The sequence below is a fragment of the Ixodes scapularis genome, unplaced genomic scaffold (assembly GCF_016920785.2).
Source record: "Ixodes scapularis isolate PalLabHiFi unplaced genomic scaffold, ASM1692078v2 PGA_scaffold5__190_contigs__length_132052651, whole genome shotgun sequence".
Lineage (NCBI taxonomy): Eukaryota > Metazoa > Arthropoda > Arachnida > Ixodida > Ixodidae > Ixodes > Ixodes scapularis.
The window spans coordinates 58,209,139-58,353,317 of record NW_024609880.1 but is presented as its reverse complement, the minus strand read 5'-3'; positions in this window follow the sequence as shown (position 1 = coordinate 58,353,317).

The following is a 144,179-nucleotide window of genomic DNA, read 5'->3' as shown; positions in this document are numbered from 1 at the left end:
TCAGATATCAGAAGTAAACGGTTGGATGATGCAGAAGTCGCTACGCTTGCAATTCTTTTCAGCCTGCGCTTTGCTTGATCGTGTCTCTGGAAGTGCGCCGTCCGGTGTAATTGTCTTGATAGTCCACGTCTTGCAAAGCCCCGCATTTAAAATGCGTTTTTTCTTTTTTTTTTTTTTTTTGGGGGGGGGGGGGGGCTGACTGTTTCTGTTTTGGGTTTTAACATTTGAGCGCCCCTAAACGTATTATGGCTTTCCTCTGCGAGAAACGCAAGCAAAGAAGAGGTTATGCTAGCGTGATTTATCGTACATCTGCGCTTCAGCTTTGGGCTGCTGCATTGTTCTAGATGCACCTATTTGTGCGCATGTAATGTTAGGCTTAATGCTCTACTTCATGCGCTTTGAGTTTTGTTATTCTGTCGTTCAAATAGATTTGTGGTTGGTAGTAAAATGTGATGATGATTGCCGTATCCTTATATTCGGCACAATATAAGTTCCGAAAATTTCGCATACCGACCACACGTTAGGGAAGTTTTATACTAAAGATCGAAACAATAATCATTCATTTGTGACCTTGATTGATAAATTATACGATATACGTGGGGGAAAACTATACACAGTATGATATTATATGGCGCTCTTCCCACTAAATAAAAAGCGTTTTTTTTTTTGTTTTGTTTTGTTTAGAGATATACTTGTTTGAGAAATTTAAGCACACTAGAATTGTTGCAGACATTTTTCGAAACGTAGCGAAAGCATTTTCTGATGAAGCGCTGTTGCCTCTTTAAAATTATATATTATCTAAATAAGGAACTGGATATCTGTAACAAGATATCAAACGTCTAGCGGTTTACATTTTATTACTCAAAACTCTTAAAGTTTAAAATGTTACAATGGTGTATTTCTCATTCAAAAACTAGCTTTGGATGTCAAAAACTTCAGGATGCACTTTCTCAACTGCTAACACGACTCTACTTATAGGGAATTGACGTGATTTCATTGAACAAGAATATACCATAAATTTATAAATTCGTCTTTCTTTTATTTCTGCAATAATTTCCCCCTCCTTTGCAGTTATTGCTGCTGCGTTCTCAGCGTTTCGAAGGGTGAACAAGCTGTATCTTGTTGAAGCAGAAAAAAAATCCAGTCTTGATATCCGTATAAGGATAATTTTTAGAGAACTAAAACAAAACCATACAAACCTCGGATCCCTGAAGGTTGTTCCGGGACACTGCACGCGCACATTTCTACAAAAAAAAAAAAAAAAAAAACACAAGAAAAACAGTTCAAGAATTGATCTTCAGTTATCAAAAAAAAAAAAAAGCTACATTCTCTCTTCATCCGCACCGAGTTAAATAATGTATCCAATCATACCATATTGGACCTTCATGGTGTTATTTGTGAGCATTTTGTTATTCATTTAGGCCTACATTGACTTCACGAAAGGAGCCATGTCTGCTTCTAAGTCCATGACATTATGACTGTCAAGCTATAAAACTTTATAGCACGACAGTGTTTGCAACTGTGCCGCTGCAAGTTAAGTATTTGTTTTATTGAATTACACTAGTCATGAAAACACAGTAGGGAGTCTCAGTTAGAGGCACCCCTGCTCTGTTCCTGTTCAAGCATCGGTGCAAATAAATAAAGGAAGTGATTTCGGAAGCATATGGCTGTTAAATAACGAATCTTCAGACGACGTAAGAATACCATAAATCAGTGCTCCGTACATGAAGGAAGCATTCCTCCGCATGAGCGACAGTAGGACTAAGCCCACTAGGGTCAGCGTACTCTTTGCAGGGGTGACGAACGGACGGTCGACTGGACGCCTTTACGACGTGACATGGGTCAGAGCTTGACGAGGAACGTCAGGCGCGCTTCTCCATCGACATCAAAGTTTTGGTTCTGTTTTTCTTTCTTTTAATATGATTTTCTCTCAGGTTACTTCTTTTATCGTTCGAATCAGAACGACACTCATACCTGCCCCCCCCCCCCCCCACACACACACACACACCTCAAGAAACAGAAAATAGGAGGAGATATTACTTCTGGCACATCGGAATGGCCAGTGATCGAGAAACGGCAATTTAAGCCTGTCCCTATCGGACGAGACCAGACTGCAAACTCTGTAGTTTTCCTCTTGGGTATACCGCCTTAGAAAATAATGCTATAAGTAGAGTTACTACTTCTGAGAGGGGAATACAAAGCGGATGGCTTATGGGGTGTCATAAGGCCTGACGGGTAGAAATTTTCTTACGTGAAAAAACATACTCCCTTTATGTTGGTTAAATAGCACTCTGACAGCACCGCTGCTAGATTGCACTTCTGAAGCCGGACTCATGATTCATTACAATTTACTGCACGGGCCCAAAGCTTTCGGAGGACAAATAGAAGATCGAGACAGTAGAAGGGCAAAACGTTTTGAAGTCATAGCCGTAAGCACTTTGTGAATATTAAAGTACTCAGAGTTCCTCTAGGACAGACATGCTAAACGCACATTCCCAACCCCGGAATGTTTATTTTTTTGGATAATCACGATTCCGATCAGCAATATGACACTGGACAGCAAACTCTTAGAAAATATTCTAAAGTAAACTATGATCAACGACCTTTTAAAGTATAGGTAAATATCGCTAAAGAGTGTACAAAAAAATATATGAATAGCATAGCAAGTTCTTCGAAAACTGATAAAACTATAAATAAAAATAAAAATCTATATTAGAGTGTCTTTGTGGAATCGATAAAAGATATGAAACAATTTAAGGTAAGAAATAAAAGGTCCTTTAAACGATGTATGATAAATAAAAAAAATGAAAAAAAAAACTATCATAATATAAACTGCGCCACTATCCAGAACCAAATAGATGTATAGACGACTGTTTGTTGTTTCTCAGTACTTATGTAGAACGTTCAGGCTTTTTTCGTGTAATTTTATTTATTTTCCTTCCCTTATTGTCCATTTCACAAGAATATCCATAGGTTCGTGTCGTTTGCAACCTATGAATGGTTTGATCTAGCACTCACACTTGACAGTATTACTAGAGTGGACTCTATACTATTATCAAAAAAGCACCGTATTTACTGGGAAACTCTTCAAGAATATTAAAACGCCACTTGTCAGAGATCAATTCAAGTCTAGACAGTGCCAGCATGAAGTTTATCAGCGTTTTGTTTTTTAAGGAGTGATTTTTTTTCTTCTAGAATTTCTTGCTTACATTGGGATGGTCGCAATATCGCATTGTCTTCATGCTGTGCAATCTCGAAATAGGAATTTTAAAATTACAGTATTCAACAATTGTTTCAATATATTGAATCACACTCCCAGTACACTAGACGAGCGGTGGGTTTGAATTTAAACTCGAATTACTTGTGTTCATTTTAGAATACACATCAGAAAGCGAAGCAAAGCACTACATGGCAATTAATCCTCATAAAGCCTCTGTTTGCATTCAATAATAAAAGTGTCAGTTATACAGCAATAAAACGCACAACTCCCAAAGGTCTAAATTGTGCGTTAAGTGAAAGGGCGTTTTACCCAACCCTTTGAAGGAGAGCGCACGGGCACGTTCGAGAAATCGCCACTGTGAAAACGTGTTTGACCATCATCAGGCAGATTGCAGCACGTTTTTTTTTTATATATATATAACTTTTTCAAGCATATGATTGATTATGTCCGTCCAGAAAATTCTAGAATTACCAGCAATTACAAGAGAAAAAAACAATTTCCCCTACTAAAATCAACATATAGGGTCACCACCCCTCCTCCTCTGCTACATTTCAGACAGTCATGAATGCCACACTCTAAAAAAAAAAGGGTATCACCCTACACCCTTTTGTCCCATATAATACACCCCAAAACTTCATCTCGACGTACAGCGCCCTATAGTCGAACAGACGGCACAAAATTTTATCAGTGGCTTGATAACGGTACGATATAACTCATTAAATTGTTAAAGTACGTATCAAAGACCAAAGAAAGAAAACACGGAGCTTTTGCAGTACGGCCAAGAAAACTCCGATAATTTTTTTTGTAGTCAATTATACGTACATCAGCTATCTTAATAAGTTGCACCACACGGCTATCAAGCCCCTCGTAAAGTTTGGGGCCGCCTGTTCGACTCTAGGGCGCTGTACGTCGAATTGAAGTTTTGGGGTGTATTATATGGGACAGGGGGTGTAATAATGCACTTTTTTTTCTGAGAGTGCACCGTACCTTTATTTTGCATATGGCGACACGTTTTATATTTCATTTCTTGCTTTTATAAAATTATTCCCCGCCGGGTTTTGTTTCTTTGTGACGCGAGCATCTCTAAGACTCGTTGAGGTATTCTTCGCGCTTACGAGCTGCTGTCGGCATACAATGGTCTAACTGCATCGCTAGCTCGATTCCTTCAACCGCAAACCGTGCTTTTTTACAACGCGGTAACTATAGCATACAAACAAGCGACTGTATTACAATGTATACAATTAATTCATATGCAATAAAAATAAAACACAAGAAGTCAGTGAGGATGCGAAGAAAGATAGTTGTTACTAGCAAATGGGATTACTTACGATAAACTTTTGCAATCAAATTAATAACTCTAAAGCATAATTCTATCTCTTGAGCATTATTGAAATCTTCATGTGTGGAGCCCTCATTTTCGACCAATTTGGAGGTAACCACTGAATGATGAGTAAGTGCAGATTCTAATCTATATTTTGTTTGTTCCGTACATTTAAGCAAACGACCTTGTCAGGTTATTCTTACCTTTCCAAAGCTGGTTTACTTTCCAAAGCTGGTTTACCACATTCCTAACGCACTTTATCTGGATAACTGACCGTTGCTAAGTGCCACTAAATGTTGAGGCGCAGGAAAGACAATATCCTTCTACCGCGTGGGCTCAATTATTTCACCTCTGATAATAATAATAAAACACATAACGGCACGGTATTTTCCACTGGCTCCCGTGGACCTACGTTTCCACTGTTGGTGGTTACCGACAATGTGGCTTCACCTTAAGTTATTCAGAACTCATCGGTAGCGGTCTCGTGTTGGTGAGTGCAATTTCGCTGGACTTGCGAACATTTTTCGCGGCAGCCGCGTTAAGCCTAGCAGAATCCCGACTCCCCGCAAGCCTGCTCCATCCCGGCGCCGGCCGCCCTGCTGGGCCTGACAATGATGAGGCCACCCGCCGTACCAGTGGCTTTGCAAGACTAATTTTTGTCGAGGCAGGAGGACCATGAGCCGCAGAAGTTCGATACGAGGGAACGATCCGGCGGCGAGGAAGTATAGCCTTATAGATTCTGCTCAAAAGCTGAGCCGCCCCGGGGAGGGAAAAAGGCTACGCGCTGACAGAGCCGACCCGGGTGACCCAAGTTGGGTAACGAAACTCCAGTTCCGAGATCGGGAGCCCAAACAGCAGGGCCGGACGCCCCCAACACTACCCGTACAATTAAGGGTGGCCAAGGCCGACATTCTAAACTCTCCTAAGCTTCCGAGCTTCCGCCATTATCGCTTGAAGGTGGGAGTCAAGCCCAGACGGACATTTCAGCTCCGTAGCATCGAAAGCCAGATTTGCGTGGCGATGTTAAGGCCGGTAGGGACGAGGCTACAGCAGGATTACAAGATTCGACTACTTGCCGCACAGAATATTATTATTATCTGCACTAATGACGACGAGGACTGGACGCGACCTGAGAGGATCAGGACGCTACGCGCACCCGGTTTGGAGATGGAGGTCGAGGCATATCTCGCCCGACCGGCAGAAATGTGTAGAGGAATAATCCATGGGGTCCAACAAGGGATGGATAAGGCGACGATATAGGGCCTTATACGTGCAGCCGCCACCGTGGTCTTGGAGTCCCGAAGACTCCGAAAATCGCAGTCGGCGCAAGTCATGTTTATTGGGAAACCGTCTACCATACACGATCACGTTCGATAGGGCAGAACAACGGTGCTACATCTACAGAAAGACGAGGGTAGCCAGCCTTAACTGCGGGGAAACCGGATACTAAGAAGATGTCTGTCCCAAGCCTCGGGATTATGTATGCGAGATTTACGGGAGGGCAGGAACACGAGAAGGACATGAATGTCTACCATTCTGCGCACTATGTGAGGGCCCAAATCGTACGCACGCCAAAGAATGCAAGCAGAAGTTCCTCCGACCCGATTTGCCCGAGATGGTGGCAAAAAGGCGGGAAAGTAGGAGCTGGAGCCTGAGAAGACGAAAACGACAGGTGGCGTGGAGCTCTACGTTATCGGCTGTGTCGCTGGGGAGCAGATCAAAGTAACGGAGTCAGACGCGTAAACAAGTGACGTCAAACAGAAAAAAGATGAAAATCGCGAAACTACCGCCAAGAGAGAGACGCGGTAAATTTGAAGAACGGAAGGACGCAAGCGTCAACAAGGGCACGGGACTTCGCCAACGCAATCAAATGGCCTCCCCTACCGATGTTGCAAGTGGAGCTGAAGCTAGAAAAGAAGATTCAAGCGCTCAAGGAGGAGAACACTCGACTTCGCAATGAAGTAGGAAAGGTGGATACTCCCAAACAGCTTTGATCCCACCGCCGCAAACCCCAGCGGGACACGTATACTTCAAGCTAATCCAGGAAGCGTGTACGGAAGTCGCGCAGCTGAAGAAGCAAATGTAGCAGATGCAAAAGCAGATCCAGGTGTTCCTGGCGGGAATGCAGACCCTGGAAAGCAAGTCTAACAAGAGGCTCGAGAGACTGGAATTGCGAAACAGCCAGGAACGTAAGCGAAGACGGCCAAGAGGCAGTACACGGACCCCACCTGAAATGGGCTTCTCGGACGCGGACTCAACATGCGGATCAACCCGAAACTGAGAGTGTGGCAGTGGAACTGCAGGGGGATCGGGCGGAAAAGGGCTGGTCTCAGCCTTTGGCGGCGCAAGCGGCTGACCCCCCTGCGGTTATCACGCTCCAAGAGCTTGGAAAGTGTGCGAACTCCAGAATTAAGGGCTACGAGACTCACTACGGGGACCAGTATGTGGCACTGTTAGTTCTTAAACAATATTCGGTGGAGGTACAAGAACCGTTGATGGCGGGCATTCTGCATGTGTATGTGACCTTAATCGTTTCGGGACGCCCGAAAAACATAATCCATGCGCTGTGGTTGTATAGTTACCCTAGAGACACTCTATCGGAGCTCAAGCAACTGCTCACGAGTTGCACTCGGAAAGCAGAGAGGCAGTCGCTCGTCATAGCAACTGACTTCAACTCAGGGAATCCGGCGTGGGGTGCCGCCACCTTGCCGCCAAAGGCAGAAGAAAAGCGGAGGGGCTTGACCAGGACTGACTGTCCCTGCTTACGGACCCTGAGGCGCCAACACGGATCGGGACGAGCACGTGCCGGGACAGATTTCCTGTCCTGACGATGGTGAGAGGCATTCAAAATCCAAGATGGGTGAACGTTGGTGAAAACCTCGGAAGTGGCCATTACATTCTCTGTACGAGATAACTGGCGCAAGCAACGAGGGCGAAGTGTTGCGACCATTGGCAATATGTAGGAACGGACAGGGGAGTTAGTCCGAAGCCTCCAGTCGTGTGCACCACAGTCGTGGTGCACACGACTGAGAAAAACCCGGAAGTGGACTCACATCTGCTGCACCTGTGGGAGTCGCGAAGATCTATAACTAAGAGATGGGACCACAAAAAGGCAACAGAAGGCTGCGAAGGAAGATTATGGAACTGAATAAGAAGGCGGAAGAGTATGCATTGAGACTTTCAAGGCATAACTTGTACTTTCTGTGTGACGGGTGTCAAGGCAGCCTGGGTGACGCACGAACCTCTAAACTTCTTCGGGCCCTGGGGGATCCGGAGGGGACACGAACTGTGGCACAAAACTTCCCTCATACATATGGAAAGGGTTGAAGACGGCGGAATTAAGAAGCGCCTGGCCAGGAAATGGCTGTGCCGGGAGCCCCACGGAACTCGAGGCGGAACTGGTGGCGGTGAAAAGAAATTTGGCTCCGGGGACGGACAAGATCACAGCGAGGCAGTTATACAATCTGAATGAAAGATTGCTGCGGGAGCTGGTGCTTGACTTCAATGAGGGATATTAAAGGACGTGTAAGGGTATCACCCGGAGAGCTATAAGAAAACTGAGATACGATTTATTTATAAACCCCAAAAAGACTTAAGTCTGGCGCACCTCAGACCGAGTTCTCTGACATCCTGACTGGGTAATACGTTTGAACGGATAATCAGTGCGAGACTAACCAAGCATATTGAGGACAATTTGTTCCTGGCTCATACGCAGTGTGGATTCCGTCCGCAACTGTCGACGCAAGATAGGTTGTTGTGGCTCTATAAGGACTTACTCGAGTGCTCGGCGTGAGCGAAAACAAGGTGCATTTTACCTATTGATCCCAAAGGGGCGTTCGATAATGTAACGCAGGGAAGTATAAAAAAGTACACAGTCAAATTAAGTGCGGCGAAAGAACGTATCGCTCCATAAAACGTTTTCTTTCTAAACATCAAGTGTTTCTCTCACTGGGGGACTATAAATCTGGTCCCCTAACACTGGGGCCACGAGGCACGCGGCAAGGGGCGACGCTCTCGCCCCTACTTTTTAACTTTGCAATCAGAAGTCTGTCACAGAAGCTGAAGAGGATCCCAAAGGTGGAGCACGCGATATATGACGATGATATTACGATTTGGTGCAAGTCCGGGAGCGACAGTAGAGTGTAGGAGAAGCTGCAAGCAACGGCCGATATTACGGCAGAGTACTCATGGAGCCGAGGGCTTCATGGCTCGCTGGAAAAGTGGGAGTTGCTGGTAATGCTAAATCCACGGGAAGGACTCGTAACTCATATCGGTGTCAAAATGGACGGACAAGAGGTGTCCAAGCCGCAGGATGTGCGAATCCTGGGGCAGCTTACCCCACAGGGAAGGAGCAACAAGGGCGCACTTGAAAAGCTTCCAAAGTCGACGGTACAGATCAACAACATGTCGCGGAGAATTCGCAACTGGCAACACAGACTTAAAAACACGGAGGCCATGCATCTTGTGCACTCGTTTGTGGTGTCGAGGGTGATGTATGGGCTCCACACTTAAACCTCGACAAGAAGGAGATAGGGACGTTCGACATTCTGCTTCGGAAGGCAAACGACAATTTCCTGGAACTGCCCGAATATGCATCCACTGGAAGGCTACTTGAGCTGAGGGTACACAACACCTTTGAGGAGCTGGCCAGCGCCCAGATTGGAGCGCAAGTTAGAAGACTCGGAGGAACGGACAGAGGGAGCTGGCTGCTTGACAAGCTGGGTTTGACTAACCTGAACGCCGCGTCCTTACGAAAACAGATCGAGCCGGGAGACCATATTCGAGCCAGTTCGAACAAGTAGTATTCCGAGGAATATGAACCCGTCACGGGACACGGAAAGGCGTATGGTAAGGTGCGAGGTCCTCGCTCGGATCTGCGATAGCCGACCAGGCACCCTCTAAGTAGCTGCCGCGGGACCGGTTGCTGGCGTGGCCACGGCAGCCGTGGCTCACTCCGACGGGAGCAAGAGTGTGACGGAAGAGAACTTCAGAGTGTCTTTTGCTACAGAATACGACGAGATGGATATCGCACTGGCTGTCACTTGCAATCCAAAGCAACAATAATATCGAACTCTCAGGGTGCCGTCCACAACTTCGCCGCGGGTTCCGTGAGAGAGGTGGCGACCGGTAAACTGAGAAGGCACTGCCCGCAGGCGGTTCACATCGTTTGGTCTCCAGGTTATACGGTTAAACCGTTGAGCCTCTTTGGCTGCGGCGTGAGCCGCAGCCCAAGATTCTGTTTCGAGCCGAGTCTTTCTTCCTGCCTCAGGTCTGGAAGACGGGTGGTCTACTTCAAATGTCTACTGGACATCCGACTTGCACGTACGAGATTTCAAGCACCGCACATGTCCCTCAACAAGGAAAAGGAACACACGCTTCGATGGCTGCAGACGTATACCGTTACCACTCCAGACAAGCTACACACCTGATAGCCGGTCAGATACGCGTCAGCAGCTTGCGCGTGGTGCGGCTGGCAAAAGGCAGACACATACCACATGGTGTGCACCTGCGAGAAGAATATAGAAACTTCACAAGGTGAAGCAAGGTAAGAGGAGTTGTATGCGGCGCTCGCAAGCAAGCACTCGGTCAAGCAACAGCTGCTCATCCGGCGGGACAAGGCGGCGCAAGCAAGTGGAGTCCTGGAATAGGGTCATACAGCAAACTCCTCTTCTCCTTTTTTTAACTCCTTCCCCTCTCTCCTTCCTTTGTACGATAAAGATGTTTTCAACAACAACATGAAGATACATGAGATTCGCACAAAAAGATCCAGTCGAAAGCGATTGGAATGCGGCACTTCCAACTGATATCCTCAGCACGCATACGTGAAAGAATGGGCCGGCCTCAAAAGAACTCCTGTGGTGAGAATGACCCTAATAAAACTGAACTAGAGGGATAGTGCGAACGAGCCTGGGTTTATATTTTAAAAGAGTCGGCACTTTTTGTTCTTTTTACGTTCAGTGTAGTAGTTGTTTGCTTTTGGGGGCATTTGTTCGTATCTACATTCAACACGCCAGGGTTGGCATATCATTACATGAATTAAAAATATGCAGCAAAAATAAAATTTTCAGGACAAAAATTGGGAATGGGACTGGGCGTGGAATTGCGCTTCCGAAAGAAACAATAATTTCGACACATGGCTCTGAAACGGAATTCAATCGGTCATAGAACACGAGAGGAAGCTAGTTTATTGCCTTTGTTTCCTTCAGTGTGTTTATATGTGGTGTTTGTTTGTTAGTCTCTAGGCAGTGCGGTCAGATTAGCCCAGGTTTAGTGGAAGCAGCAATTCAAAAATTATAATTATTGTATTGACTACCACCTGAAGCTACACATGGAAACGGAATACGCATAGAAAATATTTTCGTGTAGATAACCGTGAAAGAGGGCTCGAAATCATTTAAGAACAATGTTAACAATTATAGCATGACAAGAACAAATAAAAGGAAAGGTATTTTCTTCATTGGAGATTATAGTCTTGTGGAGAATAAACTTCGCCAATCCAAACAAAACAAAAAGCGAAATGGCATGTTTTGAAGTTATAAATGCAAGTTGTAATCTCACAGCCCGACCCACTTTGGTACACCGAAGTTTTTCTTTTTATACTGCTAGAAAGATTTAATTTTAAAGAGCATAGTCAGAATCCTACCTACAGATAGGCGCACCTGATGTTAAACCGACAGGACGATTGTCTTTAAGCTCTTCTGTCGGTCTTCCAATTCACTTGGCGCATATGAACTATAAATAAGGAAACAGCACAAGAAAGCAGTGTGATCCTGTTTTTTTTTCGTTTTGTTTTCTAGAAACGCAATAAAAAATGCGGAAACGAGGAACTACAAACTCCAGTGGTTAGACCTAGATAATATTATTAGAAAAAAAAAAGAATAATAATTGTTTTATGTGCCCAAAAACCATCGATCTTAAATTTCTCGCCAATCAGTGTACCCAAAAAAAAAACAATATTTGGGATTTTTTCTAATGTATAATAAATCTTCTAATGTGAATAATAAATGTTCCATTATAAGGACAGATCAAACATTGTAATCCTCTCGTATGCCTCCAAATAACCTCCACTAGCTTATTCCACTAAGTTTGGGCGTGCTCAACCTTTCTTGAAGGCACTTTTATTTTATCGTATTGTCATACAAGGTGAAAAGGGCAAATGTTTAATTTAAATTTGTTTGGTGTCGAGCGAATAGTGTTAGCTATCAAAATAACATAGCGTTTGTTTCTAGCCATGTGATTTGTAAGCATTTATGTGTGGATTGCGAACTGGACACTGTATAAAACTCAGGGTACATCAATGATTGTCTCTACACGAGGTATTAGGCGTATTAATTGCGGTCGACGACTCCATCTCTAACTGTAGGAGACACGATTTACAAACGTACGCGGAATGTGTTTGGATTGAGCTTATAACAGGTGACAGTTTAAACTGTTTAATAGGAAATTAATATTTCTCGATTCTTGCGGATTAAATTCAGTTTAATGGTCGTTTTAAACACCTGAAAGAGCAAATCGATTTCTCAGAGTTTCGTGCCCTTCTTTACGGAGATTTTAACCTGCCAGGCGGTCAATTGGCCAACTTTCCTGCGAAGATTCGGAAACAATTTAAAATAATCTTCGTTATTTAGTTTCGCTAATTTTAATGGTCTCGCTCAAGTCAATACGTTACAAAACACAGCCGAGAAGGTACCTGATCTTTTTTTTACAAACTATGGTATTAATTATCTTATTGCAGAAAGCAATGCGCTTGTTCGTGCTGATGCGTTTCACCCGTCCTACGGCGTGCCTTTTTCTTTTTCTAAAAATGTGCGCGCTCGGGAGAGTTATTCCCGGTATTCCTATATTACTGGTGACTACCTAGGCTTGTATTCATATTTTCAAGCCTGCGTTTGATCGATGGTTCTAAATTACACCTGTGTTGATACCCCCACTGAAAACTTTACTTGGCAGTCCGAAACGTTATTGATATTTTTATACTTCAGCGTATTATTAGGTCCTCGAAATAGTCGACGTGGTTTTCCGAGGAATTACGCTATTATATGCAAAAAAAAACGCAGTTTCAGAATTTTTTTTTTAACCAACGTTTGCGATTTTATGGTACACAAAGTTTAAAATATATAGAACGCCCGTGAAAAAATTGTATGCGCATGACAAACGTGCCCACCAACAACAAATAGAAAAGAGTTTGTTCCGGAAACCAGACCAGTTCTGGCTATTTGTGAAACATCAAACGAAGGACCGAGCGAACGGTATATCGTTGCGGAATGGAAATGGGATATACGTGTCCTCGCCTCAAGGAGTTGCACATTCTTTCGCAAATCACTTTGGTGAATGTTATTTCACATGCGTTTTTCAAGGCACTTCCTCGTCCGATAGTCTTTATGTACAGGACTTCCGGAATATCCCTGGTATAGATACGGTTCAAATCCTGGAGGCGATAAAGAAACTGAAACCAAAATGATCGGCGGGCTTTGACCACATAGCAATTTTTATCGTCAAGGGCTGGTCGAATTATTTGCGCCGGTTCTCGAATGGTTATTTACTCTTTCTCTGTAGCTGGATGCCATACCGTCCTCTTGAAAAACGTTGGTCGTAGTGCCTGGCCACAAAAGCGAGGATGCTTGTGCGGTCAAGAACTACAGACCAGTTTTTATTATATGTTTCTTTTTCTAAGATTTATGAAATACTTATTCATACCCGTCTGTCTCATTACTTCCGACAGAAGATAAGTACTCTCCAGCATGGCTTCCTGAAAGTTCGTTTTGTGGAAACTAACCTTTGTTCTTTTCTCCATTACTCTGTGCCATTCGTTCTCACCAGTGGTCACGTCGACACATTTCGTTTCGACATGTCAACGACTTTCGACAGGGTAAACCATATAGCTGCTTCTACACAAACCTTTTTGTATGGGGTTTCCTTAAGCTTCTTAGATGGTTTCAGTCTTATCTAACAAATTGCAGAAGCAATGTACGAATTTTAAACAGCTCGTCAGTACCCTTTGTTCCCTCGTTGGGTGTCCTCCAGGGATCTGATTTGGGACTATCACTGTTCATTATTTTTTATTATTTATATGGACATGCGCATCAAACATTTTAAGTTGTTGTTATTCGCTGATGATTTGAAGCTGTTTTAGACGTCGGGTCGCTGACTGAGCATACTTACAGGGCGATGTGTCATGTGTGCATGAGTGGTGTTTATACAATCATTTAATGATCAATTTTAATAGAAACAAAATGCTATCAATCTAGAAAACACGGCAACCGATTTCCAACGACTAGGTTCTCGGTACCATTCCTGTTTTAAGCATCACTGCAGTTAGTGATTTGGATGGTCATCCCTTTTTTTTCTTTTCATGTATCCCAGATTGTTAGCTCTGCTTTTAAATTGTTGGGCATGATTTATCGTTTTACGAAGAAGTTTACAAATTCCTTGTGTATTATTTTTTTTTTTGTAGCCTCATTCGATCCAGGATTGAGTTCGCCAGTGTAGTTTGAAACTATTTTCCATAATCCAAATCAGAACAAAGTGGACATCTTCTGAAGAGGCTCATTCGTATGATTTATGATCGTTATTACTATAGAAGGTGTTTTATGGTTATGCTTGCATTCCTAGGAATCGCAGCTTACAAAGTTTATAAGCAGAATAGTTGTGCGAGACGCATTATTTTTAATAGAATGATTCATCATCAACTTGATTGTGCTATGTTATGTTCCGTGATATTCCACGCACCTAGCAGTGTTAGTAGACATGCCTGTCCATTCTATGCATTTCATCAGGAGAAACTATGTCTCATTACCATAATGCAAATTAATTTTAATGACATCTCCACCAACTCTGTGGAGATTTTTGTTAATTACGAACATTTTGAAAGTTAAGTTAAGTAATTTTTGTAAACATAGCTACAATAGCGTTTTTAAACTTTCTCTCTAAGATTTTATGCGTGGATGTATGTATTCACGCTGTTATCAATGCCTAGGTGTTTGTAAGCATGCTGTATTCTGTACTTTAGTGTCTCATACAAACACTTCAGTTGTTATGAGGCCGAAAATCTAAATAAATAAAAAAGCCATCTCTTTCTATAATTATCTTAGCAATAAAGCATATTTGGTTTAATTTGACATCAATTCTTAACAATAAAACAATGTAACCATGTAAATTTCTTTTATCACGAACTTACAGAATTAGAGCCCATTGCAAGTTTATATAAAAAGTGCAGTCCAACCAGACTTGCACCCAGCAATCAAATATCCTAAAACTTACGGAAACTCAGTACGTCCTAGACCAAACTTAATGTTAATTCATCGCATAACATTACCAAACAACATCTGCAGTTCGTATGTTTCAACAAATTTAAAACGCAGGCGGTTGTGCAGGTCGGCCCTATAGCTCTTCGTGCTATCACATATAAATCCTCGCATTAAAAATATACTTTTTTGAATATTATATAAGACAAATTAACATTTTGCGAATAATCTTGTGATCAATTGATCAAAATACATTTAGTTTCAATGCTTTCCCTTATTAAGAGCCGATAATACTTATTCATTTAAGGAAGCTAAATCGGCCATTCGGCAACATATTTTGTTTCCCTGTTCTTGCATGCTAAAAGGAACATTCAATAGCTTTCGTCGCCAATCGCCGATTACATACGCGAGGGGGTTCGTTGTATTGAAATATTGAAACTGTGCATTTTTTCGGGGTTTCTTCTTCTGAGAGCTTTATACGTAAATGTATTCCCATCAAAATAATAAACCAGCAAGAGCGACGTATTTTGATTAGATACACTAAAACCCCAATAGAACAATGCAAAAATCTCCAGAATATTTAGGTTTACGAGCTACGCCTGTGTTAAGGCAAGGACTTTTCGCCAGACTATATAGTAGTTCTGGTGGCAGCCTTTAGGTTTTGGAAAGAAAACAGTAAACAAAGAAAGAAAGAAATTGTTTGGGTTAAGTTTTACGCGCTGTGTAGTGGTTAGTAATGTTATTTTATATTTTTAAGCGACGCATATTTTATTAAGAAATAGGAAGCTTCTAAATAGGATATATCGAGATAACATAAAACTCGATGCAAACTCTTGAAACCAAAAAAAAAAATTACAAAACACTTCAAATTATAGTTTTTAATGGAATAAAGGCTCCAAAGGTTTGAGCTCCTAGAAAAATTAATTTATAAAAACAAGCAGATTTCGACAACGTAAACTGCAAAAAACTTCTCACAATGTTCATCCATAGGTCCTGTTCATACATGCACATGGCTGATTTAAAAAGAAATTTCAGCAGAATAGAGCCATGAGAGCCGTGGCGGTTCCTGTTGTGCTCTGTCATATCACATGCCCGACTTCAAAGAAAGAAAAGAGCACACAAAAATAGCTGCTTTGAAGATTCCTGTCAGAAGTTCCGGAACTCGCCGACCGTCGCACAGTCCGTGGCCGAAAATTGAGTGCCGGGGTTGTCGTACCCTTCAATTAGAGATTGGAGCCTCCAGACACCATCCGACCATAACGTTCCTGGTACTTCAGATAAAACTCTGGAGAGATATTGACCCGAGAATATTTAGCTTCGTTCACTCTTGCACGGACATTCTGTTCGTATAAACATATACGCATCGTACCAGCTGCTTAGATTGCCTCCCTATTTTGTAACGTCTGTTGTTTCCAGCAGTATCTGAACAAACCAAGAGCTGGCGAAAAAAGCTCAGATACTGAGGGATGGACAAAAAAATCGAAATGCTGAGTTAAAATAAGAGTGAATTTGCAAGTGAAGAAGAATTCCGCACTTTGAGGAACGAACTGCATGAGGCTCACAATAGTCTGGCCTTCGTGAACAAAGATATTGAAGAGCTGAAAGCAAAGTGCAATTGTTTGAGTACAGACAGCACAAACCTGAAACAGAACAATCAGCTATTAGAAATGAAAAACACACACCTAACATGGCAGGTCGCTCAACTCGTGCAGTACTCACGTCTAAACAACATTAAGATCCGTGGCGTGCCCAACAATCTAACCGAAGATCTCGGGGAACTTCTAGCACACATTGGTACCCACATCAACTGTCCCATCACTGAAACTGACATCAAAATTGTCCACCGGGTTCCCACCCCAAGTCAACCAAACGCTCACAACATAATCGCGAGATTCATCTCGAGGGATCATAAGGATGATTTTCAAAAGAAGGCACGCCGCGCTCGCATCACAAGCAAAGATTTCAACGTACAATGGGAACTGCGCCAAATCTTTTTCAATGATCACCTTTCTCCTCTAAACAAAAAACTTTTCTGAGGCAATACGCCTGAAGAAAGACGATGTGTGGATGCACCTGTGGACTGACCAATGTGTTATTAAATCCAGAAAAACCAGTTGGAGATCAGTTCACAAGATCGTGCGTCAGGATGATTTGAGCGCCTTTGTCTAGCTTCTAAATCTTACTGTGTCACTCTTCGTTTCTTACTTTTTCTTTTTCTTATCAACGTACCCTTGCTTGAACCAGATCTATTTTCCAGACAGATATCCACTTTATCAGAGTTATCGGTACTTGATCTGAACATCAGAAGCATTATGACGATCTGATTTGCTTATTATCTACCCTAAAACATAATTTTCACTTTATCGCCCTCTCTGAAGCATGGCTCAGCAGTAACACGAATAACAACTTCAATATCCCTGGCTAATAGGTAATATATGGTCATCGCCAACGAGAAGAAATAACGTTTCCGTCTAAATAGCATAGGGGAGTAGCTCTTTACATAAAAAAATACGTTTACTTTCAGACCTCGGGATGACATTCATATATCATCTAATCTTTGTGAATCACTATTTATAGAAATTCCGCCAAATCCCAAATCACCTAGTGTAGTTCCCGATAAAACAAAAATACACTTATTGGAGTCATTCACCGTTCGCCTAATAATGCAGTAGAGCACTTCTTAGGCAGCTTAAATGAAACCCTCAAAAAAATTTCTCAAATTAATTCGAATGTCATCATTATCGGCGCCATAAACATTGACACTTCTGCTGATTCATCTGTCACTTCCAGATACCTAGATACATTAGCCCTCTACGGACTACAACAATGTTTAACGAAAATTACCCGCTTTAGTGACACAAAACACAGCACTTTGGATCACATAATTACGTCTTAGCATTCAACAGACTTCACAATTGGCAGTATTGCAAGCGACATAACCGATCGTACACCCATTTTCGCTGTTTCTAATAGACATAAAGTGTCACAATCGATAACACAAGCTACTCAATTATACGATTACAACGTAATAATAAATACATTAAACGCAAAGTCATGGGAGAACGTTTACCAAGCGCCCACGGCAGACCTAAAACTAGACAACTTTTTAGCAACATTAAAATCTTCCCTTCAAATAGGTACGAAAACCGAAACCCTATCCCGCAGATCAGATAGAAAAAGCCCCTGGTTAACATACGGACTACAGCAATCTAACAATCACAAAATGATATGTATAAAAAACTAAAACGCAATCCATTTAATCTAAGCCTTCAATCTAAATACAAATCGTTTAATGTTTGTTTAGAGAAATTAGTTAACGTAGCTGAACATCAGTTTTTTTGTAAAGTTTCTAGCGCCATTAACAATCCCAAAGAAACCTGGAAAATAATTAACTCTGCACTAATTAAGAGTACTACCGAACAAACTGTGTCAGCCTTAAGCACCGATCAAGGCATAATTACGGACAAACAAGAAATTGCTAACACCCTCAATGACTACTTTTCAACTATCACTACAAACGTAGAGTATGTTTCATGCACAAATGTATCCACTGGCATACCAAATATAGTTCGTTATGACACGACTTTTTATCTTTACCCTGTCGATCGAGAAGTTCATAATACCTTTAACACGCTAAAAATACTTCGTCGTCGGGGGGCGACGGAATACAAACAATAATACTAAAAAAAATGTGGTTCCATCATCGCACAGCCTTTGGTAGATGTTATCAACAAACTTTTCACGACGAGCTCCTACCCTGATTCACTCAAAATAGCAAAAGTGATTCCAATATTTCAAAAATGAGACAAAATAAAACCAGAGAACTATCGAACAATCGCCTCACTTCCTGTTATTACAAATGTGATAGAAAACTACTACTAAAGCCACTGAACCTGTTCTTCTCTAAGAACAATTTGATCACTCCGTCACAATATGGGTTTCTTAAAGGGAAATCAACGGAACTCGCGTTACTAAATATGGTAGAGAAAACAGGGCAAAATATTGAAATTAAGTTATTAACAATGGCAATCTTTGTAGACCTAACAAAAGCGTTTGACCTTTTTAACCGTGAACATTTACTACAGAAATTAAGTGCTTACGGGGTTCGTGGTGTTGCTCTCAATCTAATCGAAAGTTATCTATCAAACCGAAGTCAATTTTTCACTTTAGCTGGCACTACTTCCACAACTAAACCTATTACCATCGGTGTTCCGCAAGTCTCAATGTTAGATCCCTTTCTTTTTTTTTTAATATCTATTAACGACCTGGCAGCCTATGTACAAAAAAGATTGTGCTCTTAATGCCGACGATACAAATATTTTTATATCTAATGCGAGCGTGACAGAACTATATATGGAAGCAAATAATAATAATAATAATAATCTTTATTTTGGGGTGCCCAAAAACAACCACATTGGTCTTCTTATTGGTGCACCAACACAACAAGCAAAATGAGCAAACAAGTACATAGGCTCTAACATTTACTAAAAAAATAAAACATCCAAGACAAACATAACGCTAAGGGGCTAGAATAATATAATTTAAATCGCGACGGTACATAGAAATTGATGCAGGACATAGAAATTGATGAAATAACACTTTAGAAAAGCTAGCTAAATGGCTAAGCTATAACAAATTAGTTCCCGATATAGCGAAAACAAACTACATAATTTTTGTCCCGAAAAAAACAAACTAATTTTAAACACACCTCAGCTTTCTTTTGCAAGTATGAACCTAACTCGAGTGTACCATACTAAATTTTTAGGACTAACACTTGACCATCAGTTAACATGGCATCAACACGTAAAAGACACCACTAACAAGATATATCGAAATATCCCAATTCTACATAAACTGCGGCACATATTTCCCTTACGGACCCTCCAAATGCTGCATCATCGCTTTATTTATGCTCACATTTTGTACGGGCCATTCATTTATAGATTGACTTATAAAACAACACTAAAGCCCATAGACATTGTCCAGAACACAGCACTTCGAGCAATGCTATTTGTTAATTGGCGCGAAAGTGCTCAATATGCCTACCGCTTTCTCAACATTTTAACAGTTCATTTATGCCTCGATTATCGTATGGCAATATTACCACTTAAGTTCATTCCCGTGTAGATAACATGCTCTTCAATTAGTTTTACTCAGAAAGATGTCATGGTATCCTCTGCGTTCACATTCCCAAGCGTCACTGTCGGTACCATACATACGAACTAATTATGGCACGTTCACCTTCATTTGCATTGCTACTAAAACGTGGAACTCCCTACCACACAGCCTAACTGCCATGCCATCATTCTATATCTTTACACAAGCCATACGTGCACACATACTATCTCCATGATTGATCAACAGTTTCTATGCCCCCCCCCCCCCCCCCCCCCCGATTCATTCTTCTCATCTACGCACACTTTCACACAATCCTTCAATCACACATACACACACAAACACACACTGATATTGTCCTTCTTTTTTCCTCGACTTTCTAGCCTTTCTTCTCTCTCTTTTCAGTTGGTATTATATTTTGGTTATGTACATACCGCCATCCTGTTTCGTTTTTTTCTTTTCTCCAATTTGTTTTCTCTTTTATATATAATGGTGCCAACTTGATCGCTGACTAACCATTTATTAGCAAGAGATCCCTTCAACAGTTCTTTTTTTTTTAAACTTTGGGACTTTGGGTCTGACTAAGTGTAATTATCTAACATCTTGGTTACAAATAAAAACACATTTTGACTTGACTTGACTGGACATATTTTGTGTGCGTGCTTTCTTTGGAGAATCAGCTTAAACGTCGTTGCTTCTATTTAAATAACACAGATATCTTCATTTGTGTACCGTGTTTGCCCTCACTTTCTAAGAGGAGTAAATTTCAGTATTGAATTGTTCTATACTCATTGAAATCATAAATATAAACCAAATCTAACTGCAAAAATAAAAACGTTCATTTCATTTTTTTTTTCGTATTCAGGTGTGCGATAGTTGTGTGTGGTAGCTGTGTGTTCAACTTTTCTTGACCTCGAGAACCATACACGTCCATCGTAATGAAAAAAAAAATGTTTGCTTGTTTGCTTTTTAGAGTTACAGATCGTTGAAGAAGCCAAAGGTGTGGCTTATTATACGTACAAATTATTGCTTCGTTCCTCGTTTTTTTTTTTCGCTTTTTAGCAATAGGTGCTTATCGCGCCCTGCAATTCGTAAGTTGTCAATTAGTAACTGCAAAAAAGGAAAGTGTTTTTTTTCTCAACAGCCTCTTTAAGACAAGCATGTCATAAAACAAATCTGGCGCGAAAAAAACAAATTTTTTTCTAGCAATATTTACGCCGCAGGAAGTAATTTAGTCGGAGTCACAACTTTTTCACATTTGAAACTCCCGCTCTTTCGACGCGCGCGGAGTGGCTGCTATATACGTCACTCTGTGACGTATAGCAGCAACTACGTGACGTATAATACTAACTTTGTGGCGCGCGATTTAAAACGGACGAAATAGCCGCAAACTAAAATCAGTCTCGTGCAATAAATATTGCTCTAAAAATTTCGTTTTTGGCAGAAAATTTGTTTTGTGACATGCTTGTCCCAATTAGGCTGTTTAAAATACACTTTTTTTCTTCGCAGTTACCCTTTAAGTCCGACCGCAGCCAACACTATGATCGAATGGCGCCAATCACGGAGCGTCAAAAGTGCATTGCCACGGTCCTAATCAACTTTGTTGCGTTTGCTATCACCGACAAAACCAATCACGCAGAGTGAAAGCCCTCTTTGTACGCGTGATTGGTTGACACGGTGACAGGGAACAACCCCAAAAGGACAACGAGCGTCGTCACGATGGACTCTGTGGAGAACCTTTGACTTTGCCTTCACGTGCCCGGCGTCGATGCCCACAGCCCCCCGCCGGTGTGAACGCTTGTTGACTCCTTTAACGTCTCCAGTTCCAAAGTCTCGTTCCCCGCTGCAGCCTGGGACACTTTAAACCCCGCCACGTAAACGGTGCCAAGGATGGCATGCCCCACTTGCCTGCCGGCGAACATCCGTGTTGAAGTTTGCGTTGCAGTACCCAGCCGAGATATCTCGCCAGACGGGAGCCGTGGAGCTCGACTGTGGCTTTTAATAGGCATGATATTCTCGGTGGGAGTGAGAGGTGGTGGCGGGAGACAAAGGGGTCAGGGTGGTTATATAAGGAGATAGCAGGCTGTGGTCTGAATGGTCTTCGTTTGAGTCTTAATTTGGGAGTCTGGATTTGAGCCTCCTCATTTTAGAGTCTTGACTTGACGGTCTTCAGATAAAGTCTGGACTTAACAGTCTTTGAAGGACAGTCTCCGTGGGGTATTTAGTGGGAGGCTTCATCGGAGGTCTTGAGTAGGGAGAGCGTCGACTCAGAGGTAGTCTTAGTAGATCTTGATTGAAGTACTTATGAAGGACTTCAATAGTTCAGCTGCAGCTGCCACTGGAGGAGAACGGGACTTAGGGCGACGGAATGTGAATTGTGGCGAATTCCACTGGTCGTTCTGCAGCGCGCCGGTATCAGTAGACCAGGTCCGAGATGGAGCGCGCGATCCGCGCTGAGTCGCTCCGCCTCCGAGTCCCACTCCACTCCTCTGGAATCGGCGGATGCCTTCCCCTTATTCACCTTCCCGGGAATTCCCTTCCCGCGGCCGCCGATCTCGAAGCACATGTTTTCACAATCGCGGCGCCAAGAACACATGTTCAACGAACGTGCGAAGTTAATCACGATGTGAAAAGTTCGTGTCGATAAGCGATGTGCATCAACCTGTCCCACTAGCCTCTACATCGGAATACTCGTGAATGGTGTCCAAGTACGTCTCGATTTCCGGCCTCCTCTGCGGAGGTCCGAAAAAGCAGTCGTATTCATGCGGGACATACAAGCAGTCCTAGTCGTCGCTGCTACTCGACCCGCTGCTGCTAGAGGAGCTGCTCGAGCCTATAGGCATTTAACTGTCATCAAGCAGTAGCAGCAGTAAAGCGGGCGGCACTTCGCGAGCGGCCATTACGTATTCTTTCGAGGCGAGACGGGCGAGATCAGTGGGCGAAATGCAGTGCGCCGAGGGCCGGCTAGGTCGGCCTCCGGTCAAATCCGCCGAAATCAGCGTAGCGATTTTTATCGGATCCAGATCCAGATTTCGAGTGGCAGCCAATCCAAAACTACGAGTGGAACACCTCCGTCTCGATCCCCATCTCCCTGTGAAACAGGTACGCTCCAGAAAAGTCGATCCCGGCACGCTCCAAACCACCAGTGGAATTCGCCTCTAGTTAACCGTCTGATTGCACTTGTTGTGTTGTGTGACTTCCTTGGGAACGACTGGAGCGTGGCTCGATCGAATCGGGCGTGGTATAAGATGGGATGATCACACAACGTTTGGCGCTGCTTGATTGGCTACGTCAGATCGTTGTGTCGGCTGTGCTCAGACCTTAAGTAAAACGGAGTATACCTGAACACCCATGCGCACCGCATAGCTACCAAATCTGTTACTACCTTTGCAAAGTCGCACCAAACGCTTACCGCATAGGCGGGTGAGTTGAGCTCTACCGTGAAGAAGCCCAAAGCAAAGATAAAAAAGTAAAAACAATTTAAGCACGAAAAGAAAATGCATCTGCGAAAGGAGGAAGAACCGATATTCTTCGTTGTGCCCGGTGTCGTCTGTCCGTGATCTTCGTGGATCCCGCGACTGAAGCGTGGCTTGTTTCCCGGGGCAGACGACCGTCGTTTCATTTCACGGCTGACTAAGTTTCGGTTCCCGTCACTGCCGTTGGTGTCACTTCCATTTTTCTGTTTCCTTCCTATCTTTTTCCTTTCCTTCACTCCATCTCTTTCTATAAACCGCGCGTTCTTCCTACATTATTCATTCTCTCCACGCTAGAGTTAAGCACCGAGCACAGCACCTTCTCCTTTCTCTTCCAGCACGGCCTCTCTTACACTTTGAAAAAAGATGGGAAACTAACCTCGTTCCCGTTTAGCCGTCTCTCTTCCTTTCTTTCTCGCTCTTCGTTTAGCAAAAGTGGCCCGCAACGTAAAAGAAGCTTGCAAGGGGGGGGGGGGGGGGGGGGGGGCAAAGACTAAATAACTCACTCGAGGCTGAATCTGAACGACAGAAGATGAAGATCGCCGCCGACGGGACGAAAATTGGAAGGGACGTCACTCCGGAAGAACGGGCAGGGAAAGTAAAACAACAACGGAGCATTACCGAAACCAGCCCTACTCAAAAAGTGGTAACGAAGACTGAGAAGGGGGCGCACGATAACGCCAACGATCTGGAGAGAAATGACATCGGGGTAGGCAGGGTAGGTGTCGCTGACGGCACGCAAGCAGGGAGACTTACTTGCGGATGACAAAGCGATTCCACTTGACAGAGCGGATAGCACGATAGATCGCAAGTTCTGGGTCGGGGGACTGGGAAGTTCTTCACGTGAACAGTGTGCTGCTGTTCGTGGGTCTGTATGTTCTACGTGTACTTTTACAGACGGAAAAACAAAAGACTGAAGCTTTGAGCTGGAAAGATGTCGTCCTTTTTTCGTTTCTCGTTTTTTTCTTCATTCCTAGTTATCACTGTCAATCCCCAGTTAGAGATCTTTTGGAAGTTTTAACGGATCTCTCACTGTTCATCGGGAGTGATGGATTTTCAATTTGAACGAGGCTCCGTGTGCTGAGTTTTCATGTGGTCACCAACACCTGAAGAAACGCGGGGTGTGTCCCATTACGATCAAGCTTTTTTTCTACGTAGTTCATTCTTTGGCCTTTATATTGGCTGATGACGCGATCAGATCTGCTTAGTAGCAATATAAAAGTTTCGCTACTCGTCCTGTCTTCCTGCGTTTCCTTATCCGCCAGTCACTATATAAGCGGTCAATAGGAAGCAGAGTGGCGGTTTTTGATATGATAGGTGAGATCTGTCAAATAGTGGATTATATGTTTGGGCGTCCGCTGCAGGCGACACTTTACTCCAACGTGCACAAGTATGCGAAACACAAGTGTACCGCATAGATACATGTTTCTGCGATGATAACGTTATCTGATTTAAATTCCCTATACGCAAATGGGATTTCTTTTTTGCTCTTAATATGTATTACTTTTGAGTGTGAGTTAGTCATTATTCTGCATGTTAGGGGGAAAGGAAAGGGAGATAAATAAGTGTAAACTTAAGGAGCTCAAAAAACAATGTTAAGAAGAGTATTTAATGATTGCTTATAAAACCCCAAAATGTGACTAATTACAAAAAATAACAGTGGGAGGTTATAATGCTCTTTGCTGTATGCTAAGTTAATGATCCGTCTATCCGAAATATTCAACCTGCGGTGTGTTTTGTGGGAAGAAAGTAAACAAGAAATCGAGAGGTGACCCTGCCGCTGTGTAACTGCCAGGCCATTGTGCAAAAGAAAACCCGCGACACCCAGAACCTAGGAAGCCGCTGCACCGTCTGCGAGCTAACGCATGCCTGCTCGACGATGCAAAGGTATGAGATGCAAGCAAGGTTTCCAAAGCTGTATCTGAGGCACCGTCACGGCTCATTTGTGGTGAGGACGGCGGGTTATCCCATGTGAGTCTGTGGAGCCTAGCGGAAAATGCAAAACAGACACACAACGTTTCTTTTTTTTTTTTTTGGCGAAAGGAAAACGGCTATTAGTTCTGCAATCAAGTGCTCCAGATATCGATCGGCGGGAACCGCAACTCCTCGGTTGGAGCTGCAAAGAGCGACGACCTCTTGAAAGATTGGGAAACTATGTGGCATAAACAGTTCCAGTGAGTACGAGATTAACTAATTCATTCAATTTATTACAATACATATTTTTAAATGTGTGTTCTGACAAACATTCTTTTTATAAAAAGGAAAAATGTGTGAGACGGGAATTTAAAACGTAGAGCAAATAAATAAAAGAAAAACTTGCGAAAGTTCTATACTGCTCTCTCGGCGTTCCTCCATTGCCTATACGGCTGTAGTATCCTACACCGCACAGTGTTAATGGCGTCGGACGTAACAGACATGTGGATTCTGTAACCATGCTTTTTACCTCAAAATGTAAACCACTGAAGAAAGGTTCGCTTGCTCAAAATTACATTTTAAAATAACTAAAAAGCAAAGTATAGAAGTGAGACCGTCAAAGGCTGGTTTGCAAGCCGAAGAGCTAGTGGGGATGACAGCTTCCTAACCATCTCGCGCTATTGTCTGACACAATCGAATAGCTACAGGTAAGGCTTTTTTTTACAAGAAATGTAAAAGCTCCACTCAATAAAGAATGCGTCGAAGTGAACTGGGAAATTGCGGAGCTTTGTCTTAATGTAAGTCAAACTTAAAAAAAAAAAGCTGCGGATGCGTTTTATTTTTGGAGACGACAGAAAAAAATGGTGCATTTGCACTGAGCAGCGTCGAGGCGATTTCTCACTGAAAACTTAAGGCGTACACTCAACGCGGAGAGGAACTTAATATAATTTATTCAAGGCAACTAAAAATGCCCATGAGCGATATGTATCGCATCAAAAATTGGCTCCCACTGAAATCGTATCTGTTACAGTTATAATCATATCACCTCAAGACAGAGGGTTAGCTACACAATTTCGACGATGACCAGTCTGTGGTGAACCGCCATTTTGCCGTTTACGAACCGCTTTGTGCACAATAGATGCCAAAATACAGCGTCTCGGCTCCTCCTACACTGAAAAAGAGCCGGGTTCATTAGGTTTACTACAATTGTGATATTAATCATAATAAATTGGCCCTAGAGGCGGGTGTACGACTGTATCTCGAAGGAACGGCGCCAGCCACTTGCGCATGCGCGAAATGTCTTCGTGCAGCTAACGCAAGTGTCATTTGCTTTTTCAGAAGCCACTCATTTTCTCCGAATTGTATACCAGCCTATGCCACCAGGTAGAGTGAAAGCCAGCACCATGCACAGAACTCGTCTGAGAAAAGTATCCACGACTGTGATGTAACGCATTCTCGACAGCTGTTTATATTGTATGATAGAATTCACACAACACGCTGGTGAGTGGTAAAGATAGACCTGTGCGCTAAACGCAATGTTATGCTGTCAAAGTTATGCCTGTGACGTACTTTTGGGAAGGGGATGATACTTTTGCTTAATATTTATCACTATGCGACTTTGCAAGTGGGATCCGGGCTTAACCTCAAAGCGCGTGCCGAGGTGAAGCGGACCTACTCTCCAACCACAACCTTCGCTGCTTGTCGTTCAACGCTGCCAAGCATATCTTGGTGAAGCATACGACACGGAGCGTCCAGAGTTACTCAAAAAATATTTTAAAAACATACAGGTGTTGTCGTCGACCGCGAAAAAGAGCAATTAATTAAATATAATGTCCAAACCAGCAACAACCCGAAGTATTTTGAAACAAATACTGTAAATTACTTAATTTTCGCGAGGACCTCATGTTCGTGAATTTCGCTACACATCTACACTTCTCGACAAAATAAGTCCCGCGAACAATTGCGGTGAAATGTAAACACATTGGAATCTATATTAAGATCCCACCGCGTCGTAAAAATCAGAACCCGCGAATTATTCCAAAACTTTAGCTCTGACCTGAACCGCGAAATATTGAGCCCGCGAAAAAATAAGTCGTTTACAGTATCTAAATTACCAAAGCGCATATCAGAATGCGCCAGAAGCTTCCTCACACCCTCAACGCCGTCAGCCGGTGGCCGAAATGGCAAATAGTCCGCTATCAAGGTGCATCTCGCGCTCACGTTTTTGGGTAACGGTGCATACTGCTTACCCGTTAGAAGTAGAAGACGGGCTGTACACCAAAAACTCACTTTTATCTGCGCAAGCCCAGCAATCCATTGACGGAACCAGCCCTCGTGCGCCTTTGGCCGCGTCACAGACCTTCGTCATGGCTACAACATGCCCACACGTCACAGACCTCGTCATTGCCACTGTATTCCCTGATTGGTTCACATTAGCGCACGCCAATGACGTGGCCCATAGCACACCTCAACATGGCGTAAACGTTCGCGGCGCCAAAATCGTTCAAATTGGCAGTGCACAGGAGCCTTACTTTCAAACTTCTATAAATTTATCAAACGGAGCTTATCTATTACCCTCTGTAATCATGTTGTTGTATTGCTAGATAAGTCTCAATATTTCTATAACTTTTTAAATCAGTTGTGCGGTGGAGCTATAGTAGAGCGTTCTAAGACAAGTAAGCGTTGAAATAAAACCAAGTTTAGTGGCTATGTTTTGTTTTCGACGAGATTCTTTAGGTACTAAAGAATTGAATTGAAAACAACACAAAACAAACACCATACACATCAACGTGAAGTTTTCGTTGGGTTTGTCTGTCTCTAAATTATATAGTTACAAATATATTTTTTCTCCAACACTGGAGCCTCGGCGTTGTTCCCTGTTTGCAGTCCAAACATATCGCTAAGCTGCACATAAGATGGGGAGCACTGCAACGCTTGCTCCTCATAATAAGTTAGCGAACAAAATCATACGCTATATTTATTTCTCAGTTGAATTTAAGCAGTACAAATCTTGTTCCTACCAAGTCAAAATCCGGAGTTTCTAGTATAAGCATAAATGGCATGGTTCCCGCTACCGCTGCTTTCTCCTCCCACTAGCAATTCATCTCACCGAAAATGAATCAGGTTACAATGAAAAAAATGATATTAGAGTGTATCGTATAAAACGTATCGTCAAGAGATGCCTTTCAGCTCGCACAGATACACAACTACCCTCTCTCTTTCCCTATTTTTCGTCTTCTCAGACTCAGTCAGCTGTCCTGAAAATGTTATCAGAACTTTGCATATTTTCTTTGTCCTATTTTATTGCCTAGTTCCACTTTTATGTCTAATCTGCAGTATTTCCTCGAATATAAACTGCTTTGGAGTGTGAATATTAGTCAATCTGTTTTGGCCGTTATGTTTATATGTCACTTACTCCCGACATTTTTATCTTTAAAACGGAATATTTAATCATTACTCGACACGACCCAAATTAGGTGCACACCAAAAACTTAACTAAATCTGCAAAAACGTTCGTTGTTCTGATTTTTTGTTGTAATTTTTTTTTTTTTTCTTTTTTTGCGGGGGGCACTATGCATTTATTGTTGAAACTCCTCTTTATTGTAAGCCAATATAATGCGAAAGGTGCATGTGTAATGAACGTTAGGGTTATTTAAATCAGTGCATTCGGCAACGTATATTTAAGTTAATTGTCACCGGAACTATAAGAATATGTAGAGCTATAAAATAAGATGAAAAATAAACTTAAAAAGTCATTTCCAGACTTGCATTCAGCCATAGGGCATTTGTAAGTCAAAACTTCTTTAGCGAGTCGGCGACTTCATTCGTCAGCTGCTTCCAACTGCCTCGGATGTTTATGCGTCGCGCTTTTCCGCTTGCCAAGATGTTGACAGTCCATAATTCATAAGCATATATGCTCATTTGGCACAAGCATCTGATCGCATAAAAGCAGGCCCTATTGCTTGCATTTTAGTAAGCCACATTTCTGAATGCATTTGGTCACGCGCATTGACGTAAGCAGCTCTGCTTTTAATCCTCCCTATTGTAGTAAAATTCTTTCTTTCAGTTTTTCGCTGTCGACATATCAACTTGGAACACGATCTGAAATACTCTTCTTCAGTATTGCCGTAAACAGAAGAAAATTATAATATTAAGTCTGCCACAACTATATGCGATCAGTGTAGTTTGTCCTCTTGATTCTAGTCTTAATGTTCCCTACGAGTCCACTTTTCTACAGAGCATCCGTAGAGCCAATCATTGCAATCTACGGTGGAAGATTGGTGAATAAAAGGGCCTGAAATGTGTTCAGACCTGAAAAATCAAAACTGAGCAGGTGAAACATCAAACTCAGTGTCACATCGAGGACTTCATTCCTAACTGTAAGCATAACTTTGGACTCGTCATTTACCACGCTTCTTTCCCTGATCACGGTTATTGTCTCCTTGCCTGCTCTCCGGAAATTTAGACTGATATGAATCAGTAAGGGTGTGGATATGATGCATCATAAAAATGTTGCTTTTACCAGAGCTCTTTAAGCCTTCCATGTATATTATTCAAAGGTTCGAACATTATTCACAGGAGAATGATGGACCGTAAAATAAACACACAAATGTTGTTGACCTTTTGAACTTGTTTTACAGTTCTACTTAACACAGTTTGAAGTTTGATACGCGAGCAGTGCTGTTCAAAAGAAGCCTATGTTATGTATCCATACCAAAAGAGTAACGACGGAAAACTGATCCAACGGTAAAAAAAACCTATATCCAAACTAATTTTAAACGGTGGCTTATCGTTTTCAATTATCGATAAAAATGAACACTCACAAACAATGTATCGAGAGGGAAAAACAGGAGCTGATAGAATGGCTCGACGTAATACAAAGATAATCAATAACGGATAATGGGAAAGCAAGATGTGCAGAAAGCAAGCGGATGCGAAGTTCGTTAAGTGCTAGGATTAATCATTTTAATGGTATAATTGTCGCCGGTTCGGTGGGCGTGAAAGCGTATTACCAGAGCGAAGATGCTTTAATACGAACAATCCATTTAATCCTGATTGTTCCACAGGAAGAATCAGTATCGCTGGCTCCTCGCGCCATGTGCGCAGTTCGAGGACACAGAGGTCAAGCATGGCTCACCTGACCTCTTCCATCTATAGTTTCTTGTCATGTGTCTGCAGGAGAAACCAAATTACCCGGCCTAAAGGAAATGAGGCAATGTCTTTCGCACGACCCTCTTGATGAAATTGTTACCATGTGGAACAGACAATAAAAAATAGGGCTTTATTCTCCGCGCTCTAGTGCGCGTATATTGACAAAACGTTTACTGAATTCCTGAATTAAGGTTTGATCAGTAAGCTTCGATAAAGTTGACTAATAAATTTAACCTTGCCTGAAGCAAGTTCTCAACATTCTGAACAAGAAGACTATGCTTTTCATAGCAAACTTAGTACTGTTCTATTCTAAATGGGGGGACGCATTAAATGATTGCACACCGTTGGTCAAGAAATCATCGCAATATCGAAACCGTCACAAATTAGCAAATAAAGCATTCTAATAAAGTATATTTTATTAGATGTCCATAAAAAGCAGCTGTTTTTTCAACTTTCTGGCAAAAGCTAAACTTAGTGATCTTTCGTAATATTCAAAGTATACATGAAGACTCCCTATGCAAAACGTTGAACAAGGTCGGTGTGTTTTCTATTTATTCTGATTGTACATTTAGCCATAAAAGAATCCTGCATTGTAATATTAAATGTTACTCTACACCTTGGTAGTTCATCAATTAGAAATAAATATTGTACAAAAATGCATATTGCTGTAACAAGTTACTTTTGTCGTATATGGAAATAAACCTTCTAAACAAGCTTAAAATAGAAGCAGAGTGGGTCAACAAGAGTCTACGCGAAAGTGCGTCCACTGCTGCGTACTTGAACTGAACTTAAATTTTGGTTCTGTTTTTGATGGCCGAATGCCGAAATAAAAAAAACTGTACACTTCCCCGGCATCAGTGTCCGCCGTTTTTACAATCCGTGGCATTTTTTCGCCTGGTGGTATTCATCCATACCTCCACCTTTCGTGACCGTTAACATATCATTGTGTCCAGAAATTTGTTCTCAGTTGTCAATTTAGATGCATCTTCATATTGTATTTTACTCCTAATAGTTGCTCTGATAGAACCACGTTATCTTCTCTTCTGCTATGGTATTCCGATTTTTTTTGTCGTCATGTTAAGAGCAGATTGTGTTCCCAACTCAAGCCTTTACGAACACTGAAGAACTACACGCTGGAGAATATCGGAAACAGAAACTTGGTTTAGCTGAAGAAGATGTGATTATGCTTTCCCAGACTTTTTTTTAAATCAGACACTTATAACTTTTATAGTTATTCTAATTTTCCTTTTGTTTCTTTGAAACGCGCTCTTGCGTCTGATGTAGGTCCGTGGCTTATACATTTTTTAGCGCTGCTGCTTTTTGAACGAAGAGTATCTTAAAGGAACCAAATCAATACACGAGGGTTATGCTATCGACAAAAAAGGGATATAACAGGCCTCACAAATATTCGAAAGCTTTTACGTAGATTTTCAAAGCCTCGTCTGATCATATTTTTTTCTTTTTTTGCTGGCAGAATTTTGTTGAACCCGTACTAGTGTAATGACCTGTCCGACTCGGTTCTATAAGACCAAATATGAATCGTCAAAGTATGCTTGCGCACGTGTAGAATAAAAAAAAATGGATTCAAGATTTTTTTTAATGGCATCTAGGATCGCGGGTACATTCCAAGTAGGGGAGTAAGACGTAAACCATTTCCCAGCAGCCGTCCAACGAAAGGCGTAGAGTCGAAAACGATGGTGTTGAAACAGTTTAGGTCAAAGAGCACTGTGCCACACGCCGTCCCGTGAATTTGCCGGAGGATTGTGACCGAATGTGTGTCTGTTTTCTTTCCTACACAAGGGCGTTTTGTAACCAAAATGGCTTTCAAGAAAAAACCAGGACTACGGCGCAGTTTCATGTGTTTTTGTTGAACAGGTGCTCTCTGAAAATCCTTTTCCGACATTTTAGGTTTGCAATATATATGTTGTCCGGGCTCAGGGATCATTCGCAATTTTATGGGTCTTGGCAAACGGAGTTCCGAGATGTGGAGATCGGTCTTTAAAAAGGGGATTCAGGAGTATTTTTCTACTTGCAGATTACCTGGAGTTCTCGAAGTAGCCACTCGAGCTTTAACTCTATTTCTCAGCCACCATGCAGAATATACCATTTGTATAAAACCCAAGGTGCTCGAGCGTCCACTCAAGTTTTCTAGTTACCGGTGCCCACCGGATAAAAAGTGGGTTTATTTGGTTGAAGCACTGTCATTCACGTTGCGATTTATGTGGAACCTAAAAATATAAATTTGGTCTGGACGACAGTTTGAGTTTGCCTAGCTAACGAAAACCGAGAGATTATTTAGCGCTAACTTTATTTTTCTAATAAAAAAGTGATGCAGACCACATTAATCTTGGTAAAATGGGTTCAATTCAGAATTGAAATACGTACTCATGTCTCTTTAGTAGTTGAATTATCCTGAAATATAAACTCACGGGAAAATATTACCTTAAATAATTCTTCAGACACTGTTAAATAGCTTATTACACTAGAAAATTAAATAATCTATCCTCTTCAGGTGCATTAATATAAACCATACGCTTTACACTGAGGCACCATCCGATAAGTACATATTGTAGGCATGGTAGAGCTGGGTGTCGCTTAAAATATTTCACACGATTGTTCGCTACCATATAATCCATTAATTAATCGATTAATCGTTTTTGTTCATTCCCACGCATAATAGATATAATATTTCAAATTACACATTGAAGGTGTGATAAACGTCAAAATGTACAATTTCAGTTTTTAAATCAACCTTGATGAGTAGTTGAGAAAAGTCAACAGACACCGACACTCAAAAATAATAACTTAGCCGCAGAGGCAAAGAGGTTCGTTGATATTCGCTGGCAATAGCTAACTGATTTGATCGTTCAAAATAATCTCCGCTGCGTTAAACAGACACTCGAATGACGTTGAAGTGGCTGGGACATGTTTTGGGTTACAGTGTATTTTTGTTCTAAATTTCACATAAAGTTTGCCTTCATGCAAGTGTACTCGTCCAGGGCTGCGTAGCGAAAGCCTTCAATTTTTACAATTTTTGTTTGTAAATTATATCCGATTAATTGGCTCAAAAATTAATCGCGGTTAAAGCATTAATCGATTAATCGCTAGGTTAATGGATCCCGTGCCTGTCCTTGTATATCATGCTAAATGCTTGTCAAAAAACTGATTTGAGTCTCTGCTTGAAAGTAACATAGCTTTTATCTTCACTGAAAACTACAATGTTTATGGGATGTGGTTCGTTTAATCTCGGTTCTGCGGGGAGTGCGTAACATCACAAGAGCGGCGAGAGGACGGTGTCAGCAACGGATAAAAGCTATGCCGGTGAATAGTGATAACTAAAGGGATAACGATTCAGACTTTTTTTTTTTTTTCTAATTTGAGGTTTTTCGCTTGGAGTTCTAAGTAACTTCAAAAGGATAATTTTTTTTTTTTATGTTTATCATATGAGTTCTGTATCGTAGATTTGCTGCTGCTGTTGTTGTCTTCATGACGATAGCTATATATACGCCAAAATCTGGCCCAGCTGGGTTGAGAGAGGATTTTTCGCTAGCCGATCGGATGTCGCTGAAAGTTAAAGGGTCCCTAGAAATTTATAAAGAGTTTTTATTTATAAGCTATTTAAGCTCTTTACTTACGGACAACCAACCCCGAGAATTCAATATGATAACGCGAACGAAAAAACTCTCCATATGTTGTGGACTTCAGATTAGGAGTTTAATACTCCCACGTACCGGGTTTCACGTTAAAATGCAATGAACCCGCGTGCCTTTATTTTGTTTGTGTAATAACTACTTCCCAATGCGTGTTAAATATATATAATAGCGTCTGTAATGGAATGCTGAAATTTTAATCTTCTGTGGATATACGTGACCCGTCTTTTAAGTAAGGTCACCTTCCCGCTCTATAAACATTCCCAGAAAATACTTAATTATTAATATAAATTATGATTTCGATTTGAAGTCATGCTTCAGTAGCAATTCAAGTGCTGCAACTGAACTACGGTAATTTAACATCTCTCTTTTGTGCGCTTTAGTTGTTTTCAGAGCCAGTCAAATTAAAATTGACATTACAATTGGAGTCACCGGAATACTCGAGCTCATATCTACAGAGCGACACCCCAACAATGTGAAGGATTTGCCTTTCCCCCAGCATGCGGGACTTGGCTTTGATAGTGTATAGAGCTACGTTGAGCGTAAATCACGCACGCGTACAGAATAACCACTACCAATGCCAGAGCAGGCGCATAGCCTGACCTTCGCATGAGGGTGATGTCTTTCGACGTCAAAACAGATATTAAACGACAAAATGATTTACGTCATGGTGTATACAGTGAGTATACTATTCAAGTAATGATCTTCCTAGAAGCTGGGCGATCTGTATTTTCTCTATTTTGCTCACTGTCTTGTTATTCTGTTTGTTTTCGTGAAGGTTTATCCCTTTTATAATAATAATTTTGATCTTTTTTTTCTTCTGGGGTGCCATCTTTCATTAAAAAAAATCTTTCAAGATGGTGGCGATCTTAAAGGAAGGGTGCGCCGGATAGATACTCCGCGTTTTTTCATCCTCGAAAGAAAAAAGTAGTTTGTGTATGTTTGATTCGGTTCTACTGGAAGTGCATCAATATTTTTAGCGATGACTACTAACTGCCGATGGAAAATGGCCGTAATTGATACAAGTGCTTGTAATACACCAAGGAAAGAAACCAAGACGGTGCCGAGCTTACACCATAACCGACGGAAGGCGAAGGGCCTAAAGCCACAAAGGATGCAGCATCCGGTATTGACGATAGTGGGAGCGCCACAGCCAAAAGGAAGTCTCAGAAAGACGTTCGAACGGTGCTGGCAAAATTCGTAAACGATTTCGCGCTCCTGGAAACAGAAAACGCCTAGCTTCGTGAAGAAATACACTGACCCAACAATGGAGTTCCCCTGTGCATTAGAAAACACCCGATGAAGCTGGTAGGTGTCTCACTTTTTCATACGTCTCTGCTACAACATATTCGCCTTTGCGAATATGTTGTAGCAGTCAGCATTGACGTTATCTTCTCGGCTACAAAGAAGCTTTCCAGCTTATGCCAGAAAGTGAACTATCATTCACAACGTTCAGCGAGCTGCAGAAAAAAGCACCAGACCAGTTTCTTGCCATGAACAGAAGGCGTAGTATATTTCTTTCCCCTCTCCTGTGGAAACGATATGTCGGCTAGACCGGGAGATGTTTAAACGATCGACTCTGTGAGCACAACAACAACATAACTAGAGCCAACTCAGGACATTTAAGTCTACATTTCTGTGATTGCGGATGTGCGGCGCATCTGGGTACGTTTATAGTGCTGGGCACGAGCTGTAGTCAACTCACTAGAGAGATAGTGGAAGCGGAACATATTGCCAGGTATGACGAAAAGTGTGTTAGCACTCCATCGCTCACTTTCTCAGGAAAACAATTAGCTATTCTTCTACTATAGGATAATCGCACATGATCGGCATTTCCTGGGACGTTGAAGAAATAGAAGCCAATTTTCTCGAATGTATGGAAAAGGAGTAGAAGAAACCAAAGTGCGAATATAGACTGAGTTGTGACTCAGCGCTGTGGGAGTGTTCTTTTTTTTCTGCTGTGATTGTTTCGCTATATGTGACTGTTTCTGTGTCCAGCGGTGACTTGTGTTTGTGTGTAACTCCAGTCTTGCGGTGCTAATTTGAGACATGAATAACCAACTCGTCCAAGCCTCCATTTTGTCCAAACACCCGTATTATGCATTTTTCCACATTCCTGTTGAAAATCAGGCATTTGCGGTGATTTAGAGTGTGTCTGTTTGAATAAAAAGCAGTATCTTCAGACAGTTTTTGTTTACCGCTTCCTGTCGCGCCATTTCGATGGCTCAAATAGCAACTTTGTTACACGCGCTGTTGACATGTGCTACCTGCTGAGTTTTGTTAATACCAGAATGGCATTACCTTACGTTGACTGAAGAAGTCAATCAATACGCAAGATTATAAGAGAATATTGCTATCTTACATCTCCTAATATATTGTGCGAAAATTAGAACAGATAATTTTACTACGCTCTTTGACCAGCTTCGTTTTCCGTTTCAAAGAATGCGTACTGCTTTTTGAAGCATGTTATCAAAGTGAAGGCGATGTTCTTATCTTGTCCGGTTACAATATTGTTTTCTTAAGCGAAGTGCTAAGCGAGGGGAAAGGTTTCGATTAATATATATAAAATAAGGTTGCAAGTAACATGCATTAGACAAACTTAAAGAAACTACAGAGTATTATAAAAGTATTCGTCTAACTTAAACAGGCTGTATATATTTTTTAGATTTACAGGTCTTTTTTTCTAGAAATGTCGCGAAAGCCACACTAATGCCATTCGTGCTGGTAACTTTTACGGGCAGGCGGATATAATATCGGGGGATAATCGTCACAATAAATCTGGTCCTTGACAAAAAAAAATTTAATTAAAGTCGTAATTAGTAAAGATAAACATAAGTTTACAATTATAAGCTTTCTAAGCATCATCAAAAACCACTTCATCAGAAAGAAATATTCGTAGCACGTGGTGAACGCGTTAGTGCGCTAACGTTACCACTCGCGTAACAGGCACAAGACTAGCAGTCCAAAAAGTAGGATAATAAGATTTGAATCCGTATTCTCGCGCCATTAGCAGAGCCCCACGGCCATGTAGACGAAGATCACGGAGAGAGTGCCATGGCTCGCAACCGAAACTTACTGAAAAGAAAAATTAAAAAATAAAAACATGACACAAGTATACGAATCCAATCAGGGCGCGTGTCAGACTTCCCTGGCAATGCTCATTCCCTGCCGTCGCATCTTTCGTTGTTTCTCGTCTAGTGCTTTGGAAGTTCCTCGTCAGGCAGGGCACATAGCTTCTATATTATCGCTCGTTACTACTTTTATTTATAAGTGCACATAGATACACTCCGTAGCAGATCAAAAATTGATCCCATTTGATTTCGTCGTTGCCACAGAAAACTCATAAAACGATGCAGCTTGACTTTTGCTTCTCAATATCATACCCGCCCAACCTATTCTATGAACGTTTCCAGAGAACCGACTCCATATTATTATATAGAACAATATAACGAAAACTTACTCATTTGCTACTCAGAACATCACGCCTCACCATACATTTATTCATGGATTCATCAAACGTATAAAGAATTTGCGAAGTTAGAGTACATATGTGACCATATTCGTCGCTTCCGTACTGCTATATCTATTACTGCCAACTAACACAAATGCTTTTAATGCGAAAGCATTAACTGCGTCATGGAGCGACCTGACGTCATCAGTTTGAAGCGCGAAAACCGGACCTCGTTTCCTTCGGTTCCATTGGCTGGCGCGCGTCGACGGGGCTCCCACAGGCCGCTGCGCTCGTCTATTTCCGCGACCGCTCACCCCATGGCGCTGCGTGTCCATCAGCGCGCCATTAACACGGAGCGTCCAAGGTCACCATGCACGGGGGAGCACACGCGCTGACCAGGGACGAAAACTACGCAGCAGTCAAAAAAGGGAGCGGACGGGCGGCTTGCATGCTTCGAAAAAACAGTGAGTGAGCAGGCGAGCTGGTGGATGTTGATCACGATGTAGAGAACCCGAGACTGTGGTAAAAGCAGGGAAATTTGGTCGAAGAAGTAAGACAGGGGAAAATAACGTCTCAAACTCAGCTACTGCGTTTATTTCCTAAATGTCTTATATATCCACAACCCAACCACCGACCACCGACCTCAGAAGGTCAAACTTTGTTATTTATACAATCCTACCCACACAGGTCTTCACCTGAACCGTAAACGGTGACCTACGCATTCCCTATTATGAGTTGTGCATGCTTTCGCATTCACAACTCATAATAGGCAATGCACCTCGATCTTTTTTTTTTTCACTCTTTAATCCCTCGCACTTGTGTAAAATGGAACTGCCTTCCCAACAAAATAGCAACCATCCATGACCAAGTTACTTTCAAAAATATATTTTCTTACTTTTTTGTTTTGTTTTGAACCGTGATTGCGTTGTTTTTGTCACAATGTTTTCTGCCTTTTTTTTTTTTTTACCACTCTCCTCTGTAATGTCTCATGACTCTGAGGGCAAATAAATAAACAATGCCACCGGAGAACTCTAGCTCTTATAATTAAATAGTACTTACCTAACGTTCTTTATTTATCTGTTTAATTCATACTCTCAGCTATCAGTTTTTGTGCGCAAGTAGTTATAATCAGAACCGATGACAACTAAAGCAAAAGTAAATGCGACCGCAGTAATAGTACATCCAAAGAGCAACTTCCGATATAGTCTAAAAGTTACTATAGGTATAAACAATTGTGTGCCGCAAAAATCATATTAGTCGCCATTCAGATATTTAACTTGTCGCTTCAAATTTTCCTTCTCATTAAGCAGGTTACGGCAATCGTCAACTAACGCAAATTGTCGAGCCGCAGAAAAACATAATTCTGGGGAGGGGTAAAGGGCGTATATACCTTTTTTCTCTGAAAGTTATGTCCGATTCGTGCCTTAGAAAGCGTCTGCTTGCCGCTGTGTTTACACCTCAGTAGCTCAAGTTACAGCTACTGCATATAAAGTACGTTCAAGAAAACGAAGCTGAGTTGATTGACCATCGATACGAGCGGTTTTTAGCTAGTTCCGAGGCGTTTGAATATTCTCTTTTATGGCACAAATGCTTTAGCCGTCAACTTCAGATATCTTTCGCACGTCAGATTCAGACGACAATCCAGAGGTTGGTGTCCCCGGGATACGTGCGTCCTGACGGTGACAGGTTGGAGACGCAACCTTGACAAAGTTTGCAGTCCTTTATTTCGATCTTTTCTTTTCCTTTCGATCTGCCTTCTACTCAGCAATACAAAGTTGCTTAATCCCGTATGTGGGCGTCTAGTCTAAAAAAAAAAAGAAAAGAAACGCGTTCCTCTTGTGATGCGTAATAGACGACCACCGTTCGGTCGTTCCATGAAAAAAACAAAAAATCAAAGCGATACATGCAAGGCATAAGAGGATGTCATTTGCTGTGTAGAAACGTGCTTGAAAGCCTGCATTATAACGTTACCATATTCAAGCCGGTTTAAAAATAGAGTAAAAATAACTGCAGCATGCCTCAATGAAAAAACTACACTTTAAAAATAAAAATGTTAACAAGGGCAACAGCCCATGAGAACCAAAAACGTATTCATGAAATAGCTGCCACTACATGTATCACTAAAGTCTTGGGGTCTTCTTGAAAATCTTGTCGGTACTGTTGTATTGCTATTGTTTCTTTTAAATATAAAAGAGAGCCAGCCCGCTAAATTTGGGGGGAAAATTTTGCAGCCAAATTTAGCGAAAAAATTTTTCCGCTAAAATTAGTGGGGAAATTTTCTCTGTCAATTTAGTCAGAAATTTTTCCGCTAAATTTGGCGGGAACATTTTCCCGCTCAAATTAGCGGGGATTTTTTTCAATAAATTTAGTGGGAAACTATTCCCGCTAAGTTTAGCCGGGAAATTCTTCCGCTAAATTTGGCAGAAAACTTTTCCCGCTATATTTAGCGGACCCTGCTAAATTTAGCGGAAAAAGTTTCCCCCGCTACGTTTAGCGGGAATGATTTTTGTTGAAAGAACATCCCGCTAAATTTACAGGGAAGTTTAGTGAAAATTTCAAGCTAAGTGGGAAAGGAGTAGAAGAGAAGGAGGGGAGGGTGAGGAGGGGCATACCCTCCCCCTGTACCCTCGCCTCCTCCTCCACATCAAGAGCTGCGCTCTAATTCGGTGTTACAGAGAATCGTAAACATCTTTCATTTTGTTATAAAACATTTAATGAAAATATTACCCTTCGCAGTAAACTGAAAAATTGCGGTGGCTTGGCTCGGCTATGCCAGGATATAGGTAGCGTGAGCTTATGCGCACACAATGAGAGGCGCTATCAAGCGGCTCCGGTGCAGCGTCCGACTTGGCTGCTGCTGAACGGAGGCGCACAGCTGGGCACGCGGCGGTGCCAATGTGTCTGCCGCTGCTATGACGTCACTCCTCTCGAATGCGCAGACCGGCGAGGCGCGCGCGGTGGCGACGGAGCGCGCGGCGGTGGCGGCTCCGGCGCGCCAGGTGTGCGCCGTGTGACGTCACTTTTCCTCGCGCTTGCGCAGCACGGCTCTTTGACAGCCACGCGAAACTGCTCAACCTCGGCCAGTTAGCACACGCCACAATATCTTCACCTTTTTTATATATGTATCTTGGCCTCTATTTTAGTTGCAGTGTGAATGAACTCTCCCGTGTCTAAAAACTGAAAAATTACGAATATAAACAAGAAAAACATATTTTTAAACGTACTTAACGTACGTTTAAAAGTACTTAAACGTACTTAACGTTTAAGTGGTCCACTTCAGCGACGCGCCGCACATATCGAAACCATCAGCCATAGAACATGCATGTTTTAAGCCGCTCCAAATATAAGCTATTTTTTTATACTTGAACATGTGTACAAGGAAGGTGGTGTGTTGCTACACTCATCCATTCAATCAAACGCTCGTTCACAGACTGGACTGTAGTGACGTCGATATTGTGCATAATCACTATCTGCTGATTTTAAATGGAAAGGAGAACCGCATTTGTCTTTCTAGTCACATAAGTAAAGTTTGTTTTGAAAATGCCGTCTCGGAGCGGCCTCGAAAGCATAACGTTCAGCACCTAACCTAATATACCAATGCAGATTTAGGGGAACTATATTTAAAATGTTCACCAGAAATGGGATATAACTCTGAGATAAAGACACAGAGCGTCATTTAATCATAATCAGAATGTAAGACACCAGCTTTGTGGGATGCGGCTGAACTTCACTTCAGATTAATTTCAGGTGAAAGCAAGGTGAAAGCCGTACGTTCATAACCCTTTACTTCTTTTTACCTAGAGTCCGGACGCAGACAACGCTGAGAGCTGATGAAGCCAATCAGAGAGCGTAAAAACGGTTCCAATATGACGTTTGTCACGCTTGCGTAGGTGTTCTATCATTGCTGAACCAATGTGCTAAAAAGGCCTAGGGACTTTTGCTTTTGACGCCGTTTGATTGATCCTGTTAGCTCTTGTAGCGTCGGCTGCGTATGGACTACAGCGACTCCCAGACGAGCTACATTCAGAAACCATGGGACCGGCAGTGACGTGGCCTCCCATGATTACTACTTAAAGTAGTAACATGTATCTACATAAATTGCTCAAGCCGCATCAGCGTGAAGTTTTTGCTCGCAGTTCTTTTTGGCTTGTGCTAATGACTTATTAGCAAAACTTTACTTGGAATAAACATACCGCCGGAGAATTCAAAGACGATTGCACGACTTTAGCATTTCTCAAAAAATAGCAAGCTCGGCATTAGTTCGCGATAAATTGTGGCAGGTGCTTCTTCTCCGAAATGCTCGCATGCGCGTCTGTCTTCTAACCATGGAAAGAATAAGAAGAGGACTGCATACCGTAAAAAAAACGTAACTCAGTGCGTCCGCCGACGACAATTAAATGCCGATGATCGAAGAGAGCGGAACTTTAATAAATTACATTTGCATTTAAATTGAACACGCTTCAAGGACATTTATCCAAAGCAGATGTAAAGGCTTTTTCTGGAAGAACAGGCTTTTCATTTCTTTCCGCTTTGATTAGAAATAAGTAAAATACTCGATGCGTAAACGAATATAGAAAATAACTTAGTGTTACCTGTATGTATGTAGTCGGGTTTCCAGGTGGAAATCAGATTGTGGTACTTGTTATTACTTCCAAAGTAAAATAAATTTATCCGTGAAAACTGTTCAAGTTATACTCAGAAAAAAAAAAGAAAGACTTAAACGGGATTAATGTGAATCTGGACATTTTGTTGCAGTGGTAATTGATACGAATGCCCTGGGCGGCTTCCGGCTTGCCTTATATAAATACTCACATTTTGTATTTTTACCCCGCCCCCTCTCTCTTTGTTTTCTACCACAAGTAGTAGTTTTGAATGTTCGAAGTGCTGATTCATTTTATGATTATTTTTTTTTATTTTAATAGAATACGGAAACTTCAGACGCAATGAGCGTTTTATAGCCATCAGGTAAGACATACTGCATCAACGTCACTTGAAACTTTCTACATTATATTTACAACAACTCTCCACTTGAAAAGGCCTTCATTTCAGAAAAAATAAAGATGTCAGGTATTAGATTTGTAGACTTTCCTATTTTCGTCATGCGCAAATCAATTATTCACGATAGCAGCGAGACTTAAAATGTCGAATGTTATAAGTCTCATATGTCTTCATATTTTTACGACTACTTAATATAAGGTGCAGTCTCATACTCTATGTGGTGAGACGCAAAAGGCGTAGAGGTAGGGAGGTCCAGTAAGTTCTTAGAGAAATGATGGTCTTTATCGAGTTCATTGTTCTTCAGAGTCCCCTTCAAACAAGAGAAATCCACAACTATTTACAACAAACGGCGATATTTATATAAACCTATGAATTATGGAATGCAGATAATGTTCTTCGAACAAAAAGTTTACTGATTTTACCTTGTGGACACCAGCCTTGGAAGGTTTTGACACGCATTTTTATATCAGATCAAGCTGTCAATTAAGATTGCGGCGTACCGTTCATAGATTATTGAATACCGATGCTCACACTGTCGCAGTGCCATGGGGGGTATACACTGGTGGCCATAGCTATGTGCGCGACTGCTTAGCGCGTGCAGACGGCGAGCTTCCGCAGTTCTTTTGCGACGTGCCTTCCGCACCATCAGGATTAAAGTTCTTAGCACTCGATTAATGTGAGCTCGTTATGAGCATGCGCTCTTGAAATGGCCCTCCAATATGGCGTCCAGCGAGTACCCCAATAAGGAGTGAGAGTGGTGGAACGTTAAAGGAACACTGAAGTGAAAATTAAAAATTCATTTTAAAGGGCATAACGGGGACACTTTTTTTTGTTTTTTGTTTTATTCCTGGATTCTTGCACGAAAAAACAAAATGTGTGCAATATTTATGCCGTTAGACGCAATTTAGGTGCGGGTGACGGCCAGTTTTAAACCACGCACAAAGATCAGTGACCCCGCCCATTATTACTGGGTTGGCTGCTCGACCGAACATGCTCGGAAGCCTATTGTGTCCATCTTCCCGACATCCGGTGCGCCTAGTATGGGAGTCTGACACCGCTTGCTATAGACCCTTTCTTCAAGGGCGCCGCCATCTTGTATTGTCGTCACTTCCAGTATGGGCGAAAACATTGTTTTGCCGTCGTCACGCCAGTAGAAGACGCTTATAGGATATAAGCGTAACCGTCACATATTATTGTTTTGCCTCCAACTTATTTTTTTTTTACTAGTTACAGGTTGAAACGTTTTAGTATTTTTTCGTCGCCCATACCGGATACGCCTATTAGGTGGCTGGGGTCGAAAGTACACAGAAAAGGTCTATAGTTAGTTTCAGCCTAAGTTCAGACGTAGCCGATGCTACGAGCGCGAGCAAGTGGCCCTGAAAAGTGTTTGCAGGCCACGAGCGCGCATTCCCGGCAGGGACGCTGAAAGCCCGGAACTCGTGCCTGTAGCATCGGCTGCGTCTGGTCTTAAACTGAAACGAAGTATAGTCGTGCAAGCAGATGCGCGACAGCCTCCGGTATCGTCTGCTATTCCACACCGCCGTCTATCGTCGTCTGCCGTGCACAGTCGCGGACACGAAAGCTGCGCGTCAGAGTTCGTTTTCACCTTCGTCTTTCTGCTATTTCGCCCTTCGTCCAAAAAACCTTTGCGACGCTCGCAAGACGCGAGAATCAAATCGGCGTTCTAGCGTTCCATCATGCATGAGCCACGGTTCAATACAAGCGTCTGTCAGCGTCTGTCGAAGTGCGGTAAAAGCGACCGAGAGGACTAAAAAAAATATATATATATGTAGTCCTTCTACATTTTTTGTTCGCGTTATTTTTTCCCTTTGCATCCCCGAGCAAGGAGGTTGTGCGTATGACGCACAGCTAAAACGTGACCTATATATATTCATACTGGCAGGCCAGCTGCACTGCAAAACGCAGAGCTACTTTCCTTTCGAAGTAAAAATGACGGAATTAAAACTCGACAAACTCGATGCGAGCCGAACGCCCAACTGCCTCCAGCCAAATCACTCGAAAATTCTTAACTGTGTCGACATCTCCTCGGTGTTGAAACCATAGTTGCAATTGCTACGGTCGCGCAGTTCAAAGAGCAGAGGGGCCGCTGCTACGGGAACTAATATCCTTATTCAGTATCAACACGTTCACAGGCACAAATCGAGCCAGATCAACCAGCATAGTTAAGGTGGGACGCTATGCTTAGGCCCGTCCCGCTACCGCCCGCTACGAACTCAAGCACCCGCACAGCGCCGACACCGCTTCCGAAGGCGTGTACTTGCGACAGTTGTTTGTTGCAAACTAGATTGGTTCAGCAGGTCTTCGTCTAAGCACCTCGGTGAACGCAGAACGACTCGCACTCATTCAAATAGACGAACTCGACGAGCTGGTCCCGTTGATGACGTTAAAGACGCCGGCAGCCATGCTTGTTAGAGTTTGAAGCCGAAGCAGAAAGGCAATCTCAGTATATTTCTGAACAATATTGACGCTATCTAATTTTTTTCTCTCAAGCATAAAAAAAGATTGTCGATTAAATTACTATTACGGCATGGAGAGACAATTTTAGAGTCAACATTTCACGCGTCAATTATCGCTCCAGCCAACGAGAGCCGAAAAAAGGGTCTTCGTTTTCTAAGCTCCTGGCGGGGCCTAGAGCAGAGCTACACCAACTAAATTGCGTCTCACGGCGTAAATCTTGCTCCAAACAAAAATGTTTAAGGCGAAAGCCTGTCCCACTGTGCGAAAAAGCGGCGCCGTTGTGCCTGAAAGATGGCCATAAAATTACGTGAACAAGCATGCGCCGCTCAATCGTAGGCTCAAGCGCGGCGCCGTCCTTGGCGTCCTCCTTGAGGTCGTCCTAGAGGTCGTCCTAGACGTAATCCTCGAGGTAGTCCTTGACGCCGTACTTGGCGTTGATCTCTAGGACCGTCGTCCTAAATGCGTGTAGGAACATTACTGGAAAACATTTCTCTCGTGGGAGTATAATGCGTTCACCTTCCTACACATAAGCACTGTTTAATTTCCTCGTGTAATATTTTTTTTTGTGTAGAAAATTTAGAAAACAAAGGTATTCATCAGAAGGCCGAGCTCTGATCGGCTCTAATTGAAGAATAGTGGGTAGACGTCAAGGCATGCTTGCTTTGAGGTCTACCCACTATTCTTCCAATCAGAGCCAATCAGAGCTCGGCGTTCTGACGTCACCGCAACCCCTGCAAAAGAAGCAGACGAACTTGCGCTCGGCATGCCGTTGGTTGCGGTCGGATTTGGAGTGAAACGGCCCCAGATATTTCCGGAAAGTCGTGCGAGACGAAGCCGAAGCGCTTTAAAGAAAAACAAATATTTAACGGCGTAATTTGCCTGTTGCAGAGTCACGGAAAATCGCTATTACAATATTCACAGTTTGGAAATTGAGTGTCTGTTATCGTCTAAAATTAGCCGGAGGGCCTATGAGAAGTATATAATCCACGACACTAAACGTGGCAGGAAATATTGGACAGTCTCACACAGTGTCAAAGCGCTGACATTATTTGTTAGATCTGAACAATTTTGCGGCCCTTCTAGACTCCCCCCCCCCCCCCCCCCCCCCTGGGCTTCTGAAAGTTATCGATATTTTGGGTTTCGCAATAAATAGCCCATAAATAAGCACAGACGAAACTTCCATAGTTATTTGCAAAACCCGAATGGTAGAGCAGAGCTGGTCCCGAACAGTTCGTTTTTACTGGACCTCTGTGTGGTTGCGGCAATGAATAACAAAAAAAAAACTGATTATCTTTGAGAGTCATACAACAAAAGAAAAGGATAAACACGCAAAAGAAGAGAAGACACAGGCACGTAGACGACTTGAAAAATCTGCCTTAGCTTTTTCATCTATCATGTGTTTATTCTTTCGTTTTTACTTTCCTGGTCAATATGCGCTAGGCGCCACTAACGTCGAAGCGATAAACACCCTCAAACGTTACCACACTTTGTTGAATAGCTCACGTTCAGTTGGTTTTGAGTCACGGGACCTGGAATGCTTAACATATTAATCAGGAAACTAATTCATATGTTTTCAAGCCAGAAACAAATCAGGAAAAATCCTGGTTTGTTATATATATATATATATATATATATATATATATATATATATATATATATATATATAAATATGAAAGGTTTATTGATGCTACGTGAGCAGGCTATATATATATATATATATATATATATATATATATATATATATATATATATATATATATATATATATATCTTTGAAGAAAGAGTATCTAAACAGGCAGTTGGTTTGTGTTACACATTTCTGAGGAAAAAAAAAAAACGGAGACGACCGATGGAAGCGGGGACAAACACAATACGCATCAGTACGCGCTAGGTGTATATTGAGACACAATACGGTTTAGCGGTAGATGATGAGTTTAGCCAGTTGTACCGCACCGTCTAAATTGCTCCGCTACATCTAAGACACCAGACGTTCCTTGGGGCTGACTAACGTACGACAGTTAAAAAACATACGCACAACACAATTAATAAAAATGTGCCGCAGGAATGAACATTGGTCAATATTACTATGACCTGTTTTGTTTTGATTGCTATGGTCATCACTGAAACGTCCATGGTATTTCAACCTGCGTAAAGCGCAAGGTAGTTTCGCAGTTCTAAACAGTCAAACGAGCACTGAATTAATTACAGGAGTTTTTAGCAGATTTTAGGGAATGCAAAATGAATCCTAAATTCACCCCTTTCAATAGTATGCTAGGCATAGAAAACACGCGTATCATTCTTGACTGTTGAGTTAGGCAGTTTAGGTATGCTGCGTCTACCGGCCTAGCATTGCCCGTTCAACCGATCAGAAACTTTATGCACTATTCTTTTCCTCGAGAGGATAACCTGTTTCTATATTGTACGATACTCCCGAGTCGTACAATGTGCAAACAAGTATACGAGAGAATTCTTCCTCCGCCCCACAATTACAAAGTTAACGAGCTGCTTCGAAACACGACGAAAGGCGAATGTGCCGTGGCGCGCACAAAGCCGAAGAATGTTGTCATCTCTTCTAAAGCTCTCGCCTCGACGAAACTCTCATTAAACACTTGAATTATCCGGGACAGCTCTTTTCATTCATTTCGAATGAAAACACCAAGGACACCGCTGACTTTTTTTGTCTGCTGTTCCTTTCATATATCGCCTAGCGCGCTTCAGTATTAAAGTCTAGCAAGAGCACAGACCGGCTTGCCAAAATTAGTAATCTAGTTCCTCAAGCGATTCCACTAATTTCGAAAAGTATTTTTTTTTTTTCACCGAGCGAAAAGTTTAGAGGACGTCTGTCAGCGACATCTCAGAGTTTTTTCTTCATTCAGAGCGTCTATCTCTCTAAATCAAGCGCAAGTCAAGCTTGGATCTGCCATCCGTTCGTGCACGCGCGCGCGCGCGCGAGCGTATCTGAGGTGGAAAAGATTTAAAGTCCCGGAAGCGGCTTCCGTGGCTGGCAAAATTACGATTTCGAGAACGTCTTGGAGGGAGTCCCCTTCCTCCCATTTACATTTTCGGGGAGCGTGGAATAAACGGTTTGCGTAGGATTTACGTGATTTTTTCATAGGCCCACAATATCGCATGCTGGGAGGAGCTATTTTCGTTGGCTTGTGATTTCCCGCGCGTCTCTGAAAGTATATCACATGTATCTTAATATAAGAAAAAATATTTGAAAAAAAAATTGTAAATGCTTTTCTAACATTCAATGTTTCAAAGGTTATGGAAATAGAACTATATATGTGCGTTTAGGGACGGGCACTGCAATTGTGAAGTGAGGTGGAATACGAGATAGCTCTTAGTTTTTCAGCGAAAGGAAGCCAAAGAAACTACGACTTAAATCATAATATCATGCAGAGAAATAATTTGTCCGCCATCTAAATCTGGAATTTATGATGATCGTTTTTAAAGCATTTGAACCGCCTCAATGGAATGGTAAATGATATAGTATACACAAAAACACAATGTTTACATACTTGCACTTGTAATGTATCTTTTTGGTGGCGCTCTGGCAAAAAAACAAAAACAAAATATATTAAAGGGTGTAACCGTGTTTGTGGTTTTTATATTAGGGGCAAAACATTCACGCCTCGACATTTTCTTCTAGTCTTTTGAAATTCGCTAAAAGGCGTTTTTGGAGGTTCTAAAAAAGATTTTCAAACCCTGAATTCAATATCGGCCATCGGATGTCGCTGAGGTTCCTGCGCGCCACTTACTCATAATTACTGGCCAAGCGCCAATTGGTTGCCAAAAATACCGGAAGAAAAATAAAGAAACAAAACACTAATACAATTGAATAAAGAAACGCATAGTATACCTCTCACAAAAATGACGGCAGAAAAAACGATTTACAATTAACTTTTATTTCTAAGGTTTTATAATGCATAGAAAGCCGTATTGAACGAGTGAAAGTTTATTTTTGATTGGAGCACATTGCATAGTCGTTTTGTGAAGTGATGAACATAATAGTCACTAATGTACCCGCTAGATAAACGAAAAATTTCACGTCACGTAGCCTTTCGTCAATGTACCTAACGTCTTCGGGACGTGCACACGTAACATCACGTCACGATGTTATATCATGACGTCACACGATACCATGATGTCACGTAACTTCATTTTTCTTTGCTAAACTTAGCGGGGAAGTACGCAGGTAGACGGACGTGCACACACATTTCTGGGATGGGCGCTTCTGTTAAAAGCACGATCCCTATGCTTAAAAGAACACAAAAAAGACTTTAGCTTTTTATAGCGTGATCGTTTTTGGTGTACAATCAACTTATCATGCTTCAATCAATTTTGAGGATGGCGTTTGAAGTTGACACTTAATATTATAAAATTATTAATCTCGCTACTTAGGCACTATTCGCACGCCAACCTCACGCATTTATTCTCAGTTCCTCTATTTCACGTATTCGCCACTCAAAAAATAAAGTTTTTTTTTTTTTTTTTTTTTTTTTTCTTACTGCACATTAGAAAAGAAAAAAAGTTAGTCCATTTTTCTGGGGCTCTCGTCTTTTAGTAGCGTCGCTGCCTTGGAGATATAAATAGCAGTAAAGTGTATCCGGGCCTCCCAACCTAGGTTTTTTGTTTCCATTTTCTTTTTTTTTCTTTTTTTCTCAGCTGGGAATTAGGTTGATGGTCTTCAGTAAAACTAATCGTTGATGTTGCCCTATCGTTACGCTACGAAGATTAAGGTACCAAGAAAAATGCACTAGAGCCTCTGAATCCTTCAGAAACGCAGGGCGCGGTGAGCCCAGACCATGTTCTTATCGCTCCATAGTCTATTTAAACTGAAGCATCAGTAAACGGAAATGAACAGCGCGCAAGAAATACACCAGGACGAAAAGGAGGTGCGAACGACACAAGCGCTTGTATCGTTCGCACCTTCCTTTCGTCCTTGTGTATTTTTTGCGCGCTGTTTATTTCCGTTTACCATGAACCAACTCGCCTACATCACGACAATATTCCAGTGTAGCGTCAGTCATTAAGAACGCCGCAAAACGAATCGCTGAGCAAGATACGTAATCAAAATAGGTGAAACCTTGAGTTTCCTAAGCTCTGAGTGAATATAGCCTCCTAAACGCTTGTATCGCATCCGATATGATGCTTGCGGGAGAATAATGATAACATTAATAGGGTGTGAAAGGACTTGGAGGACAAGGCAACCAGGTCTTGTCAGTTCGGACTTTTATTTACGAACTTCTTTCTGATCCCCGCCCCACCTCCTCCGGAGAAGGCGAAGGTACGGGTTGAAGATGGGTGTCGTTGTCGGAACGCATGGTGTATAGTTTCATTCGAGACACACGGACGATCGCTGCGATGGCGTTGTAACCCAGATGCTCGATGTGTTTTCCTCGTGTTCTGGAGGTCTGAGGTTTACGCACGAGAAGCCGGTAGAAGGGACACTGCAGTTCCTTGACTTAAAACTACGCTTTCTGGAGAGTCACATATGTTGGGCGTACGAGCCAAGATCTAAGAAATGCATCCTGCCGTACGAGTCTGCCCATTCAAAATTAGTAAAAAGGGGCATTGCTAGCACGTGTTTGGAGATGGCCCTAAAACGATCTTGTGAACATTCTGTGCGAGACAGCTTTAATCTACAGATTTCACGCCTGCAGAAGGCAGGTTTCCCACAAGGATGCCTGACTGAGGTTGCGGAAGGATTGTTAAAAAAATTCAAAGGGGCAACTAATCGGGCAAGAGAGAAGCCAAAACCGAGACCGGTAATTATTCCGTACTTGCATGCCATGTCCCATAATTTAAAGAAAGTTGCGCAGCGGTTTAGAGTACCCGTAGTATTTTCAGCTCCGGAAAAGATGGCACGCTTGTGCCGTAGAATCAATAATCCCCAGACAGACATGGAGCAGTGTGGCACAAAACACAAAACCAAATATGCTGAGTGTGCCGTCGGAGTGGTTTACGAAATTCCGCTGACTTGCGGCTCCGTGTACATCGGCCAGACTGGCAGATGTGTCAATGATCGTGCACGGGAACATGCGTCAGCTATGAGAGCAAGCCCGTCTGGCAATCTAGCTGTTCATTGTAATCGCTGCCCGTGCTCACCAGTTCTGCATGATGTGAAGGTTCTGGCGAAATACAAAGATAAAATATGCCGAGAAGTGCACGAGGCGTTTGAGATTAGAGCAAAGGGAGATGAATGCGTTAGCGAGCCTTCCCTTGCCCTCTCAGGGAAAGAGTTTGATTTTATCAAGAGGTCTTCTGGATTGATGGGATGAATAGGCGTTTTTAACGGCCTACATATTATGTGTTTTTTCCTAAATAAACTTTAGTTGCGAGTGCGCCTCGTCCTGTTTACTCTCGTCTTTGTCCTGTCATTTTTTGGCGCTGTATATACTGACGATATCCTTGTTCCGTGAACGACCGTGTGGAATAGGCGCCACACGGTCTATTTCGTAGTTGACGTCAGATGTCTGCCGCGTGATCCATTATGGTGAGAAATACCGCGAGAGAAGTTTTTCTGAACGTCCAACAACACGAACGGGTGACCAGACTAAAAAAAAGATCGCCAACACAGTAGTTAACTTTTCTGTGCTTGTCGTTATAACGGATGACCTGTGTCTGCTGAGAAGCAAGTGTGCGGTGTTGAGCGAGTAGGCGGGACTCTTCCACCCGGTGAAGAACGTCTTGTACATAGTCAGAATATGGTTCGGAAATGTTTGGAAGGGTCATGTCTAGAGGCGTCACTACATCCCGATCGTAGACTAAGTAAAATGGGGAATAGTGCGTAGTTGCTTGGATGCCCGTGTTCTAAGCATAAGTAACAAACGGAAAAACCTGATCCCAGTTGTCTTGATTATTGGATATGTACTTTGCTAGCCTTGAGGTGAGACTCGATTAAAGCTTTCAGTCATCCAATTTACTTGAGGGTAACAGGCGGCTAGGATGCGATGGATTTCGCAACAGTACCGAAGGAGGTGCTGAATGACTGTAGATAAAAAAAAAAAAGTGAAAGCCGTTTACAACTTCCTGTAACGCCGAATTGGAGCGCAGCTCTTGAGGAGGAGGAGTGGAGGGTATATTCCTCCTCCTCCCTCGTGATCATGCCTGTTAGTCGTCCTCCCCTCCTGCTCCCCCTCCCTCTTCTTTACCACCTTTACCGGGCGGGGGAGGAGGGGGGAGGAGGAGGAGCGGAGGGGGAGGAGGAGGAGGGGGAGGGGCGACGCCGACGCCGACGCCGCACAGGCTGGAAACGGGTCATGTGACGCCCTCCCCCCGAGGTCACGTGACCCGCCCGGACCATACTACACAATGAGGGGAGGAGGAGGAGAAGGAGGGGGAGAAGGAGGAGGGGGAGGAGGAGGAGGGGAGGAGGAGGGGAAGAGGAGGAGAGGGAGGGGCGCGGTTACGCCGACGCCGACGCCGACGGCGACGCCAACGGCGACGCCGACGCCGCTCAGGCTGGAAACGGGCCCCTAAGAGCTGCGCTCTAAAATGAAAGCCGTTTACAACTCCCTGTAAGACCGAATTAGAGCGCAGCTCTTGAGAAGGAGGAGGGAAGGGTACTGAGGGAAAGGTATACCCCTCCTCCCTCCTCCTCACCTCCTCATCCTGCCTGCTGCTGCTCCCTCCGAGCGGCGTCGGCGTCGCCGTCGATGTAACCTTGAGGTCACGTGACCCTCGTGACCTCAGGGGGGTCCGTGTCGCAGAACAATATTGTGCAGGAAAAACAGGGCCACCTTTTCTGCATTTGGTACCGTGAGAGCTTGGGTTTCTACGTATCGCGACAAATGGTCGACGGCGACGATTATCCACCGTTTATTGTGTGTTGACTCAGGAAAAGGGACAAGGAGGTAGATGTTTTTTGGCGCTAGCAAGCTTCACATGATGTGACGTATCTGTGGACACTCTTGTATAAGCCAAACCAGAAAAGACAAGAGCGGGCGCGGTCGTATGTTCGAAACGCACCAAACTGTCCGGCAATCGGATCATCATGAAGGGAACGAAGTACGTCAGAGCGTAAATGTCGCGGGATCATGAGAAACAGGGGTTGTCCGGTGGGTTTATAATTGCGAAGATATAGAAGTCTCTCGACAATTGCATACATATATGCCATTTTTGTTGCTCTGATCTGTGGCAAAGGAAGCTCTACGAGTAGGATGATACTCCGCAGTTTTGGATCGTTGCATTGTTGCGTGGCGATGTCCATTTGGAGGGATAAAGCTTGAACAGAAGTCTCAGTGGCATCCGTGGCATCGGTGGCGGGGGTTTAGTGGGAGCGGGACAAAGCGTCGGCATCTTGATGAGCGTGGCCTTATAAACTATCTCGACATAATACACCTGTAGATGAAGTAACCATGCATCTAGCAAGGCGTCCTCCTGAGTCTTTTATGTTTGTCAACCAGCGGAGAGCGTGGTGGTTAGTCACAACCTGAAAGCGTCGCCCAAATAGGTACGGTCGAAACTTACATATGGCCCATATCATAGCCAAATGCTCTTTCTCTATTACAGAGTAGTTTACCTCCGCTCTAGTGAACGCGCGGCTAACATATGCGATGACCTGTTCTTCTGGATGAGGACAGCACAAATTCCATATCCGCTTGCGTCTGAATGGCTTTCCGTGGGAGAGCGGGGTCAAAAATGGCATAGTATTGGGTCATTAATCAAGGACAGCTTTAAGCATTTGAAAAACTTCTCTTGGTCTTCCGTCCGTTCGAATGGTGTATCTTTTGAGAGAAAGCGATTTAGAGGCGCTGCATGGTCAGCAAAATCTTGGATGAAGCGACGAAAGTGTGGGCCGAGGCCCAAAAAGCTTTTCAATTGTTTAACGTTGAGTGGCCGGGGAAATTCTGAGACAGCTCTTATCTTGTCAAGGTCAGGGCGAATGTCTTCTACGCTAACGGTGTGACCCAAGATTTGAATTTGGCGGCAAGCAGGATGACATTCCGCAGTATTAAATTGGAGACCCGCTGTCTTAATGCCTTCCAGGGCGGACTCCAATCGTGAGAGGTGCTCTTTAAATGTCGCAGAGAATATGACAAGATGGTCTAAATAGCGCAGGCATGTTTGCCCTTTTAAACACCTTAATAAAACATTCATTATTCTGTCGAACGTCGCCGGAGCGTTGCATAAACCAAAAGGAAGGCCTTTGAATTCATAGAGCCCCTCGGGAGTAATGAACGCTGTTTTCTCTTGATCTTGCTCATGTATTGGTATTTGCCAATATCCGTATCGCAGGTCTAAAGAGGAAAAATTTTCGGGTCCTTTTAAGCTGTCTAAATCGTCATCGATTCGTGATAGAAGATACACGTATTTTTGGTGACATTATTTAGGTGTCTGTAATCCACGAAAAACCTCCACGACCCATCTTTCTTCTTGATCAGAACTACAGGTTAGGACAAGGGGATGATGCTCGCGTGTGCCTCTCGAGTTTTGGTTTGCAAAACTTTTGACAATGAAAAAGAAGAACAAAAAAAAACGCGGCTAATATCTGCCCATACCAAGTGGTTAAGTAATAATGCTACCATGAAGCCGGGGTCGCACTGCTCATACCATCATACAAAAGACAGTCTGCGAACACGAGCCACCGCAATATCCATGTTCCGAAAGCCGCGTGCCGAGTTTTCTTCTTGAACTCGTTGCCATGCGTAATTCGAAGCACGGATCTGGGGGGACTCGCGCTCGCATCTGTATGCATTGCGTATTTTGTATGATGTATAAGCAGTGTGACCCCGGCTTTAGGCCTTGTCAGTCATATTTCCTTGCATAAGAAATAGCCGCTCGCTGTTGCCACGTTTTTCACTCTTTTGATTTTGTAGATTTCCTCGCAGCTCTTGCTTTTATTTCTTCAAATGTTGTTGGAGTTGCTCTTTCAGAGGCCGCTTGTAGCGTCTCGTCTCGGTACAGTGGAATTTCCGCGCATCGAAAAAAGCCGTTCAAACCTGCCGCTCATATATGACCGATATATCAGACTGTATATATGACCGATATAACAATCTGTATAGTAACTGACAGGGAGAAAACGGCAGGGCGTCTCTAACGCCCAGCCTCCAGCACGCGCTGGTAGCCTTACACCGTGGCATAGCCTCCTATGTACCGACAAAGCCTGGCAGATCGCCTCGAGAAGCGGCCGCCGAAATGGAAAAGGTGGAGCGGCAGACAACGGACAACGGATGAGAGGAGAATTATGTGACTGGCGCCCTGCTGCGACGACACGCTGGAGCGAGACGCGAGGACCTGCAAAGTGTGTTTCCGGTCCTCGTCGCTGCAAACGCTGTGCGCTGACGTTCAGGTCCCCCGAGAATCAGCTCTTTGATGCTCTCTGCTACAAGATCCTCGCGCTTCAAATCTGCGACCGGGCACCCTATGGCTCCGTCGTCGAACTGCCAGGCTATGTGAGTATGGAGGATGCTATGACCGTGGTTAGGCTGCGCGTGTGCGCGCTTGAGGCTTACAAGACACCAAGGCGGTATTGAAGGTACTGAGAGCGCGCTGGAGGGTGAGACAGGCGAAACTGCTCCCTGTCGTTCTCTCTCTATCAGTGACCATAGGAGATTACAGCAGCCTCCTGAGCACACCATATGCTTCCGAGTCAGTATTAGTAGTGAGTTTAGGCAACTGCCACCGGTGCAGCGCCCTGTAAATAAAAAAAAAAAAAACAAAAAAAAAAAACGCTCGAATTGGGTGGAGTGTGATTACGACAGAGCTATTACGAACAATATATGTTTTGTCTAAAGTCACATCGCAGAGAATGACTTGACTGAATCACTCCACTGCAAAAGTTACCATTTCTATTGCTGTTTGCCAACCGTAACGCTCGTATTCCTGCAACGTGTCTGTGCGTGGTCAAGTGCACCAGTCCAATGTCAGAAAACGTCTTTCACTCGACTCCCAGCTTTATCGCCAAAAGAACAAATAAGGGGAAACTTGACGGAACCTAGCGCGGGAAGAGAATGAGCGATCGCTTTGAACGGCTGTTGGCGAAGCGCGCAAATTCCTTTACACTGAGACGCCACAAGCGGCCTCCTAAAGAACAGCTCCCACAATAGTTGAAGAAATAAAAGCAAGTGCTGCGAGGAAATATATAAAATTGCGTAGAGCTAGGTCTATGTTGCTTCAACTGTTTTTCGCGTGAGTTCGGACATTTTGACCGATAGACGCAGCTCAATTGAGTCGAGTTATGGTGAGCTCTGTATTTCGCGTGAGCCGAAGACCCCACGAGCCGCAGGGCTGACCGCGCTCCGCATCCGTTGTTGTTTTTTTGTTATTTTTCAGAAAAGTGGTCATGTATTTATTCATATCAGCTCAAGAGGCCGACTTTACAACGAAAAAAGGACGAACAAATTTCCAAGTTTCTTTCGGCTCTTTGAGTCGGTTTCTTCCACGCTCGATTTTTCCGCACTCCCTGACATTGTTGTTTCCGGTCGTTGCTGATGATGATTGTGTTTCGTGGGGTGTTCAGGACTGTTTCGTTCTAAAGTGGTAGCAGATGGGGAAGACATTACGGGAACAAAATGCTTTTATTTTTATTTATTTATTTTTCTAAGCGTCGTGTTTTCTGCTGTCTTTATTTTTTCTCTGCGTTTCATTTTTTTTTTATATTTTGATTTGGTATTACTTTCACCAAATTGTTTCTTCGTTGAGAAAAACAGCTCCCCTCTAAACATCGCGTTGTGCTTCGATCCACTGTGCGCTGAAACGCTGGAACAAGCCCCCTTTTTGCAATCTTAACGGCCCACCGGATTCGTGTTTAGGCTGTTTGTGTACGATGGTGGAAAGCATCGAACGGTTGATGATACTATTACAAAACAGAAACAAAAGATATAAAAAAAATTGCCGAAACATATATCTCGGATAAAAAAAAGGCAAGCAGGAGAAATGGCTAAAACGGGGAGAAGCAATTGATGAACACTCTGTGAAAACAAAAAAAAAACCAACAAAGTTCAAAAAAAAAAAAATACCGCTAGCTTAGATGTTTCCGAAAGAAGAGAAACATACCAAGAAGTTCCTCAATATGTTTTCTATCTCTGCCCAAAATTGTGAGAGAGGGAACAGGTTTACGGCGAGCCGAGGAAGAGAGTGTCTTTCAGGGCAGGTACTGTATTCGGACAGGCCGACTACTGGCAGACAGGGGCGTCCCAAGTGGGATCTGCTTTGTCGATGCTGAAGTTCCTATTATAGCTGTGTTTTCTGAAAGCGCCCCGTTTTCTTGTTGAAGTCGTCCGTGCGTTGCAGGCTGTCGATAAACATGTTGGCCTTATCATGCCTCGTGCCGTATAATTACATGCTTGGATTAAATCCATATTACTTCATGTTGTGATTTTTGAAGTTACGCGCTTAATGGAGAGGTGCAACAATATTCAATTGGAATGTGTTTTTTTCGTCACTTTACTTGGAAGCTGCTGAATCCCTACATAATGGCGGGCTAAAATCTCAACGTCACGGCACATTGCAAAAAAGAAAAAAAAAATACACTTACAGAAAAAGGGGATGAGCGCAGTGACATTGCACTTTGGAGACTGTTTGATTGGCTCGGCGACCCGTAGTATTGGCCGCGATCCGACGTTGCTATATTATGGAATGACTAGCACGTTCCTCGATGCTGTTGTTCCGCCATTGTGTAATGGTTCCGATTTTCTAATGATCGGCACGTGACTTTCGAAAGGGGTCTATTTGATTTTTTTTTTTACTTTACACGACTTAACTGGCACTAGTGGGACCCATTTATACTCGTACGCAACGCCATTGACCAAGAAACCTCTTTGTTGCGACATAATTTTACGGATAAACGCGAGCGTTTTCGTTCAATGTCTCCTTTGTGAAACTTGATAACGTAGCGTGGGGGTGGTAGTATCCCCCAGAGACGGTATTTGAATACGGTTCATAGATTGGACCCGCGCATTGCAAGAGCACCCAATGTGGGCTCGTGATAATCAATAACTCGAAAAGTATTCGGGTAGTTACCCGTGTACAATCGCGGCTATGCTGAAAAATAGCCGCACCCTAACAACGTCGAACTCAGCGTGTGTCCTGTGCTTTGCCATCCACATGATCAACATTGGCGGCATATAATCAGATGCAGATCACGTGGCCGTTTGTTGTGGCTGCGAGTTCAGGGAGCAAACGCTGTTCGCTTTTCTTTAATTTTTTTCTGCGACATATATTGCATGGGAGAAAAGCGAACGCGTGTTTCATTGGTCATAGACGTCAGTGATTCGTTCTAAGCGGTATTCGCGGACAGGACGAGAATTGTCCCGCATTGCCGTTTTTAAAGAGTATAGGAAAGAAAGAATAAAACTTGACACAATTTCGAATGGAGCGCCAATCGGTGGCAAACAAGAATTTAGCGATGTGCTGGCAGCGTTGCTAGGGTGACGAGGTTGGCATGCAGAGGCAGGAAAGGTTTAGAAAAGACGCATGACAGCCTGATGTGCATAGTAGCGGGTTACAATCGCTCACATTCTTGCTTAAAACACCGTTAAATTGGCGGATCGTTCACATATTTTTAACTGGACGCAGACACTAGACTCTTTAAGAATAACAAACAGCGCAGGTCTTGGCAGCATGCTCTTTTATGTTCCGCTCTCAGTCTCTTCTCATAGCCTCACAGCAGAATGAAAGTGGTGACCAAATTGCTGAACGCTACACACGCGTCACTATTTTAATGCCGCGTATTTGATAATATTATTAATGATACATAGTTCTAATAGCTCTGGCATACCAGGTTGCGGGTGGGTCACCCAAATTGAGAAATTGTAAAAAAAAACAATTGCAGGGTTCCTTTGGAGCAAAGCGTTTCACCCGTGAATAGAACAAAACTCGTAATAATTTGTCAAATAATTCTATCATGATATACACTTCAGAGATTAATGAAAATTATTCGCAAACACTTGGCAGTGAAACATACATTTGTCTTACAAAGAAATAGTTTGTGTAGCGCCTATTCGCAGTATTCAAGACTCTCTTTAATCTTACTATAACTGGATTTGTTGATATAGCTCAGCACAAGTGATAATCATTACCAAAAACAAAATTCGTACCCTTAGAACTGGCCATGCAAATGCCGTTTTCAGTGGTCGGGTCCAGGTCGATTAAGAAAGCGTGCAATTGACCAAATCGTTCTTGCTTCACCCAATAACAGTGATCGGCCTCCTGCACACCCGGGCCAGGGAAGGTTTGGCGATAATTTTTATTCTGAATATTCCTTGAGGAAACAACGAAAATTGGGATCGTGGTATTTATAACAAAATGCTTAGAAAACAATTTATATTGACCTCCGATCTCTTCTCTCGAGCTCAATCTATCCTTATTAATGTCTCTTTTTATCCCAAAGCTAACTCATGTACCGCAGGTTTCACTGCGCTTGAGAGACACTTCATTACCATCTTTCGTTTCAGCATAAAATACACGGTAGCTTACGTTTGCGTGAGGTAATGAATAAAAGCCGTAAATATCAAAGAGCACTCTAAAACGAAAACTAAACAAAGCTAAACATAAAACATGTTCTAAATGCTATTTTATATTCAAATGCGTTACATACCTATACCAACTGACCCAATGTGTCACCATGTAATCGAAACCATGCTACCCTTCGTTTCACCTTAAGTCTCAGACGCTGCCAACGCCTCGACCTGATTGGACCAGTCAGACCCCCTCAAAAGCGCGCCATCATGGTGTCCGTCATGTTTCTGTACGTGCTCCATCGACGCTGCATCAATCTTAAACAGAAAAGGCCAAGCGACTTGAGCTTTTGACTCTGCTTGCTGGTCCCATTACCGCGTAGCGTCAGCTGCGTTTGTACCTAAGCTGAAACGAAGTATAGTGCTCTCCGCCCTTGAGATGGGGTGCTACATTGTAAATGGAATGTTGGTGTTGAATGTCATTTACTTCCTGGTTGGCTCAGTAGAACATCTAGGAAGGCAATCCAGCATTCGCGCCCCTTCGGCCAAATGAAGAACTACACCTACGGAAAACACCGCTAATTATCTGTTCGTGTTACAGACGCAGCTCTCGGCTGGCTAAACCGAACACTGCGTCAGTGTTCAGCAGGGTCTCGTGTTCAGTCAGTAAAGAAGAATCAACTGAACGCGAGTCTGGCTCCAACACGTGCGCAGCGCTCGTGTCCAATCTATGTTCCACGCTCCATCGAAGATGGCGGAAATAAACCAGTCCACGGGTCTTGCGGTACGTAATAAAACAAAGCTTTGTAGAAAACAAGCTGAACAATGCGCCCTCTACATAGACCAACGTGCGGTTTACAAACAAGCCCGCGTTTGCCAACACCAGGTGTAAAGGCACTGCGCGCACGCAGAGAGCGGATTCACGCTAGGCGAAGCGTCCGCGCATGCTCGGAGCCGAGAGCAGCGCCACCGCACTGGCGTGACGTCAAAGAGTTAAGTTGGAGTATGCTGAGTGCAACTTCGTCTGCTTCTTTTTGCAGGGGTTGTGGTGATGACAGTAAGATACCGAGCTCTAATTGGCTCTGATTGAAGGATAATGGGCAGACATCAAAGTAGTTTGCGTTGAGGTAAAAGCTGCTTGCGTTAGGGTGCTGTCAATGCCATGCGGCACTGACAGCACGGATCTCGAGGTAAGTCTAATTCGTATGCAGACTGTATTTTGTATGACGTATTGGGGAGGAGATCGAACAGACGCGCCTCTAGCGGGACACTTTAGCTGTGGGGAAAAGAAACCGAATTTTCTTATCTGTTTTTGACAAGAGAAATCGAAAATGATGATTCGAAGGCCGTTCCTCGTGCGACTAAAGCACTGGTCAAAGCGAAACGCTCCTACCCAGACCACGCTAGGCTGGGTTCAATTTCTTTGTTATGCTATGTTAGCAAACACTGGACTGGGGGGACAAAAAACTTGATAAGGTTCCTCCTATAGTTCAATGTCCTGCCCAATAACACGAGGCTGAGAGATCGGCTTCTGATGACTCGCAGCCCTACCGAAAAATCCGGTATAACTTTTCGCTATCCGGATTATGGAACCGGAAATCTATCTGGATTCTATCTAGACTCTATCTGGAATTTAGGTTTTCAGAAATTATTCCTTTGTTCTCAATCTGGATTTCGGGTTTCCAGTAACAAATTTCCGGTTCCATATTCCGGATAGGGAAAGTTATACCGGATTTTTCGGTAGGGAGTCCGCGCCTAATGGGAAACATGACGTTGCTTCCGAATGGGACTTCCGCCAAACTTAAGTATAGTTTCGGTATTTCAATCTCCTGACGACTTGAATTAGCCAGGGAAGAGCGAGGGACAGAATTTAGTAGTTCAAACATTCACTGCTATGGTTTAAAGACGGGCAATGAGGAGAGTAAGTTGTCTCCTTCTAGTGCAAGTGTTACAGAACGACGCCGATTTCTGATCGACGTTGATTGGAAGAATTGCGGGTAGACCTCAATGCTAGATGCCTTGAGGTCTACCCACTATTATTTTTCGATCAGTTAATAAGAGCCAGGCATTTTGACATCATCGCCACACCTGCGCTTGATGCAGACGAACTTGCATTCCACATACATGTCAACAAGGCCTTATGTCAAATTACCCAAGCGTCGAAGAGGAAGCCGGAAATGTAGGTAGACGCGCTGCGCCTGTTGGCGTCTCAAGCTGGAACTGTTCGAGAGGAAACATTTAAAACGAATGGCAGTTCGCACGTGCGTTTCACAAATGCTTTATTTATGGGTAGGGCGCCTTCATGTGCGCTTTTCTTAGGGTGGAGACATCTGGCCATTTTGTCCCACAAGTTTGTTTTTTTTTGTTCAAAAGCGCGTGAAAGAGTGTGTCCCTGCACGCGTTTGTGGCGCTGACTGTGCTATGGCGACATTTTGTTTTCGTAGATTTCTTTGTATTTTCTCCGTGAGCGCGTGCTGTGGGCATCGGGTACTACAAAGGGTGGCATCACCCTAAACAGAAGGACATTGAGGTACCCTATTTATGGGTATTTTCTTAGAATATTCTGTATAAAGATTATTCACTGGACGCCATATTTGTGGGTGCTGTTTAAAGCGAATGCTCAGAACGAAGTCACATTACTAGGTTGCTAAGACCGTCAGTCTTGATGGTGTGGAATGCACGTTGCAAAAGAACTCTGGAAGCTCGCCATGAGCACGCGCTCAACAGTCGCGCACACGGCTATGGCCGCCAGTGAATACTTCCTATAAGGAAGGCGAGCGCGTGCAGCGCATGTACTTGCGCTCCCAGAATTTTCTTTGAAGCTTGGGTAATTTATCGAAAGGTCTATTGGAACGTTCCAGCTAATTCGAACACATTAATTGGTACTTTTAGAGCGCAGCTCTCAGGTGGCCGTTTCCGGCTTGAGCAGCATCGTTGTCGCCGTCGCCGTGGCCGCGCGTTGCATAATGGGACGTGTCCAATAATGCCGTTACACGTGACGGAACGAGGGTCACTCGTGACGTCACCGCGCATTGCATTCAGGATAAATTTCCCTGTTATATTTAGCGGAAAAATTTGCCTGCTAAATTTAGCGCAAAGAACTCCCCGCTAAATTTACCGAAAAAACTTCTCGCTAAATTTAACTGAAAAAATTCCGCGCTCGGAAAAACTTCCGCGTTAAGTTTACCGGAAAGATATCCCCGCTTGGTTCAGCGGAAAAACTTTCCCGCTAAATTTAGTGGGGATTCCGCTAAATGTAGCGGGAAATTTAGCGAAACGTTCCTGCTAAATGGAAGGAAAGCAGGAGAGGAGGAGGAGAGGGTACGGATGAAAAAGAGGGGCATACCCTCCTCTCCGTACCTTGTTATGTCATAAGGGAGTTCTCGTAGATCGTTTCCGCCGTCCCGCAACGGCTCTCCGCAAACCCGCTACGACATCCGGGTTTCTTCCACCAAGGCTAGCGGCGCGCAGCCGCGGTAGCGGCCACTTCGTTGCGGATAGCTTAGCGACTGTGGGAAAACGGTATACGAAAACTTCCTATTATTCACTAATCACCACTTTACACTCCCTACTTGACGACTTCACGGTCGATAACCTCAAACCAAGAATAAATTCTTTTATATAAAGTGCCCATTTTGTTTACAGTGTATTCGCATTAGTTGGTGAAACATCCTATATACAGCGCGTAAGTTCGTCTGCGTTCGTTTACCCGCCAAATTCGCCCAAATGTTTTTGTCCCCCCCCCCCCCCCCCCCCTCTTCCTTGAGCCAATGAAGCTGAGGCACTTGGTTTCCTCGTCATCGCGCATTCCTGAGCGTTCTCTATGCCCCCGCCATTTTTTTTTTTTGTTGACTTCCCAAGTACAAAAAAACGGATTTCGTAACACTTGTCCACTGCACAAACCCTGACAGTACTTGAGGTCTGCAGTACAGAAAACAGAGCATGCATAACTGCTAAACTGGAGGTTTTTTTTTTTTTTTTTTGAGGATTCATTTAATAAGGGCGAGCTTTTGCGAAACTAGTTTCCACTAATCTTCACTCCAACCGCGTTGCAAATGAGTCTATCCAATCAGCCGGATATACGTCCCAAAGGGAAAACCTTCAAGAACGTGGACTTCACCTCTCACAGATGCACACGTAAAACCCCAAACCTTGACGCAAAACAGTATGTAGGATACTTTCGCTGAAAGCCTGAACAATTATATCACACGAAAACCTCGGCGACTCCACGCTAGAACCTAAATTAATTTAACTGCAGTTTGCAAACTTCACTTTAAAGAATTTTTTCTTTTTTCAAAATAACTATTATAAGCCAAAACTGGGTCTTTAAGGAGCAAAGTGAGGGACAAGACTTCATTTAATGGCCGAATCCTCGGGACTTTCGGCTGAAAGTTAAGGCGCCGATTGATTGACTGTAATTATTAGATGCCGGCGTGAAAAGCCTTTCACTTCTGCCTCACCCGCCCCCCCCCCCCCTCCCCCTTTTTTTTTTTTCTTCTATCGTGTTAGAATGCGTAGTAACAAAAAAATCCAAATCGCAGGCAATCAAGAAAATGACGGGGTGTGTTTCTTTCTTTCTTTCTTTTCGCCTTCCTGTTTTCGAGCACGCCGCTGTACACAGACTCCTCTGTGTCTTTCTTTTCGCGCGCGAGCGAGCAGATGGCAGTACGCGGCGTCGGTGGGGACGATGGTGGCACCGAAGGCAATGAGCCTGGGCTTCAAATGTTTGTATTTTGGTTTTCCTTTTAGTTTTCTCTTTCCTTTGCCGTGCAGCTTGCATATTAGCATTCCTTGGAGTAATCAGAGAGGCTGTGAAGGGGCGCAAATTAGATCCAAGAAGACGCCACTGCGGTGGTGGGGAACAACACTCAGCATTTTCTTTGTTTTAATTGATTAGCGCAGTGATTAGAGCTATAATTTGCGAGCGAGGACAGTGACGGCGGTGGAAGCGTAAACGCAAAACTAGAGTAGAAACGCCTGTGAAGCGGAGCAGCAGGGCGAAGTCAGAAACTGTTGAAATCTCTATACCCTAGCGGCGGGCAGACACGGAATTATCGTGTGCCGTACGAGAGTCTTTAATTAATTAAAGGAACCGCATAAGCACTTCTCGCTCGTTTCGGAAACCGCCTTTAAAACCACGAGTTTATAAATAAAGAAGAGTTATGGTTAAGCGCTGCATAACGTGCCCGAGGGAGAGATGGCTTATACGCTTATGCAGCAGCTCGATGCGCGATAATTGCATCCTAACACCGTGACGCTGAAATACCAAGTGCAGCAGGGCTTCGGTACATTTCGCGCCAGCATTTCTATTCTTCACAATATGACGACTCCACTGCGTGTATACGAAGAAACTTCGGGGAATGACGAGACTCAGAAATATGTTTAGTCTAAAAGAAGAGTCCGCGCGCAGTTTCTCTGAGTATGACCTTTTCCACGTACTTACGTCAGGCTCACAGTTCAAGCGCAGACGATTATTACATGACTAAAGATGTTTTCAGCCTCGATAATCACCGAGCTTCGGTCATAGATCGCATCCGATTGACTTTCTTTAGTGTGCTTTCCTGGAAAGTTGATACGGTGAATTTTAGACGTGAAACGTTCTTTTGGCTAGTTGTTCTTCCGGATTTCATAAAGCCGCATATCGTTGAAGCCGCGGCCCCCTGTGACGTACAACATAATGACACGCCCGCAAGCGTGGCTTTAGGGGACGACACAGACACTACGCACCAATTCAGTTTACCCGCTAAATTTGGCGGGGAAAGATGAATCGGCGTATAGGTCACGAGACATCACAGTCACTTTACGTCACTCCCCGCCTAAATTCAGCGGAGAAAGTTAACATCCCCGTGGCCTGCACACCGATTCAGTTCGATTGCAAGATGTAGCGGCGATATTTATATCACGTGACCTCGTGTCATGTGACGATTCCCTAGCAATTTGCAGCACAATTTTTTTACGTTAGTGTTGTTGTAATTACTAGTGTATAGGGTGTTTCAAGTCACCAGGCTTGATCTAAAATGGACCATAAAAATCGACGCCTGCACGTAGCCATCTAAACTTTTCGTCAAAGTGTATTTCACAGGTCTTTTTTTTTTTTTTTTTGCAAAACTACAAAGCGTAGTTCTGTTTCTGTAAAAAATAAGGCCAAGAAACTTGCCAGTGTCTACGACGGGCAGCAACGCAGACGACAGGGGTCCAGCAGCGGGGTGTGTTTCGTGGTCGTATTGATAGATGGCGCTACCTCCTAATCGCGACGGCTCGCGACCACCGTGGTTTATTAAAATGAATGTAATGTTTTTGAAATGTACCTTCGGTTAAAAAATGAATGCGAACAATAAAAGAAAAACTTAAAGTAAAAAAAACGCGGCTGCATAATGGCGGCGATTTTGCTGCCAACAGATTTCTTCTGCGTGTCGTCTGCTATCTTTCGCTGGTCGGCTGCACCTTAGGACGCTACTCCCGACGCCATCAATCAATGCGAACGGCAAACACAGCCCGCTACTGGACTTGGTCGTCTGGGTCACCGCCCGCCGTAGACTTTGGCAAGTTTCTTGGCCCCCATATTTTTTACGAAAAGAGAACCACGCTCTGTAATTTTACAAGAAAAACCGACCTGTGAAATACACCTTTGACGAAAAGTTTAGATGGCTGCGTGCAGGCGTCGATTTTTACGGTCCATTTTAGATCGAGCCTGGTGACTTTACCACCCTATATGTCACTAAAAGCTTGAGGAACGGGAGGGCACGGTGAGTCTCAAGCATTTTATTATCGCAGCGCAGTCAACGAAATTGCGATATTAGCTGATTAGGACGACCAAAGAACAAATCAAGACAAAATAAGCGCGCACATCATGTGCTGCACCCGGCGTTTCTGAAGCTACTACGGTGACTCTACTGGGGTGACTATAGCGGCTGCCGGTATGGAGAACATTTTAGCCGAGTGCCGTGTTCTCAGACTGTACTCGGGATATTTTCCTGAACCCCAGGCACGAGGACTAGCAACCTGATGCGACTGACGGTTTTAAGACACGAGAGCAGCGTGTCCAGCAAGCATTGCATTATCGCTTCTTGGACATTGATACTGCGGCATTAGGAGATAAGAACGCCAACATCAGCGAATTTGCTGAGAACGGAGTGTTATCTCAACTATCAAGCCGTGCAATCCTGAAGTTGTCGGTGACAACTTAAGTTTGTCGTGGGTATACGCACCATTTCTGCTGTTCAAATCTCAAAGCCTATATTGCTTCGGCCGCCGTTGAATTAAAACAAAAAAATGTTGATCCTTAAATCTGGACAGGAATTGTAATTATGAGGATCCTTCTCAAACAAAGATATTGTACCAGGCAAAAATGCATCTTTGAGCTTGCTTCGTCATTCGTGATTTTGCGGTTTGCGAAAAAAGCAGATGGATATCACCACTAAATGCGCTATGCTTGCAAATTAGGTGCGTATCCGATTACTACGTTGTTTGTCTTCACCATTTTTTTTGTATGAATTTATTTTGAGATCTACGAAACATGATGTTCACGTGGCATGTTCATACACACACCACAGCGCTACCCCACTGATATTAGTCAGCGGTAGAAGTAGTGCTAACCTTGCTGATGCAGGCAGCGCTGACATCTGCGCTCTATTAGTGAATCAACACTGATACAGCACTGTGTCCGTACCACGTTCCGTTCAAGGTAACGCTTCATCGGCACTCTTACTATACGCGGAGAGCAAGTCGTCTGCTTCTTGCGCAGAAGTTGTGGTGACGCCAGAAAGACGCCGAGCGCTTATTGGCTGATGGACAAAAATAGTGGGTAGATCTCAATGCTAGGTGCTTCGAGGTCTACCCACAATGTTCTTCAATCAGCCAATAAGAGCTCTGCGTCGTTCTGACGTCGCCGCGACTTCTGAGCAAGAAGCAGACGATTTGCCATACCCACACTCAACGACAGCTTAAGAAACGGAGGGTGTGGCAAGCCCTGTGCATCTCATTAACGCTCCACATCCAATGAGATTGCCACAATAGCCAATTACAACGCCTAAAAATAAAGCACGAAGCAAGAGGCGCAATCACAATGAGCCATAGCATGTTTTTTTTTTGTTTTTTTTTTAAAGGCTGCTGTGGAATAGTTTTCATTTAGCGCTGCGCTGTATATGCGTGAACCGACTTTTGCAATTTTTTTTTCTTAAAAACTAAATTCACCAAGTGTCAGAGGAAAAAAATTAGTTTCTTGTGCATTCGTGCGCTTTTAACTTGCTTGTTAGTGCTTCGACAGAGAGCAGAAGTCATTCTAAAACTCAGAAAAAGGAAATACGCGAGGCCCGCTGTAGACACAAAAGAAGTCAAACTTCCTGGAATCTGCATGCATAATAGTAATCCTTTCTAGTCAGCCAATCGGCGACATAAGAGGAGGATCGTACCGATATGCGATCTTTACTTTATGTCTTTCTTTTTTAATCTTCTCCTCGTGCGTTTGTTTATTGGAACTTCGGGTTTCGGTTTCGAATGCCTCTAAAGCTTAGTTCGCAAACATTCGAACGACTGTGAGATTACTTTCGCGGAGTTCAGGCACCGGAAATCTTTCTGGGTACTCCTTTTAATTCAGTCTGTGACAGGAAAGGGGATTACGAGTATTACTGTAATCCTTACGCGTGTGTTCTCATATGCCGAACACTGCAATCAACTTGCGCAGTCCAGCGACCTTAAAGCTGACTATGTATATAATGTTAATAATGTAATATATTATTATTGTGCTGCTTGTTGTTATCTCTTTATTTGGCCCCCGTGCCGTTATCGGATGGAACGACACGATACCAAAATCAGGAATTCTGAGGAGGCACACACATAAAGGCAAAATCTACGCTTCGCGTTTCTTGCAAGTACCGCCAATCAGAGCCGTGTATACAGAGAGTTTGGTCACTGGGAGGCGCGGGCAGCCAGGGCGTGCGCCAGACGCAGAAAGTGGGCTTGGCATGCTCTGTTGGCCAACTAGGAGCCGAAAAGAATCCCCTAGCTGTAGCGAGAAACAGATTTGGTCGTTTTATTAGGCGCGTAAGAGGTAAATGTAGTAACTCTTTATGGTTGAAAAAAGGGTGCACGTGATATTTCGATCATGATCATGCAGAAAGATATAAGAAACGAATGCGTCGCTCAACTCTGTTTTGTTCGCACAGTGTGTGACCGTTCAGAACGTAGATTCCCGGCCCTCGGCGCTTGGCGCACGGATTATGTCGATCATACCGCTAGTCGCACTCTTCCACCATGATTTTCGATGATCGTGATTGAAACATCCCGTGCACTATATTTTCGAGTGACCAAGAGTTAAACCGATGCACTTATCAGGTCTGTTTCTCGCGACCACCGCCAGGGTATTTTTTCCAGCTTCTGGTTGGCCACATTCGAATTTCTGAAGACGCCCCGGAACACGGCCAGCCCGCTTTCGGCCAATGGCGCCTCCTCATTTGTCTCCTATACTTCCCAAGGAATGGCCAAACTTTCTACATATACGGCTCTGCCGCCAACCATTGCTGTGTGAATGCGCGAAACACGTGCCACGAGCGAGTCCTGTACAGCCCTTTGATTAACAAAATTGGGTTGTGTGTATGTTTATACAGCCTAGAACTTGGTCTGCCTCTACGGGCGACGAGTCTCCCAGCTGTAGATGAGCAATTTAGCCAGTGCAGTACAACCGCTAGCCTGGGGTCTTTAACGTGCATCACGCAGTAGTGATACACGACCGCACGCCGGTACGATGCTCATCCAGATCGAAACGGGCAAGGGTGGGGATTTAACCCAGGATCCCTGGGTTCTACAGCGCGAGCTTCTTTGCTTCCGAGGGCAGCTAATTTCAGCGTAGTGCCGCCATTTTCTTCCAAGGCCCGAACTATACTCACGGCTTCATGCATTGGCGCATTTGACGCTACTTCTAAGGTAATCATGAACAGAATTAAGGGCTCGAAATCATGAAGGTTTATCTTCCTCTCAGCAAGCCATGCATGCCATAAAACGAAGCAAAACACGCCAAATCTACACACGTCACAGAGACCGACTTGCTAAATAGTCATATTCCTTACGCGTAAGCGCCCTTCCTTGTTTTTACAAGGAAGGGGCGCCGACACATCCATCTTCTAGCTGCGAGATTGTTCTCTGCATTGATACTATGTTTTCTTAGCTGGACAACAGTCCTAGCTAATACAATACATTTTCTAAAGTAAGCCTAGCAACCATAGTCGTTTTCTGCGCCGTTGCTGCTTATAATGAATCAGTAATCAGCAACTCTCCCGAGTCTACCTATTAAAAATCTAAGATGCTTTTCAACATAATTCCAAATGCAGGCTGTTCCTTTTTTTTTTGTATCAGAGATTTTATGGATAGATGTTCGCGGTCGTGAAATGCCCGTGTTTTTTTGTTATTATTATTTGGTTAGCAAGTAAACAACCTATTGTGCTGTAGTAATATTTGGAAACGCTGGAGATAGACGCCCTCCGTCAGTATAAGCTTGAAAACACGGTAAGAAAGAGAAAAAATCTATAATAACTTTAACCACATTTAAAGCTGCTATATAAAACACAAAAAATAATATATATATATATGTTTTGCACAATTGATGTTATATTATTCAGCAAATAAATACAGCCAAGGCGACAATTCCCTTTTTATATTTTTGCACTCACTTTAGGCGCCATTCACGAAGGAAGTTCGAGCGTCCATTTCCTCACGAAGCATATGCTTAATGTGAAGCCAATCCTATTGCGGCCCTCGCCGATAACCACGCCGAAGGACGAATCTCAGAGCAAGATGTGTCAAGAAAATAACCTACTCCTGCGTTGCTTAAGCTTTGACTGACTGCAATCAGTATTGCCATTCTACAAGTCTACGAAAAGGCACTGTTGCAGGACATTAAACACCGCCACTCGTTCTTGGTACTCCACAGCATGTAAACTAAAACGCTTCTAAGGCACTTTTGTCGGCCCACAAAAATCGGTTTTCATTTCAGTTATGTTTGTTTATTTCTCTTCAAACAAGGGAAGCTTTCACAACGTATCGCGCTGCAATTTACTCCGGAGGGTCAAGCAGATGGTAAAAGATTACAGTAAAATAAAAATAAAAAAGAAATTAAAAAGTTTATCTCGTTTAAAATTTAAAAAAAGGAGAAATGTCCTGGGCACTTTACGTCACAACTTTGCATACGACGCACGCATAGAGAAAAGTTCTGCCGACATATGGCACACGTCGCGTCGAGGGAGGGCCGGCCAGAGCCGTATATTGGGAGAGTTCAGCCAATTGGGCGGAGTAAAGGCTGCCATCAGCGCCGAATACTGCCCACGCGGTAAGAGTGTAAACTAAAAGGGCTGCACAACGTTGACCAATCAGCACACCGCGACGCCAGAATATCGAAAACGACATTTAAAGCGTGAAATTGAAGCGTTCAGTCTCGGCGTCTCGGTGACACTTTTCTCTGGGCCGGCTTGGTAGAACAGCATCGAGACTGGCTAAAAGAAAACAGTGCAAAGCCTGGAGCGCGCGAGCGTCTCGAGACGTGGATTGAGTCCCACTCAGCTCGTGCGATGACTTTGGCAGTACTTTCTTTCCCCCAGTCATAGCTGAGATTCAGCTTCCGTCCGAGCGCAGCCAAAGCTACGTGTGGCCGGAGCCAATCATACGCCAGCAATAGGTCACGCGGTCGCGCCCGTGCTTCTGTTTCACTCCGCTGCGCCGCTGGTCGTCCGTGCCGCCCGCTCTCGCCGAGTATTTCGTTTGCTACGGGCGTATCAACGATATCGTCTGCTACAGGATTAAAAAGTGCCCTTTCACGTTCTGAATTTTAGTCACAGTGGATGCCAGTACGTAGGCTAGCCGCTGGCATCTGTGTCCGAGCTTTCCACCTGTTCGGCATTTCGGCATAGTTTCGAGATTTCAGTACACATTGCAAGTTGCCCGATGACCAACCATTGATGTTTCCTTGTATTGTCTGGATATACCAAGGCACGAGGCGCAGTCCTCGAGCCTTGTATATATAGGCACCGTTTAGCTATATGTATATAGGTAAACGGTGCCTTGATTTCGCCGCGTATCAGTAAGTTGTAGAGGCCCGGACGCTTTCCTTGTTTACAACGCATTCCCTGTACGGCGCGGCCGGAGTCCCCTGCCAAATTTGAAAGTAGACATTCATCACCACCTCTCGCACCTGACGCCCAAGCGTGCCTTTGCGAAAGGACGTTTTGAAACGACTCGGTGAGGAAAGCAGCAAACGAGATGATTCAGCCATTACGGAAACGAAATCACACCAAAAAAAAAAACCGAGCGCTGCAGCCGTGCTGCGAACGTATGACCGCGTTTTCACCAAACCAGGTGCATTTACATATATTAATAAAAACATACACTTCATATATGTAATTTCTTTACTTGTAAATCGTTCTCAGCAGTACACATCTGGAATATTCTGCAATGTGTACGCACAAAACAGTAATTTAAAAAAAAGAACTTTGCGGACTACTTTGTAGTGCGTAGGAATGCTCTTCTCGATGTTGCGAACCGTCTCTCAGCCTTTGGCTGCGCTCGGACAGCAAGTCGGCCCTGGTTTTGAGCGCACGTTCGTTCATTCTGCCGTTGAACATAGGCGTGACAAAAACCTCACATGCGCCAAGGTTTCAGTCACCGAGTGTTATAACTTTTTCACTCTAGCGACGCTAAAACGGCTTATATTAGTCGTGTCGCCTATTTAGAGCTCACGACCACCGCTAGCGGCTGTTTCGATGACTGTGGTTGGTCCCGAGATGCTCGCCTATTCAAGCAAATGTATGGCCAAACTCTCCCAATAAACGGTTCTGGCGCCGGCCGGAGTCGTACGCCATCTTTTGGTAGCTCCTATCTCTACGGGTCCATCGTCTGCGAAGTGGTGGCTTAGATTGCCCAAACCAGGTTTTAGTTGTTGTTGTTTTTCTTTTACCCAAGGTAAGTGCATTCCTTTTTTTTTTTTTTAATTCGTAAATTTTCCACCTGCTTGCAGTCACTAATAGCCGGAGAAACTCAAGGCATAGCTATAACGTTCACGATTCTTACATTGTGAGTCGTCCTATCGCGTTACCATAAATAAGCTGATGCCAAAATCAGATTGACTGCCGAGCGATAAGATCAGGTGCTTGGGACACACCACCGCCCTGTGTTTCTTTAAGTGGGCAGTGACCATAGAGCCAGCCGTCCATGAAAGAGCGCCCAGCAACCAAGAAGCACGGTACGAATGCAACTACGATCGACGGCTGCAGCCTACGTACGACGATTAAGAAAGAAAGACGGGCCCACAGTGCGCGCGACAAGCCAATAGATGTCACTGAATGTCGCGGCCGTCATGCGGACACCGGACAGTCATGGCGAAGAGGAGAGTGGCATAGAAAACAACTTCTAATCCAAGTTGTCTCCCCCCCCCCCCCCCCAACTTTCCTACCTCCCTCACCCAAACCGACAAAGAAAATAAGAGGAATAAACGAGACCGCGATCTTGATCTCCGAGTGCCTAGAAGTCCTATTAGATTAGCTATCTTCATTAACACATGGATCCCCCTTGAGAAGAATCCATGGAAACAATCAAATATTCTCGTTTATATATATTTTCGGCGTTCTGCCCTACGATATCTGTCTCTCCCTCCCCTCTCTCTTTCACTCTCTTTCTGTATATATGACCTCTACCGCTCTTATTCGCTCATTGACTTTATTTCGGTCTCTGTCCGCCTTTCGCGTAGTTATTCTTTCGTTATTCGCGTGCAGGACGGGGGCTGAGGATTGCACAGCAGGCTATTATTTCTCATCAACAGAAACACGGGAATACGTCGGTCCGGGAGGCGTTTCCTCTGACTCTTTCATGCTTTGTGCAAGTTTGTTTTTTCTTTCATTTTTTGTGAGTGTCTTTTATTGCTGTTTTATATTGCATGGTTTTCTCTGGCATTCGTTCTCCCGGAATGATGAGGTTTCCGACTTGCTGAATGCTCTAGAGATGTAAATACATTGATGACAGAGAACAGGGGGTGAGGCGGACTGGGGACATTCAGGGAGGGTCACTAAGGAAATTGAGTCTTCTTAGGCAGAGTTTGCTTAACAGAATCCAGCTCAAACAAAGGCAGGAAAGTCAGCAGTTGCAAAGCGTTTCCGGCTTGTATGATAGTGTGCATCGGTACCTTAGGTGATTTGCGAGTATCGGAATTGATAAATAATTTCACGGCGCCTTTTAAAAACCGAGAGAATTCTTAATTATCAGACGAGCGTACCTTGGAGCGCTTAGCTAGGTAGATACATTTTAATTCCATCTTCAATTTCGAAGTCAGCGAGGAGAGTGCCAGTTTTATTCCTCAAGGAAAATCATACTCTTATAATCGTAGAGCTTTTGACGAAACTTGATGTACAGTGCACGTATGTAACACAGAACATAATAAAGTTTGTCTAGATAGGGGCAGATCTATGTGCATACATCAAAGAGTCTATCACGTATAGTTAATTTTATACTAAGGCAAAACGGTGTGTAAAATAACTAAATTCATGTTGAGAAAAAGTAAGCTGATTAATAACAAAACTAGATCTAAGTTCAAATTATGATGTAAAGGAATATATCTATCTTGCAATTAAGTCATTCAAATATATTAACTCGATAGGAGCTGGTTCAACTCATTAGGAGGAGTCGCTATACTTTTTACTATTCGGATGCTTCCCCTCATAGTCAGTGAAGCGGATTCCATAAAATATATTCCAATATTTTGAGGAAGAAGAGAGATTTAAGTCTTTGTGTTTTTTTTCCTAAAATTTTAATTACGAGACTGAGTTGGGCCCATAACTACTAAACACTTTTTTATTCTTGTTGAAGGTAGACATTTCTTTGTAACTGCCACTCAAACTGAAGAAGCTGTCGTCCCTTAATCACCGGAGGCGCCCGGCTCCACCGCTTTTGTCTTAGTCCCCGTCCGCTCAGACATATATATATATATATATATATATATATCATCTTTCTGTGCGTCATCATTATTCATTTTTTAGTCCCCTGAAAAGCTTCAGAGTAAGTAAAATATCTGTAAAACCTTTCAGCTCGGAAAAGTGGCGGCCGGAGTTTCTGGGCCTTGTCAGGCTCCCTAACCATTATATATTACTGAATAGCCGCGAAGTATGTAGGCAGCTATGTGTTAAAGTAAAGCACTGAGAATTTTGGTTGCTTGTCTTTTTCTAACGGACATTTATAAAAGCCTTTTTAGGCACTTATGTCCTCTTATACGGACAAAGCTGTATGAATAAGTCAGTAGTAAAATAGAATACTGTGCTTTAGAAAAACGATTGATGGTTTATTTACTGGCGCAAAAGCTATTGATTCCATACATTTCGCCGAAAGAGTGTTGTGAGCTGCTCGGCTATTTGAAAAATATTGGCTCGAGCAAAACCCGACAAAGAAGTGAAGGTGGCGGCGGGTAAAGAGGATAGAGGGGCTTCTGGAAACATGAGTAAATATTTTCCACGCTCAATTGCGGAGTTACACGACTATGCTTTCAAATAAAATTAAAATGTGTATATAAAAGGCGAAGAAAGAATGACAAAGCGAAAATTGTAAACACAATAAGTCCCGCCTGTGTTTTTTTTGTTTTTTTTAAGCCGTCGGTGAGTATGTACAGTCACCGACTGCTTTAAAAAAGAAGTCTCGCGTTCCTATAGGAACCCATGATTATAAACTCTAAAAAAAGCCGTGCGTCTACTTTCCCGCACAACACTCAGAGACCTAATCACCGCAACTTACGGAGGCAGCTCAGCGAATGACGATGCCGAAACATGTTTAGGCCAAAAAACGCAGTCTAGTCTGAGTTGTGACATTAAGCAATGCAAGCGTGACGTTTTGCATTTCTTACTACCACAACTGAGACTGCATTTTTTTGGTCTAAACATATGTTTCGGCATCGTCATTCGCCGAGCTGCCTCCGTAAGTTGCGCTGATTGGCTCTCCGAGTGTAGTGCTGGAAAGTAGACGCCCGGGCTTTTTTTAAAGTGATATAGTTTGTATCACCTTAAACCAGAGCGCAGACGCCGCCGCCGCGGGCCGTCGGGTCAAGTCAAACAGCATCATGAGTCCTATCCATCGTGGATGTGATGGAGAGATACATTTATTATTATTATTATTATTATTATTATTGTCGTCCCTGGTCTCTTACCTTCCCTCAGTTTCTCGGTGCATACATGTTTCTGCGACGATTTCAAGCTGTACCTGAATTGCTCTTTCACTTTTAAATCCATTATAGTATGCTACGTTAGATTAAAGTGACGCATCAAAAACGTATTTGAATGTAGTTAAAAAAAGGATCATAAAAGTACAAAGATCAAAATAAAAACACAATTTTCTCATCTGATTTTGACCTGCATTATATTTGAGTGACAGACAACCACCACCGAAATTTTCCGACCAATTGTTCCAGCTAACCACCTGGACCACCTGGTAGTTATGCAGAACTGCTAACCGAAACGCTTCTTGGCTTTCTTGGGTACGTATTTTGATTGCCCTAGACAAAAGAAGAGCGCGAGTCCTCGTTGTGATGAGTTATCGATGAAGTAAGCTTAAAATCATACTTTACTGAATTAAATAATTGTTCTATACTATTTTCGAAATTTCCGTGCATGTTTTGGGCTAGAGAGCTTTGTCTCTGCTATACCTTATCTGATTGATTGTAGGCGTTCGGTCCGCCTTCATGCACCCAAATGCAATTACACTTTAAGTTTTTTTGCGTTAACCATTAATTGCGTGAATCAGGGCAGTATGGCTGCGACTGTACCTGTCACATATTGCACCTTCCCAGTTCTCCATCTCTGCAGGATAACGCACTATTGAGGTTTCTAGTAACCACTAATAACAATAAACAAATAAACTAAAAGACGCCATTAAGAAACACAAAATATTTCGAAGGTCCAGAAGATTTACACGGCTTGGGAAAGGTGAAAGATTCTTGCCACTGGAACCGGGCATTTGTTGAGTGTTCACGTTTATTTGTAGAAGCGCCACATACGAACGAAATCAAACATATTCGATAAAAAAAATCAGGATATAATAACGTTTTTAATTAGGCAACGTGTAAACGAGACTTGACAATAACAGGGAATTTCGAATAATCACCTCTATAAGCCTATTTGTAATGTGCGTCGCCATGGCTCGCCGTGTTTGATAGTTTTAAAATTGCATTGAAAATTGTAGTTAAAGGGCCTTTGAAAAAAAAATTAAACAGTCTGGTCGGGACACGCGTGTCATAAAACTATTTTTACTCGAAAGAAATTTTTTAGAGTAATATTGACGGCGCGAAAAACGATTTAGGGGGTAGTCACCTCAATTCCTCTTGTTTTCTCTGTTGGCGTGCCGGGCGCGTGGAGGAGAGGTGGATCGGCTTCGCATCCACATTGAGATGGAGAGAGTGAAGTACAATCTCCTTGAGTGAATGGCCATTCCGTGACGTCATGCACTTTGCGCCTAAAATTTCAAATAAATCTCTCGCCGTCAATATTGCACTAAAAAAGTTTTGTTTTAATGGAAAAGTTATTTCTCGATACGCGTCTCCTAACCAGACTGTTTAAAAAATATTTTTTTTTCTTTTCAGGGTTCTTTCAAGGGTTGCGATAGCTTGCGATAAACTAGTACAAGAAATTCAACAGCTTTTTTTTAGTATCTTGATTCCTCCACACTATATTGTCCCCTATAAAACAGCTGTTTCCCTAGCAGCTTCTTTTTTTTTTTCAGAATTCTTGTAATATATAGGATTTACATATAAATTAAAGTTACAACACCGGCACTTCTGAACGAAAATGAAGAACAGATGGATGACCAGGTAGGGTTTTAGCGCACAGCAAAAATGCTCTAATAAGAAACTCGATAGGGCCTTGTTTGCGTCATGTGCTCCCGTGCACAATATAAACTTAGCAGCCGATCCGGTATTTTTTTTTTCTTTCCGGGGTCCCCAGAAGCTCTATTTTCTCCCAATCTTTTTTAATTGTCTAAATTATGGAACCACACCTCATATTCCAATCATAGTCTGGACCACATCTCTCTCAATAGCTGGGGAGTCCACCAAGGAAGCATGGACGACTGTATCAGCTCGTAGTGACTGCGATAGTAATCTGCGACAATACGAAAGTCCATTCACCTGGACTCTAGACTGCATAATGCGGTGGTATTCAGCACACGTTGGCCACATGCACCTTATTTTTAGAACTAGAAGAGAAATAAAGCGGCAATTATTTCCTCACCCCACGCATTCCGGGCCATGGCTAAAGCAAATATGCGCACAGCCTGGAACTGCATCGACAAATGGGTATCTTAAATCTCTGCAGGTACAAACAACTCAAACGTATTCCGTGGAGGATTTTGTCTAACGTGAGACTTCAATCCGAGTCATTCTTACTCAGGCTAGAACAGATCTCAGAGATCTGCTTCATACAGTAGCCAACGTGTAACGCTTGAAAACACAAAGCGTGCTCGTAATCAAGCAGTCAGAGAATCATACCATGCGTTATAAATCACTGACCGGACTCCTAAGTGTCGAGCTCAAAATGGTGCCGGCTGTTTCAGAACCCCGAAATAGCGCTTAAACCGAGGCACTTTGGAACGAAGTTTTCCGGTTTCGAAACGCCGTTCCCGGATTACGTAACAAACCTGATTCTCCTTCTCGTCACGCGCTCTGGGCGATAAACTCCTTACGTTCACCCCGTCGCACTTACTTCCTTCCGTCCCTGACTTCACGCGGGAACTTAGGTTGTCGTTGCTTCTTATTTACGTTGCAGCCGGAGTTCACTATAGAACTCAGAGTAAACGCAATCCTTATGGAACTTTCCATCGACTTAATTTTTGTATTTTTTGCTTTTGTTGGTGGTTGTTAGGACGTTTTAGTTTTCCAATGGTGAGGTAACGTTCAGTCGGCAGATTTTTTTTTTTTTTTTTTTGCAATATTCGAAGTATTGGCGTTATGCAACTTTAATAACAAACTAAAAGCCTTTAAGCTTGCACAAATGTAATGTAGCAATTCTGGCAGATCACATCGTCGGGCAGTGTCTTGGAAATAACATAATTTCATTTCTAATAACTCTACCAGTTTTCGGGTTTGCGTCACTCGTTGAATTGCATTATGATGTGAACGAAAAGCAGCCACAACGCTATACACTGGAGAGATTACAACATATAGTATGAAGATGAATAGTGCTAGAGAAATTGCCTATATAAACGAAACAGATTCCCAAATATTTCAAATTACTGGGGGCGAAATGTTCATTTTATCCCTGCCGCTTCGCATCAGGGTGAACTTTAAAGTTCTGGCCACACCCTCCCACGGCAGCATTTACGTTACATGGTGTAACAAAATATCGTATGAAAAAACAATAAATAATAAAAGGTTTCACATCAATGGGTGGTGTATGCATATATGACCATTTTCCACAAAGACATAGATTGTGCCTATTAATAAGGGATCGGTGACCCGTATGTCGCATTGCGTCTCAAAGGACATGGAACTAAAGCTCGTGCTGCAGGAACCGGGGACCCTAGGTTCAACCCCCACCCTTCCCCTCTTTTGCCCGTTTTAATCTGAATCGTCATCTTACCGGCGCGCGGTCGTGCGGGCCAATGCGCATGGCGGGTAAGAGACCCCAGGCCAGCAGTCATACTGCACTGGCACACGTTCTTATTTACGGCGTAAATTACTCCCAAATCCAGACCGACCTTACGGTGTGGAAACACAAACGCCTACCTTATTGTTCTGCATGTCATGCTAAACTATATCCTTCCTTTACTTTTTTTAATAGATATAATTCGCTGAACTCGCAGGGTGTTTGTGACCTATTGCAATGTTTCAAAACAAAATATCAGTCTATTTTCGTAAGAGTAACCTGCAAATAAGCAGATGTTTCGAATTTTAAACTTCCGCAAATTCCGTATTTAACATATGTTTGATTGTCATGGTACACCATAACATCTATTTATGGCGTCTACTATCAGTCATTTTAGTGCCTTAAATTGACTCCAGAAAAAGCTTGCATTTCGCTTTATATTCATCGACCTTTCTTCTGAAAACACGTCTACAGCACCCCGATCACGATATGACCCTTTAGTGTTGTTTCAAAGTCGGTAGAAAGTTGCTGTTTTTTTACATAAAATACATCTAAGATGTTTCGGAAGCGTTTGGATGAACACGGAACGCTAGGAAGCGCGATCTCGACGCCACGTCCGCGGAATAGCTGGCAACGTGCCTGCGGTCTGGAACTATCGGGAGCTTGCAAGAATGCCCTTGCGTGTTTTATAATTCGCATCAGAAACAAAAAGAAGCCTTCAAGTGATTCCCCTCTTCCTCTAGAATATTCTCCACTACCGCAACTTTTCTTCTTCTTTTTTTTTTTTTTTCACTCGAGACGTACATTGGTGTTGGATATGCTGCGTATGGTCGTTCGTGAATGAAGTTTGTGGCACTTTACATTTCTGTCACGCCTGACTTTTACGGCTGCACGCATTTGCCGAAACGTTTCAATATACGAGTGTTGTCGATTCTTGAATTTGAATGTTTATGGGAAAGGATCACGCTCAGAGCATTTGTCCCGAAGTGTCGGGGTTCCTTTTGACCGAATCAGTGAATACATAGGTATAAGCTATGCGCGAATTTATACTGAAATAAACTGTACTATGTTCTACTGAAGTATTACGGACTCTACTTTTGTTCAAATTTATTAAATCTAAGATATATATATATATATATATATATATATATATATATATATATATATATATATATATATATATATAATATTCTGGGCAAACAAGAGATTTGGAGTTAAAGGTATCTGAGGAGGTTTCTGGGAATGCTGAAATATTACGATAACTCACTCTGCGGTTTCTAAGCATCCTAGAAATACATAAATCATAACGATGCGCCGCCGATTTCTCTATTAAAAAGCAATAAAAAATCGAACACACCGAGATCATCTACGGCAGCCAGGACGACATGTGACCAATGAAAACGCGACATTTAGTCGAGAATCCAAACGCTGGTATTACAAAATGCGTATGCTGCTGGTATTACAAAATGCGTATGCTATAAAAGCAAATAAGAGTAGTCAGAAAATGCAAATTTTTCCCGGAAAGGAAAAGTAATACAGGAATAATCGTTACAAAAACAACGCACTTTTTTTTGCGGGAGTGGTGCTTTTAAGCTTTAGCTATTGAGCGCGCTGTCAATGGGTTGAATCGTTGTCCGGGCTCTATAGGCAACGAGCCCCGCGCATTCGAGACTTCACTCCGTGGTTCCACCGGTCGGAGGTGCGAGAATCCTTCGCGTGCGGGCTGAGAGCTGGTTCTGGTTTCGGAACATGCTCCTCCCATTGCCGGACATAAATTCGGTGTGTTGCGACCTTTGATAGCTTTTTAATCAGAGAAATCGACCGCGTTCCGTCAAGATTTAGGAATTTAAGAGGATGGAGCTAGCAGTGTGAGCTATCGCGATAATTATGTGATCTCAAAAACTTCCTCAGGGCACATTTAACTTCGGCATCGATTAATTGAATTTATAATTAGAACAAAGCTCTCAATGACATGTCTGCAGCACTAAATACTGCATTTTCTGGAATATATATCGAAGAGTATGTCCAATTTATTTGGAACTTCAAATAAACCGATGCTTAATATTTTATTCTTTCTGAACTTTAAAATGATGCGCCTGAGATTTCACCTATATTGACGTTTGTAGCTTCTCGCTCTTGAACACATCACATCCTCACAAAGTAACTAACTTCCGCGGATGCAGTTAAATCAAAGCGTGAAGTGGTCATTTAAAAAGAGCTCATTAATTAATTTGTAACAAGATTCTTCATCATAGCGGCTTAAGCCAAAACGTACGCATCTCGCCGCCAAAAACAGCGCGCGTTAATAAACGAAACAACCTGAACATTTCTAACGCTTGAGTAGATAAGTTCTATATTTTATTTATAAAGGAAAATGCTAACAGGTGTATACGTCCATGTGGAATCTATCGTAAAAGAACACCTGCCGACCTAGGACAAAGATAACCTGATCAAACCACAAACGCTGTTCGGGGGGCCCTTCAATGTTCCTTTCTTTGACAATTATAAAGACGCGACACAACCGGCCGAACTCGGACAAAAAAGCGCCGTTGAACAAAGCGCAACGACTGCGCTTTGATGTCAAATCCAGAATTGTTTCCCCCTCCGTGCCGGAAACAGGGGGCTTTCAGTGAAGTACACGGACGTCTTCACAACGATCCCTTTCGTGATTGGCGCGAAGCGTCGGTGTCTTTTCAAGAGTATGCCATTGTGTCCCGCTTGCAAGACGACCGAACCTGTATGAAGGCCGCCGGCGTCAATCGCAGGCCCTGTGGGACTTCGCTCTTTTATGTCAGGTTTGTTCATGCCACGAAAGTAGGACGCTAGCTATGGTGCGGACCACGAATGCATCCGGTTCTTTTGTCGTCAAGGGCGTTACATAAAATGAAAGGCACGTGTGAACTGATTGTGCCCAATAGGTATAACAAAGGACATAGGCGGAAGTGATTGTTCAGTTCATATAAAGAGTTGCTACGTTTACATGGATGAAGCCCAAGCACATTAAATGGAGAAGGGACCAGTCACGAGCACTCAATTTCTTCTCCCTCCGCTTGCCCTAACCGATCATTTACGTCAAATCTTGATTGGACTTGCTAAAGTCGCACACAAATAAAAGTAGCCAGTGAGACGCTTATACAGGCTTGGCGGTGTTGTATACATTTCGCTGAAGTCAATTACAGCCTAAGAGATAGTTTTTTTTAAGCTTTTAATAACTTTGTTTTAATGTTAATAAAAATTTCTATCAGTTTATGTGTACCGTACGATAACAATAAAGTATAATGCAAACTGACTCGTAAATTTGGAGCTCAAAACTTCCATCCTCATTTTATATTGGCTATTCTTGATTGGCATGTCTACGATGAAGTTTTGGTTAATCCAACAATGCTCGAGTGTCTATTTGTGATCAAGGAATTTTCTTTTGCGATGCTTTATATTAAACCAGCAATGCGCCTAAAATAAAACTCTTATGAAAAAGAAAAATAAACAAAAAACATAAGGAAGTAGACGGGGCAAGCACTGAACAACTAAACATAAAAAAACACCGACGAAGTAAACAGCCATCTCATGACGGGAACAACTCCTGTCTAAAAATGTAACTCTTTTTCTGTTTATAAACTGTTCTTCAATTCAGGTTGTAATCTTCCCAATCTTTTTACTATTTTGACTTACCGAGAATCTCCTGTTTTTTTTTATTTTCTAACCCTTTCAATGATTATTTTGTTCCTAAAGCTTGGATGACACTTGGAAACCTCACAGTGCAGAAACAGATGTGCCCCTAATGCTGATCGGAGCGATGAGCCATATTCGCGCACCCTTTCATGTAGACAACGACAATTTTTGCCCGATGTAAACGTTTTCATAAACCAACTGGTTTTTATGCACCACACACTCTAAAACAAATCCGTTATTGAAAGGCTCTTCGACGCCCTAAAAACTCTTTCAACTTGTAAAGAACGGTTTCCCCTCAAGCGCTACCGTCTGGCGCACAAGAAATGCAACTGGGCGATGAAGAACAATTTCGAATAAGAAAAGGAGCTGAAACGAAACCCTTATAGTTTTTTTCACGAAGAACCCTTTTAGGGGGCGCTTAAAATAACTTCTAGGGAGCAAAGTATGGACAAGCCAAAGAACCCCTAAGAGTTTTTTACGAACACTTCATGTGCTTCACAGAACATTCGGTCATAGCTCAGATATTTTCAACGACTCAAGGGTACAGCTTTTCCAATTCCCGGAGAACCAAAAGCACAATGCACAATGAGAGCGTCAAAGGCCCAGGTACTCTCTTCAGCCTATGGCGTGTCATATGCAAGTATGGAATTCCCTGAGTACTCGTGCTGGGCTTTCATTCATACTTGTTTATTTTGTTAGCGTTTACGCAATTAATGGTTACCAATGAGTTAAGGGCTATTTCCGCTTACACATTTTCGAACAATTGTATGTCTTCCTGCTTGTAGCTTAATTCTACGCTTTATATTTTCGAGCGTATTAACTAAGCCCGAACGCATTAGAAACACGTACTAAATCAGTTACTGACACGGATTTGCGTGACCTTTGGTCATTTTTGTCATATTACAAAGCAACGCGGTTTCCTATTTTCAGATCTGCCGCGGAACAGCCACCGAGAAGAACTGACCGGACTCTTGGCATAAGTGAGTATTGTCTATTTTGATACCTTCCATAGACCGCGCTCTCCATCACAATTCGTCATCGCAGGCTTCAATTAGCTGTGTTATTTTCTAACCAGGAAAGCAGGGAATATTTATCAGAAGTGGATGGCACTAACGGTTTCTCGATCACTTATGAAGAAAAGTGATCGCGAAACTAATTATCGCTTAAATTGAATATGTCTCGAAAACTGTCAGCTGCGGTGAAACTCTATTGACACCTAGAACTAGGTAACAATTCGTATTTCTACTTACAAACGTTCACATACAAATTTCCTTAATCGAGGTATATGGTTCCTCATTTAGTCACAAAGTAATAAATATATGGTGTTAATTCATTCTGGGATTTCTAAGGAATTTTTGTATTGTTCGGTGCGCTGCAAGCAAGTGTACTACCGGGAAAAAAATTAAGTGGCAAAAGGAGCAAATCGTGATGCTTTGCTTGAGTTACATATTTGTTTTTTTTTTCAAAGCCCATCGTACCTCGACTGAAGAACCTACTATATTAATGATGGAAATATCGCAATGGACGACAAAAGATTAAAGACAACAACCGCAGACTTACTGTGCACCATGAGTCCTTGTTACACATGTGCAGACGTTTTGTTAGGTGTCTCCTTGAACGGCGTAACGTGCTAGTTGTTATATTTTATAGTACTAAATGGGCGACATATGGTTCCTTTATTGGTAACAGGTAAGAATAACGTTTTTTTTTTACTTTTGCACTAGTTAGCAGGAACATTTATCTAGTTAATGTTTATAGAGACCAGGTATAACACGAATAGTGTCTCTGCCACAAATTTTGTTACGGTCCATTGCAATTAAGGACCAGATAGCAGATAAACTGCCGAAGTAGAATGACATGCAACGTCTCTTAACCTAATTTGTTTGCCGAATAATACCAACAGTAACATATAAAATGACTTTTTATTATAATTGTTTCTTTTATAATTTCGTTAAAATGTAATTTGTTGTGATATACGTATAGCAATCCGTTTTTCCCGATACTTATTGACGAGTGAATCAGTTGGTTACTATCTGAACAACAGAGGTGCACGAATACGGAGACACATTTTAGTAAGTTGTATATCTCGGCATCAATAATAGCAACAACCTGAATCCGTTTCGTTGAAAGCCTCTTACGAATACACGAAGAGACGACAGTTTTTGAATTTACGTTTTTATAGTTTTAAGGTGCTTCTGAATGTGATTCAATTAGGCTTAAGCACTGCAAATACGATGCTAATCACCTTATAAAAATTTCCAGACATTTGATTCTAATACTGATTCCCTCAACCCTGTTCTCGATGTTGGACTGTATTTTATTGTGTAATCTGTCATTGACAGATAGGTGAGTGAGACATTCAATCTTAGGTAAGGCTTTGAGAAATGATCCATAGAGCTACTAACCGTAGCCATACATGGAGATATACTTATGGTATTGTTTCGTTATCCAGAATGAATCATATCCGTATTGTGCATTTACGCCTCGTTACCGACACGTGTGCTAACGAGAAGTGTCAGAATTATTCGGTAGAGGAGTAGGAGGGGGGAGGGGGTGAGCTCTAGTTTGGTGATGGTGGGTGGCGGTAGAAAATTTTCTACTTCTCCTACGTATCGATTACTCCTAATTTCTAAAGTATCTGAGGAGGGAGACGATTTTTCCCTTTTTTTTTTTTTGTATGACGGCTCCCCAAAATGAGATTTGGGCGTACGATCCGTACTGTATTTTATATGTTTCTTAAACAAAATAACCCCCTCGTTATTCTGATAAACTCGGGACAACCGATGCCACATTCGCAACAAGAGAGTTTCTGTTTGCCGAAGCACACTGACACCAAACCATAACCCTACATTTGCGCACAAGTTAGAAAACATACTATTATGTTAAATGATTTCTTTTGATAATTCAGTTAAAATAAAATGAAACCAAGGCGTTTTTTATTGCTAAGAAACAAAATCACTTTTGTAGCGTGGCTCTGCGATGGAGAGAAACCGTGAACTAAATTACTGAAAATACAGATCGATGAAAGGCACTCCTCGTTGGGAAAACAGCTGTTCTTTTTAACGATCTACTCAGCTGTCGCCACCAAAATCCCGAAGAGGAGCTAAAGATTTTAACATAAATAAAATTGCACACAATGTAATCTTTTCTTAGTTTCTCAACCATGCTCTCACAACTCCGTTGCCCCGAGTACACTGAAAGTTTCAAAAACGTTAACGTATCTCATCTTGGCGGAAACATGAACAATTAGAAACAAGAATACCTGTGGGTTTCCATAAATCACCTTGGAAAGCAGAAACAAATAAACCATTTTTATATCCGGCCTTTTTATTGCAATTCATTGGTATCGAAATCTTATTTTTTTCTTGCCGAAACGAATGAAACTGCCACGTACAGATCTGAATCTTCGGCCATTTTACTGATTAATAGCTTTTGAAGTGATCGTCGACGACTGCGACGCTATCCTTCTATTCTGGTTTGGGCACCAATTCGCCCCATTGAACGTTTACTTCCTTTGAGTCAATCGCCGCCTCATCAATGGTCATTCATGACATATTGGTGAAGGTGCGGGGTACCGCATTCTATGCCAGTGAAACGTTCCCCTCGGAAGATCCGTCGGGCTCGATCTTTTCCGAGTCTCTGAAACCTAATTCCTATTGACGAACCCGGAACCCGAACCAGCCGCCGCACCTAAGGACACCCCGGTGAGTTTCAACCTTTACCCGGGAAGTCCAACACCAAGACGACGACGATGCCCCAGTAGATCCCAGCCTCCCCTTCCATAGTCGACATGTCCGTCGCTCCTCGTACGCCGATTCCCTTCCGCGGCGAAATACACGAGGACGTCGAGGACTAGATCCACACTACGAGCGTGTGGCTCGCCAAAACGGATGAACTGCTGAGCACTACCTGCAAAACCTTTACTTTTCGCTGGATGGTACAGTGAGGCACTCGCCCAAGAACAACAAGGTTTGCTTACTTCATGGCACATCGGTGTGTCCGAGTTGCAGCGGACGTTCGCAACCCAACACTGACGGGAGAGAGCAGAGGATATTCTCTGTATCCGAACCCAAGGCCCCAACGAAAGCGTCACCAGCTTGGTGGAAGATGTCCTGCGCCTGAGCGCTCGTTCGGACCAACAAACCAAAGACGACAAGAAGCTGCAGGTTCTTATGCGCGGGGTGAGAGACATCATTGGAGGCCTGGTTCGAAACCCGCCGGCAACCGTCGAAGCCTTCGTCGCTGAGGCAACAAACATCGAGCGCCCCCTCTTTGCGCGCGCTTCCGACATTCAGGCGTCGCTGCATACACGCTGCCTATTGGCGAAAACTCCCCTAGTACCCCGGACATCCACGAAATTATCCAGAATTCGTCCGGGGAGGAACTCCAAAGATTGCTTCCAGCCGCTAGTCGTCCAGCGACACTCTCCATCGCCGAGGCTTTGCGCGAGGTAGTCCAACGGGCGGTCTAACCTGAAGTTCCCATCAACACGACGACGCCGGAAGCTAACCGCCAAGCCCCGGCGCAAACCCGGCGAGACACCCCAATGCCGCAGTATCCTGGACGCCAGGACGAACCAACCCTGTAACTACGTAAACCCAGAATGACCCTCAACCGAGAAAAACCGACATGCGGCGAACAACCGACCGAAGCCCGCTTTACGTCCACTGCGGGGAGGCCGACGAAATCTATCGTCGGTGCCCCAACCGACAACTGGGGCTGCGCGGGTTCCACCCGAACGACTTGCGCCCAAGGTACGTAACACGACCTCACGACATCGAGGAGTTCCTTTGACGTCCGCCATCACCAGCGCCGTCTCGCCGACGAGAATCCTGCTTACCATCGCCACGACGCCCAGCGTCTCCACAGCGCCGACCCCGCGAGAGAGCCTGTCTCCTCTGCCTTGCCGAGAAAACTAAGTACGGCAAACCGTGGAGGTGGTGCTGCAGTTGACGACCGAGGTAAAGAGCCTCCAAGAACGCCGGAACGCTTTCACTCTCCCAATGCCAAGAATCGCAACGACGTGCTCCCACTTGGGATATGGGAGCGCTCCCACCGAAGCGCTTTCACTCTCCTAACAATATTAACGTCAACATTGACGGACACGACACGTCGGCACTCGTGGACACCGGAGCAGACTACTCTGCTTTGAATGCGATGCTATCTGGCCGCCTTCGAAAAGTTACGTCTGCGTAGGAGGGCCCCGAAATAGGAACCGCCGGAGGGCACGTCACCTTACCAGTATAAATATGTACCGCACGCGTAAAAATCCAAGGCGAGACATGTCCTGTCAACAACGTCGTTTCCAAAGACTGTACAGGGGACGTGAATCTCCCAATGGACTTTCTGTGTAAATACGGCGCCGTCATCGACCTTGGAGAGAACAGCTAGACGCTGCGAACACCTGCGACTTCGGAGGAAACCAAAACGGCATCAATCGCGGTCCGAGTCATCGGTGATCACATGAACCTACCGCCGCTATCAGGCGTTCTTGTGCCCGCCGTGACCGATGCAATTACCTGCGGCAAAGTTGTTCTGGAAAGCAACATTCACTTGCTTCAGGAACGAGGAATAGGCGTCGCAAGGATCGTAATTTAACTTCGGGATGGACGCTAAGCGGTCCTCGTGACGAACTTCCGTCAAGAAACGCAACAGATCGCGAAAGGCGCCGCTTTGGGCCACGTCGAGGAACTCCGAAACTCCGCCAACATCGTCGCAATTGCTGAAGAATTCACGCCACCTGTAGTCTGCAAGTCATCGCCAGCGCAGCTCGACATTTACCCCAACTTCTGGGACCGAAACGACAGCAGCTGATTAACCTGGAATGCATTTTAGCGCTCAAAAAACAGGGACAAAGAGACGAGAAACAGACAGCACAGTGCGCTCTCTGTTTCTCGTCTCTTCGTTCATGTGTTTTGAGCGTTAAAATGTATTCCAAGTTCCAAAACCAACTAGCCCAACAATCTACTCTACTGATTAACCTGCTCGCAAAATACAGCAACTACTTTGTGACGTCGTCCAAGGTGCGCTAAACCGCCGTAGCAATGCACCGTATCGTTACGGAGGACGACGCGCTCCCTGTAAATCAATCGCCTTAGAAAGTATACGTACAGGAAAGGTACGTAGGCCATCTTGGACTAAGTTCAAGGGACGCTGAACGACAACATAATCCATCATTCAAATAGTCTGTGGACCTCTCCAGGCGTACTGGTTAAGAAGAAGGACGAAACCCTTAGGTTCTGCTTGGACTACAGCAGGGTTGTACACGTTCCTAAAAAAGAGGAACGGAAGCTCGTTCCTCGTTCCTTTTGATTTTTGGAACGCGTTCCCGTTACAAATTCTATAGGTGAAAAAGGAACTCGTTCCCGTTACAGTTAAAAAGTGGAACGTATCGTTACATATACGTTACATTTGTATTTAGCTAATTACCATATTTAGTTAGATCAAAGTTTAATTTTTTTTATCGATCTCATAAAATGGCAACATACGAATTTGCATGCCGTGACGGAAGGACATAAAGAGGAAGGACAACAAGCGGAAGTAAGGTTTGATTCGATGTTATATTCACTTTTAAAAATCTCAGCGTTTCGCCTTATTCATGCTTGTGGTGTACTATGCAGACAAGCCAAATGCACTGTTACCCTACATTGCACTAGCGTTTTACAACAGCCTTATACATTTCAATCTAACAAAGTCCTGTGCTCGAACTGACCAACAGTTGATTCTCAATGTTGCTGTCCGTAAGACAAGCCAGTGGAAAAGAATGCAGGGCTTTTGGAAGGTCAGTCTTGAAAACTACCAGTCCTTTTTCGTGAAGGTCGGATGTGTTGTTCAGTTTGAAGGTGGGAGAAGAGGAGAAGGAATGAAGGTTAATTTTTGTGCATCTGGCCAATGTTTGGGATGCAAGGATGCATTTGTTTTCTGGTAATCTGTTCTTTTGGTGTAACTAGGTTCTTTTTTTTTTTTTTTTGGTAGAAGTTCAGTGATGGTTGTAGTCGGCCTTAGATTTCTGGACGTGATGATTCGTGGAAGCAAAGAAAGTAGCTGAGTTTGAGACATCCCTTTTCTGCCTTTTCCTTCCACTAAATGGTCTGATTTCTGTACCGCAGTCTCGGGCACTGAAAAGAGAATCAATGCCCACTAACCCTCCTGCGCCCTTCTGTTACCAAGCGAGGTCCCCTAAGTAACAAAACATTTAACGAAATCCTGCTGTTCGTAAATATATTATTTTTATACCTTTATTTAGAATTGCCCTCTTAGAAGTAAAATAAAAATTACCCCACTGGACAACGCAAAAGGAACGCCTTTCCTTCTTCCGTTCTCGTAAAAATGTAACGAATTCCCGTCCCAGTTCCACCGATGAAAAATGGAACGGCGGCGTTCCTTAGTACCTTAGCGAGGCTTGTCTATCAGACGATTCACACGCCAGCAGCAAGATGGAGACGCCCAGAGCAAGTATTTGCAAACGTCTATGCCTCTCTTCTCCTTCTATACACTTGTCAGCCGAGCGGGGTCCGCTCCAGTGTCCTGAGACACAGAGCTGTTTGTGGATCGATCGAGGAAGCTTGTTGCGCTTCAGGATCGGTCGAAGTGAGCGCCAGTGTTGGCCGCTCGCCCTAATCCAATTTAATACCCGGTCCTTGGACGGCAGCCCCAACTAATCGAGTGAGAGTGAATTCCCGTACCCGCCCGAGCCGGCAAAGAAAGCCACACGGCTCTACTTGGTGGACTGGGAATGAGGAATAAGCGGATAACCGCCGGAAAATTATGAACGCGTGGTCGTGGGTAGATTGGATTACGCATGTTTTTTTACTTCGCACATGAAGTTCTTTAAAGTATCAGTACATCTAAAATGGCTCATGAGTTTTTTTTATTTTTTTTCGCGGTTATTTGAGGACATTCTTGTTAGAAATGAGTAGTGGCACGCAATCGAGCTCTTTTGAAATAGGACTATAATATCAACAGATATGACAAAAACATTGATCAAATCGTTTGCAGAAGTTACATGCTCAATTACGTAGATTTAGATGTTCGTTAGTGCTACAAGGAATTTAAATGCATACCCCGTAGCAAGCCATTATTCTTTTCTTACTTCCAGGCGCTCACAAAACATATCTACGCGTGACATTGGCGGCAGAAACCATTTGGCAGCGCAGAGAAATTTTAACTTAGGCTGAGCCCAAGACGCACTACAGCCAAAGCTTCGGATCGACAGGTTCAATTGCGCGCCATAGTCGGTGACAGGTTCTTCACATCTTTCCACTTTAGGAGAGCGAATGCTTGAGACGGGGTGTCTGCATTTTTTTCTTCTTTTTACTGAATTCGTAAATTTTCCAACACGTTTTTCAAGTCACTCATATCGCTGCAGTTTTCGCGTCATTTAATTGAGTTTTCTACTGGCTCCCCTGCTTGCACTTACTTCTATCTCCAGTACGTCATTATTTTTAATAGGCCTTGCTGGGATCAAAGCCACGAGAAAGAATGATATGACAATAAATATAACGTTTTACATTACTCATATGTCACAAGCGCAAACACGGGGTCATTTTATTAAACGAACTGGCCTATCCGTGTTGTTATTTTCTTTCTTTCAGTTCTTTTTTTTTAATTCAGAAGTTTGTGAAATGCAGAATTTTCTCATCGCGCCCCATAATAACAGCGGCATCGTATTCAAAGGCACCAGCTGGACGTGCAATAAACTTCTCGCAATAGGTAGGTTCATTTCTTCCGCCGTTTAAATTAACAAAACAATACCCTAAAAAACCAAACATATTTCAATATGTTCCGTACGGCATGCGTAAAATGGTCCCGTCAGATTTCATCTTTGCAGTATCCTTTGAATTTCGTGATCGATTTACGCAAAACTTTCCGCGCCGTCGCACCCTTTTCTTTCTTTATATATATATATATATATATATATATATATATATATATATATATATATATATATATATATATATATATAAATGCGCTACACGAGAAACTTTCGGCGTTATTTCGCGGATCATAAATCTTGGGCGCCCTTTTTCTCTTTTTTTTTAGTGAAGATCATTTGTTACGACGGAACAGAGACTACATTGATTGGTTCTTTTGTCGTCTTGTTCCAATCGTTTTCCTTGTCCATTCCTTGATTGAACACCGTGTTTGGGAAAGGGGAAGCAGAGCGTAAAACTATACTGTTTCTTTCTCATTTCCTCCACCGAATACTCTCCACTCGAGGTTTATTTCCACCGAGAACTCCGTCAGTGTCAAAGAGGACTTGGTTCTACGGTGCATTGCAGCTGTTGGGTGTGCTCAGCCATGAAACCGCGAAATACTTTTCAAGAGTTTGTTCTTTATGCATTTCGATAACTATAAAGCGTTCCAGTAAACGTCATCTGCGCGTTGCCATCTTTGTCCAATACGCTGAGGAGCCCATTCTGAACATGAACAGTAGCCCTCTACTGACGAATATCAGACGTCGCGCACGCGTAAGCATCCCTGTTAACTTTTTTTTTTTTTTTCGGGTGATAAGCGATGCAAAAATCTACAAAGGTGTTCCTGAAAAAACGACAACAGTTATTTTTGGCCCGCGTAAATCATCTTTGCAACGCAGAAAGCTCAAACCCCGTGAGAATGCTGCGCTAGCAGTTGGAATAGAAGGCCAAAGTTTGAGCACATTACGTTACCTGGATCGAAGGATAACTGAGAAAGACGAAATTTCTCTGGGCGGCGACGTCCACCTAAGCCTAATATCGTCAAAACAAGAACTAACATTTGTGGGCGCTTGTGGGATATATGTCAATGAAGAGCACTTGCAGGCAAAAAGAGGATATTGTATTCCTTTTGCCACCAAGATTTCTTTTTTTTTTTTTACTGATATAGACGCTACAGCCGCTCACTGTGTAAGTTCTTGTTTTGACAGTATTATACTTAGGTGGACGTCGGCTTATATAAAAAAAATCGTTTCGTAACTTAAGGTTTTAAACTTTCGCGTCCATATTAGAGTTTTTTGTTTTCTTCACGCGGGCTACGGAAATGAGCTTTCTGTTATTATGTGTGCTTACGTAGAAAAATGCTTGTCGAGCGTCATAGGGCAAAGACGCGGCGCGTGTGGTGAGGTCTGAACTTTCAACTCAAAGATAAGTGGAGCAAAACAAAACGCCAGGCTTGGTGGCCCCAGTTGGATTAAATACGATTCTGCTTTTTCAGAGAAAATGAGAAAACAACTTGAACAAAAACACACAAAAATACACAGAGAAATAGAACAGAGACGTAGTTGTGCAGAGTCCGGATGCACAAGGCGAAACCGACACCGAACCTACCCGTTGACAGTATCCTGCTGCCAGGGTGCACCTGAGCCGCTAGGGGTGCTGATACTGTCACGGGTGGTGACCAGAATAACAATAAATAAACAGGAAGAACTAAATGTTTAATGTGGCGAACTTGTGCCAAAACAAAAAGAGAATAGAAAATAATAACAAAGCGTCGCGAGCGTCGAGGTCGGCGAGACAGCAGAGTCGAGCGCTGGGGCGAAACTGGCTCCGGCTTGCCCGCGGAGCCGCTTTTGTACACACGTTGGCTTCTGGAGCATTCGACGTAGAAGGTTCGACGAGTAGAACATTCTGACCTCGAATCAGCTAGACGGTTCTCGATTTCACCAGAACATCACATTACAGTGTTAACAAAAATGCATAGCCGTGGCCAGGAATCGAACCCTGGCCCTTCCCGTGGGAGGCAAGCGCGATAACCATTAGGCTACGGCCGCGCTGCCTACTTGGCGCGCGGCATTACTCCTCCCTTAAAAAGTGCATCGCCTCGATGCATCCCAAAACAAAACAAAGCACATAAAAAGAACGGCAAACTAAAGAGTCACTTGAAACACATAAGATCCACAGTCCCATCGAGCGTAGTACGGCTTCAGGCGCACGACGTGGACGACTTCAGGTCGTGGTGGGCGGCGTGATGATGTTCTTGTTCCGTCGGGCATCACCTCGTAGTTCAGCTCGCCGAGGCGACGAAGTACCTTGTATGGTCCAAAGTACCGTTTCAGGAGTTTTTCGCTGAGACCGCGACGACGAATCGGCGTCCACACCCAAACCCTGTCTCCGGGCTGGAAGTGGACGTCCCGACGACGAAGGTTGTAGCGGCCAGTGTCGATACGTTGTTGGGCTTGAATCCGGAGTCTGGCGAGCTGACGGACTTCTTCTGCCCTTTGGGCAACCACCTGGGCGTCGTCGCTTGCGTCGACAGCCGGTTCGTGGGGTAACATAGCGTCCAGCATTGTCGTTACCTTGCGCCCATGCACCAGTTGAAAGGGTGTCACTCCGGTGGTCTCTTGTACGGCCGTGTTGTAGGCAAAGGTGACATACGGCAACACCTCGTCCCATGTCTTGTGCTCCACGTCGACGTACATGGAAATCATGTCGGCGATGGTCTTGTTGAGTCTTTCCGTCAGCCCGTTGGTCTGAGGGTGGTACGCCGTGGTGCGACGATGGCTGGTGTGGCTGAGACGAAGGACTTCTTGTGTCAGCTGGGCCATGAACGAGGATCCACGGTCTGAGATCAGGACCTCGGGAGCGCCGTGCCGGAGGACAATGGATTGAATGAAAAACTTGGCAACTTCCACAGCAGTTCCGAAAGGAAGGGCTTTCGTTTCGGCGTATCGCGTGAGATAATCTGTGGCGACGATGATCCAGCGATTTCCTGACGTCGACGGCGGAAAAGGGCCAAGTAGATCCATTCCGATCTGCTGGAAGGGTGCCGTTGGCGGAGGAATTGACTGCAAGAGTCCGGCCGGCCTCGTTGGAGGTTTCTTTCGTCGCTGGCATTCATGGCATGATCGTGTGTATAGGTGGACGGTTTTGGGGAGCTTGGGCCAGTAATACTTTTCACGAATACGGGCCAGTGTCCGGCTGTAACCAAGGTGTCCGGACGTCGGGTCGTCGTGGCAGGCTTGGAAGATCTCCTCTCGAAGGTCGGTCGGGATTACCAGCAGCCACGTGGAGTTGTTGTTGCCGAAGTTCTCTTTGTAGAGAACTCCTTGTCTAATGGCGAAGGTCGGCAGGGTTCGTGAAAAAACGCGTGGTATGGCACTCCCACGCCCTTCCAGGTACTCTATTAGTGCGCGCAGCTCAGGATCGTCTCGTTGACGTCGGGCCATGTCGTCGCTGTTCACTGCGCCCAGGAAACACTCGTCGTCATCGTCGCCGTTGCTGTCGGAGGGTGTTTCTACGGGAGCTCTGGACAGGCAGTCGGCGTCGCTGTGCCTGCGGCCTGACTTGTAGACTACTGTCATGTTGAACTCTTGTAGTCGGAGACTCCATCGCGCAAGGCGTCCTGACGGGTCCTTGATGTTCGCAAGCCAGCAGAGCGAATGGTGGTCCGTGACTACGCGGAACGGACTTCCATATAAGTACGGACGAAACTTCGTGATCGCCCAGACGACCGCAAGGCATTCTTTTTCAGTCGTGGAGTAATTTCGCTCCGCCTTGGACAATGTCCGACTTGCGTAGGCGATGACTCGCTCGGTGCCCTCTTGTACTTGAACCAGTACCGCGCCAAGTCCTGCGTTGCTTGCGTCTGTGTGAATCTCGGTTTCCGCATCCTGGTCAAAATGTCCAAGAACAGGAGGCGCCTGCAGTCGTCGCTTCAGCTCGTCAAATGCCTGCTGCTGCTCCTCGGCCCATTCGAACTTCTCGGCGTCCTTCGTGAGGTTTGTAAGCGGTGCGGAAATCCTTGCGAAATCTCGAACGAAGCGCCGATAGTAGGCACATAGCCCAAGGAACCTTCGCACGGCCTTCTTGTCTGTCGGCGCTGGAAATGCTGCGACGGCGCGAGTCTTCTCTGGGTCGGGGCGAACGCCTTCATTACTGACCACGTGACCTAGGAACTTCAGCTCGTCATAGGCGAACCGACACTTTGACGGCTTCAGGGTGAGTCCGGCGGTTCGTATGGCTTGGAGAACAGCTCGTAGTCGTCGCAGGTGCTCGTCGAAGTCGCTGGAAAACACTACGACGTCGTCGAGGTAGACGAGACAGCTCTGCCACTTCAGTCCTGCCAGTGCGGTGTCCATGACACGCTGGAGAGTTGCTGGCGCCGTGCACAGTCCGAAGGGCATCACCTTGAACTCGTACAGCCCATCCGGCGTGACGAAAGCTGTCTTCTCTCGGTCCCGTTCGTCGACTTCGATCTGCCAGTAGCCGCTCTTCAAGTCCATCGATGAAAAGTATCGGGAGTGGCGCAGCCGGTCTAACGTGTCGTCGATGCGGGGGAGTGGATAGACGTCTTTCTTCGTCACCGCGTTCAGCTGCCGGTAGTCCACGCAGAACCTAAGCGTTCCGTCCTTCTTCTTAACCAGTACGACTGGAGAGGCCCAGGGACTGCTTGAAGGTTGAATTATGTCGTCGTTCAGCATCTCTTGAACTTGCTCCTGGATCACTTCCCTTTCTTTAGCGGAGACTCTGTACGGTGACCGATGCACAGGCCGCGCGTCGTCCTCGGTAACGATGCGGTGCTTCGCAACGGTGGTTTGGCGCACCTTTGACGACGTGGCAAAGCAGTCGCGGTATTCGGTGAGGAGGTCACTGAGCTGTCGTCGTTTCAGGCCCAGAAGCTTAGGGTCAATGTCGAGCTGCGCTGGCGACGTACTGTCTTGCTGGGGTGGCGAGGATTCGTGAGTAATGGCGGCGATAGCGGCGGAGTTTCGGAGTTCCTCGACCTGGCCCGCGGCTGCACCTTTTGTGAGGTGTTGCGCTTCATTTCGGAAGTTCGTCACGAGGACCACAGTGCGGCCATCCTGAAGTTCAGCAACTCCTCTTGCGACGCCTATTCCTCTTCCAAGAAGCAACTGGAGGCTTCCTTCGAGCAGAACTTCGCCGCAGAAAGCTTCGGTGATCCCGACGGGTACGAAAACACTCGACCGCGGCGGTAAGTTCACGTGGCTTGCGAGGACTCGGACCGCAGACGACGTCGCTATGGGTTCCTCCGGTGGTGAAACAGGTTTTCGTAGCGTCAACCGGTTTGCTCCGAGGTCGATGACGGCGCCATACTCGCAGAGGAAGTCCATTCCGAGGATAACGTCCCTCGAACAGTCTTGCAGAACGACGAACTTGACAGGGCACGTTTCACCGTGGATCTCGACGCGAGCAGTGCATCTTCCGACTGGTGTGATGAGATGTCCTCCGACGGTTCGTATTTGGGGTCCTTCCCACGGCGTCATGACTTTTCGAAGGCGGCGGGAGAGCCTCCCACTCAAGACTGAGTAGTCTGCTCCGGTGTCCACGAGTGCCGATGCGTCGTGGCCGTCGATGACGACGTTTAGGTTGTTGGACACCGTTGCAGGCGCGTCGTAGCGATACGTGGCGTCGGGAGAGTGGGAGCGCTCCGGCGTTCTTGGAGGCTCTTTACTCGGGTCGTCTTCGGCAACGGCACCTCCAGGCGTTGCCGCACTTAGTTTTCCCGGCGACGCAAGGGCGACAGGCTCTCTCGGCGGGGTCGTGGCGCTGGAGACGCTGAACGTCTGGGCGACGGTGAGCGGGACTCACGGCGGAGCGGCGTTGAAGATGGCGAACGTCGGAGATACTCCTCGATGTCACGAGGACGTTCGTCGTACCTTGGGCGCGGGTCGTTCGGGTGGAACCCGCGCAGCCCCAGTTGTCGGTAGGGGCATCGACGGTAAATGTGGCCGGCTTCACCGCAGTGATAACACAACGGGCGTCGATCGGCCGACCTCCACACGTCGGTCTTTCGTGGCGCAGCTTGTTCTGGGCGAACGTACGGCCGATCTTCGTGGCGTCGGGAATACTGCGGCGCTGGAGGTTCACGTCGAGGTGGTGCCGTATACGGGTGAGCAGAGGGTGGTCGTCGGGTAGCTGCGGCGTAGCTCAGCTTCGGTGGTTCAGGAGCGGCGCTGGCGAGAACTTCTGGCTGTAGCGCCTGCTGCAGTTCTTCGCGGACAATCTCGGCGACTGAGGGCGTAGCCGGGCTTGTGGCAGCTGGTAGTAGCTTCCTGATTTCCTCCCGCACGACATCCCGGATAATCTCGCGGAGGTCCGGGCTGTTGTAGCTGGAAGTCGAGAGGGCAGCGACGCCGGGAAGTCGCTGGTAATGGGAGGCCCGTGCTTGAAGGGCACGTTCAATGTTCGTTGCCTCCGTGATGAATCCTTCGACTGTGATAGGCGGGGCTCGCACAAGGCCGCCGAAGATGTTTTCCTTGACGCCTCGCATCAGGATTCTCAGCTTCTTTGCTTCGGAGGCTTGAGGATCGGCGCGGTTGCTGAGTCGCAGGACATCCTCCACGAAGCTAACGACGCTCTCGTTAGGTCCTTGGATCCTCGTTTGTAGAAGTTCTTCCGCGTGTTCTCTTCGTTGTTGGTTCGAGAATGTTCTTCGCAACTCAGCCTTGAGTTGCTCCCAGGAAGTGATCGATGCTTCGTGGTTCTCGAACCAATTCCGGGCGGTTGCTTCCAAGGCAAAGTAGGCATTTTGAAGACACTGTTCTGGTGTCCACCCGTTATGACGGGCCACTCGGTCGTATTGTTGGACCCAGTCCTCGATGTCCTCGTGTGCGTCTCCGTGGAACGGCGTCGGAGTTTTGGGTGCGACGGGCAGGTATACGACGGCAGGAGCAGCCGGGGCCTGCGCCTGGTCGGCCATCGTCGTCTTCTTCGGCTTGGGCTTGTCCAGTAGCAAACCGTATTCAGGATCCTCTCCCTTGATGCGCCGGCTGGTCCGAGTTTCGGGTTCCGCGGGGAGTGGTCTTCTCACTGGGCTTGGTACCGGACTTGCACTGCGGGATCTTGGAGGGGAACGCTGTACAGGCATGCGGTACCCAGCACCTCCACCAAAATGTCACGGGTGGTAACCAGAATAACAATAAATAAACAGGAAGAACTAAACGTTTAATGTGGCGAACTTGTGCCAAAACAAAAAGAGAATAGAAAATAATAACAAAGCGTCGCGGGCGTCGAGGTCGGCGAGACAGCAGAGTCGAGCGCTGGGGCGAAACTGGCTCCGGCTTGCCCGCGGAGCCGCTTTTGTACACACGTTGGCTTCTGGAGCATTCGACGTAGAAGGTTCGACGAGTAGAACATTCTGACCTCGAATCAGCTAGACGGTTCTCGATTTCACCAGAACATCACATTACAGTGTTAACAAAAATGCATAGCCGTGGCCAGGAATCGAACCCTGGCCCTTCCGCGTGGGAGGCAAGCGCGATAACTATTAGGCTACGGCCGCGCTGCCTACTTGGCGCGCGGCAATACTTCGTATATTGCCCATTCGTGTTCGTAAGGCGAGTGATGTCTTCAGCCAGGAGACGGAGCGACGACTCTTCGTACGAACCGGCTTGGTGGTCGGGTGTGTCGTACAGAATAAATCATAACTGCTTTCATCAGTAAAAGATTTCTTTTTCGAAGCTAGACAAATTCGCCGGTATGCGAACAGTTCTAAAGTAGAGGTCTCACGCCCGTCTTCCGGCGCCATCGCTTAGTCCTCTTCGTTCAGCCGTCCAGCCCGAGAGTCCTGCGATACGACGCCAAGTTGAGAATTACGCAGAGAATGCACGGAGTGCTTCCGGTTCTCTGTGCAACGTTTTTTTTTCTCAATCAATGTATTTTCAGCTTTTTAGAAGCCACAGATATTTGGTATCATAAATACATACAGAATGGTTGGGCTGTGGGGGAAGAGAAGGAAGAAGAGGAGAGCGAAAAAAGGCTCGTCGGGCAGGCGCTGGAAGCCGACCTTCGGAAGTCTGAACTGACGCCGTCATCGACCCTGGGACTTGGCGAAGGGGTTCCGATCGACGTTGATGTCCATTCTTCCTCACAACGAGCAGAAACAGAAGGAAGACGGCTGACTGTGAGTGATGCAGACGAACACTGACTGAGTCACCTACGTTGAACTCTGGATATCTCCGAACTATGACATTTACTCTTGCTTCGTGCAGATAGTTTTTCTTCTTCATTTATTCCAGTTTGCTTTCGTATTTTTCCTACGTTTTCTTCCCGACTTCTTAATTTTATTCTAATTCTCAAAGTAAAACTTGTTCATATTCACAAAGTCGCCTAATTTGAAATGACCCTCTACAACATGTAAACACCCAGGTGCTGTGACGGCTAGAAACGTCACAAATGGTGGCAGCGGTGGAATATTTCAAATAATTTCGACATCCCAAATTAGTGGGAGCAACCTTCCTATTTGCGAGCCTTGTGAAAATAATTCAAGCAACCTCAGGCCCTGGAGAAGGAAATGGACAAGCTATGAGAGGATCCCTGGGGGCAACTGTACTGCAATCGGGAGGAATGGTGCCCATATTTTCCACGGATGGTAACGGAACCTCCGAAAAACAATTTTGTTTTAGTGCTCGAACAGGTCGCACAGATGGGTGGCTGGAACGACACGCAGAAAATAGGAATTGCCAAGTGCAAAATGTGAGGGAGGGCATATGAGTTCGCGTGGCATGAAGAGAGTATGAAATCCGTCGAATCATTTACGGACTTCAAACAGTTGCTCCTTGGATGATTCGATAGCGAATCACAAAGCGCTCGAATCGAGAAGTTTATGGGTGCTCGTCAACAAGCAGATGATAATGTCAGGGCCCTTGCGACCCGTGTACAAAGACTGGGGCAGCGAACTTTGGTTCTTTACGAAGGTGAAGGGGCCAGACAGAAGGAGGACGCTGCTAGAGAATTGTTGGAAGAACAAATGCTCATGCAATATGTGCATGGCCTAAGAGGTCCAGTGAGGCGGTGTGTTCTTTCTAGAGATCCTAAGTCCTTTGAGGAGGCTGTGAGCGTAGCACATAAGGAGGAGAGGAATGACCAACAGGTCACATCAAACCAAGCGGTACGAACAGTAGCTGCAAATGACTCTGAACTTAAAGAAGTGCGAAGCCGTCTTGAACGAATCGAAACAATGCTACAGGAGGGAACGGCAGCTCGGGAGACTAGGGACCAGAGTACTTCGATCTATACACAGAGGAGTTACTCTCCCAGGTGTTTCAACTGTGGACAACTAGGGCACATTGCACAAAAGTGTCAGGCCTCTTTTTGTTTTAAGTGCTGGAAACGCTGAAAAAGGATGGGATCAAAGAAAAGATAGGCAAGTCACAGGGAGACGTCAGGAAAACTAGAACGGCTCCTCTCAAATCAACCCATCGAGAAGGAAGCCGATACGAGTGCGGGGGCAGTTAGATTATGTGGTGAGAGCAGTACAATTGTTCAGTGCCGAGTAGGAACCACAATGGTCGAATTTATTATCGGTACTGGGTCTAAGGTAACGCTCATGAAAAAGTCTGTGTTACAAAATCTTAAGGGAGGTGCTCCTTTCAGCCTTTCAGAAGCGCATGCCCACACCGAACTGAATGGAATTGAAAACGATGGGTTGTTTTGACGTTCCTCTCAATATAGGAACCACTACTTTTCAACATCCCTGTTTTGCATGCGCGGACGATGTTATGCTTCCAGCTGCTGGAACATTTGGCCAAGATGTTGTGCGAAATTATGGCATAGATATTCTGGCATCGGAGGGTATTCTTAGAATAGGAGGGAAAGCGTCCCTATTCTTAAGTGGAAAAAAGAGGACGATCACCACTCACTATCTCATGCACCACCAACCGAAAGTGTACGTTCTCCTGTATTTCTTACAAGAGAATGTGTAAGTAATACCACTGATGTTGGAAACAATGGTACTTGCCAGAGTGAAACATTTGATGCCGATTTCAGAAGATGGTGTCGTAGAGATGCGTGAAATAGGTACACACGGACAAATAGGAGCAGATGTGGCAGTTCAAATATATAGTGATGGCGAGGAACCGGTGGGAATGGCCAACCTGACATTACAGGAACTTTGTGTACCCAAGAATTAGCTAGTTGGAGATTTCATAAGTATTGTGAACGAAGGTTTGACTGGAGAGCTTGTCTTGCAGTGCAGCGCACAGGCAGAGGCAAGAGAAGGGTGGCATCCTTCTGAGCAATTCGATCTTGACCACCTGCAAGAGGAGAAAAAAACGTCGGTCCTATATCTTCTTGGAAAGTACAAGAGCGCATTTTCTCTTCATAAACTAGACCTTGGACGCTGTGACGTGATAAAGCACCGCGTGTCAGCCTTACCGCCGAATTCAGAAGCCTCACTCAAACTACGCTCAAACTGAAGGGCCCCTCCAGTTCCTCGAGAAAGGCGCGAGGGCCGGCGCTGGCCAATCGCGAGGACGGATCCGCCGTCGCGATTGGCCAGCGCCGGCCCTCGCGCCTTCCTCGAGGAAGTGGAGGGGCCCTTCAGTTTGAGTGTGGTTCGAGTGAGGTTTCTGAATTTCGCGGTTAGTATAGACGCACCTGTATACAGAACAGCCTACAGAATCTCTTATGCAAAGCGAGAAGATATAGAACTGCAGGTCAGAGAAATGTGGAGAAGGACATAATTGAACACCCCACATCCCCGTGTAGCGCTCCTGCTTTGTTGGTACAGAAGGCAGATGGGTCATTCAGGTTTGTGATCGACTACAGAGATTTGAACAAAGTGACTCGAGTTGATCCTTACTCATTGCCCAATATTGAGGAAATGCTTTCTCTTTTGGGGTCTGCACACTACTTCTCTGTCGTAGAGATGGCCGCCGGTTACTGGCAAATAGAGATGTAACTGAGCGATAAAGAGAAGACCGCTTTTAACACACCAAGTGGGCACTATCAGTGGAAAAGGATGCCTATGGGATTGGTTAATAGTTCCGCCATTTTTCAGCGTACGGCGGATGCAATCTTGGCCGGCATTTTTTGGAAGACATGTTACATCTATCTAGATGATATCATCATCTTCAGCCAGAGCTTGGACCAACATCTTAAAGATATCGAGACTGTCCTGAGGAGACTACAAACGGCAGGACTGAAACTAAAACCCTCAAAATGTCAATTTCTTAAACAAGAAGGGAAGTACCTCGGACACATTTTGTCAAAGAACGGGGTTCGACCACATCCAGAAAAGATGCGCTGTGTGAATGAATTTCCAAGACCGACAACAGTTAAAGAAGTTCGCCAATTTCTTGGTCTCATTGGATACTACAGGCGTCACATACCAGAGTTTGCCGAAAAAGCCAAACCTTTGACTGCGCTCACGTCAAAGAAGGTCACTTTCAGCTGGAGCACTGAAGGTGAAACGGCTTTTGGTGTTCTGAAGCACGAATTGACGCAGGTTCCTCTGTTGAGGTTCCCGGACTTTTCGAAACCATTTATTCTGATAACGGACGCTTCTCAGAATGCACTGGGAGCCGTGTTGACGCAATAGTTCGGAGGAAACGAGCACCCCATTGCATATGCAAGCAGGAAATTGAATCCGGCCCGAACAAAAATATGCAGCAACGGAACAAGAATGTTTGGCGGTAGTCTGGGCAGTCAAGCAGTTCCGGTGTTACCTGTACGGAAGAAAGTTCAAGGTGTTGACCGACTGCCATGCACTCAAATGGCTGATGAACGCCCGTGACGCCAGTTCTCGTTTATCACACTGGAACTTTCTGCTGCAATAATATAACTTTTGAAGTGGAACATCGGGCGGGAAAAGTTAATCAGAACGCTGACGCATTAAGCAGAGCTGTAGTGAGGGAAGTTATTCAATACGAACCAAATTGTGATATCGATCGTTTTATTTGTGCACAGCGAGGTGATCGAAAGTTAATCACGCTCATCTCCAAGTCCGAAGAGCAACCTGATACGACATGCGGATGCTATGTTATCGACTCTCGAGGCCTTCTTTGTCGGAGAGAGCAGACTACGTTAAAACAAGATCGTCTTGTGAAGAATTGAATTGTTGTCTCCTTTTCACTTGAAAATTACGTGATACAACTATATTATGATACACCTTACCCTGGACACCGAGGGACGGGCAAAACAAGTGAAAGGGTTCGAGAGAACTACTTCTGGCACGAAATGCAAAAGAAGATACAGAACTACTGAGCCGAGTGTGTGTCGTGCATACGTCACAAAGCGTCCCACAACAGAAGGCGAGCACCTCAGCAAATATTCGAAGAGGTTGCACAACCATTTCAAAGGGCAGGAATGGATATTGTAGGGCCATTTCCAACTACGACGGAAGGAAATCGTTATCTTCTGGTGTTTGTAGAACATCTTGCCAAATATGCAGAACTCGTTGCGATGCCAGACCAGAAAGCCGAAACAGTAGCTAAAACGTTTGTGGAACTCGTAATCCTTCGTCATGGGGTGCCTCAGCAAATCTTGACAGATCAAGGCCCTAATTTTACATCAAGATTGTTCCAGGATGAATGCAATTGCTAAGGATGCGGAAGCTGCAAACAACAGCATATCATCCCCAGTGCAACGGGGCAGTAGAGCGACTTAACCAAACCTTGGCCTCAATGCTATCTCATTATATGCGTGCTGATCAGAAAGACTGGGACCAATGGATTCTTATTGTATGTTTGCATACAACACAGCCAAACATGAAAGTACAGATGAGACGCCTCTCTGCTTACTATACGAACGTAACGCTGATTAGCCGGATGCCTTATATGAGCCACCACCTGTCAATTACGATACACCTCAGAATTACTGCCATGACCTACGTCACATACTTACAATGGCTCACAAAACAGCACGAGAGAAACTAGCCAAATCAGCTGAACACAGAAAAGAACTGTACGATCAAAATTCGCAAAGAGCAACTTACAACATAGGCGGTCTTGTGTACATTGAAGTAAAGGCCGTTAAACGAGGAATATTAAAGAAGCTGTTCTTTAAGGGGGAGGGCCCGCACAACGTGATGGAAAAGCTATTTGATGTTACGTATCGTGTCAAGAATGCCCGCACTGGGGAGCGGAAAGTGGTCCACGTGAACAGGATGAGAAAAACGACGGCAGGCGAAACGCGAACCCCGGAGTTAGCAGACAACCACCACAAACGCTCTCAAGACGAGGGATACTTTTTTTCTCACCTTTAACTCACAATTTGGCGCCACGGAGACCTGCCGGAAACGAAGGGACAACAGTTGGGTACCCAGATAGAGAGCTGATCGCACCGGGGATTTTCGAAGAGCTCGAGGTGACCGGGAGAATGGCGAGAAATGTGCAGCAGACAATGCCCACAATGTCTTGGTTTGAACGTATAGAAGAGTTGCCAATGGGGCACCCCCAGAACCTTCTGGAATGTCCCATTCTTATGCCCTCCGCAGTCAGGGGCCAGTATGAGCAGAGTTTTCTTATACTGACAGATCCCGTGGTTGTTTTAGGGCGCAACATAGTGTTGAATTCTTAGTGTGAACGTTGGTTTCCTGCATAACTTAATTGAATATTTAGGCGGTTAGTTGAAAGTACAAAGGGGATTTTTGGTTCTGGAACAGTAAATACAATTTTTAAAACTTTCTAGAAGGATTTTATTTTTAGATTGAGCGTGTGTGGTGCGCGAGAATGGTGCGGCTGTGGGGGAAGAGAAGGAAGAAGAGGAGAGCGAAAAAAGACCGGTTGGGCAGGCGGGAGAAGCCGACCTTCGGAAGTCTGAACAGACGCCGTCATCGACCCTGGGACTTGGCGAAGAGGTCCCGATCGACGTTGATCTTCATTCTTCCCACAACGAGCAGAGACAGAAGGAAGACGTCTGACTGCGAGTGATGCAGACGAACACTGACTGAGTCACCTACGTTGAACTCTGGATATATACGGACTATGACATTTACTCTTGCTTCGTGCAGATGGTTTTTCTTCTTCATTTATTCCAGTTTGCTTTCTTATCTTCCCTACGTTTCCTTCAAGATTTCTTAATTTTATTCTAGTTCTCAAAGTAAAACTTGTTCATATTCACAAGGTCTCCTAATTTGAAACGACCCTCTATAACCTGTACACACTCACGTCTTGTGACGGCTAGCAATTTCACTATATATATACATATATGTTGAGTGTGCGCTTTCGATGATTTAGGACTGATTACGTTTGGTGTGTCTGTCAACCATAGAAAAAGGCGCTTATTCTCTTTTTTGTCCACAAAGAAGAGAATAAGCCCGATTCAAACCGGCCCGTTCTCAATCGGTGGTTTTCGGGTGGAAAGAAAACAAATTTCGAGCCGCAAATATTGTTCCGGGTAGTTGGGCTCTCATATCTGTCATGCACAAATAGAAGCCTTGGCGAGCATAAATACCTTGTCAGTGTCCCCTTCAAGTCTGACAGCATCCGATGCTAAGATCCTATGGAGCCAATAGAGACTTTTAGGAGACCGTTTTTGCACATCCGTTACGGTACGACGGGCCCTCCGATGCCAACCGCGTATGCGCTACCATAGAAGGCTCGCATACACGCAGTTCTTTACCGGAAGGCCCATCGTATCGTATAGGGTGTGCAAAAACGGTTCCCTAAAACTTTCTATTCCGAATCAGATGTGCATAAACAATTCCCTAAAATTCTTTTACGCACCGCCTAAAGTTTATCGTCATGGCGTACATCGTGTTTGGGCGTTCGCTATCCCCGACGATGTCGCAGAATAAATGGGCCGTCATCTTGCTCATTCTTTTCCCTTTCTTTGTGCGTGATCGATATAGCTGGTCATAGCAAACCCACAAAATCAACGAGCGCCGTGACGATGATGCACGCCTGGGTACTGCTTCATTGACTCCACCAGATGGGAGCGTCGATATTCTAAGCTTAAATGATAAAACAAAATGGTTAGGTGGCGTAAGCTACCGCCCGATCCAAAGGGCTCAGCCGGATTCATCCATCCATCAATCCATGGGAACAATGCAATTTGACAAAGGACGACGAACGACAACTGCACCGACAACAGTGCTGTGTCTGTGCGATTCTTGTTTCTTGTCCTTTGTCAAATTGCGCTGTTCCCACCCTGTAAGACGATCAACTAACTCGCCCAACTTTCGTCGACCGCGGTAGGACTTTACGTGAAACGGAGTATGATATAGTCCCGAATGAAGGTGAGGAGACGATGAATGATGAACTGAAATAAAAGGTTTAAAGGGGGGGGGGGGGGGGGGGAGCGAACTTGTGCCTCAAAATAAACGAACAATAAAAAAGGGTTTAATGAAGATAAATACAGAGCGTCGCAGACGTCGGAGCAGGTGGAAACGCAGAGTCGAGCGCTGGCGAAAGGGATGGATGCGTCGTCGTTGGGAGAGACTGAATGAGTCGGCACGGGCGGCCACGTTCAGCGCCTTATCCACAACACTTGTTATCTCGAAGGTTCAACCTAGAATGTTCGGGAGCGAGCTAGGGCGAGACTGACTAGGCAAGGTCATTCGGGCCTCCTTATCTTTTGCAGTGGCGAAGAGTAATCTCGAATCTTCTAGAAGTACGGAGAGGAGAAGCGTTCCTTCTTGATCATGAACGCGGCGGCAATATAGCCAAATTGCCCATAAATGACGGATGCTTGTGTCGCCACGGTTTTAGCCAGACCATAAGTTTCGCTGTACAAACATTCATAAATCTGTGGGCGCTCTGTTAGAGCGTCATATGTGTGGACTCAGTCGACAGTGTTTTACTTTGATAAGTTTACCTTTGACGCCGCATCCTATTTCGTCACTACAGGGTGCAACTCTCAATTTTGAAAAACCGATGCCCGCCATCTACAGACATAAAAAACAAAAGAACTCAAAAACTGAAAGGCGCTCAATTCACCCTCGTTGTGGGAGGAATACCTCTTAGTGAAAATACAGTAAACAGTAACAGAGAGCGAGATGGATCGAAAATTCACATCGTGCGGGCATCGGTATCAGGTTTCGGCAAACTAATCTTAGTAAAGCAAGTTTCGCAAGAGTGCTGGACGCATCAATCTTGAGATCGATGGTCTGAAAGAAAAAAAAAAGTATTTGCCTTTTCCAGGATTTGTGGCTTTGAAATATGCGAAGTGAGGCAGATAAGAAAAAATAATGTGATATATTTCTGTTTAAGTTAAAGTTACACTAGAATCTAGACCTAATTTGACCTTCAGTAGCATTTGGTTTTAAAAAGGAGGAATCAAAATTCACTTAACAACTGGAGCTTTTTGGTTTTCCCGGTTACACAAGTCGGACCATCTGATATACATAATTTGGCCACTTTCTGACTTTGACTTTTGACCACTTAGTGAGATATGTAGGGACCAGAGTCCGTGTCTCTCACAGCCACGAAACAGACAATGTTTTTGTTCAAAATACTTGTCTCCGCCATTTTGTACCGTATACTTTTATGCAAATGATCTAAAAAAAAAAAAAAAAATGTTGCCAGCTATTGTCACAGTTGTGCTGGACACCTTCAACCCAATTTACAGAGGCGTTTTGTTTCAAAACTACAGTTACTTTTCGTGGTTTTTGAACCAATCATCTCATCGAACGCTTCCAGGATGCTATTTGACGTACAGTTCATCATCTCAATAAACTAACTGGGACAGTGCTCTGGACTACGTTGTACTATGTAACATTCGCACCTAGTACTACAATGCATATCATTATGGGCTCATTGCCTTTTATATTTGTAAAGTGTTAAATGCGGTATGTCAGTGGAACCATAAATCATTTGTTTCTAATCTTCATATGAATAAATGTCACTTAAAATTTCTTTCTCTGCTTAAATTTAAAGTTCGAAGCAGCACTAAACTGTGAATACGCAACTCGATTTGTATCATATTAATCGGTGCAACGCCAAAAATTACCATTTCTGTGTTTAGACGGCTGTACCAGTGAAACTGAGCTGATAAATGAACTCTTAAACGTTCTCGTAAAAAAATTATTTCTTTCTGTCATGTCGCCTATTTATTAAAAACGGTAGTAATCAAGTTCGATTATCACATTAGATCACAGTAAGACTAGGTACTCGTGTCTAACCATAATCACGACTTATTGTATTGCCTTAGTTGATACGGTGGCACAAATTGAAGAAGGGGGAAGGGGTGTGGCGGTCAGGGCATTTCGAATTCATGCCGCTGTGATTATTGCAATTGTTAGCCAGGTTGTGGACATAAAAGAGCGTGTGCTAAAATCACGTACTGCTTACTACTTATATTTTAATTTGGCTGAAGCGCCTTGCTGAGGAATGCAGATGATGTATGCAATTTAAGACGAACAAATAATAGAATGACCACCTATGATTCTTACGATAAACCCCGAGATTCTACCTAAGAAGTCGTGGTTGGGATCGTTACTGTATCGTCACATCTTTCAGTTAATGCCGCTAACCTAAGGCACACGCTAATCTTTTTTTTTTTTGTCATCGCGAAAAAAAGGGGTGGTCGGATACTTGGTTGTTGTGTTTCATCAGTCTGTAAATTTCCGTTCCACTAAACAGTGGGTTAGGTACAACAGCTAGAGATGCTAAAGTGGCCCGCATGAGCTCCCTAACGCCACCTATATCGGCTATGACTCCTTAAATTTGTTCCCTGCTTCAACATGTAACGTGGGAGGTAAAACTAGCCTCGTTCCCGTTTTCTCCACATTCCTTTATTCCTACCATCACAGACCTTCTTACACTGAAAGCCTCTTTACGAAATAAAAAAGAAACACGTCAAATGTGTAGGTCGGATGACTGGCTCACACGATTCTTTTTTGTTGACACACCTCTTTCGCTTCCGGCAAGAACTGTCACTCTGCAGCCAGCCCTCGCAACCTGCAAACAACTGCAGCCCAAAACCCGAACGAACGTCAACAAGATACGCGGGAACGGACGACAGCAATACAATGAAACGAATTGAAACCGAAATCACATAAAAGTCTGTCATCTCTTCCGTCTGCCGATAAGAAATCCCCGCGGGAGATTCCCCCGTACCCGTAAAAAAGCCGATCATGAAAACGAAGTGAACAAGACAAAACTGAAACGCCGACTGCAGGAACACGGAGTTGGTGTCGGAGTTGAAAAGGTGCGAGCTGGAACACCTCCGAGTTCTGTATGTTTTTGCTTTGATTGTCGTTCGCCCTTTATGTTCTCCAGGGTGGTTGTAACATTTCTATCCCCATCCTGCTTTGCTTTCACGCTCTGATATGAGAGGAAGGGAGCCACGGGGCCGTCGAGTTTTCACGATGAGTTCCCTTGAGAATCGCGCTGACAGTGTGGGCGGAAGGTGGCGTAAAGAGGGAGGGTCTTTCCCACAGGTGGCAGTCCGACATAAATTAAATTGGGATGGGAAAGAAGAAGGTAGATTACCGATATAGTAAACCGAAAGAACATTTGCACTGTCACTCGAACTGTCCGTACGCTAAAAACGCGCAAGAAAAAGAATAAATTATTATACATAAAAGAAGAACACAGAAGTGCTTTGTGGGGGTGCCTTTGCTGCAGCATACTTTTCTTCACTGCGAAAGTGCTAAAGATCTGTTTTATTTTTTTAATATAATGTAAGTTATTGTGAACATTTAATGGTTTGATCGTTTCTAAAATATTTTTTTTTTGCGCTACCACTATCGATTAGCACACTTTTTACTAACAAGCCCGCGTTTGCCCACATGGGGGTGGGCACTAAGCGTACGCGAAAACCAGATTTGCCCGGGGCTAAACATCTGCGCGTGCGCAATGTCCACAGCAGCGCCACCGTAGTATCATGACGTCACAAAATTCAGGTGGTGTATAATATATAGTACGTTTTGTCTTGGCATTGTGATTATCTCGTACTATAGTGCATTAGTGGAGACCAGTTGATGAATATGCTAACCAGCCAACATTTATGCCATCCCTCATTCTACCTGCTTTGTACAAAGAAAGGAGGCAGCTTCAAACTGAATTCTAACAACTCAGTAAAAAAAACTTTATTTATGGATGTTAGCTTTTCGCTGCGCGACTCAGGACTTGCTGACATACTTAATTAGCCCTGTGCTGCTCACTTTCTCAACAATGCACAAAGAGAGGGAAGTGTTATGAGCGATTGCTTCATGCAACATTTTGGCACTTATGTGGTGATGTCGTCTGTAGGCAATGCGACAGCGTTGATTATTAACGACGAACACTGGCTTACTTTTTTTACATTTTCTTGTGGGAAGTAGTACAGGGAAGGAGAATAGTAAATAGACCTTTAAAATACGTTGTTTGCACCTATCTTTATTTGAACGGGGGGGGGGGGGGGGGGGGGCGGGGGGATACGCAAGTGCTCTTAGTTGCAGGACATGCTGATCTTGTAAATGACTAATATTTTCTTTCTCAGCAAGCTCTAGGAACAAATAAATGGGAGCTTCAAATATAAAGATCACAGAACGCTGCGAAATAACTACAGCATCAATAGTGGCGTTATAAACAGACAGTATCGCGTGAACTGAGAATATATGATGGAATAATCCCGAAAATCGCATTTTTCTAACATCATTGTGTGGATCGTTTATTCCATATCATCTCATGGGTTTACATGGCATTGGATTATATCAAGTTACGTAGCACAATTTATGCCAACAAGACAGTTTCGTGTTCGCGGTTTGTTACAGTCTGCAAGGGCCGCAAAACATCATTGATCTCGATTAGACGACCAGTAAACATTCAAACTTATCAGCACAATGTGAAGCATCCTCTGTTCCAAGATTTGTGGCGAATATTTTATTGAAATTGGGTAAGTCCCTGCAAATGGGTAAAGCGTCAACTATTTGAAAGAAAGATACGTAATGGTGTATCGAGAATGATAAAACAAAAAAAAAATCTCAAATATTTTTAAATCACATATTTGAGTAAAGATTAGTGATAATGTTTTTATTTATTGGAGAGTCAGACCTGCAGACCTTGCTGAAATTGTACGGATAAACGAATAAACCACTGCCACAGAAAAACTTATTCGCTTATCAGAGCAGCTCCACAAGTTTCCTATCTACTAATGAGGCTGGAGGTTGCATCGTTATCGTACTAAAATGACTGTCATAGAAGGATTGCATATTTGGGGGGTTTACGTGCCAAACCAACAAGGGGCATCTGACACATCCCAGCGGTGGACGGGGGATTAATATATAGTACCCGGGGAATTTTTTACGTGCAGCCAAAAGCTCGGTTACACGGCGCCTTTTCCTCATTAAGTCTGCATCATTTTGCGGGCACCTCGCCCGGGATTCGAACCCCCAACTCGGGATCCGTACCGCGGCGCTTTGCCTCGGAGCCACCGAGGCGGCACAGAAGGATCATTATGCCCAGAAAACTAGCGTGAGCTGCATTATCCTCGATTAGACATTAAGGTGTTCCTTTTAAGACAAATGATAATTTACAAAAACTTTAAAAGAAATCCAAGTCACGCAGGAAACGGTTTCACGGGGCCTATCATTTACATATCTAAACCCAAGTTCTTTCCCTCCTTCGCCATCGAGCTTTAGAAATTGTTAAACTCCTCCGCCATCAAATTAGTCCCGAACCTTGGTCCATTCACGGAAGATCTTTTTAGGCCTTTAATGTGGTTCTCCTGACCGCAAAACGTTACACCTGCTAAGCCTAGAGTCATTCGGAGTCTTTCTGTCGCTAGATTCTTGCCACGGGTGGTGCGCGCCAAGTTTGCATTCGAACTTGCTCTATAGCCAAGAAAGGAACAAGAAATTCCCAGTCGGTGCAATGCTTAGAATAGGCGCAACTCAAACACTGGCCTTCAAAACTCACTTCATCTAGAAAGACTAAAGCATTCGTAATGAAAGGCGATCAGGATTGCGAGCTGCCAGTTGAAACAAGACAAAGAACCCTGCTGCGAAACTTCAAATTGGACTTCGGGTAGAAAGAAGAGCTCTCTTGTCCTTGGATTCCAGTGTAGCGCAACGTAGAGATTATTTCACTAATCTGCCTCGACTGAAAGGCCGCTCGAGGAACGAAATCGCACGAAATAATAAATATCCAAACGACGACAGAAGGAACCAAACCGCAATAAAAGCGAATCCGCCTCCGCCACGCGCTCTATGAGCTACGATTAGCGGCGGCTTTGCGAACGACGTTCGAGCATCTAATTTGAATGAAAATGAAGCCGCCACTCCCGGCTCTTCTCGTGCTGAGTCGTTGAAGTTGGTAACTCTGGGTTCGGCCGGTCTTTTATGTCTGGAAGTATCGCAGATACTCGAAGAGAGCGCGTGACACCGTCCTCGAAAGACGGATGGCGTTGGGCGATGGATACATCTAAGTCGAGGGCCCAGAGATGGATTGGCGGCTAGGCGCTTTCGAAGTAAAAAGGAGAAGGCCACAGGGCGAAGATTTATATGGTCAGCCTGGGTAGTGTAAACCTAGAAAAGCAGAAAAGTGGCGGCAAAGTAGAGTTGCGCTGGAATTGACAAGAAGAAGATGGAGGATAAATAATAATGAGTGTGGAGGGATAAAGCCAAGTGGCGCAACCGTGTCGTCTGCTTATGACAACGTGGAGCAGGCATGTATTTTGGTAAGCTTAGAAAGAATCTCGTTGAAACAATTCGAGTCGATGAGGGGGAGAGGGGGGGGGGTGTGATTAGCAGAGAGAATTTCGAAACTCTGGAGATACTCGTTTGCCTAAAGTTAGGGTGGTGCTACATCGGCAAAGCGGATGTCCAGGAAGGTTGTTTACGAAACCGTTTCCAGCAACTACCGCCAGTAATGTTCTTCCTATTTAAGCTTAATGGCGCAATTCTATTTTTTTCTTTCAAGCCTGAAATTTTATTGGAATACCTTGCCTCACGAAACCTAATATTGTTTTAAATTTACGCACTCGATCCCACCGCCATATTTGATTTGCGTTTTATCTTTTTATATTTGGGATACATTAGAGTAATAAATACCACAGGCTTTTCGTTTGAGAACATCTCATTTGATTTTTATGTATTAACTCTTGAGCACTTCTAAATTTCTAGAACAAATAACTTTGTAGAAGTAAAAAGACTACTCAATATCGGAATAAAGGTAATGGCGAAAAAAAATACAATAAGGTGCCTTCCATAGGATGCAAAAGACAGCGTGAAGCCAACCACTTTGTTCATATCAATGGAAAAATTGTTTGTCAGCAAACCACAGCTCCGACCCTCTTCAGCAAGCGTTCATAGAAGAACCAAGTTTATGTGCTTCAATTTACCTGGCGAGGGCACGGACATTCTGCGCGGATAGCAGCAATGGCTTTTTTTTTGTGGCAGGTTAATGCAGCTGCCGGAAGAGTATTCTTTCGGCTGCAGAGGCCGGTTCGTTACGGTGATAGATACCACACTTACGATGAAACTTGCTTATCAGCACTAAATAAAAACGTTGAACATCTGAAATTTTGACTGTAATCGCTGTCAGGGTATCGTGCATGACAGAAGTTTCCCCAGGAATTGAAATTAGGGGGGGGGGGAGGGGTCTAAATGTTTAGGGGGGGGGGGGGGGGGCATTTAGAAGTGAGGGGTCGTTGCGAATTAAAGGGGTACCTTCAGAAAAACAAGGAGGGGGTGTGTAGGGAAATCACTGGTGCATTACAGTGGACATCAAGTATAGTGCAGTCGCAAATTATATGAAAACGCCCAGGCGAGCAAGTGACTACGAAGACATTCAGTGCTTTCTAAGGGCAGAAAGCTGAGTTATCATCGAGGTTATTGTGTGAACGAGCGATTTTTCAGCGTTCTTTGGACTTTTGTGGTTACTCCTACTTGGTTGGCAAATTGCTTAGTCAACACCGATGGTAGTATAGAGCTCGGTGAAAAACAAGAACCGTTTCTTATCGCTCAACCTGCCGACTCGGTGGATTGAGCCACTCTGAAAAAGACTTTTGTTGTGGGACATTTTTTGTATTCTACCAAAATTAGCAATAACTCAGCAACTGCTTGTCAATTGGGGAGTGACAACAAAAAGTGAAAGCCTCTGAAGCTTCGAAAATGTTTAAACTTTTTATGATAGATAGCGCGGCAAACCTTCTAAGTCACGCGCTTGTCTAAGGTTTATTGGCTACCGCGACTGTACATAATGCTGAATCGAAAACAAAGCTTTAATATTAATGTCTCTAGTAGTTGATTTTATTTCCCGAAACTAATATAGGTCCAGAATACAAATAGGTTCATAATTAGATACTGCATTTCTACCTCAGACCAGCACAACAGTGATCCCCCCACCGATTAAATTAATTATACAGTGCTCAAAAGAAACTGAATAGCTGGCAGATGGTATGAGATAAGGCTAGCAGAATATCATATTTCACAAAAGAGGTGGAGGATCGTACTTGTTGGTCAACCAAGAAGAAATTGGGTTTCCCCTACGTTTTGGCACTTACGGAACAAAAAATAGTGTTTTAATGGTTGCAATATACGTATTCCCCCTTTGAGAAGTGGTATCTAAGAAGAACAAATAAATTTTTGTTGGAAGATATAGATAATAGTTAGACAGCGGGCACACAATTCTAGGGTGCACATTAACGGAAAGGCGCGGCACATTCTGACCCCAAGAGCCCTAATTTTGATACAGAACCAATATGTCAGACAACCAAGTTACTTCATCTTTGTGGGAAAATGCGTTACTAAGTGTGTGGTGCAACACAGTCTTGTAGCAACGCCTGCGGTTTGAGCACAACTTTCTAAATAAAGATGGGCGAACTGTACGAGCAGAACCGCTATATTTGCACCTACCTACATTTGGGCCAAACTGCACAGAACACTTTTGAGCAATTGACGAGCGTCGTCATTTGGAGCACCTGCAACACCCAAAGTAAAACTATGAACTCTCCTTCGGAGCGGTTAAACGGGTCCCAGTGTGCATACAAGTATGTAAACCTTACGAAAACATTGAAACCAGAAAATAGCGCCAAGTGACGACGGACAAGAGCAAGAAAAAGACAGACCAGTGCCTGCTCTGCCTTGTCTTCCTCTGCCCCGTCGTAATTTTGTGCTGTCTTTTTGCCTCCAATGCTTCACCAACTCACCCGTTTTATACGCTCATACATAAAGAATTCGATCGCCATATTACAAGCGCACTGCAGAGAATATGCGATAGTACAGGGAGGCAAAAATTGAATAGAATATATAAGCTTATATGGAGCTTTGAATCATATTGAAAATCAATTTCTGCAAGTGAACAAAACAGGGTCCTGGTGTAGCGTTACAGTATGCTAATGCGCTTCAGATTTATTTTAAAGAAGGAGCACGAAACTGCTCGCAAACAATTTATTGGCACGTAATTACATGAACGACGACCCCTCCGCGCATTGCAACAGTGACACGAGGAATCTTGTCTACTGGCTCCCTTTCCTGCGCGCTTACGAAGACCCTTTCGATGTCATCAGAGCGGAGACCCGAGCAGTGTGCCGAAATGCGCGCGTCGAGCGCAGTTCCCATCGCAGGGAAACGCGTGGAATACCAATTGACGTCAGATTTCCTAACATGGCGTCGTTCATTGCGCAAACGTTCCTTGACGTTGACAAGATATGCAGTTTCTCCGATGAACGCATGGCCTATCGGCATACAAGATTTCCAGCTCTGAGGGAGGTTGCGCCACTCAGCGGAAATAACGGCAATGAGTGAAGCAAGGAGCGGGTAGCGAAAACTGGAGGGACCTGGAAAACGTGAAACAGAGGAAATTAGATTATATATACCAGATTAGAGTTGCAAGTTTGCAATGATCTTATTATTTTTTTTTTATATTCATTTGCTTACTTGGTCGTTTGTTTCGCAAAACCTAGCGTAATCTTACCTAATAAATGCAAGGTTAGACGAAAAAAACAAACAACTAGACAGCAAAGATGCAAAATACATGGGATAACTTACTGAGAACATTCTCATTAATCCGTTATTCTTTTTAGGCGACGCAATCGTCGCCCTCGTCTAAGTAATCTTCAACTTTTAAATAACATTTCACGCTGTTTTGTTTTCAGTAGGTGCGGTTGTGAGCCCTTGGGGGTGCTCACGCAAATATTCACAATTTCGCCTCAAACAGTGGTCCAATGTGTTCGCTGAAAAAAAGGAAGGCAAGCTAAAAGTTAAAGCAAATTCTAGCCGTAACGCGGTTCCATCCAACCTGCGTTTCTGATGAAACAGGCGCCATTGCACGTGTTAGCGAACGCAAACATTCAATGCACAATCTGTAGGTACGTATACTAATAACGGGACGTACACTTTTCCTGCGATTGTGAAAATCATTGCGCGCTATTCATTTGGATAGGCATCCCTAGATCAAGAGATGTTAGATGTTGCATAAAAATGGGATGAATATTTGTTTGTAAATGCTATACAGATAATAACGATTAAAAAAAAAATTGCAACGCCTTGCGTGCCAGCGCGTGCGAGTGTTGCTCTCCGAAAACACAATTTACGGGGTGTCTAAGAAAATATTAGATACTTTTCTCACCTCAAAAGTAACCGACGCATTGCCTAAGGCTCATTTTCCGCCAAAATTGAACACTAGCTGTTCGCACCAGCTCCCGTATGTTCAGAAATAACCGTTACCTTATGTGATGTTCTAATATTTTATATGGGAAAATGGAGGCACACGGAGCTCTCGAATAAAATATTATGCTGAATGGCGCCAGTTACCAAAAACAGGCTCCAGATGTTTATTAACATTTTTAAAAAATTACTTATATATTTTGAATGAGATTCTGAAACTTTTTGCATATGTTTTGGAACGTTCGCGGACATTTGAACATAGGCTATATGATCGGCAATGCGTCGTTTTTTTTTTTTTTTTTTTTATTGAAAATTACTTCTGACGTTGTTTTTTTTTAGAAGGACGCGATGTATATCATGTTTTGTAACACCTTCCATTCACTACGTTAATTTTTTACACAAATGTCAACTGGCACAAGACCCAACGGCATTTTGATTCGACTCACACCTGGGTACTGTTCTTATTTCCTTTTTCATATAAAGGCCAATACATTCATTGATGGTTCGGGTCCTGTTTTTGGCATTTAAACAAAAGCTACAATAGGAAGGTATGTTCTTGAGATGAACATGAAGCTACGTGTGGACGGCGTAGCTATTTTTCATTGTGATATAAGAAGATTAGTTTGTGGTCACGTGCGCACGCACCGACCCAGAGGCGAGAACTTTTCTCCGCTCGATCGAGCGGCCCCGGAGAGCGTCAGATTACCTTACCCGGCTCAAGTGCTGCGTCGTCGACGGATGTTGCCGCACGCTTACATAAGTCCGCGCAACATCCATTGCACCACATTAGATATCATCTTGGCAATCACATCATAGCACTGCCAATACCGCTGTCTCATCTGGCTGACGTATTGCCTCGCGATTGCACCAGTTCACGCAATCGCGAGGTAACCATCAGCACGAGGGTTTAAAAAAGGAGTCAGGACAGGCGACTGAACGGAGACGAGACGGACCGAGACGATATTGGGCCATCCACCTGGAGTGACGACGACTTCGATGCTGCATCATTATTCTAAAGTTGGACAAATAATAACCAGTTAATTCGATAAAAAGTTAGCGTTCTCACCAACCGTTTTAGACCATTTTAACTTCCTTGTCTAGTCTAGAACACCTCAGACGCTACAAGTTCGAGACACCGACGTTGCCGAGGTTTCACTGTGGCATTTTGCACAGCCGTCCATTTCACACCAAAGCATGCAGATAGTCATAACTTGTATCATGCATTTTATGCAATATTTACAGAATGTGCACAGAATATTGAAACTTACAGCAAAGAATTTCCATGCAAAAAATAAAGCTACCAAACACGCCAAGTAAACAGATCTTAGGGATACGTAACTGAAGAATTGTTTACAAATAAGCTACTTTAATTCAAACGCCATTAGATATATACATGTGCTTATCTTTAAATGCGATTTACGAATATATGCCAAATATGAGCCTACCCATTCTTGTTGTATAGTTATTAAAAGAAAAAGCACCAAAACTTCATGCACGGTGGGGTGGCACCAGACGCAGCTGATGCCATGGGCTGATCGGACCAAGAAGACAGCGTAACAATCTCACCATCATGGTGTTCGTCATGTTTCTGCAAGTGTTCTGTACGGGGAGGGGGGGGGGGGGGGAGGATAAGAATGGTGGGGGCTTAGAAGGCGTCGGAAGAAAAAAGAAAGGTAACACTAAGCTAGAGGCAGCATTACTTTGTACACCCTATGATGCAGCACCACCGCTGCGCAGCCTTTGTCGGTTCAAAAAAATGACTCCCTGTTGAAGCCAGCGTCGTGAGGCCAATTCCTTATAACGAAGAAAAGCTATATAGGTCAAATTGTTTGAACGTTTGTTGTCACTTTTGGCTGTGGGACGTCATACGCTTGTCTTGTTTTGTTTCATCACAACTTAAAATATTCCAAAGAGTAATATATATATATATATATATATATATATATATATATATATATATATATATATATATATATATATATATATATATATATATATATATATATATATATATATAACGGGCATGGTGGCGGGAGGCCGAAGGCGTGGGTATGAAACTGAGAAGAAAAAAACCCTTAGTGAAAAACAGCAACAACGGACGATTTAATCTTCGACGTTTCGGCCTGAGACAGGCCTTCTTCAAGACTGGTTGCCAGGGTCGGTTACAGGGTTGTTTTCGGTTTCCCCACCCTGCCACGTCACCTGTCAGATCACGTGTAAAAATGCCCAAGTAAAATATATATATATATATATATATATATATATATATATATATATATATATATATATATGTTTTTGCTTTACAGATTGATGTGCATTTTTTAATCAGTTTCGTTTTGTCATTAGTTCCAAAGCTCCACTGACAGCTAAGCATGCTTTCTTTATATATTCGCAAACTGTATTTGAAGGTGCTCATGTTGGTGTTTTTTTAAGTTTTACACGTAGTGGTATCCTGGTAAATAATTTGTTAATGTGTCTTTAAAACCATTTACTTGACGTGTCTCGCCGCTATTTTGCGTAAAGATATTTTACTGTATTTTTTAAATAATTTGTCAACTTACTGTAAACCTTTCATAAAACGAATAGAACGAAATATGACTACGTATGTACATGCTTGGGTGTGAATTTGGCGGCTGTGCAGAGTGCCATACGGTGAAACCTCGCGATGGTCCACGCCTCGGACTTCTGAGTTTTATATATCTAGAAAAAAAATAGCAACGGCGTTCCCATTTATTTGAATGTTCTTTAGAAGAACATGGCTTTTTCGTATATATATTTTTTCTTCATAAATGTAGATAAATGTGTCCCGGTCCACCATTGTATGAAGTGGCGTGGTGACAGACACCCCATGCTTTCTTTTGGAGCATCACAAGTTTTTTTACAGCTTACCGTTTTGTATAAAAACCTCCAACCGACAAAAACTGAAGTAATTGCGTTTAGAATGTTTTACTCTCGCTGAAATACGGTAATTAGCGACGTGTTTCAATTTTTATGTTAACTTACCAGCTGGAAACATTTCTTAATCTGCGATTATTTCAGTAAACCGTCAGGATTGTAGATAAAAACTACAACTAACGTCTTCCTCTAACCCTGACAAGAAGAATGCACCCTGCGTACGGCTACAGCGCTATTGGAAGCACGGGCCTGAAAAGCCTAGGTCATGAAACGTGTTAGGTTTATATGCCTATTTATTCTTCTCTAGATTCACAGACTACTGAGTGGGTGCACTGTTTTCTCCTGTTGTTGTCTGATTATCTATATGGCGGGCAATTTTCCTGAACTCACAAACACGAAGGCTAGTTATCACGACTACCCATAAAGAAACTAAAATGTAAATAAAAAAATTAATATAAAAACTAAGAGCGCGAGCTTAAAGCAATGGAATATGTTTCTATCGTACAAGCCATAGCAGACAAGATTAGAGTGTCGCATAGCGAACCACCTTAGAACTACTCTCCATTCTTGGACAAGACGGTACCCAGTTCCGCATGTCGACTAATCCTGGCGGTTCATGACTTACTAGAATAACCGCTTCTAAACCTTTTTTGTCTACAATGTAAGCAAACACCGCTATAGTTTCTGACAAACTTAAGAATCTTTACGCTTATTTAATTGAATTTATTTTCACCTTACAAGCCCGGTTAGGGCAATAAATTACACACATTACAAAAATTAAATTAAATTTCTTGTTTCGCAATTAAATCTTCAGCGTTCTTATAGGCTAATGAAGCTATCACATCGGGCGTGAAGCGTTAATAAGGTGTTCGGGACTTCGTTTCTTAGGTTGTCAACTACTATTATACTTGAGACAAAGGTATTACCGGATACACAGAGTAGCTATATCAATATTATATTCGATTACTTCCGAAACCCGGCTTCTACCATCTGGTCCCATTGCCTGCCCCAGCGGGACCTTCACAAAGGCGGCACCTCAGAGAACAGCCAGGCTCGCTAGAAAACGCATCCACCCGCAGCCGATTCACCGGGACGAAACAGAACCAAAAGCGTTCAGGAGAAACGACAGCTTCAAAGAAAAAAAAAAAGAAAAAAGAAGCGAGAAATGTTACACCGAAAGTGCGTCCGGCGCGAAGCTCCAAACTGTCCCCGGCGCAAGCAATGGGCTCTGGCAATCGCGATTTAGGAGACTCGAACTTACGGCCTCCCCGATATTGTTGCCCTCGCTATTTTGCCCGAGCCGCGCGATGGGGGCCGAAACACTCTCCAAAACGCCGCACTGGGAAGGCGCCGCCTTTCTTATCTCTCACTGCCACTTTTTCGCTTCCGCCCGAAAAGCTTTTGGTTCTATATGGCGAAGGCGAATACCGCGGTTTATTCTGCCCCCACTGAATTCTCCGGTGCATCTCTGTGCTGCTTAGTCCGCGGTGGCGCCTATTTTGCCGTCGATATAGAGCGTTTTATACTTCGATAAGCCTCCTCAAGGTTAAACGTTTCCCGGAGAAGAACGCAAAGCCAAAAATTTAATCGTTTCGCCGCCGCTCTTCTTTTAATTTTTTTTTAGATGTGTATGGATGCAGCCCCTAGCGGTTGCCAGATATCGTCCCAACTATCTCGCGATCACAGCAGGCATTTTGTGCCTCCAAAACAGACGCGCTTAACTACTATATTGGAGTCTAAAGTACAATTAGCCAACAAAGCTAAAAGTTGTCTTTCTTTGCGCGGAACTTACATATCGGAAGTCTCTTAGTATCTAGAACATCTAAGTCAGGTAGATGTGCCATATTTAAGACGAAACATTTAGTGAGAAAACGTGTTTTTTTTTTAGAGTAGAGTTTATGCATTATGAAAATTTCTTCTGAACTAATATTTAAATACCATTATAACGTATCAAATCTACTTTCAGAAGTGCTTAGCAGATTTAGCATAATTATTGATTCAAAAGTAATTTATTAGGATTATCTAACTCCTTTTTGCACTAATTCAGTTACTTAAAGACTACTCTACTTCAAGGGATATCCGATTAAATGACGTTGATCCGACAATTATTTTTAACAAAACCGTGTTTAGTTATATTTTAAGAGATACAGCGCATTGTGTTTTAAACACTTCATATGTTGGCTTTTAGTTCACCAGCCTTAATAATCCTATGAAATTGCATTCAATTTAATTTATGACGTGATTCATGGAGTTATTTTTATTAATCCCAACTTAAATACTAAGTGCAATTTTTCGTACCTCATTCAAAGTGAATATATTCTAATAGTGCATGAAGACACTAGCAATTAAACGAATAAGTTCAATTTTATATTTTCTTCAAATGGCTCATTTTAATTATGATTGATATTCAACGCACGTGTCCGAATCCAAATGTGTTGGATGTTTTCGTTACATCTTGACAATAAAATACGTTTTGCCTGCGCTTACCTTGAGGCGCAAGCACAGTCGTTGGTTCAGATGGAAGGGCGATAGAAGCTCTTGGGGTCATTGAAGTCGTAAACATAGACACGATGTACGCAAACACCAGGAGTATGACCCCATTACGCAGAACGCCAGATGGATTAAAATAGAAGTGTCTGTGAAGTTTAAGCTGTTAAAAAAGCGGCCGAGGTTTTAACCTTCAGTGGGCGGTCTTCTCAAACCTAATCAGATCTCACGTTTTCTCCCTTGTAGGCCGTTCTTAGTGGAGGTGAAACAGTTCCTCGACATGAAAAAACATCGAACACCGGACGTACATCAATCCACTTTGGCGGCAACTGAGATATTGAGAGTGGCATGCCAAAACTAAACACGATGCTAGATGGAAGAGGCGCTGAAGTATATGCTCGCGTTTAAAAGAACGAGAAAAGACGAGTATCCTACATTCTACATTGATTCCAAGAACACATCGTTTTTGCGTTTTGAGTCTCCCCTTTCTGATATGTTGCTTCTTTTGAACTTCGTCAAGGTCTTGAACATATCTTAAATGCAACTTGTTCAGTCTTTCCTTTTAAACACACACACACACATAAAGATAAATTTCTAACAGTCCTGTGTTTTATTAACTCAAAATGTCAAATTTCCTTTGGAAATTTTCCTTCAACGTCAGGTCAAACTGCTTCGAGATATCGCGCCTCGGCTCATCGATGAAAATACTTGTTGGGAAGGCGTCACCTTTGCTTTCCCTAAAGATTTCAAATGCGGCATCTCTTTTACTTCGGAGTCGGCGAGCAAACTTGCTTAGAATGAGCGAGAAAAGAAAGATGCCAGGGGTGGCTCTTTTTTCTTTCTCGGTTTTCTCAAGCACGCACATGTGCGCACTCACGCACAAACTCGGAGCAACTCGACAACGCAGAAAAATACCACCGGAGTCATTTAATTGAATATCGCACTCTAAGCTTCGTGTCCGTTTTTTTGTGTTTTTTTTTTCTCTCTTAGTTCTGTCAACTTTCGTCTTAGATTGTTTGCCTGCAAAGAAACCCAAAGGTTTGCAATAAGCCTGCTTAGGAGATTCACTACATCGTTGCAATTCTTCCAAACTAAAGTTCCGTTGTTTTTTTGTCTTTTTGCAAGTGCTGTTACTACAAAACGCGCGCGCACACACACAAATACACGTGCACACGTGAGCGGCGTCTTATTTCTTCCAAAGTGTGAGCAAACACACTTTTCAATTTAGACCCAGTGCTTCGAGAAAGCGAGGCGCGGCGATTCCTTTGATCTTCAGTCGCTGCTTGTTGAGAGAAAGGAGGGGGGGGGGAGGAGGGGGGGAGGAGGATGAAAAGCGGAAAAGAAACGAAAGCAGCGGGCCCGCTGAATATAGCGCAAGAAATTGACGAACAAAAGGAAAATTCGCTGCCATTTCGGTTCATGTTTGCAAGAAGGGGACGAAACTCGCAGGAATGCGCTCGGTATGTGTTATATTATCCATGATGTCCTCGCGTTTGTCCCTGTTTGCGCCCGTCTCAACGGCAGAGGATATAAAGTAATGACTTGGAGGCAATGATGCCGACGTTGTTTTGCTTCCGTTCACTGTCGCTGCAAGTCGTGTTGATTTAGCGGTAATAATACATGATCCTGTAGACCGTTCTATATTGGGCCCTCTAGGCGGCGCCATTTTAACGACATGTAGCAGCGCTTACCTTCATCCTTGCATTTCGGAGCTCCGAAGCCGTTCGGCTCACAAGCCGCGTTTTCACGAATGCGACTTCAGCGCATCGTCTCCAAGAGTCCTCCGAATGAAGCCGACGAGGCAGCGTTTACATCAACGCGCACCAACCCCTATGCGAAGGTGGCGCCACGCCGTTCCAGAGCTCGAAAGTTTGACTGCGTTTCCGATACCAGCCATACCACTTGACCACGTTTTCCGGTGCGTCGCAGGTGAAGACATTTCGACGCTTTCGGCGAGCGTAAAGATCGTGCACGCTGTCTTCGATTCTGTGCAAGAGGTTACGAGTCTGAAGAAACTTCAAAACCCAAGCGTTTTGGGCTCTATGCCGGGCCGCGCGGCCACTCTGGACTAGAGGTGACGTGTGTGCGCAGGCCCTGGCAAGCGAAATCGTTTCCATCCGCTCTAAGGACGCCTCCGCGCTTCGCCTCGCCACACCTCGCCGACCGCCACCGGACCGACCGGACCACGAGGCCAAAAGCATAGCCTGGAACGGCGCCGAGCTAGGAGCTGCTCGTTCTGAGCTACTTTGTAGTGCTCGGAGCTCTCGGCGTCGTTCGTGCTTGCACCGAAGCCTTCAGGGACTCCCTCAAACGTGCGAGTCGTACTTCGTAAGGCTTGGACGAGGGCCGCCCTCACCGAGCAGCTCAGCTGTATTCCGCTCACTTATGATGGCAATAAAAGATCGCGTTTCTTTTCGGAAGAAAATTGCGGGCGACCACATGGGACCGCCTTCCGCGCCGCCGACGAGATTGGCCGCCGCCGTGTTCTCAGCTGTTCACTCGCTCCCGCAGCAAGCACCTTTCCAAAATCCTCCCCGTTCCGAAATCCAATGCGACCTCCGTTTACATGGGCTGAATGAATGCGGATTGGCCGTCTCGGTCCACCTCTGTTCAGCAACTCGAATGCGATGCGCTTCCTTCGCTCTTTATGCCGTTTACATGACCTATTGAATTCGACAACTGGACTTGATGCGCATCGCATTCATGTAAACGCGGCTACTGACCGCCATTCTGGGAGTGTTGCACAGACTGGGTGTGCACTGCACCCAGTTCTATTAAAAAACCTCTGAAAAAAGTTTTCTTTTTATCTTCTTGTTTGGGACACGCGTGTCAGTAAATAAATTTTACGCGAAAAAAAAAATTTAGAGCCATATTGACGGCGTGAGATTTATTAGAAATTCTGATCGCAAAGTACGTCACGTTACGGAATGGTCATTCTCTCAACGAAATGCTAACTCGCTCTTTCCCCCTCAACGTGAAGGCGAAGCCGATCCACCTCTCCTCCACGCGACCGTGATGCAGAGAGTGAAAACAAGTGAAAAGGAGCTGACTAACGACTAAATCTCGTCTCGCGCCGTCAATATTGCTCTAAAAATTTGTTCCAATAACATGAACATTTTTGACACTCGTTTCCCAACCAAACTGTTTCTAAAAAAAAAAAAATTATCTTTAAGATGTCTTTTAAGTGCCACTCTGCTCTGGTTCTTTGTTCGCCTTCTAGAGGGTGAGCGGTTTGCTGGAGTTGCAAATAGAGTCAATACCGCCAAGAAAACAAGGCTTGCGCCTTTCCCCCACGTAACATCATCACTGGATGGACGGTTGGATGAGGCTGAGCCCTTTGAATCGGGCGGAAGCTTGCGCCACCTCGCTAGTGCTTTTAGTAGTTTTGTTTTGTATTTTTCTGGTGGATTTACACCGTGTTGCCTACCTGGCTTCAGCGTCACCGCCAACGCGTCTCGCATGCTTCTCATAACGCGTGCGACGCCAGCGCAACGTAGCCAAGACGGACGCGTCTGGCACTTTGCGGCCAATCACATCGAGATTTAGAGTGCTTGCCGCTTGCGAATGGTCGGAGATTCATTAACGATGACGCCATCAGCGGGCCATGTCTTCTAGGTGGTACCGACAAGTCCGTCACATCTAAACCAAGTGAACCAATGGAGACCAAAGCTGGGCGCCCGTATGAACAGCAGAGGGTGATCATTGGATTAAGCGACACTGCCAAATCGGCTCGCTGTGCTCTCTTCCCTCGCCTACAACGGAGGCTGACTGTGCTACCGTGCAGAACTAACGCCGCTTTATTTATTTATTTTTTTAGCTCGTAGTTTTGGTAGGGCAGTCTCCTCGCCACTTTAATTTGACACATAATAACGCGAAGCAGGAAAAAGAAAAACAACAACGGTTTCTGATCAGGGATAATGAAAAAGGGTAAGATTTTATTAAATACGGAGGTGTTTAATCAACATTGCTTAAGCCTCGAAACACTCAAAATAAAATATAAAGAATGAATCACATGATTCGGGTTTTTCTCACCAACCATTTTCTTGTCATCAACGTTTGCGCTTTGCTAATTGTAAGCGCACCAACACAAATAGGATGTAAAGAAAAATAACTCCACGTGAATGGCAAAGCCCTATAATCAGGTACACGGCAGCTGGTGTAGAATAATTTAAACGTTAATAAAAGCGGCTGGGGAGAATTGAATGCGGCTGTGATGCAATAGGTTGTTTTTATTTGAAAAAAAAAAAAACTGATTTCAGACACCTCATGAACTAAGTTTTTTTGTTCTTTTTTTCTCTTAAGTGACGAGTTTAGGCTCTATGACCTTATACATATTGCCGCCCGCAGGGCCGAGAAAGCAACTCTCGGTCACCGACTTCTAGAAGATCCGCGTTCATTCTCGCACCAGGCGTAACTTTCCACCTACCTTCTGGTTCTCGAAAGTGTCAATTCATCCTCGCCCCGAGCGCGCGCTACGCTCGAGCCTTCTTTGCCGAACTTTCGAGATGGTGACGCAACTGAAGATAAGCAGATAAGCAGCACTGAAGATAAGCAGTCAAGTCAGTCTCGCTCTCGCTCTCCGTCACGCCGCCAAATCGCCGCCTGCTTTTCTGCTGCCTCGACGCTCTTTCTTTAATTACTTTGGCACAAGTTAGCCAATTAAACCTTTATTTTCAGTTCACTGTTCGTCTTCTTGTCACCTTCATTCGTGACATTTCTGGTGGAGGTGCGGGGTACCGCAGCCATAAACCGTACCCCTCCGAGGCCCCGCAACACAAACCCAGTCCCCGGCTCAAAAAGACCGTCCGTGGAATCGACCGATACCGGAGGACGCACCCGGGTCTAAAGTTTGGCTTCGCAATTCGGTCCACTGCCGAAGGAGACCCACGGGTCGACACAATGAGCACCCATTCGTTGCAGAACCTTGCCGCCGGTCCCGTTGTCTACCTGCCCGTCGCCCTTCGTACACCGACATCCTTCCACGCCGATATCTAAGAAGACGTCGAAGATTGGTTGCAGCAGTACGAACGGGTGGCGCTGCACAACCAATAGACTCCGGAGCAGCGTCTGCAAAACGCTTCGAGGGCACGGCGCGACACTGGTTCGAGAATCGTGAAACCTCGATTACATCATGGGACCAGCTGAAAGGAGAGCTCCGAGGGACGTTCGCCAGTCAGCACCGAAGGGAGAGAGCCGAAGACTTACTTCGGGCGAGGACGCAAGGCCCCAACGAAAGCGTCACTAGCTTCGTTCAAGACGTCCTGCGACTGAGCGCGCGGTCCGACCCGCATGCCACCGATGACACGAAGCTGCGTGTCCTCATGCGCGGGGTGAGGGACGACATGTTTGGGCGACTCGCCCGCAACCCGCCGACCAACGTCGAGGCGTTTGTCACAGAGGCAACGAATATGGAGCGCACCCTCCAAGCACGCGCCCTCTACTACCAACGCCATCCCGGCGTCGTTGCCTCCACGCTGCTTAACGACGACATCGGCGCCGTACCCGGGACATCCGTGAGGTCATCCGCGACGTCGCCCGGGAGGAGCTCCAGAGGTTGCTACCTGCAGCCAGTCCTCCGGCATCCCTCTCTATCGCTGAGGCTGTCCGTGAAGAAATTCACCGAACACTCCGGCCAGAGGTTCCCGGCACCATGGTGGCGCAAGAGGAACCTACGCTGAGCTACGCCGCTGTAGCCCGCCGACCGCCGCCTGTTGCCCGTCAATATCACTCGTCATCTCGACGGGACAATCCAATGCCGCAAAATCCTCGACGCCAAGAACAAGTCCAGCACGTCCGCCCAGAGAGACCTTCGCCGAGAAAAACCGACGTGTGGTGAACGCCGACCGACGCCCGCTTTGCTTCCATTGCGGGAAAGCCGACCATATCTACCGCCGTTGCCCGTACCGGCAGCTGGGGCTACGGGGCTTCCACCCCGCCGACCCGCGACCACGCTACGGCGAGCGACTTCGGGACATCGACGAATACCTCCGCCGGTCGCCATCCCCAGGACCGTCTCCCCGTCGCGGTTTCCGATCGCCGTCACCCCACCGCCCAGTATCGCCTCTACGCAGGTCCCGCCGTGAAAGCCTGTCGCCCCTCGTCCCTCGTCGGGGAAACTAAGCGCCGCAACCCCTGGAGGTGGAGTTGGCGAAGACGACCGTCGAAAACATCCTCCGTAAGCGTCGGAGGCCTCCCACACTAGCGACGAAACGCATCGGAACGACGCTTCTGCGACGGTGTCAAATAACCTCCACGTTACTATCGACGGCCACGACGCGAAAGCACTCGTCGACACCGGAGCAGACTATTTCGTTTTAAGTGGGTAGCTCTCTCGCCGCCTTCGGAAAGTAATGACGCTTTGAGATGGCCCAAAAAGACGAACCGCCGGCGGACATCTCATCATACTAGGGGGAAGGTGTACTGCGCGCGTGGGTATCCACGGGGAGACCTGTCCCATGAAATTCGTCGCCCTCAAGGATTGCTCGAGAGGCGTCATCCTTGGCCCTCTTTGAGTACGGTGCCGTGATCGATCTTGGAGCAAACAGGCTGACGCTGCGAAAGCCCGTCCTACCTCCGGAGGGATCCAAAACGACGCCAGCCGCCGTCCGAGTCATTGCGGACCACGTGAGCCTGCTACCGCGGTCGAGTGTTCTTGTGCCCGTCGTGACCGATACAGTCGCCCGCAGGAAAGTCCTTCTGGAAGGCAACGTCCAACTGCGTCTCGGAAGAGGAATAGGCGTCGCAAGGGGCCTAACGGAGCTGCAGGATGGACGTACTGCGGTCCTCTAACGAACATTCGACCGGAGGCGCAGCGCTTCACGAAAGCTGCCGCTGTAGGACACGTCAAGGAACTCCTGGCCGACGCCGAAATCGCCGCAATCTCTGACGAGCCCTCGCAATGTCAGCCGTACAGTAGACCGCCGCCGCAGCTCGACGTTAACCCCAAGCTCGGTGCCACCGAACGACGACAACTTGGAGACCTCCTCGCCGAGTTCGGCGACTGCTTTGCGACGACGTCGAGCCTGCGCCAGACAACAGTTGCGAAACACCGCATAGTTAACGAGGATGCGCTCCCTGTACATCGGTCACCGTACCGGCCCTTCCCAAAGGAACGAGAGGCCATTCATGAACAGGTACAAGATATGCTCAATGACGACATCATACAACCTTCGAGCAGCCCGTGGGCCTCTCCAGTCGTACTGGTGAAGAAGAAGGACGGAACGCTTCGATTCTGCGTTGACTACCGGAGGCTCAACGCGGTCACGAAGAAAGACGTGTATCCGCTCCCCCGCATCGACGACATGCTGGACCGGCTGTGCCACTATCGATACTTTTCTTTGATAGACCTTAAGAGTGGCTACTGGGAGATCGAAGTCGACAAACAGGACCGAGAGAAGACTGCCTTCGTCACGCCCGAGGGACTGTATGAGTTCAAGGTGATGCCCTTCGGACTGTGCACGGCGCCGGCAACATTTAAACGTGTCATGGACACTATCCTGGTGGGCATCAAATGGCAAAGTTGTCTCGTCTACCCCTACGACGTCGTGGTATTCTAGGCCAACTTCGACGAGCACTTGCGACGCCTTCGGGCCGTTCTTGAGGCAATCAGGACCGCAGGACTCACCCTCAAGCCGACGAAGTGCCGGTTTGCCTACGGCGAACTGAAGTTCCTGTGCCACGTTGTGAGCAGCGAAGGTGTAAGTCCTGACCCTGAGAAGACTCTTGCCGTAGCGGCCTTTCCACCGCCCACCGAGAAAAAGGCCGTCCGAAGAATCCTTGGACTTTGCGCATACTACAGGCGATTCGTTCAGGATTTCGCCAAGCTTTCTGCGCCGCTCACGCACCTCACGAAAGACGCCGTGAACTTCGAATGGGGTGGAGAACAACAACAGGCATTCGACGCCATGCTGCCCTACGACCCAACGGACGACGGCACCGACAACGCCCAGCTGGTCACCCAACGAGCAGAAAAGGTACGCCAGCTAGCCCGCCTTCGCATAAAGGACCAGCAACGTGTTGACGCTGGCCGCTACAACCTTCGTGGCCGCGACGTGGAGTTCCAGCCCGGAGACAGGGTGTGGGTGTGGACGCCCATTCGCCGTCGCGGCCTCATCGAGAAACTGTTAAAACTCTACTTTGGACCCTACAAGGTCATCCGCCGCCTTGGGGACTTGAACTACGAGGTGCTCCCCGACGGAACCCGACCATCAGGACGCCGCCAGCCACGACCACATGCTTCAAATACTTTTACTATTGATTTTGTGGTTTCCGACGACTCGCAGGGAGTTTCTAATTGAAACCAAATGTCTATTTTAACTAATTAAGAAGTTAACTAACAATGTGCAGATAGATATCAGATTTACCGTGGCAATGACCTGCAGATATTATGTGTCAGTTGCAGTATATTTAAACTCCGCAAACCGTGTTACTGTACGTTTGAATTTTTTTAGTATATAAATTTAAAAATAAAACACCCTGTACTATATATTAAACCGGAACCGAATTGAAAAGAAGGCACACGCCCGATGCCAGTCTATCATTATCCAAATACTGTTCCCCTTATCGTCGGTCCAATAAGTACTTACATAAATCCATAAACAGGACCCAGACCGTCCATGCTCTTCTTTATATGAAGTCCATTTTCAGCTGGTTCGCATGTGTTGGTCTTTGTTCTCGAGCGCGGCGCCGCGCCATTGTGCTTGCCAGCATTGAGCCGAGAATAAAGCGATTTATTCACAAATTATGGAGCTGCGAGCGCATCTCTCCATTTTCCTTCGTGGGAGAAGCACCTGCTTTGCGGAAGATGGAAGATGAGCCGAAAATACGTCCTTGGAGATTTTTTAGTGTGCGTGGTTAGGCAGATGAAAGGCCAGCGCCACAAAGTGAGCTGCGGACGAATTAATGCATCGCCCGCGGTTCCTTCTCTTACCCGACGAACTCGCGGCGCTGGCGTAGGTGGAGGAAATAAAAGAAGTGACTAATATCTGCCTATTTCAATGAGGAGGCATTTTTCAGTCGTTTTACGGAGTTCCCCGTGAAACTTGGTTGTAACTCAGGTACACCACAATTCTGTTTTTTTGTTCTAGTTTTTTTTTCCATTATTTTGTTTTTGTCTTGAATATAGGGCCTTAAAAGTCCCCAAAAAGCCGAGGTAGAGCCAATCCTGAACTTTCTTGCTCAAACCCTGCGCAGTTATCATGGCCTTAATTCGTCAAACATGTACCAAAGTTAGGCTTCCCATTTTATGCTCACTTGCTGGTTATTCGGTTCATATGTGGCATCTGTGGCTCACAACTGTTACTCCAGATATTACGTGAAGTGAAAAACAATATTCACAAACACACACACACACATGCACAAAAGAAAGACACTCTGGCACAACCTAAGCCCCTGGAAAAAAAACCTTTTAGACTAACGTTAGGACCCTAGGATTGCAAAGCTTTGTACCAAGTTAGGCTTCTCTCTGACGTCCTATACCTGGGAATCTGTCTCATTAACCGCTCTATAGAGCTTCGCAAGCATGTTTGGGGTGATTATGATGAAAAAACGAAACGACGGGGAACCATTGCAAAAATTTTCACGCGAACCACTGCTTCAAACATAACTCAATTGTTTCTTAATGGCGACTGTGACTGCTAGTAACCGCTTCGGGTTCATTACGTGAACTTTTTTGAACGAAACGTTCCTCGCAAGCTAAAGCCGGCGGCATATAAACTAGAGTGAGGCGTCAAATAAAATGTTTAACCCAATCAATCGCCACTCATTTGTTGATTAATTAATTGATTCATTGACCTCGTTCATCTCCATGCATATTATGTTTGTTACATGTTATAAAAGGATCAATATAGTGTTTAGCCTATGAAGCAGCCTCGATGTGTATAGTTGAGAACCGTTCAAAGACACTCACACTCACATGTTATTACTTCAGCCGCATCATGCATGCAAAGATGTTCGTTGATATTCTTCGACAAGATCGATCTCCTTGACTGTTAACGATAATTTCCAACTAAACAAAAACTCCCACGGCATTGAAGTTGCCGGGACACATGGAACCTTATACTCTGGAGTTATAAATCTCGCCCCTACAGTTTACTTTATGCTAACATTTTACTTAAAGTTTGCCCTTTATACAGATGTACTCGTCCACATTGGCGTAGTGAAAGTGTTTAGTTTTTACTGTGTTTTGCCTCTACAACATTTTACAGATAAACTTGTTGAAAAAAGTTAAAGCAATTAAAGCATGAATTGATTAATTGGTAGGATAATCGAACAAATGTGCATAGCGCTAATGTTAACTGTCCTATAAATTTCAATATTAACGCTACCGAGACAAATAAAAATCCACGTAACCAAAGCTAAGCACTGATATTGCACAATAATAACTACAGTGAAAAAGTTGCCAGTTGCACATCGCCCATGTCCCTTCTTCTACTGGTATTATGCGGAACCAGGGATGGGCAAAATACATGCAAATATGTATCGAAATACAAATACAAAATACTTCGTCAAAAATGTATTTCATTAAAAATCTAATTACATTTCCAAAAAAAGCATTTAAGTACAAGATACAAATACAACCAAATGTATTTGATCTCCTCCAAATACTTTTCCAAGTACATTCCTCACAATTTGCGTCAGCAACTTCAGGGCACCTGCAACGGGTTTCTGGGTATCTCATTTTAATTTTGCATCTCACACCCGTGAGTTAGTGCGCGAGGCTCTAGTAACGTAATAGAAATATAATCACATAAAAAATGTAATCAGCTTGGACGTAATAGGTGAAAAAAGTACAGAGCTTCAAGCAGCTTTTTTTTTGTCGATTACATTTTGGTATAGACCAACAAAGAACCGAGACGACCAAGACGCGCAGCACTAACTAGAGAAGTTTTTTTATTGTTGCAACTCGCACCAGCTACAAAAATCTGGACGACCCGCGCGTTTAGAATGTTCCAGGCAAAAATATGGATGGAAATCAGGCTGGAAAGCATCACAAGTTGTCACAGGCACTTATTTAGCCAGTCTGCCAGTGACTGTCGATTTCGTCACAATTCTTGCCCTGGACTAGCACTGTAATCACATAGTCACTAAACGCTTGTGCTTGATTGAGAGACACTGCATTCGGTGCAGAACGTAGTTTTCTTCCTGCTCTGGACAGTGACAATATATTTGAGGGATGTATTTTCGCCCACAAAATTGTATTTAATTACAATTGTATTTGAAATACCCACGTTTTAGTACTGAAATACACACGTCAAATAGATTACCCAATTTGTAATTAAATACAACTGTAAAATACACAAAGTATTTGAAATACTGCCCATCCCTGTGCGGAACGCATAACACACGCAGAAGTGATACGGGCGATGCGCTGCTGGTAACCGTTGCCATGCATCAGCGCTTTGTCATATCGATAATATCCGATCGAAGCAGCCTACCGTCATTCAGACCAAAAGATTCCTGCAGAGCTATCCACATCCCTAATTTATCTTCTGCCATATAATTTTATCGTGATAGAGAGATGAACGCTACGATGAGGCTTTCCTCTACCCTAGTAACGGAAACGAAGAAGCCATCTTGCTTAACGAACGAGCCTCATCCCTTCATTGCGTGTCCTCTATTGCTCAGTGTACACGTAACGCTTGGTTTTCCATGTGTATTGCTCCCCAGACGTTTTAGTCCTACCTCCAATAATAAGAAAGAAAGAAAAAGTTTAGCAGGCGGCCGTTACGTTTTTCGGGTTTTCGTCATACTTATCATCCATCAAACGGTATGACTGAAGCAATAAACATTTCGACGTTACGAGCTTCACAGCCCATTCGTTTTTTTCTCTCTCTTTTGTGTTGACTTTATTCCCAATTTCTCGACCGCACAATATAGCTGAATCTTGACGATAATCCGTTTGACGACCAGATAGCCATAGCCTTATTTTACGTTAACGATCGCGACCTTACGATCGAACAGGTTCCGTTCTCCCCCTTCTCCCTTCATTTTACTTGGCTTTTATAGGAGCCTGGGGCCGCTGAATGTCTAGTGAAGCTCTCATTTTATCGCCTCTACTTTAGTTGTAGGCACGAGGAGAATATGTCGCCAGGCCTCGATCACCTCAGTGACCAAAATAGATCTAAATCCCATCAGGTCAAAAGAATTGACAGCCGTACGCCTGACGCCCTCTGACCACCAAGGTGGAACGTCCACTCTACGAAAAAAAAGGCGGAAAAAGTAGCAACGCTGCGTTTTCCTCCTTGTTTCAGACGCGCTCCCAAGCGGACACGAGAAGAAGGGAGGAACGAGCCGATTTTTTCTGTTTCGTTTTGCGAACTTGTCGCGCGCGTTGTTTATTCAGTGTTGTTGAGTTGATCGAGCTTCAGCGGCAGCAAGGGCTGCCTGCAATTCTGTCTCCCAGTTCAGACGTGGAGAAAATTTCGGTTGCATTGCCGTTTTCACCACTAAGTTTATCCAACGAGCAAACGAAGGCGCTAGAAAGAGCGAAGGTTCTGGGCAGTGCCGGCAGTGCTACGTATACACTGGGCTAAGAGGGCCACCTCCGGATTACGGAACGATGTGTCGACGTTGACGACGTTATGGAAATCGAGGAAACTGCGTCCAAGGCAGGCAGGTTTTGCCGACGGGTGCCTGGGTGCCTTCTGTTCTGATTTCGGTTCTGTTTTATGATGCCGACTGCTAACCGGCAATCAGCGTGGTTCTGTATTTCTGCGTGTCAGCAACATAGCAGCAACATCGCGAAGGCAGTCTTGTGCGTTGGGAACAATAGGCTGGAATTATCGCCGATGTAACCGTGTGTTCGCGTATCAGTGATGTAACACAAGATGAGACGATGTTAACAGGCGGGCATTGATGCCGCTGGTCGGGCTGTGATCGGAGGGGGCAGGATGTCGCAGGTTGACATTCCACTTAACATTAAAGAGTTTAAAACCGTTTGAGGGGTTACGATGCAATCGATCGACCTGCGGATAGTCATGCTGGAACGCTGGTCTGAACCGTAGATCCTATGGTACAGTGGCCAATTTGACTGTCGTCTGCGATGTCCTATTGTCTCCACCCCGGGAGCGATTGCGTTATGGGGAAAGGACCAAAGAGTATGGAAATATGACAGAAAGTAGGTATATTTACATTTTGGAACCTTAGCATTAAGGGAGGATGGTAGGAAAATGGACAAAAAACTATCCTTTGTTTTGCTGTTTAAATATACTACGGTTTCTGAAGAAACTGCCCTCCGAGTGGTGCGCTGGTGGGAGCGCTAGAAGTTTTCGAGCTCACCACGGCTTAGCTCGAAAACTTCGAGCTAACCCCGGTACACATAACACCTGCCGCAAGTCGCGACTTTGACTGCTTTCAACCGCAAAACAAATTAAGCACTAAAGCTTCGAAACTCATCTCCCATTTAATCCATTAACGTAATCGGATTATTTTTATTTACGATCTGATAAGTATTAGTTGTTTCTTGTTGCCTAGCACTGGCTCCCTAGTAACGTCAAACTGCTTACAGGCTTTTTTTTTGTTTTTTTGTTTGTTTGTTTTTTTTTTGGGGGGGGGGCCAAGGATTTTAAAACAGTGTTTATGGCGATAAACGGCGACACTTTCTAAGCTGGAAGATTACGACGAAAAGTTGCGGTTGTTACCGTGATGCTTCAGCGCTTTAAATTCTGCATCATAAAATTAAATGAGGGTCAGTGTAGCAGGAAACTTGGACGGATGAAAATGTGAAATACAAAGAAAGTAAATTGTTTCTTAAGAACCCTACGAAAAAAATAAAAAAAACTTCATTACTGTACCTTGAAAAGGAAGGAATGGCTGGAACCAGAATCAGTTCTTAAAAGGGGAAACAAAAAACAGACATGTGCGTAACGGATGAAAAACATTACTTGTACGAAATGAGTAACGGCATTCAGTTGCCATTTCGTAGAAGGTGTATAAGAGCAACCTTGTTTTCACAGTGGTATGTGCTGTATCTGCGTACGCCGAGAGTACGAGCAAATATAAGCATTTATGAAGTTTGGACAGTACAGCTGCGCTTTCGCTGGACGCGTGAGCCGTGGCAGTTAAAAAGACATGGTCAGTTGACCGTACTTGCCTTTGTTTCGACCTTTCATAGGCACCCATTAACTTCCCCTCAACAGCCAGTTTACTTCAACTTAAAAAAGGAAACGAGAAAGGAAACTGATTTATTTCAAAGTAAATTATTCTCGGTACTTGTCGCAGGCATTATTCAGTTTGTTTATTTCTCAAATAAACGAAGTAAGTGCACATATATAGTCACTGTAGATTTAAGAAATAGCATGGCCCATTATTATCACGCTTCTGGCTTAATTAACGGCCGGTGACTGTAGTTAAATGTATTTTTTTAGGAACGTGTTCGGTACTGAAGAAAATTAAGAAGCATACACGAACTTTATTTTATTTTGCAATCCTTTCAATATCTTTTTTATATATTCATAAGTTAATGCTTTACTGCCATTACTTAATTTTTGTTCCGGTTCGATTTATTGCTCTCGTTATGTTCGCCAGTTTTCCTCTTCACAACTTGAACAATATATCTTTCAAGCCCAGTTCATTTCCCTCAAAGACATTAACGAGGATTAACGTATTGCATGTAAGCGTGTTGGTTTGAAATAACAGTTCGAATGCACGGAATACATAATCAAATATGAATAGAATATTTCCTAATCACTTGTGGACAGAAACACTATACGCAAATCAGCGAGGCGCTGATGAGTAGCACTGACCGGTGATAATAACATTCGATACCAGACATTAAGAAAAACGCAGAAAAACACATCTACACAAGCCATGGTTTCCATTATTTAATATTTTTTTTTTGCATCACGTTCAGCAAAAATAACGTCTGTGACCTAAAACCAGTCAAATTGGTAACTTTACCATTTATTTTATTTTCCAACTTTGGATTTGCCGCTCTTTGTCGTGTAGAAACACGGTAAACATCAGCATTCTTTGAGTAACAACATAGAAGAAAAAAGGCTTAGGGAGGAAACAGCGACACGGAGAAACCGTTTCCCTCTCAACGGTGTTTCCAGGGTACAGCAAACGAGCAGCCGGCGCCAGGCCGCATCTTAAGCCCCCATAAATCTTTTTTCCCTGGTACCCAATTAAAGTCTCCTCCGACCCGCTTCGATTTCTCTCGCGGATTTAGGGAACATAAGTCGTTCTCACAGACGCGAGAATGTCCAGGCTTAACGTTTTGCTTCTTTTATTTATTTTTTTACATCCACGCTATGCTGCGCGCTTCCTAAGACCTCTCTTGAAAAAGAACGCTATCGAGACTTATGTCCATTGCTGCAAATTCTCGTTTTATTTTTCCTATGAAATTGGCTAGTGTTTTGACAGGGTATTTTTTTCCGCCTTTCTACCAGAATAACTTAATACTGAAAGTATCGTAGACTTTTCGACCTTTTCGACCCATGACAGGTATAAAGTGCAGGACCTCCCCGAGACCCAACGCTCACAGCGCTTCTACGACGGAATAGCAGCTGTTGACAAGATGAAGCGTTTCGTTCTCTGTTACGAGGGCAGCGACGACGACCAGTCGTCGAAGTGCGAAGAAGAGACGCAAAATGCTACTTGAGATTCTGAGACTCTTTCGGGGACATATTCCGACAAGATTCCAACCGGGGGCGGTTGTGCAGTAGGAAGGCCGAGTGTTAGCGATCAGAAGATCTAAATCGGAAATCAAGTCAAAAGCTCGTAGGTGGACTCCGACCCCGGCTGAAGTTGCTATACGGTCCCTGGAGGATCCCCGAGCCCCCAACGGGGCGGGGCCTCCCTGCCGGGAAACCCCAGCCGCGCGCGCGGGCCTGCAAGCAATAGCATCGGAGGCGATCGCCCCTGGAGAAGAGCATTCCTTCCGGGACGGCTCATTCTCATCTATTCTCTTACGTAATCAGTGTAACCTTTTAAATTTGAATTTGAATAAATACTTAAAAGGAATCGCACTAGAAATGATTATTTCATTGGACCGAATATTCTAACCATAATGTGTAATATTATTTCTTTCTGTGAAAAGAAGCGAGGGTGCGTGACCTACTTCGATGTGTTCATTCCCCTCGATTGGCGCTCGCCCAGCTTCGGCAGTGCGCCTCAGTGCGCTGAGAGCCATCACCGCTATCTTTGCCTGCTCGGCGAGTGCAGCGAGCTTGTTTGCACCGCTCGCGCTGAGCCAGCAAAGATAGCGGTGATAGCTTTCAGCGCACTAAGAGGCGCACTGCTGAAGCTTGGGGAGCGCAGAGGGAGAGGCGTGAACACGTCGGAGTAGGCCACGCACCCTCGCTCCTAGGCTCACTTCCAGGCGGCGCAGCCTGTACCGCGAGCCACGCGCTCCTCTGTTCGCATTTCATTTTTCCCCGATAGTACCATATTTCGGAAAGCGTCACTGCTCGAAACGAAACAGAGTTGATCTAAAAGAGTAATGAAATTATCACGTTTACATTTCAAAGAGCGTATATTTAAATGTAAGATCGTGGTTGAGTCTTTCATTCCTGGATATCGCTTTAGTTTAACAGGCAATAGAAGTTCATGGTTATCGGCCATGAGGCTAGAGGTTAAAAATGCAAAGGCAAATCATGCATTACGTTGTAGTAGCACCAGCCTCAATGTTGCTTTCGACACTATCGATGTGGCGCGACACAGGAATTGTTCCAGAATATTGCCTGAGGATGCAGCCTTCTGACCAGACAGAGACGCTATTTATCGATTCAAATACTTCTTTGTCACCAATAATGTGAAAAGAGGCATATTAAGGAAGTTTGGTTTTCATTTCGTGCGTACAAAAGTTTTACCTTGCGAAGCAGTAGCGACTTGTTCCTGAACGTCTTTCATACTTGTTTCCGGGGACAGTCTTGACACAAACAGGGCACTTTTTTGTGGAGCACGCTGAATCACGGCTATCTTTGATGTTTTCGAAGTTCCGACAGAGGGCTTTATTGGCTTATGGGCGGGTGACAACGGTGAAGCCGTCACCATCCACGGTGCATCGCGGAACGGAGTCTCATTGGGCTGTAGACGCTGCAGGTGGAAGAGGCCCAGTTGGTCCGTTGGTATTCATCGATGTGTCAGCTGGCAGCACATTTCGAGGTCTCGGTAGGCTCTGTTGTCGGGCACTGAAGGCGGAAAACTGTGCAGTGGCGGAGGCGTAGGACAAGGGATGAGAACCGTCAGTTCTGTCTGAAATATTCATGGAGCGTTGACTGACGAACAAAGAAATGGTGTTGTTGAGACGACGAACCTCTTGACGTAGCGACACGCTTTCCGCTTTTAGTCGTGCGAAGTTGTCGACGAGGTATTTAAGTACCTTTTGGATGTCTTTTTTTGATGTCGATGAACCTGCAGCACGTGGAACGTCATCGGTGTCCGTTGCCGCGTCCACCGTAGATCCCGTGATTAAAATTCTAGGCGTTGGAACTTCGTCGTCGTCGTTGTTTTTTCGCTTGACGCATTTCGCACACTTTTACTGGCTCACCCTACCATGCATGTGTAGGTCGTAGTCATCATTGACGATATTCACGCACTTGCAGTGAAAGCGGGTTAAACACACACAGCAAACGATCTATTGCTGCTTGGGGTGAAATCCCGCGGAGCAGCTGACACACGTGTCCACCATTCTTCGCCATTTGCCGTTCGCGCAGCGAACGGCTAAGCAGTGTGCAGTGTGCCTAAACACTTAAAGAGGAAAGTACCACGCATTTAGTTGGGTCGGCCACGGGGCTGTGCCAAAACAATCGCTATCGGGGCTTTTATACATGCCGCGCGTTTATTAACGTTAGAAACCATAAAACTGAGTGACATACGACAATCGGTCTGAACTTTGATGACTTACGAAAATTGATAAGAAAGATCCCCGGCCGAATTAAAGTCCCTTAATACGTCATTTACAAGTAACTACAACCAATACAAATGACAAAGCACAATTTGCTGGAACGAAATGGCGGCACTCAGTTCAAACCTCTGCTGTGCGCAGCCATTCGCTTCCTAAAATTTGCACCGTCACGCTGTTGCCGCGTCAAAGAATGTCGTATACTTGTAGGAAGCTCTTATATAAGGGACTTTAGGCCGAATGTGTTTTGAACTATTCCTTTGCGTTACGATTCCGCCACGTACGCGTCAACATATTGCTCAGTCCTTGGATTATCTATATTTGTATTGGTGTGCAACGTAATGCAAAGGCAAAATACACACGAATAGGCACACACTGTTTTTTTTTTTTAATTTGTTGGATGACATTTATTACAGGAGTATTGAAAGTGTTAGTCAAAAGCCCCCTGCACGCGTGTTTACGCCGTCAGCCAAAAGTAATGGCATGCGCCTCAAGCCTACAACTACTGCGCAAGCCGACTGAGAAAAAGACACACAGAAAGAAACAAAAAAATTGTGCGGAATTCTTACTTTAGACGCAAGTGAAAGGTGTTCACAAGTTTTAACAATATTACTGATAATACGCCGAAATGCTCGGGGATGAGCAGTCGTTGAGAGAGACACAAGTGCCAGATTTTTTTTTTTTAATTTATTTAGCATGTCAAACAGATAGATATAATGGCGTTGCAGTGGCAAACACAGAACTAAGTTTAGGCAAAAGGAGGGTGCAGTATGACAGGTGTCAGACCTCGGCTGAATCTTAACGAACATGGTTTTTGAAAAAGTATAAATTTTGTTTCAGCAGTACAAATTGTATGAGTAATGAGTCTCTTTTTTTTAACGTGTCGAACGTATGGGCACGCCAAAGTATTTAAATATTAAATATCTTCTCTTGCCAGGAGAGTGAGTCGACATACTATATATGGCTGGATTACGGAACTCGTAAAGGAGTGCATATTTACATTTACTATAACTATCAGACCTTGCTTTTTCAGAAGACAGCTTATTAACTAAACGCGTGTCATGTTTTAATGCTAGGCACTGTTTTTCCAACTTGATAAATGACTAGATTGTGGCCGGCGAAGCAGAAACAACTCTAGAGTCGATAAGCGACATCATTGATGGAAACAATGAAGGGAAATGTGCTGACTACGGCTTCCAGGAATATAACTAAAGATATTCACCAGAATGTCGTATAAAGGCCACCATATTATTTATTTATTTATCTCTATCTTTTTAATCGTTAAACGTTCATTTCTCATCATACTGCGCAAGTTTTACTGCCACCTCCCTTTCCAGAATAACTTGTACTGCCCACCCTTACTGCACATCTCACGTCGCCTGGATAATTCTAGCAAACTAATTTCATATATTCCTAGGACTAATACCTTTCAAAGATTTTCCTTGCAGCTTGCAGCTTGCCATCAACCATTGGAACAAAGTATCAGATTCAATAGTGATGATATCTGATATTTCAACATTTCGGGATGTGCTTGTACCTTTTAGGACGTATCGCCCACTTTCTAACTTGTTACTCTCTGTCTTGTGATTGTTTCATTTGGCCAATGCGCCCTACCTATAGAAGGGCTTTATGCTCCGCTTATTTTAAGCCCCACGTGGGCATCGAAGAAATTAATAACTTAAATGAAATATCCGTCCCAGCCGATGAGCTAAGAAGGTGATATTTAAAACGTTCTGGAGCTCGGTATGAGCGACATGCTCTACGAACTTAATATTCTAAATGGCTGATTGCATCAGCTAATAACAACAATCGTGATAGGAAAAACCTGAATATATATTGCTTTAATATTGCACTACCCGCCGCTTTTATGTTTTTTCAAGCTCAATGTATTAAACCAAACAGAACTCGCAATATTCTCAACAATTACAATCTATAACCTTGGCGATGCGTTCAGCTGCGAAGCTGGAGTTTTTACGTGCTCTCCGCGGAAGTGATTGCACCAGAGCTTGCCGATATTATGCTCATTCGTACAAAACACGGCACTTCCGAGAACTGAACCCAAGATGCATGAGCTCATGCAGCGGGAACTTTCTCTCTATGCACAACTAAGGTACGGTTCGCGAACAGCGGAGCTCGGCAACATGGCAAAAGTGCTCGTTGAGAAAGTAGTTCCTCTGACTATATTGATAACCACGGCATCAAGATCAATCTCCCTTCATCCAAATTTTCTACAGGAACGGTGAACAGCACCACAGCATAATACCTGACACTCCCTCGTAACGCATATTATCCTGACGTTTGTCTTGAAATAGGTCCTCCATCATCATCATGTAGAGCGCGGAGGCTTAGGTCTCCCCAGAGGCACATTACACCTGCCAATACCGTAGTTTTACTCCGAGTGCGCCGGGCAGTTCTTTTCTCGTCCATCAACCTACCCTACGCTTTTTTGCTTCCATTGCTCGGTCACGCAAAAACTTCTAAAGAAGGGTTGTACCATTCCCATTACCTGAGTTTCACGTCACTTTCTTCATACCTTTATCGATTACCGCCAGAGGAATGCTTTGGGGACCCTTAGAAAAAGCGTACTCATGATTAGCCTGTAATGTAGAAAAAAATATTATTTCTGGCTCAACGGTAAGCTCTAAGTGTACTGGGAAACTTGTTTTTTTTTTTGTGTGTGTGTGTGTCTTGTTGTCCAACATTTTTACGAATGATGTTGGCACCGGGTTAAAAAGGAAGAGTACTCTAGAGACGGGGATGCTCGTTGTGTTTTCATGTGTCTCCTCACCTTTGCTTGTACTCGTACGAGTAAAAGGATGCAGTAAAAAACAGGAAATTATTGGCAAATCGTTCCTTTGTCAGTTAAGTGCCAGTTAACCAAGTGGGTACTGCTGCTCAAGGCATAGAAAGGGGGCATGCAGTTTACTAATGAATTATTTTTTCCGACGCTCAGGATATTGTTGGCAGACAGCTTTATTTCTTGACAATGCTCTTTGCTTTTTTATATAGTGGGGAAGTTATTTCGAATAATGTTTAAAGCTATAGTTTCTTATTCCCTGCAGATTTTGGGTTATGGCAGCTGTTATTAATAATGAACAGTAACCTCAAGTAAGTTCTGTATATATTTTATATGCGAGCCGCCTCCGCCTCTTTTGAATAGTGTTCATTAAAGTATTCGATTGGACGATGAATTTCACCACTGCAGTGCGGCTGGTCACCTGTAGCCTTTAACGCGATTGCCTCAGTAGTGAATACACAAATACATGCCTGTTCAAGGTCTATCCATATTTCTACCTGTGGAAGTGGAATTTAAATTCATAATATGTCAGTGTGCACCGATTACAGTACCTCCGCAAAAGCCGTGCAAAAGTGGGATAACACGTTAAGCCGCTATTATTGAATTAAGAATAGCACGCGTTCAGTCGAACAATTTAAGTTACTATGCGGCAGCTATGAGTATTCTTATGCAGCACCGCAAAGCAATGTCGTATTTTGAGCCCAGAATGTGCAAAGAAACGAAAACAATAGCTGTAGCACAATCGCACAATTCGGGTGGAAAGGCGCCGTCACGTACCTAAGGAAGGAGGGGTGGCGGGGTTGATTCTTATATTCATCGTGGTTGGCGACGCGGATGCCACTGACGACTGCCACCAGTGATCCGTCAAGTGAGTGGGTAAGCGCGGTGGAAGTTTCTAAAACCATTCAACATTACGCGTAGCAACTGGATACTGTCAAAGTGGAATTTCGCCTAACTCAATTAATATTTGAAAACAAGTCTTTCAAGCAGACGACAGGAAGACTCTTCCTTCGTCGCGTCGTTACTGGCGGGATGCCGGGGCTCCCCTCTGTTCTTCGAGCTGCGCGGCCTACGGGAAAACACGACTTTCTTGGCCTCGCACCGAGGAAGGAGAGAAAAGTTTTTCATAGAGGCGCGACGACAGCTCACGAGCTTGAAATCTCCGAAAAGTGTCGCCCGTAAAGCTATCGGTTTAAAAATATAACGTTCCGACATCCGAATTCAACTAGACGCACATGTTACCAGACGGTCGAAATTTCGTTGCGGAGTAAGATCCCCTACGT